Genomic DNA, 144,179 nt, shown 5'->3' with positions numbered 1-144,179 from the left:
GTAAATTTTATGTTATGTAATTATCTAAAGAATTCCCCAAATCTTTGTGTTTGAAATTAGCTATGAAACTTAAAGTGCCTTTACACAAAATAAATAAAATAAAGATTTTCATAACACTTGCTCAAAAACAGGGCAGCTTTCAGAGAAAGGGAAGGTTTAGTTAGTAAATTTAAAAGATCTGACTGCAAGAGCCCCGGCAGGTCATTTAACCCAGCCTCCTCCCTGGCAGAGGTAGGATCACAATCTAGAAACAGTGACCCGGAGGGGAAAAAACCTCCTTTTTTCAGCCTCAATTTTTTTCATTTGTAAAATGAGAATCAAAACAGCCCCTTCCTTATAAGGTTGTTGGGTTTACAACACAACTTGGTCACTTGGGAATCTTATGTCATGAGCAACCTAATACAAAATTTTCACAGCCTGGTTTTCAGTTGTTTTGATGTCAACAATAAGTTATTTTTAATATTTCTAACCCTCCTCCAACACACATACCAAAATGTAAAATTCCCTCACCTCTTCCAGAAAATTTGGACAAGCCCTGACACCTTCTCTGCCTCAGAATTGGAAGAATCCATTTGACTTGGATGTTAATTGTTGATTTGTGAATTGAAAAGCTACCTACATACCATAGAATAGTGCTTGGGTCTGAACTGTAATTGAGCATAATTTCTTTGAGAAAATTGTGCCAAACATCAAAAGCTCCAAATTCATTTATTGTTAAACCCCTGTGCTCTCTTCTCAGAAGGCATTAACATTATTCTCCTCGGCACTCATTTCTGCTGTTGACATTTCTTGTTTAAATTCCAAACCTACCGGCTCACCTTGAGAACAGTTCACCAGCAGAGACGGTTTTTCCCAAAGAAATTTATCCCATGGTGACAGCAAAATGCCACTATCCTCAAAGCCAGATACTTTAAACGAAACAAAGCGAACTTTGTGATCTTCTTCTCTTCCTGTGAGTCTGATGGACTTGGTCTCCAGATACCAAACTGTTTTCCTCTTCTTTTCAGCCTCTTTTTATTACATTGCACATGTCACTAAATTCACTACTGTGAAAGATGGACAAGAGTCATGCATTTCCCAAGAGAATTTTCAAGCAGCCATGAAACTTTAGGCAAAAGAATATTTTCTTGATTCATCATCTAGTTCTGAATCATAAATCAAATGTGTGCACTGAGTGGATATACCCAGCAACCAAAGCAACCAGAAAATAATGTGATACGGATGACATGGAGGGAACGGGAAGCAGTGCTTTATTTATGGTCTTTGACTCAAGAACAGATGATAGCTACAACCTGCTGAATGTTTCCATTCATTCCTTCTCTTTCTGCTTTTCTTCCCCTTCTCTTCTCCACCAAGTAGAGTATTTTTTTTTAATTTTTAAACTCTTTTTTATTATGGAAAATTTCAAACATACACAAAAGTAGAAGGAGTAGTGTAATGAATCCGCATGAATCCATCAATTAGCTTCAACAATTATCAGCACATGGCCAATTTCATCTATATCGTTCTCTTCTCCCCTCTCCATTTTTTTATACAGTAGGTCCTTGTTCATTATTTATTTTAAATATAGCAGTGTGTACATGTCAATCCCAAACTCCCTAACTATCCGTCCCCCGCACCCTTCCGCCCTGGTAACCATAAATTCATTCTCTAAGTCTGTGCGTCTGTTTCTGTTTTGTAAATAAATTTATTTGTATCATTTTTTTTAGATTCCACATATAAGCAATATACAATATTTCTCTTTCTCTGACTTACTTCATTTAGTATGAGAGTAGATGGAAAGACTTTTTCAGTGAATGACGTACATAAATGTGAAGGCTACAAAAGCCTTCCCTCTCTCATGTATTCTGTATTCTTTATGTCTAGTTCCAGTCCAGACCACTATTGAACCAGGTGATATACACATGGAATGTTTAAGAGCTGTACATTTCACAGTGGGCATGATGTGTGTAGGGGAGAAGGCAGGGACTCTAGCATGTTACACCTCCTTGAGTGACTAATTTTACTCTACGGTTTGAGGAGAAACAAGCCATTACTTTTAGATAATAAGAAAATACAGCTTATAATGAAGTAACCTAAAATCCTGGTGGCTTTTTTTTTTTGCAGTATGTGGGCCTCTCGCTGCTGTGGCCTCTCCTGTTGCGGAGCACAGGCTCCGGACGCGCAGGCTCAGCGGCCATGGCTCACGGGCCCAGCCGTTGCGCGGCATGTGGGATCTTCCCGGACCAGGGCGCGAACCCGCGTCCCCTGCATCGGCAGGCAGACTCTCAACTACTGCGCCACCAGGGAAGCCCCTCGTTGGTTGACTTTTTGAAAAATATGGAACTTAGGTCTAAGGTTCAAAAACCCAGTGAGAATGTTAACCTTACCTATTAAACCTGATCATTATTTACTCCTAGGTACTGAATATAAAAGATGGGGAGAATATGATAAAAACAAACAAAAAAGAGAATACTTGACAACATGATTTAGATATAATTTGTATATGTCTTGTTAGAGAAACTGTACATTTATTAATATAGCTTAATATTACTTTTTGTATGAGTTGAACTTTTATAAAATGTATAGAAGGCAAGTATTCATTTATTATATTTTTATTTGAAATTTCCAGTTCTGGTGCAAAGGAACCATTCCCATAGGGCAGGGTCCCAGGTGAAACAAAAACAAGAAAACAAAACCCAGGGCTGAGTCACACAGGTCTGCACTGAAATCTAGCTCTCTTCATTTTACTAGTTATGTAACCCTTGGACAGCTTACAAATGTTGTTTCTATTTCCTCATATTTGAAACAGGGTTCACCACTTCTGCCTCAAAGAGTGATTTTGTGGATTCGGTGCAATGTTATAGGCAAAGTGTATGTATATATTTATTCAGCAACGGCTTTCTGAACATATACACCCTACCAGGTGCTACTCAAAGTGAGAATAAAGTCTGTGTAAGATAGATATGTTTCCACCCTCAAACTTACTTCTATTGGCGAAGGCCTATGGATTGGAAATGAGCATTGGAGGTGACATACAGGGATCCATAGGCTCTTCCATCACAGGGTACAGGGAGCTCAGAAATCTGCCCTGAGTGAGGGGGATTCGAGTCGGGATCCAAGCCAGGAAGCGTGTCATTTTGCCTCCCCGTACTCAAAAAAATGATATTTTGAATGTCAGAGGGAAAGGAATGAATAAATAAGTTAAAAAATGAGTGTGTAGATGTTAACTGGGAAAAGAAGGGGACTGGGGAAAAGAGGATGCCCCAGGCCAAAAGAAAAGCATTTATAAGTGATCATGGGATATATAAGGTGCTCAATAAATGGTAGCTATGATTACAAAGAAGTATTTTCCCAGAAATATAATTTTGGCCCAACTTGCAATATAAATCCCACTTGAGATCTTAGTATTTGTAAGGAATAGAGGGTAGGGTTTTGTGCCACTTATGTTTTTTTCTTTTTTTTATAAATCTATTTATTTTATTTCTTTATTTTTGGCTGCGTTGGGTCTTTGTTGATGCGCAAAGGCTTTCGCTAGTTGCGGCAAGTGGGGGCCACTCTTTGTTGCGGTGTGTGGGCTTCTCATTAGAGTGGCTTCTCTTGTTGCAGAGCGCAGGCTCTGGGCGCCCGTGCGTCAGTAGCTGTGGCACGTGGGCTCAGTAGTTGTGGCCTGCGGGCCCTAGAGCACAGGCTCAGTAGTTGTGGCACACGGGCTTAGTTGCTCCGCGGCATGTGGGATCTTCCCAGACCAGGGCTCAAACCCGTGTCCCCTGCATTGGCAGGCGGATTCTTAACCACTGCACCACCAGAGAAGTCCCTGTGCCACTTATTGAGATAGAGATTCTCAGGGAGGAATGGATATAGATTTCCTATCCTGCTAAATTACATGTAAGAGTTCCTCGAGCTACGTTCTTGTCCTGGTTTCCACCTGCTCTGCCAGCCCTTTGGGGAGGAGCTCGCAAGGGTTGGCAAATGGATCCTGCTAGGCAGATCTTTTTATACTATTACGCTTTATAGAATGTGCAGTGGCTAACCTATGTCAGGTTGGCTTGAAATAAAGATTTCAAAAAATATTTTATATTTTAACAGTAATAACTAGTAATAACAATACATTTGATATATAGCACTATTTTCTTTTTTTCTTCAGGTTATGTTCAACTTTTTTTTTTAACATCTTTATTGGAGTATAATTGCTTTACAATGTTGTGTTAGTTTCTGCTGTATAACAAAGTGAATCAGCTATACGTATACATATATCCCCATATCCCCTCCCTCTTGTGTCTCCCTCCCACCCTCCCTATCCCACCCCTCTAGGTGGTCACAAAGCACCAAGCTGATCTCCTTGTGCTATGCGACTGCTTCCCACCAGCTTGGTAGTATATATAAGTCCATGCCACTCTCTCACTTTGTCCCAGCTTACCCTTCCCCGGCCTCGTGTCCTCAGGTCCATTCTCTATGTCTGTGTCTTTATTCCTGTCCTGCCCTTAGGTTCTTAGAACCTTTTTTTTTTTTTAAGATTCCGTATATATGTGTTAGCATAAGGTATTTGTTTTTCTCTTTCTGACTTACTTCACTCTGTATGACAGACTCTAGGTCCATCCACCTCACTACAAGTAACTGAATTTCATTTCTTTTTATGGCTGAGTAATATTCCATTGTATATATGTGCCACATCTTTTTTATCCATTCATCTGTTGATGGACACTTAGGTTGCTTCCATGTCCTGGCTATTGTAAATAGTGTAGCACTATTTTCTTAAGGTGCTATCATATTCATTATTTTAACTGTCTTGACAGTTTCTCATAACTTCTATACCTTCAGTTTTAGATGAGGTAGCTGAGGCACAGGCTTTGAACCCTCTGCTTCCTGGATTTTAACATCGAATATAAACAAAACATTTTTTAAAGAACTAATGGGAGAGGAGTTTTGCATTCATTCTCTCTCTCACTCTTTCTCTCTCTCTCTCTTCCCCCCTCCGCTCCCCTTTTGCTTTCTCTCTTTTTCTCTTGTGTATAATGTGTATGGTGAGTGAATGAAGCACATTGCCAGGCTAGGCTATTACCACCACAATTACAAATAGGAAGAACTTACACTAGTAATGAAATAGTTTTCAAATTACTTTCAGTTGCCTTATCATGTCTGATGCATCCAATAATGTTAAGTACCTCATGTCCCATCTAGAGTCCAACAACACAAGCAAGGACACAAAGTAACTTAAAGTGGGAAATGCTGTAAAGCAGACACTGTTTCCTAATGTTCCAGGAGGAGATAACCCTCACCCCACAGTGGGCTATGGTACATGTGTGTGGTTCTTGGGGTGGCCAAGATTGACTGTGGGCTGGGGATAGGGGTAGAAATAAAATGAGAGAACAATCTCAAAGGTGGTTTTTACTACCTTAAATTTAAATCATACCTGGTTTAATACTGTTACATTTTAGGTTGTTTCAAAAATCTAAACTAAATGCAATCTCTTGTACCTTGTTAATATTTTCTTATCTGTTTATAGGCTTATTGGAAATGCCTGGAACTGTTGTTGATGCCTGATAAATTCTTAAATTAAGGGAACCATGAAGTCAAGGTCTATTAAAATACTGTAAGGAAACCCTTGTGCCTGAGAAATTTACATTCCAATGTGCTGATCACATTCCTTTTCTTAATGAAGGAACTTTTCCACTCAAGAGTTCCCATAAGAACAGCACTATAAACATAATTTTTTCTGATAGGCAAGAACTTAAAGTGTTACCTCTTGAAGCTGGTGGACTGTAAAGTATGTCAATTGATATCTACATATCATAGAGTCCATTCTTTATTATCCTTTCTAATGGAGAGTAGAAGAGACAATTCAAAACTGAGGATATTAAAAGCATATATATTTGATGTTAAAGCAGTTTGGGGCTTCCCTGGTGGCACAGTGGTTGAGAGTCCGCCTGCCGATGCGGGGGACACGGGTTCGTGCCCCGGTCCGGGAAGATCCCACATGCCGCGGAGCGGCTGGGCCCGTGAGCCATGGCCGCTGAGCCTGCGCGTCCGGAGCCTGTGCTCCGCAACGGAAGAGGCCACAACAGTGAGAGGCCCATGTACTGCAAAAAAAAAAAAAAAAAAAAAAAAAAGGCAGTTTGAATGAGGCTACCAAATTCAGGAATCCTGAATCAAATCATGAGAACTCACTGTAAAGGGCTGGTTCTTTAGAATATAACTTTATCCTGTTTTTGTTTGTTTGTTTGTTTAAACTTAGGATAAAATTATTTACTCTTTCACAGCACTATAAGAAGAAAAAGAAATTAATGATCTCTTTTCCTTTCCCTTTCTCTTTTTAGGTACTTGCTCACATTATCTTTGGGGCTAAAAGATAATTGTTCTAACCTAAAATGCATCTGTCTCAACAGTTATGGGAGCAAATAAAGCATTTCCTTATGCCGGGGCATCCATCTTCTACTTGACACTTTAATGAGATGTTTAATTTTATGACGCTTTACAATTGTAGAACATTTTAGCATGTATGATCTCAGATGATCCTCAAAGCAATTATAAGAATAGCATGGGCAAATCTTGTTTGGTGGTGGTTGTTTTTTTGTTTTGCACTTGAAACATTGAGACTCTGACAGAAACGAACCATGGTTGCACTCACCCAGCTAGAGGAATACAGAGGATCTAACTTCTAGTTTCTGCTTTTCCTACTACTTTATGTTTCTTTCACCTTTATTGTTAGATCTTTGTCTAATATCTGAAATCTGTCTGTCATTCAAGACATTTTCCAGTCTAGTAAAAATCTATAATTTTAACTTTATTTTGTAAAATTTTTTTTGAAACATACAATTCAGTCAAAAAGGAGTCTACAGTCCCACAAACATCCTCTGCCTCTCCCTGTGATTACCTGCACTTGGGATGTCTTCCTTCAGTTCCCAGACCCAGCCAGCTCTCCCTTTTTGTTCCAAGCTCAGCTATTACCAGGACCCTAACCTGTGGCCACAGGGCCTTCATAAATACATCTCAGCAACAGATTTCTCTTTTCTCTGAACTTCCATTTTGCCCTCTTTGTACTGATCATTCCTCGTTTGGTCGATACTTTCTTTTAAATTTCTTGGTGTGTAATGACTTGTGATGGTATTTATTTGTGTATTTGTGTCCAAACATAGTTAACTCCTCCACCCCAAATATTGTACCTTTCTGTAATGAAAAGAATGTGTTAGACCATTCCTTTTCACATGGTGATTTTCCCATGGTATCTGATTCTTAATATATATCTGAAGAGTGAATGGAAATGTCGACAAAATAGGCAAATGAAACTCAAGAGCAAGATTTGTTGTAGATAATTTACTTCCATTCTGATATTCCTGATTTACTAGCACATTATGCAGTAGCTAGGTCAATATATACAACTGTTCTGATTCATAGGTACTTTGGAAAATCTATTTAATATATTTCATAGTAGGTGCTTTTAATAGGCATCTACCTAAGTATCATTACCTAAGTATCATTACCAAAAGTCTTTTTTCATAAAAATTACCTGTTAGCATTAGTCATTGTGGTAGACAAAATAATACTCTCCCCCCAAAAGATGTTCACATGCTAATCCTCAGAATCAGTGAATATGTTACCTTCCATGGTAAAAAGAACATTGATGATCCATTTAAATTAAGGATCTTCAAATGGGGAGATTATCCTGGATTATTCAAGTGATCCTAATGAAATCACAGATGTTACAAGAGGGAGACAAGAGAGTCAAAATTAGAAAAAGCAGATGACCATGGAGCCAGAGGTTGGAGTAATGTGCTTTCAGTGTTTTGAAGATAAAGCAAAGGACCACTAGCTAACTAATGCAGGTAACCTTCCAAAACTAGAAATGGCAGGAAATTGATTGTACCCTAAAGCCTCCAGAAGGACTGCAGCCATTCTAATACCTTGATTTTAGAATCCTAAATTCTAGAACTGTAAGAGAATAGCTGCATTGTCTTAAACTACTGTGTTTGTAGAAATTTGTTAGAGCAGCAATAGAAAACCAATGCAAACATAATGAAGGTATTCCTTTTAAATTAAAGTCAAATTGAAACTTAAATTATTTACATAGAGGTTTTTTTTACTCCATAGTGTTGGGTTGTATTCTGTGGGTCACTGACATTGAAACCCTGATGTTCTGAGCATGAACTAACCTCTGCAAAATCTGAATAACACACTAAGACTTAATATTTCAGTTGTTCCTTTATGTACAAAAGCATATGGAACTTAAAATACTTAGAGATTTCAAGATTAAACTCAACATCACTGAGTAATGCTCATAACTAAATTCACATTGGTTCACATTTATCTTATCAGCTTAGTGAAACACAAGGTAATTCTCTGTTACTGATTAAATGTACAGTGATTAGGTGCTCATGGACTGAGAGGCAGCTATATTTGTTATTTTCCATTGGTTTCTTTCCCCATAGCTATTATTATTAAGTGAGTTCTGTTAGAACTGATGAGAAAATGCCTAATTAATTACTGACCTTCCATTTTCCTTGTATGATTTCATGGTTATCAGATTTGCTCAAGGAATAGACATAGTGATGAAATCCCAAACAAAACAAAACAAACTAAACACAATCGATAGTGGAGCCTCCACTGAAAAATGTATCCGTACAACTTGAACAAGCTCCCCTCTCTTCCCAAAGAAACCATACTCTAATCTGTGGTCATCTTGTCTGCTGAAAACTCAGCCCCTGTCAGTTGAATTAAATAAATTTGTACTTTAAAACAAAGATATTTGGGATATTTGGGGGATATAATTCAGCCAAAAAGAAATGGAATTGTAGATTTGGATATACTGACATGATATGGATACATTTTTTTATAGATGGTTAAGACTGCAAAGCAATCTGTAGAGCAGCACCTCCTAATCTTTCTAGTTTAAAGACTCCTTTACATGGAAGACACCAAAGGTATTTTGTTTATGTAGATTATATCTATTCATAGTTATTAGAAATTATAAAACTGAGCCATATTTGATATATTTATTTATTGAATCATTTAAAATGCAATAGAGGAGCCATTGCATATTTATAACATATTCTATAAAAATAATTTTACTTTTCAAAGAATTTAGTTTAGTGAAAATAGTGGCATTGTTTTTGCACTTTGCAAATCTCTTTAATGTCTTGCTTAATAGAGGGCAGCTGGAGTCTCATATCTGCTTCTGCCTTCTGGCCTCAGAAACTTCACGTTACATTTGTGAGAAAATTAGAATGAAGAAAGAAAATAATGTATTAGTATCCTGATGAAAATAGTTTTGACATCGTGAGCTCCACAAGAGGATCTGGGAGCCCTTTAGAGGTCCCTGGACCATGCTTTGAGAACTGTATGCTGTATGTGTCTGCATATTTATTTCTATATCTATCTATCTATCTATCTATCCATGCTTTGTTTCCTTAGAAAAAGTTTTGGAAGAATTTTGAGTCCTTAAAATATTACATTTACTACTATCACAGTATAGTTACAGAATTATTCATAGTTAATATTTTGAGTGTTTACTCTGCTTCAGACACTGGGATAAACACTTAAAATTATTATATTGTTCAATCTTCACAAAAACCCAATGAAGTACACAATCTCATTCCGGGTGAGGAACACATTTTACAGGTAAGTAAACAAAAATAATAAGTACCTTTGCCATTTAGCAACTGGTAGATCCAGGATTTCACTTTAGCACATCTCACTCTGGAACCTATGTTATATGTTGTAATTTAAAAATCTAAGAGAAATATTAGTTAATAGAGCATTAAAATTTGTGTGTGTATGTGTGTGTGTGTGTGTGTGTGTGTGTGTGTGTTCGTTCTTACATACTGGTCAGTCTGTCTTTTTGCAAATATAAGCCCTTTGAGAGCAGGAAAATGTCCAATACTTGATGATATTCCAAATTATAAGCAAGTCCATTTGAGTGATTTTGTAATAGGTTGCCTTTTTTGTTGGTATGGAAACATTTTTTCCATTGACACCATGAGTGGGAAATCTTTATATTTTAAGAACATAAAAATATGAGTCAAGTATTTATTTACTTTTTTTGAAGAGTTTTTAAACTCTTGGAACACCAACAGATACCTTTTCTTATGATTCACTGTAAAATAAATTATTTGAGTCTATCTTTCCAACAAGAGTACTGACTTGGGCATATTTATTACATTTCTTATTTTAAAAATTTTTTTCCCAGGAAATTGATCAAATTAGTAGTCAACTCTTTAATCATTTAGATTAAGTCTTTTTAGACTTTGGAGTCCACCCATATAAACTATCAAATAAGGATGGCAGTGATTAGATTTTACAATTAACATTAAAAAACAAATTTGACTTTAAATTGGTTCTAAGTCTTGGGTCTAAATCAGCAGTTCATGTACCACCAATAAGTGATATATATGTCAGATGAATATATGCATTTTTCTGGGCAATAGATATATAAATCTGATGAATTTTACAAAGAAACCAGTGACCCAAAAAAGTTAAAAATAACTCCCTTCGTCAAAATTCTATGCATCATGAAAAGTAATGTATCTAAATTACTTTTAATAGTGTACTTTCACTTAATTTGTGGCATTATCAGAGATAAAATATTTGCTTGAAGTAAAAAAAATACTTTTCAGAATAATTACATATATTTATAATAGTTAATCTCTCCATAAATTACAGAATCATTTATTACAATAGGTTATTTTATCAAATTTTTAAAAAATCCAGTGAAAGTAATAAAAGAATAATATAAACAGCTAATTAAAAAACACTTTGACAGCTAAGAATATCAGAATAATTGAGATAAATTTCTATTTTAATTTGAAATAAATTATATTTCCCCATACAATAAAATTCTGAAATGTTACAGTCAGAGAATCAATATTTTATAATTCTTTGCTTTGACTAAGATCCATCATAAATAACATTATTTTTAAAGGTTGTTGTAAATCCTCTCACTCTGTTGCTAGAAGGAATTATTAATTTTATGTTGATAAATGTTCTAATATAATTTTGAAAGAAAATGATCTGTTAAGGTATTTATGGAAACACATTGTCCTTGTCATAGATTAATTAACCATAGGTGCATGGGTTTATTTCTGGGCTTTCTATCCTGTTCCATTGATCTATATTTCTATTTTTGTGCCAGTACCATACTGTTTTGATGACTATAGCTTTGTAGTATAGTCTTAAGTCAGGGAGCCTGATTCCTCCAGCTCCATTTTTCTTTCTCAAGATTGCTTTGGCTATTCGGGGTCTTTTGTGTCTCCATACAAATTTTAAGATTTTTTTGTTCTAGTTCTGTGAAAAATGCCATTGGTAATTTGATAGGGATTGCATTGAATCTGTAGATTGCCTTTGGTAGTATTGTCATCTTGACAACAGATGGAAAGATATACCATGTTCTTCCAATACAAGAACATGGTATATCTCTCCATCTGTTTGTATCATCATTTCTTTCATCAGTGTCTTATAGTTTTCTACATACAGGTCTTTTGTCTCTTTAGGTAGGTTTATTCCTAGGTATTTTATTCTTTTTGTTGCAGTGGTAAATGGGAGTGTTTCCTTAATTTCTCTTTCAGATTTTTCATCATCAGTATATAGGAGTGCAAGAGATTTCTGTGCATTAATTTTGTATCCTGCTCCTTTACCAAATTCATTGATTAGCTCTAGTAGTTTTCTGGTAGCATCTTTAGGATTTCCTATGTATAGTATCATGTCATCTGCAAACAGTGACAGTTTTACTTCTTCTTTTCCAATTTGGATTCCTTTTATTTCTTTTTCTTCTCTGTTTGCCATAGCTAGGACTTCCAAAACTATGTTGAATAAAAATATCGAGAGTGATGAGGAATTATGAGAGAGGAGTGTACCTGCTAATAGATCCAGCTTTATGAAACTCAATGTTTGCCAACTCAAAAGGAAGAGAGAACCTCTTTCATCCAGGTCCTATATATAAAGCTTTGTGATAGGCATTCAGAAGTCTTATGGCCGTTGCTGGAAGCTTATGATAGCCAGAGGGATAACATGACTGGCAGCCCATCAAATCCACATAGGTTGTAGGAGGCCATGCTGGTCTGGCATATAAAACAGATTCTACCACAACCACCTTATATTGAAACTGTGCCTTGCTCACAGGCAAGCCCTATCTTGTTCAGGCTTTCTTGTAGCTTCTTAGACATTAGCAACATACTCTTTCCCACACACTGTTTTTCCTTGATTTGTATAAAGCCAATTGTGTAATATTGAAAAGCCTTTTCTAACTGGCTCTCCATACAGTCTGTACTTTCATTATAAACTTCTTTCTCCTCCTTCAAGTGCTTTTTCTACATATAGTCAGAAACAAGCAAAAACAAAAACAAAATACAAACAAGCAAACAAAAACCATAAATGAAAATCCATTTCTTTTTTTCTAAGTTTACTGCAATTTGCCATGATTCTGTAGGGATTACTCTAAGGAGTGTTTGGAAAGTTAAAAGGGATGTGGGTTCCACAAACTATTTCCAAAGTGATAAGTGAGGGTTGGGGTAGAAATCTGAAAATGATACTCTCACTTGGGTAAAAATCTTTCTGAGGAGGGTCAGCTACTATTCTGTATGTGGTATAATGGAGAGTTTAGTAATTTTATATCTATTTCCAGGGTTAGCAGAATAGAGGCTATTCAGTGGAGGTACAGACAATATAGATATGTAGAATTATTTCTCTTGTTTTCCTATCATTAATTAGTAAACACACACACAAACATATATATATATATATGAATGAATGTTAGTTAGAAAAAGTTGGTAATATTTTTACATACAATTCTCACCATGTAGGAATATATGTATTAGAGTTCTCCAAAGGAACAGAACCAATAGAATGTACGAGGAATTGGCTCACACAGTTATGGAGGCTGGCAAGTCCCAACACGTACAGAGTGAGTTGGTGAGCTGGAGACCCAGGAGAACTGATGATATAGTTCCAGTTCAAAGGCCAGCAGGCTTGAGACCTAGGAAGAACTGATATTTCAGCTTGACTCTGAAGGCAGGAAAAAGTTGATGTCCCAGTTTGAAGGTCATCAGGCAAAAATAATTTTGTTACTTGGGGGAGGATCAGCATTTTGGTTCTATTCAGGCCTTCAGTTTATTGGATGATTCCCACAAACATTATGGAGAGCAGTGTGCTTTATTCAGTCTATCGATTTAAATTTTCATCTCATCCAAAATTGCTCTCACAGAAACACCCAGAATAATATTTGACCAAATATTTGGGTGCCTCACGGCCCAGTTAAATTGACACATAAAATTAACCATTACAATATACATGCTCAGGGTTTCTGGTTTATTTTCTGTGAAGTGCAGGTGATTTCTCACTTTCAACATTCTGAGTTTTCCAAATAGAGTTTGCCAGAAAATTTGGAAATGTAATGCTAAAAAGTATTAAAAGTTTTCTGAGAAGTCAGTAACTTAGAATATTCCATCTGTTGCAAATTCCTTGTATTCATAAACCCAGAAGGCTCACCCAAAAACTTAAGTAAATTTTCTATTTACTTAAATAGAAAATAGTTGTCCTTGTAACTCATGTCATTTAACAAAGACTTTAGTCTTACAAACATGACACACTAGCCTACAGCTTTGAGATCCCTTTGCCAATCAGAAGCTTGATATCTACGGTAGAGCTGGGTCCTGTGTTCCTCACAACTCAATATAACCTCTTTCCTCTTTAGTAAGAAAAATACAGGGTCATGAGGGAAACAGAAGAACATGCACAGATTCTCTGAGAGGTGTAGCCTTTCTAAACACAGATGCTTGGTTATTTCTTTTCATTTATCATGTCATCATGTATCTTAGAGGCAGAATCTCCCCCAAATCAGTGTGGATGTGTGTGTGGTGTGTGTGCATGTGTGTGTGCATGTGAGCACCTGTATTGCAACTCATCATGACATTCAGCACAGTCTATGGGAAAGAATTCTCACCTTGGAGTCAGAAGACCTGTGGCTAAGTTGAGGCTCTTCCAGTGGAGCTGCTTAGAAAATTAGGCATAAGGTATTACTATAATGCCTTTTGTAACATTTATTTATTTATTTATATTAGTAGTTTTTTTAATTGAAGTATAGTTAATTTACGATGTTGTGTTAGTTTCAAGTGTACAAGTAAGTGATTCAATTATACATATATATATTCTTTTTCAGATTATTTTCCAACATAAGTTATTACAAGATATTGAGTATAGTTCCCTATGCTATACAGTAGGTCCTTGTTGTTTATTTTATATATAGTAGTGTGTATATTTTAATCCTAAACTCCTAACTTATCTCCCCCCTCCACTGTTATCCCCTTACAATGCCTTTAAAAAACAAAGGTTTTCCTGTATTACCTCTCTCAAGTAAATTTTAATAAGAAGAAACAAAGGAAGGTTTTAAAATTGTTCCACTTGAAGATAAATCAGAATAATTTCTTTTATTGCAGCCAATGAGCTTATTGTGATTTTGCATTGCTCTTAAATGATTTATCCAAGGTATTGCTTTGTTGCAATGCACTGCAATTTAAATACTTATTTTTCATTGATATTCACCAGTTTTTATTCAAAGGTAATGTATGCCTTTAATTGGATAGCGTCAATTTACCATACTGTTATCAACTTATTGCAGGAGTCTCCAGAGCCAAGTTTTCATTCCTAAATAAAACATTTTTTTTTAATTCATTGTTCTGGTCACAAGGTCACTTAATTTTTTTTCAAGGGATTTGAGTTCTCTTTTTCCTTATCTCCAAAAAGAATTGTTTCATATATATAGCATTTTATAGTTGTAAAATGTTTCATCTGTATGAATTCTCATAAATTATGAGCCATCAGAAATGAAGGATTCTAGCACAGGGAACTACATTCAATATACTGTGATAAACCATAATGGAAAAGAATATGAAAAAGAATGTATATGTATGTACAACTTAACCACTTTGCTGTACAGCAGAAATTAACATAAATCAGCTATCCTTGAATAAAATAAATTTAAAAAAATGAAGGATTCAAAAGATGTGATTTGTAGAAGATAAAACTTTGTGAATCAGAGCACAGATATCAATCTATACTGGACTCCTCAGAGCTGCCCACCCTCAACATCTGTGAACAGACATGAAGCTTCCTCCCATGAGCATTACAGTGAGTGCTGTTATGCTGTAATCCATGTCTTTAATCTAATAATCTTGCAAATGACTTGCCCTCACTTTTGTTGCTTTTTTTAAAATAATTTTTTGGAAAAATCTACTTATTGTTATTTTATTTATTTTGGCTTCGCTGAATCTTCATTGCTGCGTGCGGGCTTTCTCTAGTTGCGTCGAGTGAGGGATACTCTTCGTTGCGGTGCGCGGGCTTCTTGTTGCGGTGGCTTCTCTTGTTGTGCAGCATAGGCTTTAGGCGCGCGGGCATGCGGGCTCAGTATTTGTGGCACACGGACTTAGTTGCTCCGTGGCCTGTGGGATCTTCCCAGACCAGGGATTGAACCTGTGTCTCCTGCATTGGCAGGCGGATTCCTAACCACTGCGCCCCCAGGGAAGTCCCACTTTTGTTGCTTTGAGTTGAATATACACTATCCTTCAAACTCTGTTTCCCAAAACGTATCACTGAATGAAAGGTCAGCCTGGCCTGAGTTATGTGAGCTGTTAATCTGTTTGCCACTTCATAATTATCAGGTAAAGTTATCGCATAATGGCAATTGACTGACTTTTCAGAAACAAATTCACGGGGAAAGTGTAACAGGAATGGAAGGTTTAAGTATTTGTCATAGAATAAAGATTTAAAATGACTTGGACAAAGATATCTTTTAACTGAAATGGAGAAGAGGGAATTGATTAATCGGAACCTCAGGTGAAAACCTGGGTGTTGGCTGCTTTTGAAACACATTTTCTGTTACTATGAGTTAAGACCCCAGGGTGGCCCTCTGAGTTGAGTAGTAACAAAGGGTGATAAGTCAGACTGGGGCTTTGTGGGATAGATAGCTCCTTTAACAGCATGTAGGTCTCTGATCTATTTGCTTTCATATATTACAACGAAAGCCAGAGCCGTTGGCATTCGGTAGTCTTTGAGCCTAGGACATAGCCTTGGAATTTTTGTCTACTGATGCTCAGCCTTGGTGTAGTTGCACTGCCAATTCTAGGGTCCCTTTGATGTCCACTATGTTGGATGATGTGAAAATGAAGGGTAGGTGGTTAGTTAAGGATAGCTGTGCTTTACTCGAGGTTGAGCCTGCAACATCTCCTTAAGGAGGAGTCATCACACTTTTTAAGGTGGAGAAAGCTTGACAAAGGTGCTTTGGAGCTGGCCTCACTGTTCCTGGGCCTCAAACTTGTTTCTTCTACGTCTCCTTCCTCCTTGTCTCTGCTGCTACTAGCCAGCAAGGACAGAGATCTGGCTTTCCAAACCCTGAATATGTATAAATGATCACATACCCGTTCTCAGCCAAACTGTATTACAGATTATATTTAGAAAAGTGTTCTTCCAGAAAAACAAGTTTTTCTTCCCTCTCTGATCTCAGAATGGTAAGCTTTAGTGCAAGAATTCTTTCTAGCAGCACTTCCTCAAGGCTGTGAGTAGCCAACACAGTCTAGCCTACTGAAAATTTCCTGCCAAATATCTTAAGTCTGTAGCCTTGTAGCGTATGTTCTGCTAATCAGGGAATAATAAACTACTGTTTGAGAAAAAATAATTAACTTAATAGTAAAGATTGTCAGTTTTTTAATGCAGTATGCTCACTTTACTGTTTCCTCCTAACTGCGACCCATTTCACATTCCGGACCTGTTACATGTAACACTCCTCTTTCTTAATCAAACTGTTATCAGCTAAGACATTTTCATTTATAATTAAAAGAAGACTCATCTCCACTCTTTAAAATAATGACAAGAATTAGTTTTTTCATTAACTTAAAAGCTCAAGTTTCAAGGTAACGATTTGATCACAGTCCTGAACTCTATTTCCTCTTTTTTAAAGGTTGAAGAGTTTATTATTTACATGTATCAAGAATGTGAGACTAAAAATTGGGGATGAGGCACAGTCAGGAAGATGATTCCAGTTCAGTCAGTCAAATTCTCTGCTCTCCTCTCTGTGTTTTCCTCATGATAGCAAAATGGCTGCAGTTCCAGGCTTCACACTCATATTGTATCCCACATTGTTGAAAGAGAGAGAGAGAGGCAAAGGGAGAGGGAAAGAGGGAGAGGGGGGAGAGAGAGCAAGAGTCAGAGCCAGAGCCAGAGAGAGAAAGAGAGAGGGAATCTGTCTCCCAGAATGGAAACAAGAATGGAATAGCTCATGTTATATGTTCACCTCTGAACATATTGGTCTCCCTTAACTTGGGTCACATTGCTCCTTGCCTTCAACTTCTGGAATGGCATGGATAAATGGCATGACACAACAGATGTTTGTGTCAATGTACGGATGTCTACTTCATTTGTGGAGACCAAGAGACAGTGATTTGTGTGATAAGTGTCTGCACATCATGTTGTATGAGAACTGGGTGAATATTAAGGAGATAATGAGTCTACAGACTGGAATAGAGACTCTGTCCATGGTTTACAAATATCATCTATGAAAATTGATCAGGTCATTTGACTGAACATAAGCACAATATGGGACAACTATAGGATGAAGTTACAATAAAAGTTAACATAATCTTAGGCTGTGTTCATAAAATACATATTGAAAACAGGAAAAGTACTGGCCTTACTTTTAGCCTTCCTTTTACTTTAGGCTGGGTAGACTCAACTTGGAATGCAATTTTTAGATATGAGTGTCACAATTTTAAAGTGACATGATAGGGATTGTGAAGAAGGGCATGTGGATATTAAGAAATGTCATCTAAGTATGATGACCAGAAAGTCATTTTTTAGCATTTGCTGCATAAGTTTATTCATAGCCATCCAGTTTCTATGAGTAAGTGTAGGCTTCAGACGTACACATATAACATATGTATATATATGATTTTATTTTATATTTATGTAATTTTAATTTACTTGTGAAAATAAAAAATTCTAAAAAATTCTAAAATTCTAAAAAATTAAAGAATTGTGAAATGTATGAAAACTTTCTCACCACAGAAATTCTAATAATATTAAACTATATTAAGTATATTAAGTGCTCTTTGAATAGCTCTCCTAACACTAATCACTTGTTTCTCCCCTGAAATAACCCCCAATTCCTATTTGGGTGTATATCCTTCCCTCAGTGATTTACTAGTTTTGCCAAAAGTTTACGTGAATGCTTTAATAGTTAAATACATATTTTTACTCAACACTGTTGTTGAGATTTAGTAACATTAACACACATAGCTTTAGTCCATCTATTAAAATATTGTAGCATAGTCAGGTGTGTGATTACATCCACAATATACATTTTTTCTCATTCTCAATGAATGTGTAGATTATTTATAATTTTTACTTATTCAAACAATTCAATTTAGTTGGTATTGTAAAATTGCTCTCAAAGTTGGAAGACCAGTTTAGATTCATACCAGCAAGAAGAGAGTTACTATTTACTCACTTATATTAACAAGTTCGTTGCAAATCTTATGGATAGAATTTTAATTAATTACATTTTATGGTGCTTTTTACTAGTGAAATTGAGCATCTGTTCTTGGCCGTGTGAATTTCTTCCCCATGAATTCAAACTTTTGCTTGTTTCTGCTATTGGTTGTTTTAAATTATTCTTACTTGATTTCTATAAGTTTATTCTTACTTGACTTCTATAAGTTATTTGTATTTGCTGGCTGCTAATCTTTCTTAGTTTGCATGTATTAGAAATAATTTTTATCAGAATTCTGGCTTTTCCTTTATATTCCTTTATGAAATATTTTCTTGTGAAGTTGTTATTCATCTCACTGAATTACAATTTACCAAACTTTCCCTTGATGGTTATGTCTCTTGCTCCTGTGTGATATACTCCAGCCAGCAAGGTGTGAGAGTGTGTGTGTGTGTGTGTGTGTGTGTGTATGTGTATGTGTATGTGTGTGTTTTCTTTACCTACTGCTTTCAATGCCTTTGCCTCTTTCCCCTTTCTTATGACAACACCAAGGCCATAATTACATCAAATACATTTCATTTTCATATTATTGTTACTTTGTCTTGTGCCCCCTCTCATAAATGGACTTCCCGAAAGTAACTATAACATTTAGCAATATTAAAACTTACTGATGTCTACAGGCAGAAAATAGAGGCTCACCAGTTACCTGACCAATATTAAGAGCTTCCCTGATATATTCTTGGTTGGCAGGAAAAGAGATTGAAGTTGTTGATTTTGCTTCCTACAGCCGCATAAAGTCTAGCGTAGTGAATAACTCATGGTTGGCACTTAATCTTTTGGCAACTCATCAGGGGTAAAGAAAATGATCCGTAAGTTCTATTGACAGAAGACCACTCAAACAGCAGGAAGACTTAGGCAGGAAGGAATGAATGAGGAAACTGATGATATTTAAGCTTGAGAAAATAGAAGCCTTGGAGGGCAGTGGGGCATGATAGTTATCTTAAAGTAATTGAAGTGCTGTCTTGTGAAAGGTGGATAAGACTTTCTCTGTGTATCCTTAGCAACTTAAAGAATGAATCAATGGGTAGAATTGGTGTTCCAATACACATAAGAAAAAAACATCATGGCATAAAACCTGAATGAATAGGGATGATTTCAAAAGCATCACTGGAAATGTTGAATCAAAGGTTAGATGACCTTTTCCTCTGGAGGATTATAGAATTTAGATGAAGAGTTGTGTTATTTTCCACTTTGGGATTACAGAAAAGTGAAGAGTTACAGTGTTCAACAACTAAATGGACTACCTAGGGAAATAAAGAACTTCTTATATTTCAGGTAAGAAAAACAAATGGCTGAGAGGTGCAATAGAGAATAGAGGTTCCTCTAGCTTGGAGAATATTTTGATAAATATAAAATTGATTTTTTTCAAATTCTACTTATATGATCCCTATTAAACCACTAAGGAAAAAATTATTCAGAAATGGGTAGGATGAAGTGTAAATAAATGCATGTGAACTACTTTAAATGACTGTAAGACAATGATGCCTGTACTAGGTTGAGCTTAAATTATATATTATATTAAATGTGATTTTATTCTTAAGGAATGACTGGGAGAGGGGTGAGTCATAGATATTTTCTTATCATGTAGGATTGGCTCCTTGAATTCTTCTAGATTCCCTCCATCGTAGCTTTTAATAGTACTGTAAATTTACCTTGCTTATTTTTAGATTAAGCTAGCTAAATCAATATAATGCTTTCTGCCACTTAAAGATTTCAGTTCAGAGTAGTTATACTGTTTCTTCCCCAAAGAACTAAATTTTTAATATTCCACTTTTATACTAAATTAATTTAGGTATGACCCAAATGCATAACTTAGGCCAAAAACAAATATCTAATTTGTTTTCTCACCTCAAGGTGCAGCCCTATGACTAGACAAACAATGTAGTAGAACTTCTTACTGTGGGGGAAATGTTCTATACCTGTGCTATCCAGTGTGGCGGCTTTTCTCTAATGAACCCTTGAAACATGGCTAGTGTTACTGAAGAACTGAAATTTAAATAGTATTTAATTTTTATTAATTTATATCTAAATGATATTAATTTATATCTAAATGTCTAGTGGCTACCATGTTGACAAGGCATGCCTAATCAGATTTTCCATAGTTCTCTTCAGAGATAACCCTCAACTTTTGCAGGCATATTTAAGACTTACCCAGAATCTCAGTGTTTCTACTTGAGCTTCCGAATGCTCCACATCAACTGGAATATGAAGGCAGAGTGGGAAGTGAAATTTGCAAGTTTTCATCATCTTCTGTATTTCAGTGAGAAAGTCTTATTGAGACTTTACAGTGTGATAGATACTGTCTAGGCCCTAAGTTTTACAGCATTTAATGGCAAATCTACTTCCACATAACTAGATATATTCAGCTTTGTCTAGTTGTTTCTTGGGTATATAATGAAGTAATTCTTGGTATGATCTCTGAACATTTCTTCAAATTAATTTTATTACTCTATGAATGGGACAAGTATTATTGTCTTCTGAAGAAAATAAAACAGGTGATATCTTTTAATGAGAGAATTAGAGTTGTTTGAGAGTTTCTGTCACTCTGCTTGGCACGGGAGGTGTAAAGATAAATAACATTTAGTCCTTACGATTCTTAAGGGCAGGGACCTTGAAGTTTTCATTATTTTATCAGAGTGTCTGGAAAATACAGGGAGCTTAATAAATATGTTAAATGGATGTGTAGTTTTTTACTTCAAAGAAGTTACAGTCCAGTGTAGAAGACACATATTTAAACCATAATAATGTGCAATGGGAAAGGCACACGTAGTCTAGAAGGATCCATACATTGTGTTATCCATTGAAACTTATGTATTCATTAGGGATTGGTCTTGGGAAATCTTAGCAGTAGATACAGTTTCCTCAACCACCATTTTTTTTGTTTGTTTGTTTTACTTAACTATGCCACTTCCACCTCTTAATTCTTTTTTTTACTGAATCCTTAATATGATAAGGGTTTTAGGCATTCTAATGTCTCGTTGTGCAGCTCTTCACAACCTGCCTCTCTAATATGTCAAAATAGATGTTCTTAAGCCAATTTCTTCAGTGCCTTGACCTTATTAAGTAGTTAAAAAGAGATCTGCTGCAACTAATGAACCTTAAAGTAGTAATGCATTAATCCTCTCAGGGATGTTTACATTACATTCATTTGGTCATCAAAATCTTGTTGATCCAAAAGAATGCATTGCAGTTATTGTTGACATTGTTGAAGGGAAACGTTTGAAGGCTTTCCCGGTGCTCCTCAGATCTCAGGAATAGGCAATTGCTTATCTTGCTTTGATTGAGGCCAGCTCTGGGGAGATACTGGGAAAATTTGTGTCTTCTTTTAGCTCTAATCCACGACATAAGGCTATTAATTATTTTTGTACTTCAATCTCTCACTCTCAAATTAGAATCTTATCTCAATTTAATTTCCCAGGGCATGGTGCAGATTAATGAGATGATGTACAGTGAACTGTTCCTTCAGAAGTTTATCTTTTGTAAAGGTCCATATGGGAAATCCTCACTATTCTACTGCCAACTATTCAATGCATAACCTGATGAATGTAATCTTTCTCTGTTAAGACCTTGAAGATTAGTCTCTGATGGGTTTGATCAAGGACTTAATCAAACAATACTTGCTAATCTCTTCTTGTTAAATTGGTGTAGTCTTTTAAAATTTATCTTCACTTGCTCATAGCCTCATTAGAACTTCTGAATTTATGAGTATCTCCAAAATGTATTCCCAAAGAAAACAGAAGTTTTCCTCAGCATCTAAATTCTCTGGGTGTTTGGATATTATCTTTAACTCACTCAAAGTTTTCTCTGACACTGCGCTAATTTCCTAACACTTTTTTTTCTTTTTCAATCTGTTTGGAAAGCCCTATTCCTTGTAGTCAATCTCCCAAAAGTATTTATCTCTCAATGCCTACCTTAAAGGACTTTCTTTTATGAAATATAGTTATTTATTAATAACATAACATCTTATTTCTAATTTTACCTACCCTGTGATTCATCTATTAATATATAAATTGATTACTGTATGCATTCTGTCACATACTCATCTGGCATAATTTATTATTTTAAGGCACTTAAATAAAATTACATATGATGGAAATAAGCTCCTCTTTTCTTCCTTTCCACTCTTTCTTCTTCCTTTTTTCATACATCCTTCTCTTTTTACTCCTCCTCCTTCTTCTGTCACACTCTCTCTTCCCCTTTCACAAGTTTTCTCAGAGGCATTTCTTGATTGTCAGATAAACAGACAATTTTGTTATTTTCTGCTTTCAGATTGTTCCTCCATTCTCAGGCCCAAACTGAGATTATTACAGGTTTCTGTATTACTTCTTGACTCTGCAGCATGGTCGTGATTACCATGACCATAATTTCTTAAACCGTCTTTTTTTTAAGTCACAAATGTTATACCTTTAAAAAAGCTAGGGAAAACAGGATGAAGGTCTCAGCTACATTTTATCTACCAGAAAACAAGTCAGTCCCTCTCCTGTGGAGAATGAACACCTGCATGATAGTTATGTAGTGGTCGCCTTAGGCTGCTCAATTCCCATCTAAGAGAAACGGCCCAGTGTCAAGGATGGTCACTTCTTGCAATCTGGTACATTTAGAAGAATGTACAGGGATGCTTGGAACTCAGAACAGACTTACTCCCACGGAGAATTCTGCTACAGAGAAGATTATATTAGTTACTTAACAGCATACAAATTGTAAGAGTAAGAGACAGATTTGAGCCTAGGACTATTTAATTTCATAGTTTCCATGATATACTGATGGGTCTTCAATCCGAGACCTACTGTGCCGAAATCTCCAAGAAATGAGGTCTTGCTACTGGATATTTTTCATTATTTTAAGCATAGAAATCTATTTGGGAGGAATCTCCCATTGAATAAATTCTGGTGGGATACAGGATCCAAGGGGGTTGCATATTCCCCATTCACTCCCCCCAAATAATTGGAAACAGATAAATTACCTAGGCATTGCTAATCGAATCTCTGCCCGGAACTAGAAGAGTGAAACTACTGAAACTAGAAGAGTGATGCAAAAATTAAGGAAGAATTAAAAAGTTACTCATTGCAGTGTTGGTGGCATTTTAAGTCCAGCAACAGTGATGGAATTAAAAGTCCAGGGATGGCAGTGGGTGTTCAGATGTGGAATCCTAAACAGATGTGTTGATCCCAAGCATGGACACTGTACCACAGCCTCCCTTTTTATTCCTGATCCTGAGATTCTCCAATCTGCACATAAGTTTTATGAGCTACTTGATATTCTTCCAATACATAATCGTTCTACTTAAGCCATAATTGCGTTTTGTTCCTTACAACCAAGACCAATCCTGAATCACCTGATTATTTTCCTAATGGGCTAGATTTGAATACATACTATGGCTCTTGTGACAATATTTTCCTGAAACAAACAAACAAAAAGATAAGACAGTGGAGTCTAAGAAACTTCTTCTTCAATTTATTTGTGTAGCAAAGCTTTCTAAAGACAAAAATATTCACCACCTCTAATCATATATTTGGCTGATTTTGTTAAAAGAGTGAAATAAGTACTATTTAGACAATTAAAGACATGTGATTTCTATGTAGTCAGTATGGAAACCATGGGGCAGAATGGTCAGAGACAGCATTGTGACCTTAAACTGATACTTTACGGGTAAGTAGAATTGACTAGGCTGTGAAGACAGGATAATTCCTTTCATATGTATCAACAAAAGCCCAAAATATGACTAGGACTCTGCTGGCTATGGTGAGGAGTTAATGTCCCCCCAATGCTGAAGCCATCTTTAAGCGAAGAGATCAATGCTCATTTGAAATATATATTTTTCAAAAATAGAAGATAGTTTGAATTCATACTTGAATTAGGAAGAATATAAGAGAATGTGACTTTATTCTAAGCAAATAATAGTTTGAATTCATACTTGAATTAGGAAGAATATAAGAGAACGTGACTTTATTCTAAGCAAATTGAGCTAATAAATGCTGCCCTTACAAAATACTTACCTTGACAGGTTTTACATGAGGAAAACACAAATTTCTTTGCAAACATAATCTTAATAAATTCCTTTTGGAATTTTCTCCAGAGCATGTGCAAGAATATCACTTAATGGTGGTCTGTTTTTTTTTTTTTTAAACAGCTCTAATTATTTGTATTCAGACTTGGAGAATCTGAGGAGGGGGAGTTCCGAGGCTTGTACATGTCTTTAAGATACAAAACATAGAATGGTCATAATATAATAAAAATTTTGTGTGTCTTTCAAAGTGATTCACAAAGCAAATCTCAAAGATTCATCATAAAACTTTTCATAGTAATAGCTATATACTTGAAGATAGAAAGTTAGATAGATTTATAGCTTGTGCAAAATGCACTCATCATTTGGGCATTGGATGCATGAATTCTGATATGAAAGTTTTGAAAAACAAGCTCCGGGTCACTATTTTATGATAAACTTCAGGTTGGCAGGTCATGATAACTAGGTATACACAGAAGAACCCTACATTCTCTTATTAAATTTGGACCTGAATTCTTTTGTTATTTGAACAAGTCAATTAGAGTCAGAACTTATGATAAACACTTAAACATTATGCTTGCACATAAAACATTTAAATATATACTGTTTTTTCTTGGAGTAGAGATATAGTGATTGACTCCTTCACCAGACTTCTTTTTTTGTTCATTCAAATTCAACATCATTTTTTTAAATCAACTTAACTTGTCAAGTGTTGTATAAGAGTTCTCCAGAGAAAGAAACAATAGGAGATAGGTATCGATATAGACATAGATATATATAAAATATACACATGTATATATAGGTATATATGTATACCTATACACACACACACACACACACACACACACACACACACATACATATATATAATAGGAATTGGCTCACATGACTGTGGAGGCTGAGAAGTCTTACAGTCTGCTGTCTGCAAGCTGGAGAACCAGGGAAGTTATTATTATAATTCAGTCTGAGTCCAAAGGCTAGAGAACCAGGAACACTGATGTCTGAGGACTGGAGAAGATGGATGTCCCATCTCAAGCAATAAGAACAAATTCATCCTTCCTCCGCCTTTTTCTCACTGCTGCAGCCTACCCCATTGCGGAGCACAGGCTCCGGACGCGCAGGCTCAGCGGCCATGGCTCACGGGCCCAGCCGCTCCGCGGCATGTGGGATCTTCCCGGACCGGGGCACAAACCCACGTCCCCTGCATCGGCAGGCGGACTCCCAACCACTGCGCCACCAGGGAAGGCCCTTTCCTCTTCCTGTTTGTTCTATTCAAGTCCTCAGGGGGTTGGATGATGCCCACCGACACTGGGGAGGGCAATCTTCCTCACTCAGTCTACCGATACAAATACCAAACTTTTCTGGAGACACCTTCATAGGTGCATCCAGGAATAATGTTTTACCACCTATCTGGGTATTCCCTCGCCTAGTCAAGTTGGTACATAAAATTAACCATCACAAGTGTTAGCAAAACATGTAACTTGTTTACATAGAAATGACAATTCCATTGGTTTGTATGATGCTTAACTTAATGATATAAGTAAGGGACCAAATAAAATGGAATATATAGGTTTAAGAGTAAATACAACTATTATAAAGCATTCAGCTAAACTGATGGGAATGGTAAAGTAGTGTGTCCTTAGCTTAGCAGCTACAAGGGATAAGGTATATTATGAATAGCTGCCCGTATGCTTTATGAAATATGTAATCCACTGAATGAGAAAAATGGAGTTTAGTTAATAGAGCTTCTCCTGCATCAAAGTAGCTAATTAGAATAGTGCCATATCAACAGATGGGACAACTTCTGATTTGAGTAGCCCCTATACCATTAAGCCCTTACTATACTATTAAGACACTAAATTTGAGTTTTCATTTTCTTCAGCTTTTGAAGATTATTTACAATAAATTGGACAAACTATCTTCTGTCATTGATTGGTGATTCTTCAGACAAAATATAAGAAATTATTTAACATGAACCTCTCCATACCTCAGCTTCCTCACCTGTGAACTGGAATTAATACTAATCCTTGCTTTATGGGTTGCTAAGAGGGTTGTAAATGAATTAATATATAAAATACCTAGAGCAATGCCTGACACGTAATGAGTGCCAGGGCTGCCTGGTGGCATCCTTTGGTTTTGTGCAGTGCACAGCCTGTGTAGCTGTGTGCAGCAGCCTTGGAAAGTGCTATTATTCCAATTTTTATCAATGCAGAAACTAGAATGAAAGAGTTTAAGTAACTCGCTCACAGTCATAGTCAATAAATGGGAGGTTCTATTCTGGCTTATAGGCATAATGCTCTCTTATCTGCCTGTGGGGATGGCGGTGCCATGGAGATACCAAGGTCGTCACAATTTTGCACTTGCTACCTTTTGTCTGTTGGCATTAAAGGAAATTCTGATGACCTGACTCATGTTAAATGTCTGCCTGCGCCTTCCTCAAAGAAAGGGTAGGATTGTTTACTTTGCCACTCATGCAGAGCATACTGAGAACTGAGGACAATTTTCAGAGCATACGTAAACATACTCAACTGCAGGTATATTTACTGTGAAAAGAGCAAACCATTGTGGGGAGTATTCAATACTATAAACGGATATTCTATATTCTACTTATATGCGGTTGAAAACCATTTTGCAAGTTTTACCAATTCAGGTATAGTTTTAGAATTCAAAGGAGAGAACATTTTCTTAACAGTTTTTGTTAGCTCACCTGTGTTTAAATAACTCTACTCTTTAAAATGTCTTTGTCCTTTCAGTACATTGTTCTGATCCCTTTTCTGAATTCTTTGAGTTGGATACTAATGAGAAATTTCTTTTCCTAATCTCTAGTGGTTTAATGCTTCCTATTTTAAAAAATCCTTTTTGTCTTACGTTTTTCACAAACTTTATTAGCCTTTTGTGCTTTTCTCTTTTTTCTGATTTAACTAAAGTAGAAACTCAAATTCGTTCATTTCATTTTCTTATTATGTTACACAAGTTTTTAGTATAAATCACCCTCACTTCAAACACATAATCTCTCATTAAATAAAACATTTTCTTAATCTCATAAATTCTGTCTGCTGGTCTAGGATTCTTCTCCTCACAATAGCTTCTATGTATGCCAATACTCAATTTATCCTTTGTTCATGTGATGCCATGGTCATATTTAAATACTTTTATTTTTCTACTATTTTAGGTCCCTTCCTTAAGTTCCTGTGTTCATAATAGGAGTCAAATAAGTGGGTGATCTTCTAATTACTTTTCTTTTGGGCTTCCCCTCCTGAAGAGATCCTAATGAACAGTGGACTGTTCTCAATCAGGAAATAGAAACAAGAAAGAGGCAGAACCAATTTCTTGGCTTATCCAATTACTGGATGGTTCTAGAGAACAGGCCATACCAATGCATTCACAATATCGCTATGGAGATTCATAAAAGGAAATGGCTTTAAAAGAAGGTTGAAATATCTTGTCTAAGGGAATGAAATCTTCAGAGAGTGATACTTGTAAATTAGCAACAGAACCTAGATTGGTGACCTGAGACCTTTAATTCCTCATTCATTAGGCTGTGCTAAAATAAGGCTATGCCAAGTCAGACGTAATTACAAGAGGAATCCCTTAACACATTGACATTATATTACTCTAAGTGATTAGAACTTCCTGAGAGAGGCAGTATCTTAAAGGGAAGGTCACAGCTCCCATAGATGGCTTCTCCAGAGAGACGGTCTTCCAGATTCCCATAACCACTCCTACTCTCTGGCCTTTCAGTTTTGGAGGTTACCGGTCCTGGGAAAGGCACTATCCTTTGTGGCTTCCCTACATCATGCCCAAATTTTAATAAATAGGCCCTTCTCTAAACTCTTCTGCAAATTATACAATTCAAGGGTGTCATTCCTGTTGAGACCTTGACTAATAAGGCTGATTTTAGACTATGGCTCACCTGAAATTCTGGCTTCAGGATTTTCTAGTTGGTAACCTTGAGCAAGTTACTTAGCCTCTTTGAGTCTCAAATACCTCATCTATAAAGGAAAATAGTAAAACTTACCTCACTGTGAAGGAATGAGAATTAAATGAGATGATATAGGTAAAGTGTTAGCCATGTTGCTTGATGCATAGTTAAGTACCATAGTTAAGTACCATTCCATTTCATTTCTTGCCTCTCTTTCCCACCCATTTATGTGGTTGGTATCCATGAAGAATTGATGGGCTAAGGAAGATTTTTGTCAAGGAGAGGAAAGTTTCAAAGACCTTTTTTATCCCCACCATTGCAATTATGGCTATTATTAATTCTTGGTTTTTACTCCAAACCAATCATTTTATTATTTTGCACTCAATCTTTAGGTCTAAAATTATGTCTTTGTGTGTCTATGTGTGTCTGTGCACAACAGAAAGAGAGAATATGAGTGTGTATATTTCAGTGTGTGTATTAGCTGTTTAAATTACGAAAAGAAAGCAGCCTTTTGTAACAGTTCAAACAAAAAGAAAAATTAGAGTGAAAAGCAAGAGCTTCTCTTTGCTCCAAATCATTCCACTTTTCTCTCTGTAGGTCACTGTTGTTAAATTTTGGTGTATGTGCACACACAAACACAGACACACTCATGTTTACAAAAATTAACCCTATATTCTTGTGTTGTTTCAGTGTGGAGGAGTACACAAATGAGACCCTACCACATAGATTGCCATGTCTTCCTTTTTTCACTGGCTAATTATTTTTTTCATTTCCTAAAACCTAAAGAAATGTTATTTTTTATTGTTACATTAGTCCAGAAAATTGATGCATATATTAGTTTTTCTCTATATGCACATTTCTCCAAGTTTTCACTGATGAAGAGTGGTGTGTGCAAATGTGTAGTTTTCTGCAGTGTACATTACTAGAAGTAGAATTCTTGGGTAAAAGGATATGCATATTTTAATTTTTGATTGACACTTCTAAGTTCTCTCTTTAAAACTCTCTCAAATTGTACTTCTAGCTTTAGTGTAGGAAGGTACTAATGTTCCTCTACTTTTTCTGAATTGTAAATAGAAGCAGTATTTTAATTTGTATCTATTTGAGTGAACAGTAGTATTAACCCACTTTGAAACTTTAAGGTGATTTCCTAAACGCAATTCCATAACCTTTACTATTTTTCCTTGTGTTTAGGGAAGGAGTGATGTAGTAAAAAATGCAACAGATTAGGAGTCTCTGCGCTGATACATAATAGGTCTTGGAAAATATTTCTTAAATAAATGAAATGTGATGGGCTTTATTGCAAACAACTAAGAGTTTGTTATTAACCTTTAATTGGCATGACCTTGATAAATTATTCACTGTGTGTATATATTTTAAAATGAAATAATAATTCATATTATGATTTTAAAATACATGATTTGTAGTAAAACTCTTTGTTCATAAACAATATTTCATAAATCCCTAGTATGAAAAAAGTAAATAATGAAGTTACCTGATTGGAGCAAATGAGTGTGGGTGGGTAGCAAGTGGAAAACATCAGAGCTGTCTCTGCAGCTGCCTTTTTTCACCCCGAAACAGTCTCTAAGGAATCTCTGTACAAACCTCTAAGCTCCTAAGAGCCTATTTTGAAAAGATCTCTTGTAAATCAGTGATCTCTAAAGCCAGTGCTAGAGGTGATTTATTAGTGTTTGGAAACAAAATTTTAGAACTTCCATTTATATTGAACAGCATTAATATGATTTCAATTTTTGCATGTTTTATAATGCACATAAAAGTATAGTGTACAGGTATGTAACATATAAACAAATTTATATATATATTGGGGTATGTAACTATATTAAGCCAGTTCTAGGTCTAAAGGTTAAGAATCTATGTATTTGAACACTATATCCCCATTTTTGAGTTAAGTACTATGAAATTAAAGAAACAAAATATCTAACATATATTCTCTGCAGTGAAGGACCCCCTATATAATTTGGAAGATAACTTTGCCTAGCTGCAAACAGAGACCCCAGGGTATGTAAATCAGCAGAATGATACAGATGTAAGTGTTCAAGGCTGTTCAACAGGTGGAGACCAGTACAGGCCAAAATGTTGTGGGAGATAAAAGAGGACTTGGTGCTTGATGTAAGTCCTAAACGATCAAGAAAATTCAAGAAGCAAAAGACTAGGAATGGTAAAGGAGCTCTCAGGAGTAGAAGCATGGAGGCAGAGCTACACCTGAAAAAGCCAGAGAACAGAGTGTTTAACATTATTTATCTTCAAAGTAAGGACAGATATACCAAAGAGCAGAGGATAAAGCCAGCGACTCAGCTTTACTACCTTAAAATCCCTTCACTTAAAAAATTCACTTCATTTATAATCCCAATCTCAGTTGTATGGAAGGAAACCTACAGTTTCCTTGAATTCATGTTGTCATTTAGCTCCTAAGAAAGATATTTAAGGACAAGGGCTATAATCACTTTCTCCTCCTGGAGGTGTTGATTTATAGGATCTAATTGCAGAACTTATATTAAAGAAGAGAGGTAAACTAGATAAGTGGGTCATGCCTTCTTCTCTTTATAAAACTTGAAGGCTCTTCTGATTAGGAAAGAAAGATGTCTGATGGGGTCCTCTGAGTTGTCTGGTCTCATAATTATTAGGATTGAGTGTAACCAATCCTTTAGTTCTTAGTCTTTTTGCTTTTGCAAATGAAGAGATTGAAATTGAGGCACTGTTATGTATAAACATATCAAAGTCAGGTACCAAGTCAGTGACAAGTTGGGAGCTGAGATCCAAATCTTTGCCCCACTAGCCAGTGCTCTTAATATATTACTGTAAATGACAGTCAAACTGTACATAATGTTAATGCTAGATTTTGAGTGGAAAATGGAGGAAAAAGTATAAGGCACAATAAGACATGGAAATAACATCATGTAAAAAATATACACAATACTAAATATTCTACTGGGGTTTCTTCTTCCATCTTTGGCTTCATTGAATGAAATACCATTTCTAATTTTTGTGCTGGAAAATCTCTTCTCTCCTAAGCCAGGTTCTCAGAGCTACTCTCTTTATCTTAATGTCAGTTCTTCTACACCACTCGCCTACCCTACAAGTGGATTATATGGAATTTATGTTGCCAGTACACCTACTTTCTCTTTTAATTAATGACTACATTCATGAAAATTGACTGGCTTTGTTATGGTTCTAGCATTGACTGCACACACATTTAAAAGCTATATTATGACATAGCTTAAAGAGATTCCTGCTTACAAGTCAATAAAGCACCTACTGCATTATTTTCTGTTTTTTACATATAAAAGTAAGTTTTAACCATTAGTGTTTTCTCTTAGTCACCAGCAGCTATTTTGACTTTTGGTTAGTGGTTACATACCTGGCTCCATATCACTCTTCACACAATATCCTGGGGAGTTTCATCTCCACTATCTAGGTCTAGTAATGGACTTTGGGAGGTGAATTGGCCTGCACTATTCTTCCCTGAAATGATTGTTTGGCTAATATTTATGCTTGTTGTAAATTATAAATGCATCCACACCCTTAGGCCATGGGAACAAAGTTATATAAAAATGCCAACATTTCTGTTTTTGTGCCAGTACCATAGTGTCTTGATTACTGTAGCTTTGTGGTATAGTCTGAAGTTGAGGAGCCTGATTCCTCCAACTCCATTTTTCTTTCTCAAGATTGCTTTGGCTATGTGGGGCCTTTTGTGTTTCCGTATGAATTGTACAACTTTTTGTTTTAATTCTGTGAAGAATGCCATTGGTAGTTTGATAGCGATTGCACTGAATCTGTAGATTGCTTTGGGTAGTATAGTCATTTTCACAATATTGATTCTTCCAACCCAAGAACATGGTATATTTCTCCAGCTCTTTATGTCATCTTTGATTTGTTTCACCAGTGTTTTATAGTTTTCTAGTACAAGTCTTTTGCCTCCTAAGGCAGATTTATTCCTAGGTATTTTATTCTTTTTGTTGCAATCGTAAATGGGGGTGTTTCCTTAATTTCTCTTTCTGATTTTTCATTGTTGGTGTATAGGAATGCCAGAGATTTCTGTGTATTAACTATGTATCCTGCAACCTTACCAAATTCATTGATTAGTTCTAGCAGTTTTCTGATGGCATCTTTAGAATTTTCTATGTATAGTATCACGTCATCGGCAAACAGTGACAGTTTTACTTCTTCTTTTTCCAATTTGGATTCCTTTTATTTCTTTTTCTTCTCTGATTGCTGTGGCTAGGACTTCCCAAACTATGTTGAATAAGAGTGGCGAGACTGGACATCCTTGTATTATTCCTGATCTTGGTGGAAATGCTTTCAGTTTTTCACCATTGAGTACGATGCTTGCTGTGGGTTTGTCATATATGGCCTTTATTATGTTGAGGTAGGTTCCCTCTATGCCACTTTCTGGAGAGTTTTTATCATAAAATGGTGTTGAATTTTCTCAGAAGCTTTTTCTTCATCTATTGAGATGATCATATGGTTTTTATTCCTTAATTTGTTAATGTGGTGTATCACATTGATTGGTTTGCATATATTGAAGAATCCTTGCATCCCTGGGATAAATCCCACTTGATCATGGTGTATTACCCTTTTAATGTGCTGTTGGATTCTGTTTGCTAGTATTTTGTTCAGGATTTTTACATGTATGTTCATCAGTGATATTGGTCTATAATTTTCTTTTCTTGTGATATCTTTTTCTGGTTTTGGTATCAGGGTGATGGTGGCTTCATAGAATGAATTTGGGAGTGTTTCTCCCTCTGCAATTTTTTGGAAGAGTTTGAGAAGGATGGGTGTTATCTTTTCTCTAAATGTTTGATAGGATTTACCTGTGAGGCCATCTGGTCCTGGACTTTTGTTTGTTGGAAGATTTTTAATCACAGTCTCAATTTCATTACTTGTGATAGGTTTGTTTATATTCTCTAATTTTTCCTGGTTCAGTCTTGGAAAATTGTACCTTTCCAGGAATTTGTCCATTTCTTCGTGGTTGTCCATTTTATTGGCATATAGTTGTTTGTAGTAGTCTCTTATAATCCTTTGTATTTCTGTGGTGTCAGTTGTGATTTCTCCTTTTTCATTTCTAATTTTATTGATTTGCATCTTCTCCCTTTTTTTCTTGATGAGTCTGGCTAAAGGTTTATCAATTTATCAGTGGTACAGGATAGAATGCCCAGAAATAAACCCACGCACATATGGGCACCTAATTTATGACTAAGGAGGCAAGAACATATAAGGGAGAAAAGACAGCCTCTTCAATAAGTGGTGCTGGGCAAACTGGACAGCTACCTGTAAAAGAATGAAATTAGAACACTACCTAACACCATACACAAAAATAAACTCAAAATGGATAAAGACTTAAATGTAAGACCAGATACTATAAAACTCTTTCTTAGAGGAAAACATAGGAAAAACACTCTTTGACATAAACCACAGCAAGATCTTTTTTGACCCACCTCCTAGAGTAATGGAAATAAAAACAAAAATAAGCAAATGGGACTTAATTAAATTTAAAAGCTTTTGCACAGCAAAGGAAACCATAAACAAGACAAAAAGACAACCCTCAGAATGGGAGAAAAGATTTGCAAATGAAACAACAGACAAAGGATTAATCTTTAAAATATACAAACAGCTCAATACCAAAAAAACAAGCAATCAGGTAAAAAATGAGTGGAAGACCTAAATAGACATTTCCCCAAGAAGTCATACAGATGGCGAAGAGGCACATGAAAGGATGCTCAACATCATTAATTATTAGAGAAATGCAAATCAAAACTACAATGACGTATCACCTCAGCTGGTCAGAATGGCCATTATCAAAAAATCTAGAAACAATAAATGCTGGAGAGGGTGTGGTGAAAAGGGAACCCTCCTGCCCTGTTGGTGGGAATGTAAATTGATGCAGCCACTATGGAAAACAATATGGAGGTTCCTTAGAAAACTAAAAATAAAGCTACCATATGACCCAGCAATCCCACTACTGGGCATATACCCTGAGAAAACCATAATTCAAAAAGAGTCATGCACCATAATGTTCATTGCAGCTCTAGTTACAATAGACAGGACATGGTAGCAACCTAAATGTCCATGGACAGACAAATGGATAAAGAAGATGTGGCACATATATACAATGGAATATTGCTCAGCCATAAAGAGAAGCGAAACTGAGTTATTTGTAGTGAGGTGGATGGACCTAGAGCCTGTCATACAGAGTGAAGTAAATCAGAAAAACAAATACCGTATGCTAACGCATATATATGGAATCTAAAAAAAAAAAAAAAATGGTACTGATGAACCTAGCTGCAGGGCAGGAATAAAGACATAGACATAGAGAATGGACTTGACACGGGGTGGGAGGGCAAACTGGGGCAAAGTGAGAGTAGCATCAACATATATATGCTACCAAATGTAAAATAGTTGGCTGGTGGGAAGAAGCAGCACAGCACAGGGAGATCAGCTCGGTGCTTTGCGATGACCTAGAGGGGTGGGATAGGGAGGGTGGGAGGGAGGCTCAAGAGGGAGGGGATATGGGGATATATGTATACATATAGCTGATTCACTTTGTTATACGGCAGAAACTAACACACCATTGTAAAGCATTTATACTCCAATAAAGGTCTGTTTTAAAAAATGCCAACATTTTATACAACATTCAACTGCCAGAATCTCCCTGATAACCTAAAAATCAGAGGCGTTCAGAAAACAAACCTGTTTCCTAACCATCAAGAATCTAGATTTAATGTTATAAGGCAAGACTAACAAACACGGTAGTTCAGAGTATCACCATGGGGCAACTCAAATTTTGCAGGACGGTTGAATAGAATAAAATATATGTTTGCTTCTTTTCATTTAAATTCTGTCTTTGATTTGAAATGAGAAGATATCGTTTTCTATCTCTGCACAATTGTCTGTCTGTCTTATCTCTGAATAAACATTGAGGGCTTATTTGCCACCAATTTACCCCATTCCAAATATAATTACACTGTTAGAACTTACCAATTTTTGCCTTACGAAAGTGACAGATACTTGAGGCCAGGTTGATTCCTGAAGACATTCTAGTTTAAGTGATGCACTCTACCTGGGCAGCATTTTTAGAAACTTGGTTATTACCAGTTCCACTGCAGTAGCACAAAAATATTTACTCTGATTGTTGAGTTAGGCTACCTCATTCAGGAAGCTCACTGTACTAATATAATACAACTTGAGAGTTCATAGTGACAACTGATTTTATCCGAGAAGATTAAACCCCACATTATTGGCATTTATGAAGTTCATGAAACCAAACAGTAATGTATATGTGCTGGAAGTGTAAGGAAACTGCACTTGTAAACACAAATACCCATGTGGGAGGAAGGAATTTTCATTGAGGACTTTCGTGGGCCAGATACTGAGATAGGCACTCTCCTCACAAAATCATCACATTTACCAATGCCATATGTGTGTGTGTATGTGTGTGTGTGTGTGTGTGTGTATGTATATACATACATGCATATATAATATTATAACAAATTATTTTTCTGAAGGTTTTTGGTAAATATTAGAGCGGTAAAATAATTGCCCCCCACCTTATCTTTTCTGTGGAAGAAAAGAGGCTTTCATTTCACTTACCCAGAAAGGGACTCACTCCACTTCAGTAACTACCCCCACCCCTAAGCAGTTATTAGTAAAATAGGAAGCTCTGACAGCCATAGAACTATATGAATCAGAGGTGGGGATACCGCATTGAAATGTGGGCAGTAATCTTGTTGGACTCTTGATGTATGACTAGATATGAAAAGCAAGAAGCCCTTCGGCTTTCCACCACCAAACACTGAGCAGGTTAAGAAGACCACTTTCTAAGCATTTACATAGAATGATTCTCCTTATAAACATACAGATGTGATATAATCTTACTCTTTACAAAACAATTAAAGGATTCTAAAAAGTTATTAACTCATGATGCACAAATGTTGTGTAGACTGGCAATGCAAACAGTCTTCAGATTGTTGAATCCGCCTTCTTTCAATCTTGTCAGCATATCTCTGTACCTGTGTTGGAGAAGTCTCAAATTGAGGTCCTTTGGGAACGGAAGGCTAGGGAAAGCACTCCCTTTCGCTCTAGTGGGAATGAGACCTTATTTTAACAGACCTGTTTTCAGTCGGTAAAAGCCAGGAGAGGGGATGAACAAATGGGTTGTATTCTCCAAAACTCAGTTGTGAAAACTTAGGAAGGGAGAGGACAGTGTCTATTTTCTCCCTGCCTAGTGTCTCTCTTTGTTGCTGGGTTTTTTGTGGGTTTTTTTAAATTATTATATTATTTGACATTTGTCTAGGCATTTTCTTGAATTGGTTTTGATTGCTAATTACAGAGACTATTCAGTTGTTTAAAATAGTCTTAAAGATATACACCTGCCTCATTTCTGTTGCCCTGCTGTGTATCCATTTCTCTACTGAATTATCAATCACACTCTGGGGATTAGGACATAGTGATTTTTCCAGTGATAATATATGCTGGTCATGTAGTCCACAAATATGTCCGATGCTACCACTGCATAATAACCTTGCTGTGGTGGAAAAGGTTTTATAGCCAGCCGTAGCTCTGGGGGAAAGAGAATAGTTCCACTCTTTCTTATAAGAACTGTTCAGACTCCTTGTGCCACACTTTTGAATTGTGCCTCTCCTACTCTTCCCCTACCCCAGTGTCCTAGTCTCCTCCCTCTCCTATCCATTGATCTCTGTTTTAACCTTATATTGCTGCTTTTAAGGGATGTTGCTTTTTATCTGCTTTTTGCCCCTTAAATTGTGCTGCACTGGAAACTGAGGCTCTTCAGTCATTAAGCTGCCATGATCTTGATGTACTGCTGGAATATCAGTGCTTTATTGAACACCTACTGAACATAGTTTGGACGTTTTTGACATATACTGAATATCTAAACATATACAGATTTGTGATAGATATATTTATCTTGCATGCTTAATCTATACTACATGGATACAATACCAAATACATAATCCATGAAAGAAATAATTAATAAGCTGGACTTCACTAAAATTTAAAAATCTGCTCTGTGAAGGACAATGTCAAGAGAATTATAAGAAGCCACAGACTAGGAGAAAATATTTGCAGAAGACACAACTAATAAAGGACTGTTATCCAAAATATACAAAGAACTCTTAAAAATCAACAATAAGAAAGCAAACTACACAATTTAAAAATGGGTCAAAGACTGTAACAGACACCTCATGAAAGAAGATATACAAGTGTTTTACATCATATGTCATCATGGAAATGCAAATTAAAACAAGAAGAAGATACCATTACACATGTGTTAAATGGCAAAATCTGGAACACTGACAATACCAAAAGCTGTTGAGAAAGTGGAGCGATAGGAACACTTGTTCATTGCTGGTGGTTATGCAAATAGTACAGCTACTTTGCAAGACTGGTGAGTGGTTTCTTACAAAACTAAATATATTCTTACCATACAATCCATCAGTGGTATTCCTTGGTATTTACCCAAAGAAATTGTTTATATTCACACTAAAACTTGCACATAAATAATTGTCGAACCTTGAGGAGCAACCAAGATACTCTTCAGTAGTTTGAAGATACCCTTCTGTGAATGGATAAATGAACTGTTGAGCATCCAGACAACGTAATATTATTCAGCACTAAAAGTAATTGAGCTCTCAAGCCATGAAAAGTCATGGTGGAAGCTTAAATGCATATTATTAAGTGAAAAGGCCAATCTGAAAAGGCTACATCTGTTATTTCAACTCTATGACATTCTGGAAAAGGCAAAACTGTGAGGACAATAAAAAGATCAGTGGTTGCCAGAGGCTGAGAGAGGAGGAGAGATGAATAGGCAGAGCACAGAGGACTGTTAGGGCAGTGAAAATGCTCCCTACAATTTAATGATGATGGCTATATGTCATTATACATTTGTCAAATCTCATAGAATGTATAACACCAAGAGTGAACCCTAAGGTGTACTATGAACTCTGGGTGAATATAACTTAATGTAGGTTCATCCTTGGTACCAAATGTATCCTTCTGATGGGTGATGCTGATAGTTGGGGAGGTTATGCATGTAGAGGGGCAAGGGTTATAAGGGAAATCTCTGTACCTTCCCCTCAATATTTTTGTGAGCCTAAAACCGATTAAAAAGTGTCTTTAAAAAGTCTAAAAAATTAGCCTCAGCAGAGAAATAGAAAGTCTCAGAAAAGAAGTTATAAAGAAGAACACAGTGGCACATTTAGAAGTAAAAAATACAATAGAAATAAAAACTCAAGGGAGGCACTCAACAGCGTGGTGGAAAAGACAGAAGAGTCAATAAATATAAAACAATAGAAATAAAACTGAAAGATGAAACAATAGAAATCACCCAATCTGAACAACAGAGAGATATAGATTGAATAAATTAAACAATTTCAGGGACATGTAGGACTATAACAAAAATATTACTTTTGAGTCAGCAAAATCCTAGAAGGAAAGGAGTCGAAGGATGGGATTCACAAAGTATTGGAAGAAGTAATGGCTGAAAATTGCTTAACTATGGCAAAACCCCGAAACCTATGGATTAACAAAGCTAAGTAAACCCCAAACAAAGTAAACTCAAAGCTATCCACACTAAGACACATCCTAGTCAGACTTTTGAAGACTAAACACAAAGAAAGTTTTAAAAAAGCTAGAGAGAAATGACCCATTCCTGGAGGGGAAAAGCGATTGGAATAACAGCCAATTTCTAAGAAGAAACTATAGTGACCAGAAGGAAGTGGTGCAATATTTTTCTGCTGAAAAAAATAAAATATCTGCCAATCTAGAATTCTGTATTAGAATTATTGGAAATTATTGAAATTCTATGTCATTCAGAAATACACACATCCCACCAGTGTCAAATTTCTGCTTTTGTTATTGTATTATATTTAATTAACTAAGATATAAGAACTGGGGAAAACTGGGTGAAGGTGGCATGAGATCTATTCATAGCCTCTTTGTAAACTCCTGTGAATCTATACATATTTCAAAATAAAGTTTTTTTTTAGTTTAATAAATTAGATTCAGTTGCAAATTTAGTTTCAGAAGCACTGACACAGTGTAATATGGCATCAGCCACTGGTTGGCAGAAGTCCAATTCCAAATCCACATGTCTTATGTGCTTTCTTGAGCCCCCTCAATCATATTCCTAAGGAAAAATAAAGTGTTTTGTACTTTAACTTTAAGAAGTGTTAGACGTGTTTGGACTCCCAGCCATTCATTTTCAAAAATTTTATGTAATTCCTCAGAACCTAGCATGTCAGAGGCAGAATTCTCCACAGAATCATGTTTTTACTTTGCTTTTTGTCTTAAAGATCTTTCTCTTTCCCTGTCTCCTCTCTCTCTCTCTTTCTCTCTCTCTCTCTCTCTCTCTCTCTCTCTCTCTCTCTCTTTCTCTCTATATATACACACATATATATGTATATATGTCTATGTCTATATAAAGTGATATAAAATATATATTTACAATATATTTTTAAAATATATATTTAGAAAGCAAGTGCTAATCTTTACATAACCATTTTCATTATATTTTTAAGAAAGTTTAGCTTTGAAGTAGCCTAGCTATTCCCAACCTAATAATTTTAGAGAATGCTAATACTTAGTATGAGTTTAGCACTCTAAACGGGTAAGTTTCTTTTTAATAATGCATTACGTAATACTGCTCATGGACAGGTTTGATATATCACAGCCAGTTTGCAGCAAACTTATGGCTGAAATGCTGTGTAGCTACAGTGGCCTCTCTCTCCACAGGCCACGAGACCTCTTCTCAAAACCACTTTTTATTGAGAGGCGGTTCCCAAGGCACCAGCAAAAGATTTTTAAAGCATCTCTTGGAGAGAATGTGCATCAAGAGAAAACCCAGAGGCAAGGGTTCAAAGTGGAATCACAAAAGAGCTTTTAACGGGAAGGGGTTCCCTGAGTATTAACAATCTCAGTTGGGAAGCTGGCAAATGAAAAGAAATGCTTTTCTGACATTGGATGTGCTTTCTAACCTCAAATGCTGGCGTACTTGGTGAATCATTGTAATGAAGACCTAATTGCCTTATAAAGCTGTAATTAAATCAAGAACCTCAGGGACATGAATGAAGTGTACTTGCCTCCTCCACCTTAATTTACGTGATTTTACCTAATGCAGACCTTAGTGCCTTTGTTTCTACTGTTGGCAGAGCACGATGGAACAGTATATAATTCTGATTACATTCTGATTTAATAAAGTGGAGAAAACAATTCGTACAACTATTTTGGAGAATGCTATATATTCTAGTCATCAGTTGGAAGTCAATAGCTTATGGGAGCCTACTGGATTTTTAAAAATAATCCTTGAATAAAGAATTTTTGACTGACACAAATTTATTTTTAGCAAATATTTATAGAGATATCTTTAAAATCCTTGGATTAAAAAGTTGGACACTGCGATTGGCCAGCATCAAGGGGAGTGCTTGAGGGGTTTCAAACTGTGAGATATTGAAAAAGATTTACAGGATTTCATAGGCCACTGTATTTATTGTGAAAAGTGAAATTGTAAATGTTGAAAGTGGAATCCATAATCAACCAGCCATTTTCAAAGAGAATATTGGACTCTGATGATTCCAGCAGTTTATCAAGGAGTCCTTTGCAAGTGCAGATTTACAGAAGAGTTATATTTGTGTACATTTTTCAAATTTGAAAAGTAAATGAATATTATCTTTAGCATATTCTTAATAACTTCTATATTCTTAAAATTGTTCATCAATTTCTGGAGCTTCGCTAGCTAATTCATCTTCTGGTTAACATTTAATTTATAGGATGGACATTATCTTGGTGCACATATTTTCATTTCATTTGTATGTTTTTATTAAGATATGTTCAATTTACTTTTTTCATTGTTACTTCTGTATTTCATAATATCCCTCAATCACATAATTAGAGAAATCTCTTAAGAGTGGTTCTTTGATATATAAGAGTAATGATGATAATTGTGATTAGAATGTTACCTTGAAATGATACACATGTAAAGTGTGAACAGAAACATTAGTACAAATACAAAATTTATATCCGTGTTGGGTAAACAAGCAAATCTGATGGCGCGATGATTTAGGATAAAGAGCAGAAAAATACAAAGGTTAAATGCGAAGTTCACTGATAAAAAGTGGAAGCTGAGCTGTTTTGGACTGGCTTTACATTCAAACTTTGTCCCCAGAGAAGGTCCTCTTATGAAACATTATCAAAGATGACATGAAACCAATGACGTATTGACATCATATTTGAAAAAAACGTGGTGACCTCTCTGGTAAATCAATTGAGTTTTTATTTTAAAAGCACAAAATAATGCTTTCCAGTACAAAATTGATGAGCTTAATTACTAAAGGCTAAGATAAGAAGAGACTAAAACCACAGAGAGAGCATTCAAATTTACATTTGCTCAGAGGGGAAAAGGAGAAAAAGGAGCTACACTATGGTTAAGAAGCTTTGGAGTTAGATGCAGACAGTGATAGGTACTATGCTTAGAGGAAAAGGAGTATCAAATTATTTCTTTATCAAATGAGTTTTTTTGATCAATGGCATGCTGTATGAAAGAGCAAGTTTTGCAAACCAGCACATATTTTTAAAAAAATATAAAACCACTGATACACAAATCCTGAATCAATTCATGATGTATGTGTGGTACATATGTGAATAAAAGTAATCAATGACATTTTATTTTTCTATTAGAGAAAAATTCATTCTACCTAAGAATATCACTTTGTTAATAAGACTGGAAAACTTGTTTTGGGCGCTTCATTTGTGGAATGTTATCCTTATGCACAGCAAAGAAAGGAGATTATATACAATTAAAAGAGGTGACACTTTATGTGCTAATTTACACACTGCTTTATTCACAGAGAATGGTTTGTTGTCAATAATTAAAAAAAGTGAAAATACTGAGCATGATCAAAGCTGAGCCACTGTGTAAACATGCATTCTACGTTCTGGGCAAACAAATGTATAATGAATGTATCGTAGGCTGACCTGTGGACCCCAGAGATGTCCATGCCCTAATCCTTGAAACCTGCGAATATGTTTCCTTACATGGCAAAGGGGATTCTGTGGATGTGATTGAATTAATGAGCTTGAGGTGGAGAGATTACCCAGGTGGGTCCAATGTAATCACGAGTGTGCTTATAAGAGGAAGGCAGGAGTGGTGAAAGTCAGAGAAGTGGCAATGAAAGCAGAGTTTAGAGTGATGTCATTGCTGGAAGGGTCCATGAGCCAAGGAATGTAGGTGGCCTCTTGAAGCTGGAAAAAACAAGGAATGAATTCTTCTCTAGAGCCTCCAGGAGGAATGTGTCCCTGAAGATATGTTGATTTTAGCTCCATAAGACTCTTTTCAAACTTCTGACCTCCAGAACTGTAAGGTAATAAATATGCATTAAGTTACCAAATTTGCGCTAATTTGTTACAGGAGAAATAGGATACCAATACAGAATGTAAGACAGTTTCTATGCTGTCTGCTGAAGGGAACAGGGCTTATTTAACCTTTGGAAATGATGATAGCATTGAAATCTATGTATGTAACCCTGATACTGCCAGTGAAAATCATTTCTGAGTGCCCAAATGACATATTTTAGCAATCTGTTTTGAAAAGCTCAAGCTTATCACTTCAAGTCTGAAATATCAAGTTTTAAATGTTGAAATAATAGGACACTATGACTTCTTAAGACTAAATTCTAGTGAAAATAGCATAGCCAGGGAACTTGACTCCTTTTTAATATTTGGTCTTTGTTTTCATTCACTGGAGAAAGAAATCAACAACATATTCAGGACACATTTAAAAACCACATCCAAACGTAGTGACAGAGTTGAAATATTTTGCAAAGCCAAATGGCAAACAAAGGATGGACTGGGAAACAATTTGACACTACTTCCCAAGTTACAGTATTGCAACATCTAACTTTTATATGTGAAACGCATTACTAAATGTAGTCTTCTCTTAATAATAGCTGTATTATATCTGGGTGCCTGTTTCATATAAACAAATACAAAACTCTCTGTCAGAATGTTATGGGATACTTCCAGGCAAGCCTTTACACTTACACTGAGGTTTTTCTCTCTCATAGGAAACATTTAGCATTGATACTCAAACTGTTGCATGAATTCATTTTTTAGTCAATATAAGTTATGTTAAATTCAACAATACATATTAAAAATCAAACAACAGAATTTAAAGTGTAAAACACAGATCTTGCCCCTACCCTTCCAGAGTCACAATTCATATCCTAAACAGGCAATAACTTTTAACTCTTTTAGTTTACAGAATTGTTTTTCATTTTCTAAATAACATGCTTATAGTACTTAAAAAATGTTTTTTTCAATTGTAGGTGTTATAAACTGACTTCCTAAACAGAAGATGAGAATTTAGCCCTCACATATAAATGCCCTCACTTGTTCCTTTCCTCTACCCCCTAATGTAGTTATTTTACTCTCTTTGTCTAAATAAATATTCATGGTTTAGATTATTATTATTAAAAGCTAACTAGTTTTTACAACTAAGATATTATACTAAATTCCTCTTCGTGCAACTCTATTTTTCTATTCTAGTTAATAATGTCCTCCTTTTTGTTTATCTTCCTTTCCTATGCAACTATCAATAATTAATTCCCAAACTCTGCTTCAAATGTGCTTTAATATATTAAAAAACATACAAACACAATATACAAAAATTACTCAAACTGGATCAAAAATTAAATGTAAGAGATAAAACTGCAAAACTCTTAGAATAACACAAGGGTAAATCTTAATTTACCTTGGATGTGGCAATGGTTCCTTAGCTATGACCCAAAAGTATAAGTGACAAAAGAGAAATAAATAAATTGGAGCTCATCAGTATTAGAAAGTTTTGTACTTCAAAGGACACTGTCAAGAAAGGATAAAATCAACCCAAGGAATGAGAGAAAATATTTCCAAATCACATATCTGAAAATGGAGTTGTTTCTAGAATACAGAAGGAAAATCTTACAACTCAATAATAAAAAGACAAATAATAATTTTTTAAAAAATGGGCAAAGGATTTGAACAGACTGTTCTCAAAAGAAGATACAAAAATTGGCAACAAGCACATAAAAAGATGTTCAACAGCATTAGTTTTCAGAGAAATGCAAAGTTAAACCACACTAGCATATTACATTATACTCTCTAGGGTGGCTATCATAAAATGACAGATGATAACAAATGTTGGTGAGGGTGTGGAAAAGTTGGAACCCTCATTTACTGCTGGTGGAAATATAAAATGGCACAGTCACATTGGAAAACAGATTATAGTTCCCCCAAAGTTAATCACATTACCATTTGACCCAGCAATTCCACTCCTAGGTATATATCCAAGAGAAATGAAAAGATATGTATACAAAATCTTCTACAGAAGTGTTTATAGCAGCATTATTAATAATAGCCAAGAGGTGGAAACAATCCAAATGTCCATTAACTGATAAATGGATAAACCAAATGTGGTGTATCCATACAATAGGATATTATTCAGCCATGAAAAGAATGAAATTCCGATACACACTATAGCACGGATGAACCTTAAGAACATGCTGAGTGAAAGAAAACAATCACAAAAGATCACTTACCATATGATTTAGTTTGTCTAAAATGTTCAGAATAGGCAAATCTATGGAGATGGTAAATAGATTTTAGTTGCCTGGGGTTAAAATGGGTTATGGGAATTGAGGGATGATGGCTTTAAGAGTTTCTTTTTGGGGAGATGAAAATGTTCTAAAATTGATGCCAGTGATGGTTGCACAAATCTATGAATACATTCAAAAAAGTGAATTTAATATTTAATGATATGAATGTGTGAATTATATGGTGTATAAATTATATATCAATAAAGCTCTTACCAAAAAATACATTAGAAACATAATTTCTGGAGTCTTCTGTCTTCCAGTCTGCATGGAAGCTCTCTAGCCCCAACACTGAGCTATCGTTCTGGAACTTCACTGTCTCCCTGGGCATTTCCTTCTTTTCTCTCTTTCACAGCTTCTCCTATTTCTTGGACCCCAGCTCTTCCTCTGTTGGCATTTCCTCCCTAGTGCGGTGGAGCATAGACTCTGGTAGATTGCTAGGGATGCGTTCATGGCAGGTACATTTAAAAACAAGTGTATAGCTCATAAAATGTTCATTTTATCCTGATACCCTAATGGACAGTTTGGCTGTAAATAATATTCTAGATTTGGTGCCATTTTCATTCAAAATTTTGAGACCATTATTCCATCTATTTCAGTTTTTAGTGATACAGCTGAAAATTCCAATTTTGGCTTTTGATTCTTTGTAGGACGTATTTTTTTCCTTCTCTGGTAGTGTTTAGAATCTTCTCTTTTTTCTCGGTATTGAAAACTATTAGGATGTTGGTGTGTGTGTGTGTTTTATCATTCAATATTCTGATTGCTCTGGCCCTTGGTTTGTCCTTTGTATACAAAATCATATGTCTTTCAATTCTGGGAAATATACTTGTAATTTTTCTTTGATGTTTGTTCTCAATAATGACCTATCATTGTTAGTTAGGACAATATAATTTAGTAGAACTGAACTGTGAGAAGGAAAATGTTCCTGGAACCTGAACTATACTTCAAAGTATCTCTTAAAAAGCTACATATAGATTCCTTGGTGAAACTATCAATATAATAATTTCATCCCTTTCTTCAATGTGAAAAAGAACATTATTTTCAGAAATGTCATCATCTTTCTAAAATATTAGCTAAAATCAATGGTCTCTAGCTATTCTGAAAGAACATTAACTGGTCTGTAGATGTTACAAGTTTGAGAAGCATGGGCATAACCCGTGTTTCACTTTTTCCAGGGGTTACAGTGACCTTTAAATGAAAGGCATGGTATTGTTTTGCCTCTGACTTGTGGTAAGTCTGCATTTTAATAGCAGGTTTTTCTCACTGAGAATATTCCCAGCAGCTAAAATTAACATATGTGATGGACCTAACCTCAGATGTAAATTAAATTATTATATGATTCCTAATGTGACCAGCAAGTACCTGTCATAAACTTACCAAATCTCAACAAAGAGTTCTAGAAAGGCCCATAGCTGAATCCTATATTTTGCGCTGCTTATGCAGAGGATTAAGCCCTCCTTCTGTGAGTAGCATTTGATAATGGCTCACCTGCTTGGTTGACATTCTATTAAACCACAAAATTTCCCTCACTTCTTTTCTCATTGATCTCACTCATATTCTGTACATGAAGGAAAAGATTCAAATCTTGTTCACCTAAATACTCTAAAATTCAACTAACTGTAGGAACTCCAAAAAGCCCAAAGAGAATTCGAGATTCAGAAATTATTCTGTTTATTTTGTCATCACTGACACATATACCAGATCCTTCAGGCCAAATTTTAGCCTTATGAGAGCCTCTTTCTGCAACAACATCTCAGAAAACTCAAAGTCCTGCTATTGATTTGATTGGCTCCTACTTGAGCCCCATATTTGCATTTGCTTTATTTATTTATTTTTGGCTGTGTTTGTCTTCGTTGCTGCGCGGGCTTTCTCTAGTCGCGGCGAGTGGGAAGAACTCTTCGTTGCGGTGCGTGGCTTCTCACTGAGGTGGCTTCTCTTGTTGCGGAGCACGGGCTCTAGAGCGCAGGCTCAGTAGTTGTGGCACACGGGCTTAGTTGCTCCGCGATATGTGGGATCTTCCCAGACCAGGGCTCAAACCCGTGTCCCCTGCACTGGCAGACGGACTCTTAAGCACTGCGCCATCAGGGAAGCCCGAGCCCCATATATGGAGTAAAGATGGGAGAGCAGAAAGAGATCAAGTTGCTGCTGTATGTGTCCGGTTTTCCCACAAAGAGTAAGTCATACGGAAAATTTTAACATTTTAGAGTAATAATTATTTTAGTGGAATGATTTTTTCACTTTTATTGAAAAATAATTGACACATCACTGTATCCGTTTAATGCATTCAGCATGATTGTTTGGTTTACATATATCGTAAAATGATTATCACAATATAGATACAATAAAAAGAAAAAAAGGGTAAAAAAATTCTCTTTGTGATGGGAACCTTTAGGAATTCCTCTCATTACAATCTTCCTGTATATCATACAGCAGTGTCAGCTATAGTCGTCATGTTGTACATTACATCCCCAGTGCTTATTTATTTCATAACTGGAAGTTTGTATCTTTGACTACCTTTCTCCAATGGAATAAATCTGACTTCAATTCCGGACCGAGTTGCAGCACCAGTTGCAAATTTAACAAATTATATTGTAACATCAGAAAAAAATATATAGGGCATTGTGTTTTCCCCTGAAAATAGTTATTTGTGGTCTAGTTTTCTTGAAAGACACACAGTGGGTTTCTGGTTCTATTTTCTCTTACGGAGCGGATCCTATACAACCAATTAGAGATTAATTAAATAGTTATTTGTGGTCTAGTTTTCTTGAAAGACACACAGTGGGTTTCTGGTTCTATTTTCTCTTACGGAGCGGATCCTATACAACCAATTAGAGATTAATGGAACCCTTGCTGTTTTATGGCACTGACTAATGAATTCATGCTTCTGACTCTGTTTAACCATAAGGCAGGCTGCAGTGCTTTGAGGATGTGATGAAGTAGGACATCTTTTGTTGCTATATGCTGATGAGAACTCTCCAGCTTTTGTAGCCCCTGAAAGTTTTGGCAACAGAAATGCTTGAGATATGTAGCTTTCACACAAGTCCTTGCTGCCAGACTGGACTGAGGTGGGTTCCTCCTGGATGGCAAACACTTACAACATTTTATTGAATTATCGGAATCAATAATTAACAGTCTGGTGAATGCATATTCTCTTTAGGGGTGTTTTGTTTATATTGCCTCAGGTAACAATTGGACGTCAAGACTGAGACAGCCAAAAAGTGACAAAAATATGCAGTGACTTGTCTTTCTCCCAAGGCTTTGGCAGAAATACAACGGTGAAGGAGGCCTGTCTCTTACTATTCCCTTCATCCCCTCTGACAAGGTGGCTAAAGGAAATGGAAGTATGAGAGTAAAGAGCCCTTAAAGGCAAATAGATCAGAGTTCATCTTTTTGGGCTTGAGCCACTTAGCTTCTCTGGGCCTGTTAACTCAGTTACAAAGTTGAGATACCAATTAATATAAAATTGCTATTAGAGCATCATGAGATAATGCAAGGCAAGAGGTACTTAGAAGGTACTCGGTGAATAGTGGACTTTCAAAGGCAAGGAAGCAGGATGATGGCATACAAAGGACACTGTACCAGGAGTCAGAGAAAGTTCTGACTCATTCTGACTCATTGCACTAGGAGTCAGAGAATGCCTACCTTTGGCATTGACCGGTTCTGATACTGTATAAAGATGTCTTTATTTCTCTTCTAATTAAGGAATTTAGGTGGCAAGGAAGAAAGACCAATCTAAGTTAGTTCAAGCCAAATGGGATAATTATTATGCTTCTCTCTCTGAAACATGATAGGTACTATTACAATCTCAAATTGATGGCACATTTTACAGAAGAGGCTATAGTTCACATGGCTCACAGTCATAAACAGACTCTTATAGTCAGCCCAGGGCAAGAAATATAATATAGCCAATTTGTACATGGGGCTGGAACTATAAAGCAAGAAGATGGTAATTTCTCAGTACCTTAGATGTTATGCAATCTCTCTCGCCTCCATTTCTCTTTATACTTTTGCTGTATCTGTCTCCCCATTTCCCTTTCTAGATTGTTTTTCTCTGTTTACACATAGTTGGCATGGCCATTCCCATACAACCCTTGCTGCTCCATTACAATTACAGGATTTCAATTGTACTCCCTGCACAGACTGACAGCAGTGCCGATGTCTCTTTGATCAAATTACTGGAGGAGAAAGAATGTTTTATTCTACCCTATTGACTGGTTTCCCTTAAGTCAGCGGTCCATATTCAATCTAATCAGCTGTTGACAGAATGGAGTTGCCAAGAGATGTATATAATCAATATATATGAGACGTAGTCTCTTCCCCTTTCTTATATTTTCTACCTAATCAATATATATGAAGACGTAGATGACCAAAAAAAAGTTTGGGTATATATAGAGGTCATGAGTTCTCAAGAAGATATCATTATTGAGTTCCAAGGTATAATTGGTTGAAAGTGAGACAAGGGTTGTACAACAAGAGTTGTACTTGCTTAATCTGATTTCTTTAAACTGTAGTACATAGGAAATGAGAAAATTAGTAATGAGCTATGAAATGAGACAAGAGAGGAACGTAATTCCTTCCTTTGGGGAGCTCACGTTATGATGAAGGATAAAGATGAATAATCAAATAAATTACTTTAAAAAGTATAAACAGAGTGCAATGGGGATGCACAATAGGATTGTTTAGATCCACTGCCTTTATGAATATATAACAGTCCAGATATTTGATTACTCTGAATAATTTTTGGTGAATTTAGAATTCCATACAATCCAAATCTCACCTTTTGTTAGGAAACAGGAAGAATGTGCATCTACATAAACAAAAGACACACCCCAGATGTGAAATATGATAAATTCCGAATTAACGTATTTCGAAGTATGCCATCTTTTATCCTGTGTCTTTGTTCTTGAGATGATTTCCCTTTTGCACAAACTTTCATAACCTGAATAATAACCAGATATAAGTAGAGAGGAATATGATTAGGCTGTGAACAGCAAACATTTCAGTTACTCTTTTGATAAAAGAATCCAGACCAGAGAGGGAAGATGGAAAAATTAGTAGGAACATGATTATTTGAGGGAAACGTGGTTGAAATACATCATTGTATTCAAAGATTAGTGACATTGTGAATAAATAATAAGTGACGTTCAAAGCTAGAAGTTGATGTTTACATAGTGAAATGCTAAATATTATAACTTAGAGATGAAAGTGTTCTGTGTTATGGTAAACCATGTAGGAGAAAATGGATTTTTGAAATAAATTAGAAGTAAAATACCCTGGGTTTGAATTCGAAGAGCAAAAAGACCAGAGCATTATAAGGGTCCTACACGAATATGGGAGAGGAAGTTGGAATGAGGAGTAGAGGGAAAACAGTCAATAAAGCATCAATTTCTCAGTGACCATGAGATGCATAACAAGGGTATATTGAACACACTACCAAGGGATTTGTTCACAGCCAGTATGCAGACATACAACTGACTTTTTAATGTTTTCTTGAAACTTGTGATGTTGTGCCTATTAGTTCTGGGAGTTAGTTTGGTAGGTTCTTTGAGAATTTCTATTTAAACAAACATGTCATCTGCAAGTGAGAACAATTTTATTCCTTCCTTTCTTGCTATATGTCTTCTATTTCCGGTTTCCTGCTTTACTACACTGGCTCAAGCTTCCAGCAATATTTTGAATAAGAGTGGTGAGAGCAGACATCCTTGCCTGTTTCTGATTACAGGGAGAAAAGCAATGAGTCTTTCACTATAAAGTGTAATGTCAATTATAGAGTATTTTGTAGATAATTTTTTCTACAAAAAATTTCTAAAGTTAAGGAAGTTCTCTCCCATCGTATTTTTTCTGATATTTATTATTCATTAATATATATTGATTTGCCAAATTTTTTTTCTCCATTAACTGATATGATTATGTGACTTCTCTTCTTAAGCCTGTTAATATAGTAAATTGAACCAGCCTTGTATCTTTGAAATAAATTCCACTTGGTCATGGAGTATAATCTTTTTTTTTATATATTGCTAAATTCTATTTGCTAACATTTTTTTAAGGAATTTTATATCTATATTCATGAACGATATTGGTCTGTAGTTTTAATTTTCTTTTCTGGTACTGTCTTGGTATGGTTTTGGTATCAAGATAATACTAGTTTAGTGAAATAAATTGTGCTGTGTTCCCTCCATTTTGTTTTTTAAAGAAATTATGTGTAATTGTTATTTCATCTTTAAATATTTTATAGAATATCCATTGAAATCATCTCATCCTGGAGATTTCTTTTGGGGAGTACCTTGAGTTACTCTGAATGTTACACTGTAACATTCAGATTCAGCTTTCTCTTGCCTGATCAGTAGTTATCACTTATTCACCTGTTTTATTTACATTGCAGAATCTTCTAAGTGTCTCATATATCTGCTATTGTCTCTTCCCCTTTCTTATATTTTCTACCTTTAAAAAAATTTAGTATTTATTTTTTAGAGAAGTTTTAGGCTCACAACAAAACTGAGGACAAAGTATAGTGTTTCCGTATATCCTTTAACTGTACACATGCATAGCTTCCCCTGTTATCAAGAAATCCCTGATTTGTTATTGTGACCCATATTACTACATCATCATCATCACACACAGTTCATAGTTTACATTAGGGTTCAGTCTTGATATTGTACATTGTATGGATTTTGAAAAACGTACAATGGCATTTATCTACTATTATAGTATCATACAGAATAGTTTCATTGCCCAAAAAAATCCTCCATTCTCTGTTTATCTTCCCTTCCCGCAATCACTGGCACCCACTGATTTTTTTTATTCTCTCCATGGTTTTCCCAGAATGTCATATAGTTGGAATCATATAGTGTGTAGACTTTTCATGTTGGCTTTTACTTAGGAATATGCATTTAAATTTCCTTCAGGTTTTTTGCATGTCTTGATAGTTCATTTATTTTTAGCATTGAATAAAATTCCATTGTCTGGATGTACACAGTTTATTTATCTACTCACCTACAGGGTATCTTAATAACTTTCAAGTTTTAGCAATTCCGAATAAAGCTGTTATGAACATTGATGTGCAGGTTTTTGTGTGGATATGAGTTTTCAACTCATTTGGTTAAATACCAAGGAGCACAATTGCTGGAACGTATGGTAATCAGCTGCTCAGCTTGTCAAGAAAATGCCAAACTGTCTTCCAAAGTGGCTGTACCATTTTGCATTCCCACCAGCAATAAATGGGAGTTCCTGTTGCTCCACATCCTTGCCAGCATTTGGTGTTGTCGGTGTTTTGGATTTTTTGCCATTCTAATAGGCACATGGTGGTATGTCATTGTTATTTTAATTTGCAATTGCCTATTGACATATGATGTTGAGCATCTTTTCATATGCTTACTTGCCATCTGTTTATCTTCTTTGGTGAGCCAACTGTTCAGATATTTTGCCCATTTTTAAATCAAGTTGTTTGCTTTCTTATTGTTGAATTTTAAGAGTTCTTTGTATAATTTGGATAACAGTCTTTTACCAGATACATCTTTTGCAATTATCTTCTTCCAGTCTGTGGCTTGTTTTTTCATAATCTTGATAGTATCTTCTACAGATCATAAATTTTAGATTTTAATAAAGTCCAACTTAATTATTTCTTTCATGGTTCATGACTTTGGTGTTGTATCCGAAAAACATCACCAAATTCAAGATCATCTAGATATTCTCTTGTGTTTTCTTTTAGGAGTTTTCTGTTTTTTATTTTACATTAAGCTCTGTGATTCATTTTGAGTTAGTTTTTGTGATGGGTGTAAAGTTTGGGTCTAGATATATTTTTTGCACTTGGATGAAAAGACTCTTTTCTTCATTGTATCAATAGTATTGCCTTTCCTTCTTTGTCAAAGATCAGTTGACTATATTTGTATGGGTCTATTTCTGAGCTCTATATTTTGTTCCATCAGCCTATTTGACAATTCTTTTGCCAGTACCACACTGCCTTTATTATTGTCACTGTATATTAAGGCTTGAAATCAGGTAGTATCTGTCCTCCAACTTTAATCTTCTCCTTCAGTATCATGTAAAAGCAGATATAAATGCACATATTCAGTTATGAATTTATATATAATTAATCTGGTTCTCCTGAATTGCTAATAATTAAAACCCATGTAAAACTTTAAAGAGATGTAGATCTCAAAAACCAATATTATAAGGAGATACTGGACTACTTTGTGGCTTATCTCTGAATTGATTTGGTCTTAATTGCAAACGCCAAGTCTATTTTCCCAGCTACAGTTGTTAATAAATTTATTAAATGATAATAATTAGCTCACATTCACATTTGGGAGGGCCAGAGAACGAGGCTTTAAAATTTCACAGCCAGAAGTACTCAATCATCCATGGGGACAGCTCTAGTGAAAATATTCCTGCCGCTTCCATTTGGCTTTGAGGACACTCAGGACTGGATACCAGGAATCCCACCACTGCTTCCCTGCCCTACCAAATACCTTTGTGATTGTACTTGCCAGATAATCAGTCTCCCTATGTGACCACCCCCTTAAGTAGGTCGTGTATAACCTGAAAATTTTGCCTCTCCTATGTATCACATCCTCAGCATCCTGCTTCTTGATACACGGTTAGCTCAGCTGATGTTTAATTTCTTGCTAATGTTAAACACATTTTTTTTTAATTAGGAGGGAAAAGAGAGGAACATATTACTGTACCAAAGAATTTTTCAAAATATTCCACCAGCCTAAGATGGGAATCATTCTGATACACTGCTGATCAAGAAAAAATTTTTAAGGGGTACTAATGAAATAATTTTTAGCTTTAACTTAAAAATTCAAGTTTCATGAAAGTGCATCTCATTAGCAGAACTTGCCAGCACTTAATTGACAGATCCAGCTAGCATCAGATCCTAGCAGCTTAACAGAAGCAAATCTGGAAATAGGAAGAGTTTTTCTGTTCCTGTCTTGGAAGATGGAATACAAAATGTGGAAATTACCATAGTGTATGTAGAGTTTTAAAAAATATTGGGTGGTTCTATGTGTTAAACACACACCTACTTTTTAATCTATTTTCTTGCCTTATGCCTATAACTTCTATTGTACTCTTCTTTGTAGGATAGAATTCGTAGAATGGTGATCCATTTTGACAGCTATAAAGAGCTGGAAGATATGATCAACCTCACTGCTTGTTGCACCCATGAGATGAAAGAATTTGAAGAGAAGGAAAGATGGTAAGTAAACATTCATTTCTGGTCACTGTGATAGATATTTTACAAATGCAATTCCATATCTTAATAATTAGTCTACATTCTCTCACTCTGCTATCTCATTCAGGCTCATAGGTCTGAATGCCATCCACGTTGACTCACTTTTTTTTTTCTTAACATCTTTATTGGAGTATAATTGCTTTACAATGTTGTGTTAGTTTCTGCTGTATGACAGAGTGAATCAGCTATATATATACATATATCCCCGTATCCTCTCCCTCTTGCATCTCCCTCCCACCCTCCCTATCCCACCTCTCTAGGTGGTCACAAAGCACCGAGCTGATCTTCCTGTGCTATGCGGCTGCTTCCCACTGGCTATCTATTTTACATTTGGTTGACTCACTTGAGTATATCTGTAGTCCTGACTCTTCCACTAATGTCCAGGCTCCTGTTCCCAGGTGCTACTTACTATCTACTCATGGAACATTAACAGATATCTCAAACTTAACAAGGTCAAAGCAGAATTTTTTGTTTCTTCATAAAAATCTATTCTCCCACCAAGCTCTTCAGTTACAGTAAAAGGTATCACTGATCAGAGGCAATCCAGACATCAGAATCATCTTTGATTCTCCTTATAAAGTCATTCATCCTCAATCCACCAGTAAGTCCAGAATACATCCCAAATGTGCCCATTTTCCTGCATCAGCCCATTTCTGTGAGGTAGTTACCGTAAGTTGACAAAATATCTTGCTTGGACTGTACAGTAGTTTACTAAATCCTCTTCCTACTCTACTGCAAACTATTTGATATGTAACTGTGAGGATGGTATTTTTTATAATGGAGATAAGAACTTCTCTTTCTTCTTAACACCTTATAATGGCTTTTCATTGCACTTAAAAATTAAATTTAACTTCTAACCTTGGTCTGAAAGACCCTGCATTGCCCCTGTCAACTTTTCCAAATTTATCTCCTGCCTTCTCACTGGGCTCCAACAATTTTAATCTTCTTTCCATTTCTTATTTCTTCTGTATTAATGTCTAACTTGGGAGCTTTCACTTGTTATTTTCACCCCCTAAACTATTTTCTCCTGATCTTTGCTTGTCTAGCTCCTTCTTGTCATTCAGGTATCAGTTCAAGTGCGACGTTTTCCTTGCCCACTCAGTGTAAATTACTGTACCATCTGTACTTCCTTCTCTGTTGTACCTCCTGTTTTATGTAATTTGTGGCATTTACCTCTATCTGAAATTATCTTTCTTATTTATCTTTTATTTATTTTTGTAGCCTTCCCTCTAGAAAACACATACGCATGTACACAAACACACTCATACGTGCATACATAGATCATAAGTTCAGCCAGAGCGGGGAAAGTTCTTTCTTGTTGACTGTTAATTCTATCACCTAGAAAACTTTCCAACCAAATAGGGGCTTAGTAAGTAGTAATGGAATGGGTGAATAAATGATTCTTACAATGATGGTCGTAGATTACAATATTATGGCTATTTTACATGTGCAGAAACTTACACTCAAAGTTATTTACAAATATTCAGCTAGTAAATGGGCAAGCTCAAAATAGATCCGTAACCCTTCTTTTTGCTCTACACTATGCTGGCTGTGTGTGTGTGTGTGTGTGTGTGTGTGTGTGTGTATGTACTGTTATTATTGTTGTTGTTTTTAATTGCTGTAAATATTTATCCTGTATTCATTGGGGTATTCTTAGGAATTCCTAGGGTATAAAATCTGTTGACCCTATAGAGAACTTGGCATAATTTGTTGTAAATCATCTCAACAGATGTTATAAGCATTGTGACCAATTACCTCTATTCCTCATTCTCCTAACACTATTCTAGAAGTTCCCTTATTCCTTCAGTTGAGGAAATGATATCAAAGTCCCTTGTTAAAATACAACTATATAAATTGAGATGAATGAGAGCAAAAGTCGACAAATAGTCCTATGTCTTTGGGAAGTCACAGCCTTTCTGGACCTTTGTTTTCCCATATTTTAAATAAAGAAATTGACCTAGATGATCTTACCTAGATGATCTTCCATTCCTGATCACCCTGAGAATTCTATAGTTCTCACTTTATTAGCACCCTTTCAGGAGCTGTTCTTAATCAACTGAGTGTCAGGACTACTCCCTTCCTACGCCCATTGTTATATCTTGAGAATTCTTTGGACATATTCTAATTTGTCCTTCTCCCTTCCCTCTATTTAAAACTACTGTTTCCAACATTAGTGAGAAATTAAATATCAGCTAAGTTAACCATGAATCAGGAAACAGGTTGCTGAGGACATGACACATGGGAGAGGTAAGAGTTTTCTGATCTGAAAACATGCAGAAAAGTGCCATAGCAGGAGCTTATACTTAAAAAAAAAAAAAAAGAGGAAAACAACCAATATAGGTTTGAGGAGAGACGTAAAACAAGAAGCTTTTTTTTTTTTTTTTTTTTTTTTTTTTTGTGCAGTATGCGGGCCTCTCACTGTTGTGGCCTCTCCTGTTACAGAGCACAGGCTCCGGACGCACAGGTTCAGCGGCCATGGCTCACGGGCCCAGCCGCTCCGCGGCATGTGGGATCTTCCCGGACCGGGGCACGAACCCATGTCCCCCGCATTGGCAGGCGGACTCTCAACCACTGCGCCACCAGGGAAGCCCTCAAAACAAGACGCTTTAAATAGCTGAAGGTTAGGAATGGGAGAACAGTAATAGATTGTAATCTGGGGATAGCAAAGGACCAGTAAATGGTGGGTCTAAAATTAGAGGAGGGGAATTCGGTGTGAGATGGAAAGAGCAGCACTACGTATGGTTAATTTTCCTTACTTAGGTCAGCATATCATGTTGTTCAGTTCAGGCAGTTACTTTCCCCACCGTTCCTCAGTCTTCTGAATTTTCTGTTTCCCTCTTAATTGTGTTAATAATTGAGGAAAATTCTGCCCCCTTAGTGAATACACATGTCTGTCTTCTGTTTACTTTAGTGCGTGCTTCCATGCTGAGTGAAATAGCAAGCTACTGAATTTCCTGGTAACTTCTACCACTATCAGTGAAAACCTCCTGCTCAGTTTCAAGGCTGGTTGTCCAATCAGGGTATTTTTAAACAATGTTTATAATGATGATTTAACATTTAATCTGTTAAAAATGTAATCAAACATATAATTTGAATTATTACTAAAGAGAATCTCCAGCCACTAGAATGTTTGCATTATAAACCTGTTTGATTCAAGATACATGGGAAATTCTTTGGATAGCGATTTTTAAGGCATTCTTCTTCACCAGTTTTGTACTGAGATTTCTGCTTCCCAGATCCCTGCATAAACTAGCTCGTTACCTTTATCTGGAGCTAACTTTAAGGCTCATCCTTTCTGCATCTTAACTGCAAACGCTGGGGTCAACTTTATCCTTTGTTGAAGAGAATTTGAGAACCCTAGTTGAAGGGCAAGGGGCTTAACATTGAAGCATCCTTGTTCCTAGGATAGCTGTATTGAGGTAACTATGCCTTTGCTTTATTTATGCATCTAGGGCTTAACCTAGTATTCCATTTCAAGTATTGAGAACCCTGCTTCATTGACTTGAGTCTCAGTCTGTTCCTGAGAAATATGTTTATCTTCTGCAACCTTCAGACCCTCCCATGAACATTCTCAATTTCCAAAAGATTTAAATTCTTCTGCGCCCCAGTCCCGAAAGGGGGCACCCTGCTTCCTACTACAGTTCTGTCATGCCAACCATCTGCATCCTGTCTGGATCTCTACATACAGCCTGTTCTATTGTAATTCTTCAGCAAGTGAATTTGACACAGATTCATTATATTTTACCAGAGCTCTCTGATGTTGCATTCTTCAGCTATTGCTGCCCTAATGCTGTGTAATAAACTATCTCAAAATTCAGTGACTTATTACAACAAGTAGTTATTTCTCAGTCACAGGTTTGCTAGAGGCTGTGACCCTGGAGAGCATGTCTGGGACTGGCTGGGCTTGGCTCAGGCTGTGGTTTGGGTTCACATTTCTCCGCATTCTGTGTTTCTCTCATCCAAATGGCAGAAGCATAAGAGGATCTAGTGAAAACACACGATGTCTCTTAAGGTTTTATCTTGGAAATAGCTCATTGTCATTTCATCCCATATTCTTTTCTCCAAACAAGACTAATAGCCAATTCTAATATCTAAGAGGCAGAAAAGTATACTCTGTTCAAAGTGACCCATAACAATGAAGGTAGGAAATAAAGAATTGGGAACAAATTCAATCTACTGAAGATTCCCACCATTTAATTAGCTTGATTGATGGAAATTGTCACTGTGCATTTCAAAGGCTATACTCATTTATTTATTGATTTATTTATTTATCTACTAAATATTTATTGCATATCAGGCTCAGAGTTTTCATTAGCGAAAAAGAAATTAGCTCTGTTCTCATGAAATTCAAAATACCCTGGGAAAGACAGAGGTAAACAGACCATTAGGGTGTCATATATGCTAAAATATCATGGTACATACAAGGTGCTCTGAACTCTTAACCCAGTCTAGATGGTTACAGAAAACTCTCTAGATGAGTATTTTTCTCACTAATAAATAGGCACCTGTCACATTTTTTATCCCCCTTGGGTATATTAAATCCCTGTTTTCTACTTTCCTACTTAAATCTGTCCCTCACTATTGACTGAGTTCTCATCCTATTTTCAAAAAAACTATGTTTATTTTTATTTGTAGAAATAATATCAAATTTTGTGGAGATAACATATCCTTTGAGGGTAATTTTTGCAATGAATAATAAGATGGCAATAAATTGAATATTACTCATATCTTGTAAAATGTACATTTTCTAGAAAGACTTATATTTAAGAATAGTTTTGTCTGCCCACCTTACAGGTATTGTTTTAGAATATAAAATATATTAAAACTATTCATATTATGAAAATAATAGATCATTACCAGGTACATTGTATTTGGATATCTTTTACATGCTGTGATAATCACATATCTTTCTTTAAAAATTTATATATATGTATAAAATATGACTCACAACTTTTGAAATAGACTTGCTGCTATTATCAATGAGGTATCCCTAAAATTTCATTAGAATTACCTTCTGCCCATAGATGACTAAGTCCACAGGAGACTCAAGCAGGAATAGACAGCAAAAACACTCAGAAGAATTCTTGACATTCCAATTCACATTCCACTTGAGAGAGACCTCATTCTAACCACAGCTCTACACAACTCATCAGTTGAACAACCTTGAACAAGTGACTTAAACTCTCTACATTTCTATTTTCTCATTTATAAAATGCAATAAAAGTTATAATAACACAACAACATTCATCATTTTAAACAATTACAGTGATATTTTAAGCAGATCTCTTCACCAGTCTTCACCTACTGGAACGTAGCCAGTTCCTGACACTCAGATCCCCTCTTTCCTCCACCATATCATGTTATGATAGCTCTGGTTCCCAAACTCCTGAGTGAGTCAAAGAAGACAGTGCCCACTTAGTTTGAATTATCTTGGGAAAAATTACTGCTCTCATAATGCCCATTGAGATTATGTAAGCAGGCAGTGCCTTAAGTGAGTTCTCTGCTATAAGCCTTGACAAGGCTTATATAGTGTATACCCTTGCTCAAACGGGATGACTAGTTCAGCTCCCTGCCATCACCTGTGACAGCCACATCACATTTCAAGCAGTGAAGTATTATTCAGGGACATAATTCTGGAAATGTGACTAACTCTGAGTTCCAGTGTTTACTTTTTCTGAGTTCCAGTGTTTACTTTTGATCTCATTCATTGATCCCAAGAACTCTATATCAATCACCATTAGAGAGCCCTTATCTGACTCTAGGTATACATGAACTTGGAACATCAGGCCTAAAACTCAGAATCACAAGAGTTGTCTCTCATATATATAAATGAAAGGCCTAATTTCCATTCTACTTATACACTCAGGAATCAGAGATCAGGTCAAGAATATATAAGTGAATACAAAAGGGAAAAAAAGAAGTAAAGAAACCCTAAATGTTGCCTTCTTAAGTGCAGATTAGAGCAAAGTAGATTTGGAATATAGGGAACTAAAAGTCATAAAATTCATTTGTCCCAATTAATACTAAATGAGTTTTTAAACATTTTATGATTTCCTCATGCTCATTTAACCAGACTTACAACTCTGTTACATTTACACTCAAGCTTATTTTTAACTTTTACTTTACTAAGATACTTTATGGATATGTTTTATAATTTAGTGTCTTAAAATAGTACCTCTTGTTAAAAGTTGTTATTAAAAAGCCAAATAAAAGTAATGTGCTTATCTTTCTGCAAAGGTCACACTATTTTTCAAGCTTGCATTAATTTTTAAAATCTATTTGTTTCAATTTTCTCTCTCTCTCACACTGTTTTTCTAAGTGAAGAATATAGTTCTAAGAATATAGTTCTTAGAATAGTGCCTGGCAAATAGTAGAGGCCAAAATGTTAATTGAATGAGTTCTGTGTATCACTTAAATTTGTCTTCTGAGACAATAGAGGAAGGAAGTTAGATAATATTAATGCTGCTAATCCTTTATAGAGTTTCACACACATAAAGTATCGTATAAAATGATGTCATTATCACGTTCATTTATAAGAATTGGGAAACTGAATTCCTGTCTTGTGTAAGTGCAAAGAACCAAAAGGTGAAACTATGTTGTATGTCTCTCAATAATAAAAACTATCATTTATTAGGAAGTTATTATATTCCAATAATTGTGTCAGTGCTTCATAATAATTATCTTACTAAATCCACATGACTACCTTATTATACAGAGAGAGAATTTAAGGTTTATATAAGTTAAGTGATATGTCCCAAGTAATACATGTCCTATGTATAGGGACTAAATTTCTAACGCAGGTCTTTTCAGAATTCACAGCACTGTCTATCCTTCTGGTGTCTTCACAGTAGTGGATATGAAGGGAATGGAGTGCAGTTTGAGGGAGTTTTTTCAAATCTAGCTCTTCTGATGAAAGACAATGTAGAGATTTTCTTTTAGAAACATATGAGTAAGGGGGTACCTTTTCTGGAAATATATATTCACTGAGCTGTTCCTTAATTTTTATTTTCATGACCACAAAGAAAATTAATTTTTTTTTCCCACTCCGTCTTTAAAAGTTTGTCGTTGACTCAACCCATATCTCTCCTTACTTGGACATACAGTGTCTTAAAAGTTTAGTTTTTTCCTTACTTCCTGACTTCCTCAGGGTTCCTTAACTCCTTGAAGATGTCATTGCCTTTAAGAAATGATTCCCAAATTTTTATCTCTTTCTAACTAGTAGCCTTCTCTCTAATATATCTAATACTCTGATTCCAGTTTAGTCTTCTGAAAGCACTACTCCTGTAGTGATTTTTCTGTTTATAAATAATTATCTCCATATTAGTTCTATTTGGTCATGAAACAAAAATCATGGTTTTTTTTTATCCTGATAATTAAGCACAGGTTGAAGTGTTTCTATAATTCTTATTACCCCTTATTCTGGGCTGTATATTTTGGCCTTTTTCCTTTCCTTAAATACTCACAGTCTTTTCCCACTTAGGTACTTAGTGTTTTACACCATCTTTGTGCCTTGAAGGCCCTACTTTATCAATAGCAGCTTCACCTATATTCAAGGGTAGTCAAATGCTACATTCCTAGATATCTCACTGAACTGGGCATTGTTTCATAATAATAAGATATTATAGGTTCTTTGAATAGCAGGACACAACACAAAGATACTGAGATAGATGGAAGTCAGAACTCTTTATCACTTCCAGCTCCAAATGAGTGAAGGCTGTTGGGGGGTTGCATCCAGGAACAGGGTAACAGCAAGCTGGTGGTAGCTTAAATTAAGTATGACAAGAGAGGTGGGTTTACCTAAATTTTGAAGTCTCTTTGTGGATAGTCTAATTTGAATAATTTCATGGGCTCCATGGGTAGAGACTTTCCCTAATTGTCTGTTTCTAGCCCTGGGGTGATTTGAGCAGTTTCACAGTGGCCTCAGAGTGAGAAAGCCTGATAATGGAAATTTGGGGTATGGATTTAATCAGCTGCTCAAGAAAGAGAACTGATCTACTACTGCTTAGGACCTCAAAACTGGATCAAGACAGCCCTGAAAGCAACAATAACAAATGTATTACAGGTTTATTTCTGAGTCAATCTATGTCTGGCAATGAGTTTTGCAATGTTCTTTGAGTTCCAAAGGACTGTAATATAACATCTTAATTTTATTTACTGTTACCAGGTGGCATATTCGCCTGTCCTCCTATACCTAGAAATATCTAGAATACTGGAGAAAGATTTTTTCTGCACTCTGCTAGTACTGGCTCTGACACCATGGTTCAGAAGCTTATCTAGACTACTTTCAAGGAGAGGGCCATGAGTGACAGGAGAACTGCAGGAACTCTCCTCCAATTTCCCCAGCACAGGAGAAAATTTTACTCTTTTTCTGTAGGTCACCATGGTAAGTTTCTCTTTTATCTGTTTTTCCGCTCTTGGCTACTGTCATTTCTTCTTCTCACTAAATCCTCCTGGGCCTCTTTGTTCCTCAGCATATCAGAAGACTTTTGTTTTTTAAATATACTCTTAAATAAGGATCTTATGCAAACAAAAGAAGGAGGAAGGATATTTAGAAGCCTAGAAAGGGAGAAAGAGTCCAGTGTCAAAGGATTATTTATTCAGGTTCCTGGGCAATTTGGAAGGTTTGATATGTTCCCTCTGGCTGGATTTTGTAAATGATCGAAGTTCCACTATGCCAGGTTACTAGTACTGCTACCAAAGTGACAGTTCTAAGAGTAAACAATTTGATTTGATTCCGAACCTTCCAAATATTTAAAATTTATTTTTCACAGAAAGTAAATTTCATTTTAAAATTTAACTTTTGAGGATATGTTAATACATGCTGAAAGGTTGTGGGTTTGTTGTATAATGGAATACTATCTGATGAAAAAGTTTCCATCAGACTTAATAAAATTTTTTTAATTCGTTATTTTGTAAAATAAAAGCCAAATCTTGCTCAATTCTGCAGTTCTATGGAGCCAGTATTTTTGTGCTCTTTTTCCCTTCACATCACTTTTAAGCATTCCAAGGGTTACCAGATACTCTTTAATGAATTTCAATTCAGAATTTCCCCACCAACATCCAAAAGAGTTTTCAGAATTGTTTTTCCTGCTTGCCACTAAATTCAGAATCAATAGGATAGTATGAATATTTTTCTGGCATCGACTTGGTCTTATTATTTAATAATCTGAGAGGTCAAATTTATAACCTACCACAAACAGGTAAATTGAAGAGAAGAGCATCTGGTAAATCAAGAGAGATATAGTGGAAACTCACTTAGTTAACTCACTATTAACTAGTTTTACCAAACAGATTCACTCTCCACTTCCTCCACACTGACTGTTGCCAACAGTACGGGGACAGTACCAACCTGACAGGCCACTCTCAATCCACATTATTCGCCAGGGGAAAGTTAAGTGCTTAACATGTGACAGCTGGATTGGTTTCAAACATTTTTAGATAAGTTGTATCAGTTACTGTAAATACAAATGTTAATAAGATAGAAAATAAACTAATGAAATAGTGCAAAAAAAGTTTTTCCTTGAAAGTGATGTTGAACATGGGAGAAACTTGATAAATGTGAATTAGTTAAATAAAATTAATATTATAAAAATTACTGCCAAGTTAGCACAGAGAGAGACAATTGAAAAAAGATGGGGAGAAATTGTAAAAATCTAGAAGGATTCTATACTCAGATTGCTTAAAAAATGCCTTTAACTTTTCACTCCACTTCAAAGAAACTAAGACTAGAAATCATAGATAATACATCACAAGTTTCTGAAAGAAGATGATGTGGGACTCTGTGTAGAGGACTTACATACAAAATGACCTCAGCTGAATTGGCAAGTGATTGTGTATTTATATAATTTACATAAAATAAAATATTAATGTGGCATTATGTATGTATCATTGTATGTATTTAAATATATACCTACGTGTTATATACTTTTGTTTTATTATAATATCCCACTTTAGTTGATTATTTGTTCTATTTTCAGAGCGACTATTGGCTATGAATAGGTTAGATAACAACAGTAAAATGTATTTTTTATTGAGCACATACTCTGTGATATACAAGATCCCAGTTTACATGTATTAGCTCATTTCATTCTTACAGCAACCTGTTATTGCCACCTTTTACAGATGAGGATGCTGAGGCATAGAGTATTTAAGCAATTGACTCAGTGCTTTATGATTATCAATCAGTGGAGCTCAGATCCAAACAGCGGCAGTCCGGCCCCAGAGTCTATAAACTGAATCCGCTTGTATAGTATATGTTTTTCTATATAAAGATATTGATAAATCCTTGTCCTTTTTAGATGGACCAAATGGATGGCTAAGCATGAAAAATTGAATCTGTATTTATTAAATTATCCCAGTGTTGCCCACTAAAAGTCAGCCCTAAGGTTGTATTCTCCTACAAATAAATTTGCACCTGTGTTCATTTGCAAAGGATAGTTTCTCTCTCTAAAAAAAAAAAAAATTCTTAGCCTATTTTGACAAATATCTCATTCCTAACCTCAAATTCCTCACCACGGGACATTTTTCTAATACCTCTTCTGAAGAGTTGAAAGGTGTCTGGCATATCTGATCCCTCCTTTTTCTCCATAAAACTCAACTACATTTGCAGCATAATGTCAACTCATCTTTCCAGCTCAATGATCCACACACTGGCCAAGAGTAGAAATGGAACAAAAGTGCCTCGAGCCCAAATACACCAGTTTAGCTCTGTCTGCTCCTCCGTTATGTATCCTCAGTCCAGGTGTTCAGGATGCCATTGAGGCCACCAGCCCCCTGTCATGACTGTCATAAATTAACTAGAATTAGAAGAAAAGATAGTTTTCATTTTCTCTTTCTAAAATCCAAAATTATTCATTTAAAACCCCTGCAGTTAGACTCTGTACATAACACTCTATATGTAACTCCATTATATTCAAAATATCTACTGACAAGTTCCCTGTCTTTGTCACAATCAGCTCTAAGAAAGGGTTTTCTACAAAACTGCAAATTTATTTTGATTATGAACACAGGGGAAATGTCCAGGCGATTCTCATTATTCAAGTGAAGTGACGGGTACATTAGCGAGTACTACATTTGAAAATATTTGTTTTAATAATCCAAAGTATAGATTTAAGTAGCTATAGGAAAGTAATTATTCTTTATTAGCTACAGGTGTTCTATAACTTGATACACCAAACTGGGCAACCCAAGAGAAAACGGAGTCATTCCATTAGTGATTGATGTGATCGTGACGAACCTCCCTCTACTAATGCCTGCTGAAAACATGAATGTAATCTGTTGGGGAGTGTGTTTCTGTAAGAAAATTACATGAACAATAGCAGGCTCCTTTGATTGCATTCTTCTACGTATTCACTTTTTTCCATTCTAAAATTAATGACTATTTGCTCTGTTGAACTTGAGAAAAAAATTAAAATGACTAATATTGACTGCAATTTTTTCTCCAATATAATATGTGTTATTTAAAATCAGCTTTCAGACTGCTCATCCAAAGAAATAACTATTGCTGGTAATTTCAGACTGTGAAACTTTTAATTTCATAAGGATGAAATTTGCTATGCACTTTTATATGTACATTTGCTTGTGAACTTGTTTGTGTACAAAATACACATGTACATATCATCACACACACCATGTATAATCATTCTTTTTCCACTTGTCGAAGAAATTACATTTAACTTTTTCTAGAAATTGTGAATTTTCCAAATTTGCTTTAAAGACTTGTTTTTGTTTTGTTGTTTTAACATCTTTATTGGGGTATAATTGCTTTACAATGGTGTGTTAGTTTCTACTTTATAACAAAGTGAATCAGTTATACATATACATATGTTCCCATATTTCCTCCCTCTTGCGTCTCCCTCCCTCCCACCCTCCCTATAAAGACTTGTTTTAAAATAAACTCTGAGTGCGTACTGGGAAAATCATGGAGAGGATGAAGCTCAATAAAGCAACTCCGTAAAGTTTTCTTTTTAACTCCTGAGCATCCCCAGCCTCCTCATGCATGAATCTGATCCTATTCTGCATATCAAAGGCATTGAGAACTGAATGAACCAACTACCAGCTATTCTCCATTGGATGTAAACAAGACCCAGGTTCTCCTAACTTGGTATTTAAAATTTCCAGGGACAATTCAAAAAAAAAAAAGGAAAACCTTAACTTTATGAGAAAAGCCAATTAATAGACTCTAACACCAAGGTGGCATAGATATTGGAATTTTCTGACAAACACTTAAAGCAAGTATTATAAAAATGCTTCAGCAAGCAATTGTGAATACCTGTTGAACCAATGGATAAATAAAAAATCTCATCAAAGAAATAGAAGATAAAAGGATGAAATAGAAATTTTAGAACCAAAAATCTCAAGGACCAAAATAAAAATTCATAGGATGGTCCTTCAGTAGGTGAATGGATAAATAAACTGTGTGTGGTACAACCAGACAATAAAATATTATTCAGTGCTAAAAAGAAATGAGCTACCACCTATGACAAGATATGAAGGAACCTAAAATGAATATCACTAAATGAAAGAAACCAATCTACACACTGCATGATTCCAACTATATGTTCTGGAAAAAGCAAAATTATGGAGACAATAAAAGGATTAGCGGTTGCCAGGGGTTGGGGTGGAGCACAGGATTTTTAGGGCAGTGAAAATACTCTGTACGATACTATAATGATGACTACATGTCATTGTACATTTGTCCAAACCATAGGATATACAACACCAAGAGTGAACCCTAATGTAAACTGTGGACCTTGGGTAACTATGATGTGTCAATGTAGGCTCATCAATTGTAACAAATATACCACTTTCGTGAGCGATGTTGATAATGGGGAAAGCTGTACATGTGTGAGACCAGGCAATATATGGGAAATCACTGTACCCTCCTCTCAGTCTAAAACTGCTCTAAAAAAAAGTACTTAAAAAAATCCATAGGATGGGTAATATCAGAAGAGAGATGATAGAACAAAAGATCCAATGAACTCAGATATAAAGAACAAATGATTGGTAACCAGTGGGGAGAGGAAGGAGGGTGCAAAATAGGGGGGATTAGGAAATACAAACTACTGTGTATAAAATAGATAAGCAACAAGGATATATTGTACAGCGCAGGGAAATATAGCCATTATTTTGTTATAAATTTAAATGGAATATAACCTACAAAAATATCGAATCACTATGTCATACACCTGAAACTAATATAATATTGTAAATCAACTACTCTTCAATTAAAAAAAATTCAGTGAACTTGAAGATATACCTATGGATGGAAATATCCAATCTATGAAACAGTGAAAAAAAAAGAAAAATAATTCTGATGTTCTACTGTTTAGTTGACTTGAAAAATGTTGTCTAGATTCCTTCTCATTCCAGCAGACCAATTTAAGTATCTGGGAAGTTTATATTATACCTATAAAATTAGGAAATGACCTCAAATTTTGCTTTTTTGCTTAGTGGTAAATGATGGCTAAGCCACCTGGCTTTATCTTTCTCTGCCCTAATGACCTCTCCAGACATTATCCGCATCCCGACCGGCCTGTTACCCAGGGATGACATCATCCACGTGCCATGTTGCTGATGGTGTATAAACATCTAAGATCACTCTCAATTAAATTAGACCCCTTACCTTATGTTCATGTCTCTAGCTCTCAAACTCCTAGCTTTAACAGCTGTTTTTAGATCACTAGGTTTTGGGGGTAGTATTAATGCTCCTCTTTGATGTATTGCTTTCTGTGTCCCATTCAATTCCCAGCTCTACACACTCACTTGCTGTCTCAGAAGACAGAGTCCTTCTTACACTCTGGCTCCACAATCCCACAGATTAAATTCTGATTTACCAGCCAAATGTAAGTGTTCAATCATGAGTTACAATTTCCTGAAGCCAAGTCACAGAAAGGTCTATCCACTCAAAATCTTACCTAGGCTGTGATAGCCTAGAATTTTGCCTCTTCTGCTGCGCAAGGAGTTTTGAAGAAATTGGATATAGGAATTTTTTCTTTGCTTAATTTGTGACTTTAGAAATTAGTCTTCTAACATAAGTGTTTTATTTCTAACTGATAGGTATCATATTTCAGCTCAAATCCCCGTAGAATGACAAAATAGAAGTAGTGTGATATTTTAAGCAGATAACCTTTCCTACATGATTTATTTTGTTACTCTCTTTTTAAGCTTTAAAACACCTTTTAAAATCTCAAGTAAGCATTTCCCATTGATCCTCTCAATACTTTGGCCTTGCACTTTAGGTATATATTCTCTGATATCCTCTTATTTTTTAGTCAAGAGACTTCCGGAGACTTTTATAGTGAACCTTTATATGACGATAACCTGAAATTGCCCAGAAACAGCATGTCACATAAATTATAATTTCTTATTGTTTTCTGATCATTTGTATTCTCTGTGTTTTTTGTTAAAAAAGAATAGTCCTGATAAAACCTGAAATTCTGTGCATGCCCCATAAGAAGTAATTAAGATTAGCATGGCTATAGCACTGAAATGATACTTGAAGAGGGTTTTCTTTTGGTTTCTTTGTTTTTGTTTTTTAAGCAGCTTTCCAGCTGCAAAACACATACAAAATCCATGCAGTTCTCTGGCTACACTTCCCTACCTCTGCAAATAATGCAACAAAGTATAGCAGTAGTGGTTTGGTAGAAAGTGCTATAACTGCAGGAATCTGCAGTCCTTTACTAGGTTCTGCAGTGCATTCAGTAAGTCTAGTTACACTAGGATGAATAATGGTACAAGCACTTGCAAGGCCATAGTCTTATTTTATACAGGAATTAGGCTTGAATTTTGATTTTGTGCTTATTCTGTTAGGGAAAAAAAAGTTATATGGATTATTTAAGTGAGAGTAGTATCGACATATATACACTACCAGATGTAAAATAGATAGCTAGTGGGAAGCAGCAGCATAGCACAGGGAGATCAGCTCGGTGCTTTGCGATGACCTAGAGGGGTGGCATAGGGAGGGTGGGAGGGAGGCTCAAGAGGGAGGGCATACAGGGATATATGTATGCATATGGCTGATTCACTTTGTTGTACAACAGAAACTAACACAGCATTGTAAAGCAATTATATTCCAATAAAGATGTATAAAAAAACCCAATGATAACAACAACATCCCATCTTTATAACAGCTCCAAAATTGCTTTTCTTGAATACAGTGTTACACTATGAATGTTAGTTCTTTAGTATAGTGTTTCTTGAACTGTGTTCTTCAGACCAGATGGTCAGAATCATCTGGACGAAACCCCAAATCTACTGAGCCACAATTTTTGTGGGTGAGGCTCATGAACTTGGACATTTTCCATCCTCCCAAGGTGATCCTTATGCCGCTAGTTAGACAGTCCTTATCCTTGGGTAAGGGAAAGATTGTGTTTCAGGACAATAAAAATGATGACACCGTATCAACAGTGTTCTATAATTAAGGTCAGAAGGATAAGAATAACCATCAAAGACTAAAAAGGAATAAATGACCTAAAATCAGTAAATATTTCAGTTTGAGTGTTAAAAATCACGTATTAGAGCCAAAAGGGACCTTAGATATGCAGTCTAAACCTTACAGCATATGACTGAGGAAACTGATAGCAGCAGCTATTGTCTAGTGAGTGCTTACTATGTGCTAGGCATTGTGCTAAGCACTGTATAGGGAATATTTGATTTAATCTTTGTTGCTCAGAGAGTTGAAGATTTAAGATTATCAAGTATGTTATCGGCAAAGATGGGGTCAGAATCTAGATTTGGTTCAGAGTCACACTCTTATTTTACCTTACAGCTTTTGATCTTCTTCTTGGGGGGAAGGTGGATACCAATCAATTACATGTGCCCCTTGAAATGAGTTTCAGGTATAGTACCTACATCACAAGGCACACTTTCACAAAATGTTTGCAACCTACTTACGTTTTCATTTTTCCCTAAAGAAGAAAGAAATAGAATTCTCTAAAATGTCATACGTTGACCTTATTCAAAGTCCAAGCACAACGTATCCTGTGTTAAAATGACAAAGAAAACATCCAGATGTAAAGTTTTATGTGAAGAGTGCCAAGAATATTGGAGCTATTTTCCTTCTCAATGATTTACTCTCAATTTTGTAATGAAGACTTATACATCGTGCTCTTTAAGCAGTAATTTAATTGTACATTCTGTGCCGTGTAGGATTCTGGAGCCAGCAATTAGCTTGCTCATTATCTCTAGGGATCTGTTTGCATGTGGGCTGTGTGCATATGTTTCATCCAGTCATTTGTCAAGCATCCTTATATTTTCTGTTTCCTACAATCCTTGTCATTTATTTAAGTGTGCATGAATTTTTAAGATCACAAAGCTGCATCTTCCCTTATATTCTCTTGTGACAGACTGGACATGGGGAGGAAATAGTTCTGTCTTAGATCCCCATCCATTTCAGCAAAATGGCCAAATATTTTATCATGGCTGAACTGTCATGTGCTAGTCCTGGACTACTTTTTAAGCTGCATTTCGTATCACTTTCTCTGTTCCTCATATATTGCAACAATGCTTGAAATGCCCTGAGCATATAACACTGTCTCATTCACCCATGTATGTGTACATATCGTTTTATGCCTTAAACTCTCATTTTCTTATCTGTCTGAAGAATTCCAACAGGATCCAATCTAAATGTTCACTTTTTTGCAACAAACTCTAACTCAGCCTCAACCTCCAAGCAGGATTAACTACTTCTTTCTCTGCATTATCTCTGGATTTTGTACTTGCCTCTCTCTATCGCTGCATTTGCCACTCTACATTTTAGTTGCTTGTTTGTCTTCCTGATTTCTTGCTTAATTCTGAATTGCTTGAAGAAAATCTCCTTTATTTCTCCAGAACCCAGAATACCTGGCAAAGCAAATGCTTGTTGAATAAAAGAGATTTATTTTCCCCTTTATTTTATGTTCTTAAAGAGTCATACTTTTTTTTTTTTTTTTTTTTTTTGGCCATGCCCCACAGCTTGTGGGATCTTAGTTCACCGACCAGGGATCAAACCCAGGCCCTTGGCAGTGAAAGCTTGGAGTCTTAACCACTGGACTGCCATGGAATTCCCAAGACTCATACCATTTCAGTGCCGTTTTCTTTATAAAGAAAATCTAACTGAGAAAACAGCATTTAGTAGGCATTAGCATACTGATTACTAGACTGAACATTAATGATTATGCCAACTTGTCAATGCAATGAGAACTATTATTTCCATAGGGTTTCACAGTTTCTGAAGAATTTTTTGTACATGAACTTAACTTTGATACTACCGAGGTAGATATTCATTACTTATTGCCGCTGGGGGACTGGAGATCCCACAATTGTCAATGGTTTACCCATTATAGCTAGTTTTTTTCCTTCTTTGTATTTAACCTCAAATTTCATGTTCATTCCAGTTGCAAAGAGAGGAGTTATGAATGAATAGCTTAGTGAGTCCACTTCAAGGAAAATGGGTCATTTATTACTTTTTTCAGAAGTCTTCAGATTGAAAATTGATTTTATTTTCTTAAAGATTATTTAGCATAAATAACTCATCTTTTCAAATTGAATGGGAGCTCACAAGCATTTATTTTTTCAAATGTATGCCATATCTCAGATGTTGAGATATATGGCATGCAATAAGTATTCCCCAATGTTTTTGCAAAATTTTGAAAGACTTGTGGGAGAGAAGGATTTGCAACTGTTAAAAAAAATAACAATCATTTTCTTTATTCTTTTTTCCTTTGAATGAAGAAAAGAACAGAGAAGTGTGGGGATACATCTGATTTTTTTCAATAGATCCTTAATACTTATATATAATCACATGCATGACATTTATAATTGATTAAAAATGATAGAAATGTAAATAAATCTGGTTTAAACGTTGGAATTTCAATTAATAGATGACTAGTCATTTTAGAAGTATGTTATTGCAGCTCAACATTGTCCTCTGGTGATTTCAACAAGAAAACAAGGAAACTGAAGCATATTTCCTACCATGTATTTGCTCTACATATCGTTTCAACCAAAATAAGTCTTATTTTAATTACACACAGTTTTGCAGTCCAGAGGTGCTATTTTTTCTCTACTCTCTTTTCATGTCTTTCCATAAATATTCTCTGAATTTAAAGTGCCTGACCGCTTTTTAAGAGCACTGAACCATTTGCCCACACTGCAACCCTATACACCGTTATCAAAGACTCTGTCCAGAGCTACATTTTCTAATAGTCACTGAAGTAGCCTATTAATGGATTATGCTCCATTGTCCCATTTTTTGTGTTCATTTTCTTCCTAGTGTCACCAGTTATTTCTTTGTGAGACTGCAGGTGACACAGTCACTTTGCAGGTGACTTTCATTCCTTTCCACTTCAACCCATGACCCTGACCCTGTGTGAGCGAACACTGTTTTCTCCTGTGAAGTTCCTGCCAACCCTTTCCCTTTTCTCCATTTCCAAAGTGTGGACACAAACAACTGATAGCAAACAATGTATATATATAACAGGGCTTCACTAAAATTTAAGTAATAATGAAAGGGGAATGTAACTCAAGCAATAACAGAGCTATTCTACTCTCACCTGCTAAACTGGTTCCTTGCCTAAGTCCTCAGCTGTGTCCTTCCTGCCTTCCCTCTATTCCCCAGCATTAGAACCACTTACCGCCATCCACAATTCAAAGTATGACCTTCCACAGCTCCTGCCCACAAAGAGAGAGGATATTTTCCAGAAATGTATCTAAATTTCTGTTTCCCAGGTTCTCATGGTCTTTCTTTGGTTTAACCTTTCTCAAGGATGATTGAGGCCAGGAATATCCCTCATACTCCATGGAAAACCCAACCCCACTGCAGAGGTTTAGCATGATCTTATGGCCTGGAAGCGATAGTTAGAAAGTATTATCATGTTGCAAATTTTCAAAAGCCTGAGTAATTTTATTTTATTCATACTCATCTTCAAACATCTATCTATGATTATATCTATGTATTATATTATAGACATTCATTTTAATTGCCTCCAATGTACAAAGCACAAAAAAAAAATCAATGAATATGTGCTGATGGAAAGTATGTGCTAGTGCTACTGTGGTCACTCAGCTTGAGTTGTAACAGTTCATTTATGCACAAGTTCATTCCTACTTGCTGCCATTAATTTGCCAGCTCTTCTTTCCTGCCTCAGCTGGCATCTCCTTCTCCAACTTTCATTGCTCATTTTCCCTTTCTTTTTTTATTAAAAAAATTTTTTTTTTTTGTGGTACGCGGGCCTCTCACTGTTGTGGCCTCTCCCGTTGCGGAGCACAGGCTCTGGACGCGCAGGCTCAGCGGCCATGGCTTACGGGCCCAGCTGCTCCGCGGCATGTGGGATCCTCCCGGACTGGGGCACGAACCCACGGCCCCTGCATTGGCAGGTGGACTCTCAACCACTGCGCCACCAGGGAAGCCCTCCCTTTCTTACTTTTCACTTTTGATACTTCAATTAATCATGCCAGTTAATCAGTCTGAATCAGAATCTACTATCAGGAAGTTATACTAGCTGAATAATTGGCAGATTTTACTTTGGCAACGTGTCCCTGTGTATTGGGAGACTGAATATACAAATGGACAATGACCAGTTCATACCCCAAAATAGAACTCTGACCTACAACCTCTGTAGCAACCAGCCTGGGAAGTCAAACCACAGTCACCACAGCAATTATCCAGGAATGATTAGGACCTCATCAGTAACTGTCAGCTTCCCTAATTTTGGCCCCCATCCCCTTTGTATAACTTAGGGTCAACCAGAGAAAGCCCACTGTCTCCCCACCAATCAAAGAGGATAGCTCACTTCTCTTAGCCTGACTCTAGTTTCCTCATGCCAGCAACCTCCACTTAGAGCATTAAACGCTTCCCCTTTTTACACTATAAAGCTTTCTTACTACCTTTGAGTCTTTCGTACCTACCTTTTGAGTCTCTGCCCAATGCAAGCTTTGGTGTCCGACTCCCTTGCTACAGCAAAAGCTATAATGAATAGTTTCTGCTTGTCCTCTTTGCGCGATCTTCATTTATTTGCACAAAATTACCTCTCCCGGTAATTATATTGTAAACTTCTAATTTATAATTTATAAAAGCATGTTTTGCTTCTGTTTGAAATGTAAATCAAACATAGCCAAACAGTGGGGAGAAAATTGTTTGGATTCTTGAGAGATGCTTGAGACCGATGATGGTGCAGCTCTAATTTGTACAGACAATTTACCAGGATTGGCTGACAGGAGAAAGCTTTGAATCTTTTTAAACTTATGATGGTATTTGGCAACTACCCAAGCTCTAGTTTACTGAAATAACTCTCTGCTAAATAGCTACTCTTCATCTCTTGCCTGTCTACTATAAATGGAAGACAGTTATTTTTCTTTTTCCCACCTCTGCCCCAAGAATTCAAAATGTGCGCAAATTTCCTTCTAGGATTATATTATCTTATATTTAAGGGTATCCGTGAATTTTTTTCTCTTGTGTAATATTTTAGGATGTAGCCGTGGATGAAACTGAGGTTCAAAGAATTTAAATGATTTAATCAAAAGCCAGAGTTGGGGGCTTCCCTGGTGGCGCAGTGGTTGAGAGTCCACCTGCCGATGCAGGGGACACGGGTTCGTGCCCTGGTCCGGGAGTATCCCACATGCCGCGGAGCGGCTGGGCCCGTGAGCCATGGCCGCTGAGCCTGTGCGTCCGGAGCCTGTGCTCCGCAACGGGAGAGGCCACTACAGTGAGAGGCCCACGTACCGCAAAAAAAAAAAAAAAAAAAAAAAGCCAGAGTTGGTAGGTACCAGATTCATGGGTGAATCCATCTGGCTCTGATTTTCCAGACCATTTGCTTTCTTCCAAATAACATCACTCCTTCTATTTAGCTCTCATATTTGGGTAATTATCACTTCTTTGTGTCCACTATTTGAAGAATTCAGAATAAAGATGTTAAATATAGGTTTAATGGATAACAAAAAAACCACAGTTTTTGTTTTGCTTTATTTTTAGATTAAAAAGTCTTCCAAGACAGGAACATCTTCTTACTTTATAAGTCCCTAGAATAATTCATAGTCTATGCCTTATCTTTGTGATGTAATTGCCAGTCTAGCATTTTAATACAATTGAAATCAAGGTGGAGTATTGCAGTTTACAACAAGTTGCCTAAAACTGTATATCCAAAGTGCATGTCTCAATAAGATACCTCAGTGATTGTGAGGTTATCGGCATATTCCATTCATTCTTATTTTAGAATGAATTAGAAAAATCTAGTTAATATTATACCATTGATTACTGTCGTGAATCACTAATCAAAAGCCTTGATGTGGCAGGGTACTGTCAACATAGCTAGAAATACGAACGACTACTCTTCCATGAAAATTTGAGAAAATTAAAAAAAAAGAAAGATTGACTAAAAAGTACAACATTTTATTCTATGATGCTTAAAATGAAGAAGGAAAGTGGATATGCACAAAGAAAAATTTTAAAGGTAAAACAAATAAGTCATAGAAAACAACTGGGTGGTGTTGGTTGTTTTCTTCCACTGAGAATATTGAAATAAAATTTAAATTGCAGAGCTTATTATTTATTAATGCACACAGAAGACCTTAACCTGTTTACTTGCTCAACATATGTAATAGCTAGATTTGGCATTGTTGAGTGTCAAGTGCACTTGATTCTTAGATTGGCTTCATCAACACAAAAGACTTAGATCTGATTACACTTCACACCTCAGTTTGACTGACAGACATATTACAAATAGTTGTATGTATTTCAACCTGTTCCAAAGCAGGGTAAAATGTGTTTAATAATATCAGCATTGTTGGTACCAGTTAGTCTATAATCTTTCTTAAGAAAAGGATGTGTATAAGATTACAATGTCAAATATTAGTAATCACCAAAAAGAAATTAGAAAACTCTAATTTTAATTAAGTCATCGTGCCTTACCTAATATCTGGAAGTGTTACTGAGAGTACATAATAACAGTCTTAAATTTATATAAATCTTTATCCCATTACACATTTATAACCGTATTATTTCATTTTACCCTCTAAAGATTCAGTGAAATATATACAAAAGTATTACTATCTGTTTTGTTAATGGATCAAGGAAAAGAGTCTAAGAGAAAAGCAGTGGCTGGTAAGGTTACACAGTCAGTGACAGAATCAGATTAGGACTTTTGTATCTTCAAAGGCCTTGCCTCTAAAGCCCACTGAGTTAGATGTGAACACTCTGAAATACTCAATATAGCATTAATGTAAAATCCATGTTTTTGTATACAAAACCAGTGAATGGTTTTAATCTTTATAAGTATTACTAATGATTATAATCAATATGATTATATTTATAATACACTATACCAATGTTTTCCAAACTTTTTTGGAGAAAAGAATCACCTGCAGGCTTATTTCAAAATGACAAAAAAAAAAACAAAAAAAAAAAACAAAAAGAAAATCAGACCCAACACAGAATTACTGAATGAAAATATCCAACAATGAGGTTTAGTGATCTATATACAAATAAGTTCCACAAGGGATACTTAACTCCAAGGAAATTGGGAAACAATGATCTAAATCAATTACAAAATAACCTAGTAGATGCAGTAAAAACACTGTTTTTTAATATATTTTTTCAGATTATTTTCCATTATAGGTTATTACAAGGTATTGAATATAGTTCCTTGTGCCATACAGTAAATCTTTGTTGTTCATCTATTTTGTGTATAGTAGTTTATATCTGTCAATCTCATAAACCTAATTTATCCCTCCCCCTTCCTTTCCTTTTTGGTAAGCATAAGTTTTTTTTCTATGTCTTGTGAGTCTGTTTCTATTTGGTGTATAGATTCATTTGTATTATTTATTAGATTCCACATACAAGTGATATAGTATAATATTTGTCTTTATCTGACTTCACTTACGATGATATTCTCTAGTTACTTCCTTGTTGCTGCAAATGACAATATTTTATACTTTTTATGGTTGAGTAATATTCCACTGTATATATATAAAATATCTTCTTAAAGTAATCATCTGTTGATGGACATTTGGGTTGTTTTCACATCTTGTCTATTGTAAATACTGTTGTTATGGACATTGGGGTGCATGTATCTTTTCAAATTAGAGTTTGGGTCTTTTCCAGATACATGCCCAGTAGTGGGATTGCTGAGTCATGTGGTAGCTCTATTTTTAGTTTTTTAAAGAACCTCCATACTGTTTTCCATAGTGGCTGCACCAATTTCCATTCCCACCAACAGTGTAGGAGAGTTCCCTTTTCTTCACACACTCTCCAGCATTTATTATTTGTAAACTTTGATGATGGCCATTTTGACCAGTGTGAAGTGATACCTCATTGTGGTTTTGATTCATATTTCTCTAATAGTGATGTTGTGCATCTTTTTACATGCCTTTTGGCAATCTGTATGTCTTCTTTGGAGAAATGTCCATTTAGGACTTTTATTCGTTTTTTGATTGGGTTGTTTGTTTGTTTTTTTTGAAATTGAGTTGTATAAGTTGTTTGTATATTTTGGATATTAACCCTTTGTAGGTCACATCATTTACAAATATTTTCTCCCATTCTGTAGATTTTCTTTTTGTTTTGTTGATGGTTTCATTAAGTTTAGTTAGGTTTCATTTGTTTATTTTTGCTTTTATTTCTTTTGCATGGGAGACTGATTTAAGACAATATTGATGCGATTTGTGTCAGAGAATATTTTGCCTATGTTCTATTGTAGTAGTTTTATGGTGTCCTGTCTTATATTTAAGTCTTTAAGCCATTTTGAATTTATTTTTATATATGGTGTTAGGGAATGTTCTAATTTTATTAATGTACGTGTAGCTGTCCAGCTTTTCCAACACCACTTGTTGAAGAGACTGTCTTTTCTCTATTCTTGCTTCGTTTGTCAAAGATTAATTGACCATACATGCATGGGTTTATTTCTGGGCTCTCTATTCTGTTCCATTGGTCTATATGTCTGTTTTTGTACCAATGCTATGCTCTTTTGATTACTGTAGCTTTGTAGTATAGTCTGAAATCTGTAAGGGTTATGCCTCCAGCTTTTTTCTTTATCCTCAGTATTGCTTTGGCAATTCTGAATCTTCCGTGTTTCCATATAAATTTTAGTATTATTTGTACTACTTCTGTGAAAAATGTCATGGGTGTTTTGATAGGCATCACATTAAATCTGTGGATTGCTTTGGGTACCATAGCCATTTTAACAATATTAATTGTTCCAATCCAAGAGCATGAGATACCATGAGATATCTTCCCATTTCTTTGAATCATCTTTAATTTCCTTTACCAATGTTTTATAGTTTTCAGCATATAGGTCTTTAACATTTTGGTTTATTCTTTTCCAATTTGTGCTCCTTTTATTTCTTTTTCTTCTCTGATTGCCATGGCTAGGAGTTCCAAAACTATGTTGAATAATAGCGGTGAGAGTGGACAACCTGGTCTTCTTCCTGATCTTAGAGGAAATGCTTTCAGTTTTTCACCATTGAGAATGATGTTGGCTGTGGGTTTGTCATAGATGGCCTTTATTATGTTGAGGTAGGTTCCCTCTGTGTCCACTTTCTGGAGAGCTTTCATCATAAATGGGTGTTGAATTTTGTCAAAAGCTTTTTCTGCATCTATTGAGATGATCATATGGTTTTTATTCTTCAGTTTGTTAATATGGTATATCACATTGATTGATTTGCATATATTGAAGAACCCTTGAAACCCTGAGATAAATCTCACTTCATCTGGGTGCATGATCCTTTTAATGTGTTGTTGGATTCTGTTTGCTAGTATTTTGTTGAGGATTTTTTCATCTATATTCATGAGTGATATTGGTCTGTAATTTTCTTTTTTTGTAGTATCTTTGTCTGGTTTTGGTATCAGGGTGATGATGGCCTTGTAGAATGAGTTTGGGAGTGTTCCTTTCTCTGCAGATTTTTTGGAGGAGTTTGAGAAGGATGGGTGTTAGCCCTTCTCTAAATGTTTGATAGAATTCACCTGTGAAGCCATCTGGTCCTGGACTTTTGTTTGTTGGAAGATTTTTAATTACAGTTTCAATTTCATTACTTGTGATTGGTCTGTTCATATTTTCCATTTCTTCCTGGTTCAATCTTGGAAGGTTATACCTTTCTAAGAATTTGTCCATTTCTTCCAGGTTGTCCATTTTATTGACATAGAGTTGCTTGTAGTAGTCTCTTAGGCTGCTTTGTATTTTTGTGGTGTCCGTTGTAACTTCTCCTTTTTCATTTCTAATTTTATTGATTTGAGTCCTCTCCCTTTTTTTCTTGATGAGTCTGGCTAAAGATTTATCAAATTTGTTTATCTTCTCAGAGAATCAGCCTTTAGTTTTATTAATCTTTGCTACTGTTTTCTTTGTTTCCATTTCATTTATTTCTGCTCTTGATGATTTCTTTCCTTCTGCTGACTTTAGGTTTTGTTTGTTCTTGTTTCTCTAGTTCCTTTAGGGGTAACGTTAGATTGTTTATTTGAGGTTTTTCATGTTTCTTGAGGTAGGATTGTATTGCTATAAACTTCCCTCTTAGAACTGCTTTTGCTGCATCCCATAGGTTTTGGATCATCTTGTTTTCATTGTCATTTGTCACTCGGTATTTTTTGATTTCCTCTTTGACTTCTTCAGTGATCTCTTGGTTATTTAGTAACGTATTGTTTAGCCTCCATGTGTTTGTGTTTTTTATGTTTTTTCCTTGTAATTCATTTCTAATCTTATAGCATTGTGGTTGGAAAAGATGCTTGATATGATTTCAATTTTCTTAAATTTACTGAGGCTTGATTTGTGACCCAAGATGTGATCTATCCTGGAGAATGTTCCGTGTTCACTTGAGAAGAAAGTGTAATCTGCTGTTTTTGAATGGAATGTCCTATAAATATCAATTAAATCTATCTGGTCTATTGTGTCATTTAAAGCTTGTGTTTCCTTATTAATTTTCTGTTTGGATGATCTGTCCGTTGGTGTGAAGTGTTAAAGTGCCCCACTATTTTTGTGTTACTGTTGATTTCCTCTTTTATAGCTGTTAGCAGTTGCCTTATGTATTGAGGTGCTCCTGTGTTGAGTCTATATGTATTTATAATTGTTATATCTTTTTTCTTGGATTGATCCCTTGATCATCATGTAGTGTCCTTCCTTGTCTCTTGTAACATCCTTTATTTTAAAGTCTATTTTATCTGATAAGTATTGCTACTCCTGCTTTCTTTTGATTTCCTTTTGCATGGAATATCTTTTCCCCTCCCCTCACTTTCAGTCTGTATGTTTCCCTAGGTCTGAAGTGGGTCTCTTGTAGACAGCATATAGATGGGTCTTGTTTTTGCATCCATTCAGCGAGCCTGTGTCTTTTGGTGGAGCATTTAATCCATTCATGTTTAAGGTAATTATTGATATGTATGTTCCTATTACCGTTTTTTAAATTGTTATGGGTTTGTTTTTGTATGTCATTTTCTTCTCTTGTGTTTCCCACTTAGAGAAGTTCATTTAGCATTTGTTGTGGAGCTGGTTTGGTGGTGCTGAATTCTCTTAGCTTTTGCTTGTATATAAAGCTTTTGATTTCTCTGTTAAATCTGAATGAGATCCTTGCCAGGTAGAGTAATCTTGGTTGTAGCTTCTTCCCTTTCATCACTTTAAATATATCATGCCACTCCCTTCTGGCTTGTAGAGTTTCTGCTGAGAAATCAGCTGTTAACCTTATGGGAGTTCCCTTGTATGTTATTTGTCATTTTTCCCTTGTTGCTTTGAGCAGTTTTTCTTTGTCTTTAATTTTTGTCAGTTTGATTACTGTGTGTCTTGGCGTGTTTCTCCTCGGGTTTATCTTGCCTGGGACTCTCTGCACTTCCTGGACTTGGGTGGCTATTTCCCATGTTAGGGAAAATTTCCACTATAATCTCTTGAAATATTTTCTCTGGTCCTTTCTCTCTCTCTTCTCCTTCTGGGACCCCTATAATTCGAATGTTGTTGCATTTAATGTCCCAGAGGTCTCTTAGGCTGTCTTCATTTCTTTTCCTTCTGTTTTCTTTATTCTGTTCCACAGCAGTGAATTCCACCATTCCATCTTCCAGGTCATTTATCTGTTACTCTGCTACTGATTCCTTCTAGTGTATTTTTCATTTCAGTTATTGTATTATTCATCTCTGTTTGTTTGTTTTTTAATTCTTCTAGGTGTTTGTTCTTTAATTCTTCTGGGTCTTTGTTAAACATTTCTTGCATCTTCTCGATCTTTGCCTCCATTCTTTTCTGAGCTCCTGGATCATTTCACTATCATTTTTCTGAATTCTTTTTCTGGAAGGTTGCCTATCTCCACTTCATTTAGTTGTTTTTCTGGGGTTTTATCTTGTTTCTTCCTCTGGTACATAGTCCTCTGCCTTTTCGTTTTTTCTGTCTTTCTTTGAATGTGGTTTCCATTCCCTTCACTTCCACACAGTGGCATCTTTCTCTCTGCAGACCTCTTGCGCCACTGCTGGGTCCAGAAAAGGAACCTAAAACACCCAGCTCGGATCCTCAGATAACCCAAGGTGGGGCTTCTCAGGGACGCCTGAAGTTTCTCCTGCGGGGCGAGAGTTTACAGTGGGGACTGGAAATCCCCCTTCCCCAAAACCCTGGGCTGAAGGAAATAAAAGTCGTCCATGGATATGCAAGCTGAATAAAGGAACTGATGTGCAGATTGGGAGGGGGGCAAGCTGCATTTAGGTTTCTGGTTCTCAAACTGCCATCTGAGAAAGTGAAGACCTGCCTGGTCCTCGGAAATTCCGAGTTGGTAGATCTGGATCTGGAATCCAACGTATTTTAAACAATGTCTGGGTAGATTTTGACGCTTTTCATTTATATTGTGCTTGAGTTCCTTTCTTTTTGACTTTTCTGAATCTACTGTATGTTTTTGATTTGTGGTTACCCTGGTTTTCAAGTATATTGACCTGTATCTACTTATTTTAAACTGTTAGTCATATAAGTTTAAACACATTCTAAAAGTTCTACATTTTTGATTCCCCTTCTCCTACATTTTTTTTTTTTTTTTTTTTTTTTTTTTTTTTGCGGTACGTGGGCCTCTCACTGCCGTGGCTCTCCCGTTGCAGAACACAGGCTCCGAACGTACAGGCTCAGCAGCCATGGCTCACGGGCCCAGCCGCTCCGCGGCATGCGGGATCCTCCTGGACCGGGGCACGAACCCATGTCCCCTGCATCGGCAGGCGTACTCCCAACAACTGTGCCACCAGGGAAGGCCTACATTTTGTAATTTTGATGTCATATTATGCATCTTCACGTTTATCCTTTTGCTCTTAATTGAGTTATAATTGCTTTTCCAAAATTTTTTGACTGTTTTATTTGGCTATGTACTTGCTTATTTAAGTGATCCTAAGTCCTTTTATATATTTGCTTTTCCTACTGTGATTTTCGCTTTTCTATAGATTTTTGATTCTTTTCTATTAAGAAAAGACATTTCTTTTAGGATAGGTTTAGTATTGCTGTATTCTTTCAGTTTCTGCTTATATGAGAAATTTTTTATCTCTCCTTCCATTCCAAGTGATAATTTTGCGGGTAGAGTATCATAGGTTGCAGGTTTTTCCCTTTCAGGATTTTGAATATATCATGCACTCCCTTCTGGCCTGCTCAGTTTCAGCATAGAAATCAGCTGATAGTCTTTTGGGGGTTCGCTTGTAACTGACACTTTTTTTCTTGCTGTCCTTAATATCCTCTCTTTATCTTTCATTTTTGCCATTTTAATTATGATATGTCTTGGTGTAGGTCTGTTTGGATTCATCTTATTTGGTATCCTTGGTGTTTCCTGTGCCTGGATATCTGTTTCCTTCTTTAGGTTTGGGAAGTTTTCAGCCACAATTTCTTCAAATACATTTTCGATCCCCTCTGTCTCTTTTTTCCTTCTGGTACCCCTCTTTTGTGTAGGTTGGAACACTTTATATTATCCCATAGATCATGTGTGTTGCATTTTTTTTTTCATTTGTCCTTCTGTCTGCTCTTTTGTTTGGGTGATTTCCTTTATTCTATTTTCCAGATCACTTATTCATTCTTCTGCATTATTTAATCTCCTATTCATTGTTTCTAGACTGGGTTTTATGTTGCTAATTGTGTTGTCTAATATTTATTTATTTATTTATTTATTTTTGGCTGCATTGGGTCTTTATTGCTGCGTGGGCTTTCTCTAGTTGTGGTGATTGGGGGCTACCCTTCATTGTGGTGTGCAGGCTTCTCATTGCGGTGGCTTCTCTTGTTGTGGAGCATGGGTTCTAGGCACGTGGGCTTCAGTCGTTGTGGTACATGGGCTCAGTAGCTGTGGAACACAGGCTTAGTTGCTCTGTGGCATATGGAATCTTCCCAGACCAGGGATGAAACCTGTGTCCCCTGCATTGGCAGGTGGATTCTTAACCACTGCGCCACCAGGGAAGTCCCTTGTGTTGTCTAATTTTGATTGGTTCCTCTTTATAGTTTCTAGTTCCTTGTTACAAGTATCTGCATTTCTATCAATAATCTTTCTTAATTCCTTTAGCATTTTTATTACCCCCTTTTCAAACTCAGGGTCTAGTAGATTGGTGAGGTCTGTTTCAATATTTTTTCTTTCAGGGAATTTCTCTGTTTTTTAACTGGGAATAGTTCCTCTGCATTTTCATTTTACTTAACTTTCTCTGTCTCTACGAATTAGGAGAAACAGTTACCTACTGTGGTCTTGAAGGGGTGTTTTCATGTGGAATCATCCCTGTGTAGACTGTGTGAGTCCAGTATTTTTGGTGCAAGATTTCTTTTTATTATGGATGCCAGCCACATCCTTCCTCAGATTGTGCTGGCCGTTATCCCCTTGATAGTGGGTATTATTGGTGTTATAGTGTCCAGGGTCTGCACTGGATGTTGGGTGGGACCATCTCTTGGCTCCATGGCTATCACAGCCCTGTCAGGAGTTGGATCAGCTCCCCAGTTGTTGGAGTAGAAGCCCTGAGGGTTGGTTTTGATAAGGCTTCATTGCCCTTGAGTGAGTGCTCTGTCTTCAAGGAGTTGAGTGCTGAAGCTAGTGAGGCCAAGGTGGTCACAGTGAACCTATGCAGCACTCATACAGGCATCTGTGGTTCTGTCCAGAAGCAGCCCAACATCGCATCCCTTTCTCTGTGTGTTCATCCCAGACCTAATGCTAGGCTGGTCCTGGGGACTGAGGTGCTGTGGTTGCAAGTAATGAGGCAGTTGTGCAGCTGCCTGGGACTTGGACTACCTATGTGGCATGTCTCTCCCAAGACCTGTTTGCCCCAGATCTGGCTCAAAGCTGTGGGGTGGGGTGGGTGGAACCAAAGCACCCCCACTGGGGAATGAACTTCTGCATACTCCTCCCCAGGGAATGTTCACCAGAAACCTATGTTTCTGTGGTGCCACTGGTGTTCCTGCCAAGAAAATCCTCTACTTCTGGACCCACCCTTGCAATTCACACTTGAAAATGGGCTCAAAGCCAGCCCCGTCCCCTCTGTGTGAATGCCCACAAAGTCCACTGCAACTGGACCTTCCCCTGCCATTCATGCTGGCAGTGGACTCCAAGGTTTGGCCGGGACCACATCCCAGACCCTCGAGGCTGTCTCTACTCAGCTAGACCAAATTCTCTCCCAGGGCCCGTCTGCCAAAACTTCAGCACCTAGCTGCTGCCTGTACTAGCAGCTCTGCCTGGTGCAGTGATGTGGCAGCCATCAGTGCCAGTCAATCTCTGCTCTGATCGTTAGCAAGCCAGCACACACGCACTCCTCACAGGCAGAGTCCAGGCTCCTCCAGGCCGTCTGTCTGTCTCAGTGGACCTCACAGCAGGCAAGCCTCCACCAGGGTGAAGACCTGACCATGTGGACCTTCCCTTCACAAATCCCTCCCAGGGGTGCCAGTTTCATGCTGATGACTTTTTTTTTCCAACCTACCTGGTTATGTGAAGATCTCTCTTACAGCTTTGGCTGTATGAGAGATCTTCTGACAGTTTCCAGTTGGTTTCCTGTGAGAATTGTTCCACATGTACATGTATTTTTGATGTATTTGTGGGGGGAGGTGAGCTCCACATCCTCCTACTCTGCCATCTTGATCCTCCTCCCAGTAAGTACATTTGTAAATGTAGAATTATCAAACATGTCTTAAGATAATATTGTATATAGAGCAAGATGGAATTTACATAACAAAAAGGGAGAATTTTCACCCAGTTATAATCATGCATTATAGGAGATATAAAAATGTTCAAAAGAGAGAGATTAGGATGAGGAAGATGCAAAAATTTTTATGGAATGATAGTGAAATGGAATTGTGATGCTTAAGAGGGATAGCAAGAATTTCATAGCTGTCTTAAAGTATCTGAAGAATTGTCCTGAGAAAGAGAGAGAGAATTGTTCTCTTAACCAATGGTGAGTGCCCAGTAGATATTACAGGAATCAATGAATATGTGAGAATTAATAGAACCAGCAGGTAGAGGAAAAGCGAAGGATGAGAGGCATAGGGAAATGAATATCATTTTAATGTAAAGACTAATGCTCTCTTGACAAGAGCTGTCCACAGAGGTTCACATCAGCAAATTGCCTTAGCTGAATTGAAAAATCATATTATACTTACTATTTTTTTTCAGTATCATTGAAAAGAGAGGCAATTGTTCATACTAAAGTTATACAGCTTGCAAAAAGCTAGCCTTTTCTGCAGCTGCATCTAGCTACAGAAGCTAGCCTTCAAACTAGTATTCTTTTTAGTTCTCATAACATGTTGAAACTAATTTTTAACACATGGAAGCAATTTCAGGATGCAAGTTATTCTGGCAAAGAAAATGTCAAATAACTTTTAATTAAATATGTATTTCCAACTGTTTCTAGCATGTACAAACCAATATTCTCCATAATAATAGTATGGCTTATTGTCTGTCTTCTCTTATCTAGGAACTGTGCTGAGAGTTTCACATATCTCTAACACCAATACCAAACCAGGTCTAGGACAACCAAATAATGTGATGTAGTATAAAGCTCTCCTGGGTTTTGGGAGGTTTGGTAGTTTATGCAATGTCACAAATTTATTTATTTGTGTAGCAAGGATTTACCTCTGTGTCTGTCTTATTTTTTTATCATGTGCTTTTTAACTTATGTGATTCTTTTCCCCCTGTAGAAAGTCTTCCCTCTACTGTTGCTTTTCTGAGTTGAATTAGTATCCTTCTTCTATAATGCCTAATAAACATTCTCTAGTAGGCAAATAATATACAATTTATAGAGGAATAAATCTCTGTAGTTTCATCTGAGTTAAATGATATTTGAAGATAAGTAAAAATAGACAGCAAGTGCTTTTATTAAGAAAATGCTATACTGAAATGCCACCGTCATTTTTGGGAAATGCATACTGATAGGAAATTTTAAAATTCACTACAGACATTTCTTGAGGATGGCTTTTTTTAGAGTCACAATATGAACTGATAATCAAACTCCTGCGAGAAAGAATCAGTGAAGCACTGAGTTTGGCGTGGACAGAGAGATTTGAAGATAGGTAGTGAGATTTGCAGTAGCAACCCTTCATCCAGTAATTTTTTTTAATTATTGAAATGGAAGAGTAGGAGTGATACCAGTTACGAAATATAGAAAATCCTACAGAAGACAGGGATCACTTAAGTATTTGCTTTTGTGATGGAGACAAGATTTATTCACACACAAGCAATCTGTTCTCTTCCTCCTGCAAGTAGATAATTTTCTCTTTGCACAGTAAACTATTCTACCCTACCCTCTGTGAAAAGTTTGAACCAACACTAAGTCCCTTCAGATTGCACTATCCGCCTCCCAATTACATCTATCCTAAATTTGTTTATTACTTCTTTGCTTGTCATTTTATTTTTATCTCGTGTGAAGGGATCCCCAATAATTTTGTTTCTTTGAAATTCACATAAAAATGCATGAAATATACATATTCTTTAGTGACTTGCTTGTTTTCCTCAACATACTCATTTTCATTCCTGTATAGTGGCCAATTATATATCACTAAATTGATATCCAAAGTGACTATACCAATTAAAAACATCCCCAGCTAAAGCATATGGAAGTTATTACCCATTTATGCTCTAAAATCTTTGAACTCGGGCTTTTTATATTCAGTATTATAGGTGTGAAATAGTTTCTCCCTATCATTTTTAATTTGTATTTTCCTGATGACTGATGAAACTGAGCCTTTTGAAATGAATTTCTTTCTCTATGAAATATCTTTAAATGTCATTTGCCTATTTTCCTATCTTGTTAGATGAGTTTTTCTTATCTAGCTTTAGGCTTTCTTTATCTAAATTGTAAACAGAACTTCAGTTTTGTTGATGATATGTGTACAAATATATTCCCAGTGTTTGTGCCCTCTTTTACTGTATCTTTAGTGAGTCAAATTTTTAGATTTCAATATAATTCCTCTTTTGTGAAGTTTATAGATTATACATGTTTTATGGCTCATTTAACAAATATTTTCTTTCATATGACAAATCATAAAGATATTTTCTTATGTTCCCTTCTAAAATTTTAAAGATTTATCTTTTGAATGTAAGTCTTTAATTCATTTGGGCTTTATTTTTGTGTATAGTGTAAAATTGTATCACAAACACCACTTACTTTGGTTCATACTTTTCCCATTAATCTGAAATGTTAACCTCTGCCACATATAAATTTTTTCAAATACATGTGCATATATGTGTATATATCTCTCTCTATCTATACACAATTGACTCTTGAGCAATGCAAAGGTAAGGGGCTCTGACCCTCCAAGCAGTTGAAAATTCACATATAACTTATAGTCGGCCCTCAGTAAATGAAGTTCCTCCACATCCATGAATTCAACAACCTCGAATCATGTAGTACAGTAGCATTTACTATTTTTAAAAATCTGCGTATAAGTGGACCCACACAATTCAAACCTGGGTTGTTTAAGGGGCAACTGTATATGTGTGTGTGTATATATATATATGTATATATACACACATACAAATGTATGTATAGTTGACATCTCAATTTACCTGCCTTTATACCCATACCACACCACATTAATTATAACTTTATAGTAAATCAGAGTATCAGGTAGAAGAAGCTTGCATCTTGCTCATTTTCAGGCATGCCATAGTTAGACCTAGCCATTTGATCTTCCTTATAAACTTTGGAATCTGATTACCAAGTTCTTTAAATAATACTATTGGGATTTTGATTGGAAAGCATTTAATCTATAGATTATTTGGGAAATAGCCAATAGCTTTAAGAGATTGATGCTTTAGTCCTTGGAATGTGGCATACCCAGATACTTATATAGGCCTATAATGTTTTTCAATAATGTTTGATAATTTTCTCCATAAAGGTCTTGTACATTTTATCATACATTTTATTTCTATTGCTTTAATCTTACTCAGTATTATACATTATATATTTTATAAACTACAATTTTTGAAAATTTGTTACTGGCATGCAGAAATAAAGCTTGCATTTTCTTACTAATCTTACATATGGTACAATTAATAAATTCCTTAATTATTCTAAAGGAAATTCAACATATTTTTGGCCATTTCTGTGTATATGAAGCATTGAATTGTTAAAATGGGTGAGTTTATGGATTATACATGTTTTATAGAAGAATAAAAGAGATCTTATTGGACACATGCCATGTATGAGACTAGGATTTGTACACTAGGACCTGAGATGTAAATTAAAAGGGGAAGATAGTGGTTGTTCATGGAGCATATTATGTTGCCAGGCAGTGTGCTGGGTTCCGGCACGTGATGCTACTTTCAGTGATTGTGAAGCAAAGGTCCAGACCCTCAAGAAACTTATGAACTGAAGCTCAGTTGCAATGTTATGAATCAAAGACTCATGATCTGTGACTGTGATGACGAAGAATATCTATATGTGCATCATGTCTTTATGTTGACTGGCCAGGTCAATCAATATGATTCTACCATCATCATCCCAGAGAAGGTAGGATGAAGTTCCCTTCTTTTTTTTTTTTTTTTTTTTTTTTTTGTGGTACGCGGGCCTCTCTGTTGTGGCTTCTCCCATTGTGGAGCACAGGCTCCGGACACACAGGCTCAGCGGCCATGGCTCATGGGCCCAGCCGCTCCGCGGCATGTGGGATCTTCCCGAACCGGGGCACCAAACCGTGTCCCCTGCCTCGGCAGGCGGACTCTCAACCACTGCGCCACCAGGGAAGCCTGAAGTTCCCTTCTTTACTTCTTGATACCTAGTGCTGATATCTGGTAACAGGGACTGGTTTTCATCTATTTTCAGCTCTCATTTAATATGTCTTAGGACATACCATTCTCAGATAAAAGTTTGATAAAGGATTTTATGAGCACACCAAGTTATTAAATACAAATAAACCATATAATCTAAATTTTACACTTGAATTGTTCTCATTGAATTTCCACCAAAAGATAGTATCCAATTATACTAGGTTTTTTTCTCTGTCAAGAACTAAATTTGTGATTCTGATATCGCTATCAATTCACCTCAAATTAACAATTATAAGATATGATCATTAAATGAACATGCTTCAGTCAAAATGACACAACAATAAAAGAAGAAAAGATGAAACAGTCTTTTACATTCTTGTTCCATTTTATCAGTAGGTCTGGGAGAGAAAAAGCCCTTTCTTGCCACTTGCACTCACTGTGCCTGAAATACTGCTTCATAATTAAGAACTTTGGTCCTTCACTTTGCACTTCACTGAATGTGCTGTAGACTTGATGGGTTATAAGGGACACAGCCTGTCTGAGATAGCTGGAGAAGGAAACCTCCTTAAGCACATACCAGATACAAATGCCACATGTCTGTACATCTCTTTTTATTAATATTTGCAAAATGATACCAGGTTAAAATAGAAATTATACAAGTTAATGTTAGACAGCTATAGATCAGAAATATACACTACATACATTATTGCTCCTTGACAGACTTGACACGTTATGTGATATTGTTCTCTAATTTTTCCAAGTGCTCTGTATTGCTGAATGCACTATATAAAATTATGGTAGGAACATTCCTATCATCTTAGGCCATCTTCCTGTTGAGTATTCCTACTGAATCAATGTTCCATTCTTTTTTAAATGACAATCAGAATTCTCTCTGGGTCTCTGAACGTATCGTGTATATCACTATATCTCTAAATAGTCATAAATAAATCTCACTGATACTTCTGTTTACTTGGTATATTACTGTCATACTGTGACTTACACTGTGTGGTAAATACGTGAAGGACCGTCTCATTTGTTCTAATGATATACTAGTTATCAGGTTAGCCTTCTTCAAGAGGACAGGTTTGGAGTCTCTCAGCTCTGAATTTCAAAGCCCAACTCTGTGATAGGAGTGTGAACTTGAGTCGATATCTAGCATTTTTGTGTAAATTGGTGTTCTCATCTTTATAAGAGGGAAAAATATTTATCTCAAAGATTACTGCAAATATAAAGATAGATAAAGCCAGAAACTAGTCCTATAGTAATAGTTCAAAAAGTTTTATTTATCTTAATCATCAGTAACACTCTTTTTCATAGTAGATACTAATTTTATTGGCTAAGACATAAATAATAGTTAACAACTAAGATATTATTATGTCTTCATTTTTGAAATAGATGACTAAAACATGACACAAGGCCTGCCATCCTCCCACCTTATCCTTTTGTCAGACATCACTGATCAGCTACCTCCTCCTTTACTGAACTGAGATGTACCCTCAGGTTCGTTTTCAAAACTACACACCAAGCATTTGGATTAGGCTTGTCTGTGAATTTAGGATATGGCTTCTGGGGTCAATTTTGCTGTGCAGAGCAAGACCTAGACTTGAGAGCATAGGTCACTGCCCAGGAAATGTGGACTTACTTGGGGTAAAGCAGGAGAGGAGTAATGGGCAGCAGAAGTTAAGTATGATGAGGTCAGATGTTGTCAGAAGCAACTTCTGAAAAGGAAGTGAGGATACTTCTGACTACCTGATTGAACCATCTTAGCACTGCTACCATGTGCTATTTGAAGTGAACCTAAGCTAAGATTCTAGTTGACGAAATAGAGTTCTTAGTAATTTTTCAGCAAGTGTAAAAAATGCAACTCCATTCCTTATATTTACACATACCCTCTTTTCATAAGAAAAATGATTGAAAAATACACAAAGGAAATTCTTCCTTTTCCCTTGAGGTCCCAGGGAACATGTCCCGATTGACTAAGGTGTTTCTTATCTATTACAATAATGGATATTCTGTCTATATTCCCATCAACTATGGGGCTTTTTTTTTTTTTCAAGAAAGAGATGGGAATAATATCCTTCAACTCTGCACCCATGGTTATAAAATTAAATTCTAAAGGTTATTTAAGTTTCCTATTTCTGAGGTCCACGCACTACTTTGTTTTCTTACCATCTGATAAAGAAAAAATAAAACGAAAAAATAAGGTATCAAGGAATACTCCTTAAATTTGAGCTTGCCCTTCTCTTTTGTAGTGCCAACATTGGCAACTATGTGAATGTGGATGACAAAGGATATCTGTAACACTGCAAAGGTCAGTGTGTGTTTTATATGAAAGTTAAGTTAGTTAAGTTTGACCTGAGTTTCCTGAGCAAAATTTCCAAGTGCTTTCCAATGCCCTATATCACTATCTATATTAATAGCTTATCGAAAGTGTAAAGCATAAAATGAATTGGTATATGAGAAAGCACTATTGAAGAAAGAGAAGAGTGAAATCAATGATGTCAGGTTGATCTATCCAGTTCTGGGGATACCTAGCTGTTTGGTATATCCTAGATCATACTGCATGTGGTTATTCAGTTCTTTAGCCACCCCCCCCATTATTTTACATCTATGCAAATATTACATAGATATATTTATTAGAAAGTTCTATTTTAGCATAAATCAAGTGTCTTCCCATTGGTTTTACCTTCATTAACTTGTCTATCTAGAGCACTTTGTCTCAGTATTTTCTGATAAACTTGCTCATATGGCACATTCCCTGTCTCCCTACTGTGGTAGAATTTAGAGAGCAACAACTATAGAAGACACTGGAGAAGTCATACAGTGTGAAAGAGTACACTTATTCTTACAGTAATTCTCAACCTTTAGCTTGCATAAACATTGTCAGGAGAGCATGATTAAATGGCCATACCCCATTTGCAAATATTTTCTCCCATTCTGAGGGTTGTCTTTCTGTCTTGTTTATGGTTTCCTTTGCTGTGCAAAAGCTTTTAAGTTTCATTAGGTCCCATTTGTTTATTTTTGTTTTTATTTCCATTTCTCTAGGAGGTGGGTCAAAAAGGATCTTGATGTGATTTATGTCAAAGACTGTTCTTCCTATGTTTTCCTCTAAGATTTTTATAGTGTCTGTCCTTACATTTAGGTCTTTAATCCATTTTGAGTTTATTTTTGTGTATGGTGTTAGGGAGTGTTCTAATTTCATTCTCTTACATGTAGCTGTTCAGTTTTCCAGCACCACTTATTGAAAAGGTTGTCTTTTCTCCATTGTATGTTCTTGCCTCCTTTATCAAAAATAAGGTGACCATAGGTGCATGGGTTTATCTCTGGGCTTTCTATCTTGTTCCATTGATCTATATTTCTGGTTTTGTGCCAGTACCATACTGTTTTGATTATTGTAGCTTTGTATTATAGTCTGAGGTCAGGGAGCCTGATTCCTCCAGCTCAGTTTTTCTTTCTCAAGATTTGCTTTGGCTATTCGGGATCTTTTCTGTTTCCATACAAATTGTGAAATTTTTTGTTCTAGTTATGTGAAAAATGCCATTGATAGTCTGATAGAGATTGCATTGAATCTGTAGATTGCTTTGGGTAGTATAGTCATTTTCACAATGTTGACTCTTCCACTCCAAGAAGATGGTATATCTCTCCATCTGTTTGTATTATCTTTAATTTCTTTCATCAGTGTCTTATAGTTTTCTGCATACAGGTCTTTTGTCTCCTTAGGTAGGTTTAGTCCTAGGTATTTTATTCTTTTTGTTACAATGGTAAATGGGAGTGTTTTCTTAATTTCTCTTTCAGATTTTTCATTGTTAGTGTATAGGAATACAAAAGATTTCTGTGCATTAATTTTGTGTCTTGCTACTTTACCAAATGCATCGATTAGCTCTAGTAGCTTCCTGGTAGCATGTTTAGGATTCTCTATGTATAGTATCATGTCCTCTGCAATGAGTGAGTTGTACTTCTTCTTTTCCAGTTTGTATTCCTTTTATTTCTTTTACTTCTCTGATTGCTGTGGTGAATACTTCCAAAACTGTGTTGAATAATAATGATGAGAGTGGGCACCTTGTCTTGTTCCTGATCATAGAAGAAATAGTATCAGTTTTTCACCATTAAGAATGATGTTGGCTGTGGGTTTGTCATATATGGCCTTTATTATGTTGAGGTAGTTTCCCTGTATGCCCACTTTCTGGAGAGTTTTTATCATGAATCGGTATTGAATTTTGTCAAAAACTTTTTCTGCATCTAATGAGATAATTGTATGGTTTTTATCCTTCAATTTATTAATATGGTGTAACACATTGATTAATTTGCGTCTGTTGAAGAATCCTTGCATTTCTGGGATAAACCCCACTTGATCATGGTGTCTGATCCCTTTAATGTGCTGTTGGATTCTGTCTGCTAGTATTTGGCTGAGGATTTTTGCATCTATGGTCATCAGTGATATTGGCCTGTAGTTTTTTTGGGGGGGACAGCTTTGTCTGGTTTTGGTATCAGGGTGATGGTGGCCTCGTAGAATGCATTTGGGAGTGTTCCTCCCTCTGCTATATTTTGGAAGAGTTTCAGAAGGATAGCTCTTCTCTAAATGTTTGATAGAATTCACCTGTTAAGCCATCTGGTCCTGGGCTTTTGTTGGAAGAATTTTAATCATAGTCTCAATTTCAGTGCTTGTTCTTTTTCATTTATTCTTTTTTCTTTCTTTTTCATTTCATCTTCTATTTCATTTATTTTCATTTATTCTTTTTTTAAAAAACACCTCTATTGGAGTATAATTGCTTTACAATGTTTTGCCAGTTTCTGCTGTACACAAAGTGAATCAGCTATATGTATACATATACCCGCATATACCCCCATATCCACTCCCTCTTGCTTCTCCCTCCCACCCTCCCTATCCCACCCCTCTAAGCACTGAGCTGATCTTCCTGTGCGATGCAGCTGCTTCCCACTAGCTATGTATTTTACATTTGGTAGTATATATATGTCAATGCTACTCTCTCACTTCATTTATTTCTGATCTGATCTTTATGATTTCTTTCCTTCTCTAACTTTGTTTTGTTGTTGTTGTTATTTCTCTAATTGCTTTAGGTGTAAGTTTTGGTTATTTATTTGAGATTTTTCTTGTTTCTTGAGGTGGGATTGTATTGCTATCAACTTCCCTCTTAAAACTGCTTTTTCTGAATCCCATAGGTTTTGGGTTGTCGTGTTTTCATTGTCATTTGTTTTTAGGTATTTTTTGATTTCCTCTTTGATTTCTTCTGTGATCTCTTGGTTATTTAGTAGCATATTGTTTAGCTTCCATGTGTTTGTATTTTTTACAGTTTTTTTTCCTGTAATTGATATCTAGTCTCATAGCATTGTGGTCAGAATAGATACTTGATACAATTTCAATTTTCTTAAATTTACCAAGGCTTGATTTATTACCCAAGTTATGATCTCTCCTGGAAAATGTTCCAAGAGCACTTGAGAAGAAAGTGTATTCTGTTGTTTTTGGATGGAATGTCCTATAAATATCAATTAAGTCCATCTGCTCTAATGTGTCATTTAAAGCTTGTGTTCCCTTATTTTTTTCATTTTGGTTGATCTAAATGTGTCATGTAAAGCTTGTCTTTCCTTATTTATTTTAATTTTGGTTGATCTGTCCATTGGTGAAAGTGGGGTGTTAAAGTCCCTTACTATGATTGTGTTACTGTCAGTTTCCCCTTTTATGGCTGTTGGCATTTGCCTTATGTATTGAGGTGCTCCTATTTTGGGTGCATAGATACTTACAATTGTTACATCTTCTTCTTGGATTGATCCCTTGATATTATGTAGTGTCCTTCTTTATCTCTTATAATAGTCTTTATTTTAAAGTCTGTTTTGTCTGATATGAGAATTGCTACTCCAGCTTTCTTTTGATTTCCATTTGCATGGAATATCTTTTTTCTATCCCCTTACTTTCAGTCTGTATGTGTCCCTAGGTTTGAAGTGGGTCTCTTGTAGATAGCATATATACGGGTCTCGTTTTTGTATCCATTCAGCCAGTTTGTGTCTTTTGGTTGGGGCATTTAATCCATTTACTTTAAGGTAATTATTGATATATATGTTCCTATTACCATTTTCTTAATTGTTTGGGGTTTGTTTTTGTAGGTCTTTTCCTTCTCTTGTGTTTCCCATCTAGAGAAGTTCCTTCAGCATTTGTTGTAAAGCTGGTTTGGTGGTGCTGAATTCTCTTAACTTTTGTTTGCCTGTAAAAGTTTCAATTTCTCCATTGAACTGAATGAGATCCTTGCTGGGTAGAGTAAATAAGTCCTGCCACTTTAAATAAGTTCTGCCACTCCCCTGTGGCTTGCAGTTTCTGCTGAAAAATCAGTTGTTAACCTTATGGGGGTTTCCTTGTATGTTATTTGTTGCTTTCCCTTACTGCTTTTAATATTTGTTCTTTGTATTTAATTTTTGATAGTTTGATTAATGTGTGTCTTTGTGTGTTTCTCCTTTGGTTTATCCTGTATCGGAGTCTCTGCATTTCCTGGTCTTGATTAACTATTTCTTTTCCCATTGTAGGGAAGTTTTCAACTATAATCTCTTCAAATATTTTTTCAGACCCATTCTTTTTCTTTTCTTCTTCTGTGACCCCTATAATTCGAATGTTGGTGCATTTAATGTTGTCCCAGAGGTCTCTGAGACTGTCCTCAATGCTTTTCATTCTTTTTCTTTATTCTGGTGTGAAGCAGTTATTTCCACTATTCTATCTTCCAGGTCACTTATCTGTTCTTCTGCCTCAGTTATTCTGCTATTGATTCCTGTTAGAGTATTTTTAATTTCATTTATTGTGTTGTTCATCATTGTTTGTTTGCTCTTTAGTTCTTCTCAGTCCTTGTTAAACATTTGTTGTTTTTTCTCTATTCTATTTCTGAGATTTTGGATCATTTTTTCTATCATTACTCTGAAATCTTTTTCAGGTAGATAGCCTATTTCCTCTTTGTTTGTTTGGTCTGGTGGGTTTTTACCTTGACCCTTCATTTGCTGCATATTTCTCTGTCTTCTCACTTTGTTTACGTTACTGTATTTGGGGTCTCCTTTTTACAAAATAGCATCTTAAAGCAACAAACATTATTTATCTCACAGAGGTTGTGAGGGTCAGGAATCTAAGAATGGTTTAGTTGGGTGATCCTGGATCAGGGTTTCCTATGAAGTTGCCTTCAGACTGTCTCTGAAGACTTGAATGTGGTTGGAAAATGCTCTTCAACACTAATTCTTGTGGTTGTTGGTAGGAGGCTTCAGTTTATCTCTCTCCTCTTGCATTTTACTGTAAGCAGCAAGAGAAACCAGGCAACACTTTCAACACTTTGCTTGGAAATCTCAGCTAGATTACCAAGTTACTATAGGCAATGCTGATGCTACAAATGTCTGCCACTACAGATCAAGGATCCCCTTTCCTCAAGTTTCCAATAACATTTTACTTCCTTTCTACAAGCCCTTTCTGGGAGCCTTGTTAAAGACCACATGGCTTTAAGGCTTCAGTTAACAGCTTCTTCAAGGGTAGCATTTGAGTAGTGATCTAAAGGGAGTAAAGGAGTGAATTACACAGCTATCCAGGGGAAGAACATTCCAATTAGAGGAAGCAGAATGCATAGATGCACTGGAGTAGAGGTGCTCGATATGGTCAAGAGCGAGCACAAAGGCAACTATGGCTTAAGCAAAATGAATGAAGGAGAAAGTAGTATGAGCAGGAGGAAAGAGTTATAGCAAGTAGTAAAATCAGTTACAGGCTGCTGTAAAGACTTATTGCTAGTTGAGGTGGGGATGTAATGGAGGAAATGCAATCTGGCTTAAATTATAAAAGAATCACCCTGGCTGCTATATGGCATATCACTCCATGTGAGGTGTGTGTGTGTGTGTGTGTGCGTGTGTGGTTGCGGTATAAAAGTGGGCCAGTTATAAAATATTATAATCTAGTGCAAGATGATGGTGCCCTAAGCTTGACTCATAACAGGGGACTTAGCAAGAGAAATTGCTGAATTTTTAATATTTCTAAAGGAGTATCTTGAAGCTTCTTTTCTTGTGTATCCATATTACATACTACTGGGGAGTTGATGACAAATCATAATTTTATAACTCTCAAGACTTGAGATCTTCAGCATTTGATTGTAAAACCAAAGGTATGTATTTGTAGAATATCAGATTGTAATCCAGTTAAATAGATCATTGGACCATTCTGTTTTATAGCTAAAGTTTGAGGTTAAAGTATAAGTCAATAAAAAGCACATGTGCATTGTACAGATGAGGCACCTTCAAACTCAAGTTTGGAAATTGAAAATTCCGTTGAATATTCCTTTATTCAGATTTTTACAAATTAACTTGTTCTAATGTATGTGTGTGTGTGTGTGTGTGTGTGTGTGTGTGTATATATATATATATATATATATATATATATATATATATATATATGAAAACCTAAAGGTTTTGACCTAAAGGAAAGTTTGGCAGATGAAAAGGGAAGATGACACCTGATAACTAATGGAATAGTAAAAGCCAAGTGCCTTGAGGTCTGTGTTTATCAGATAAGGGGTAACTAATAACTGAAATCGCACATCAGTAGTCAACCTTCAATGGTTGTTAATGCATAGATTACCTTACCATTAACTATGATTTAAAAGTATATTTAGGAGCAGCTACCTTAAAATGTATAAGGGCAAAGAATTTGTGAAAAGTGAAGTATTCCGGCTGGGAAAGGTGCTGGTTTGGAAATAATATTTAAAAGACAAATTCAAAGTAGTTAGTACTATAGCTTCTATCTCTTTTATCACTATTGTATTGAACGTCCAATAGAAATGCTTTAAATTTTATCGTAAAGTAAAAGTTTATAGAACAGATCCCAGTTATGGAGAAGCCCCAATTTTTCCAGGTATGGTCCAGGACTACTGGCCCTCATTTGACCCTCAAGTCTATGCTGCATCTATTCATACCCTAACCCTTGTGTAAGAAGAGACCCTGTGAATCTCTGAAGATTTTTCCCTAGTACCTGGAATCATCCTTCGCCTATGAGTAGTCCTGTCGTATGCTTACTTTGGTTACTGTTCTGATGTCTAGTACTACAATTTATCTCCGTTTTCCATAATGCACTACCAGCTATGTTGTTAGATTACTTATTAGACAATCGTTAAGTTTTCAAGGAAACTTTTCACCTGAAGTTGTAAATGATATTTGAGTTCTTGGAATGGAGTAGGACTTCATAAAGTGTTTCTTTAATGATGGGCATCATCTTTTTATAGAATACATCTGTGTTATAAATCTTGCTCCAAAGACCAAAGTATTCCTGACGTTTATTCTTGTAACAAAACCAGCATTGTTGTTGTGATGTGTGCTTGAAGAATGGCTAGATGCTACACATGTTTAATGGAGGCTTAAGATTATTTTTGAAACAGGAGCTCAGGGCAGTTTCATCTTCCCCTATTGTAATACTTCAGTCCTTTGTTGCTAACTTCACCCTCATACTTAGGGATAGACTTTAATGGGATCTTTTAGGTGGTTTGATACTGCCAGTGGAAGGTTCAGATTCACATTTAATTGATATTAATAATAATTGAATTAATACTGTTTACCGGGCACTGGGCTGGGTACTTTCACAGGTTATGTAATTTAGTCCACAAGCAGGCATGATTTAGTCCTATTAAAAGAAAACTAAAACCTGGAGAGGTAACATAACTTGCTTGAAGCATCACAGACTCTGTTTAGACTTAGGTTTTTATTCTCAGTCCAGTATTCTCTGCCATCCACTAAGACTCACTTACTCTTCTGCAAGGAGGATTCACGTCCTTAACCACTAGTCTTAAACATCTCTGACAGTTATCATCAGAGATGACCTGCTAATCCTATTGTGTTCTCGGTTATTATTTCTACAATGCGTTTTAGTCTGAGGATTAAGGGTGTAAAAGTAAGCACGCAGGTACATACCACAGTTAATGATTCAAAATCTTCAACATTTTTACAGACAGAGCTTCATTTTTAAATGATAAATTTTTGTTTCAGTTTCTCAGGGGTTTGAACAAAAGCCACGATTGGAACTTGGTTTTCTCAAATTGAACTAGATTAAATTATGTCTTGTCTTCATTCTGTCATGCAATGGCCTGGAATTATAAATAGTACTAATATGATTGCCCTGGTTCACTTTAATATACACATGACTACGAAAGCCTACCTAAATTAATTAAACAAATTTTAATTTGATTTTTAACCTTTTAAGCAGCCCAAAATAAGAGAGAAGATCTAATTTGGAAAATAGAGATGCCCAGGATGCCAAATCAAATTTAATCCATATAACAAGTCAGATATTGACTGGAGACACATTTCTATGGACCAATTTTTGCCCTTAAGAGAGATAGAAAATGTTAACCCTGTACCTTAGGGGGTTGGAATTGGGAAATGTTTATTGATAGACCAAGGAACCGGGGTTCAGCATCAGTGGATAATACATCTGCTCCGGGATGTGCACTTATTTTCTATGAAAAGCCTTCTCTACTTTTCTTTATTTTCCTTTTTACGTCTTTCTCAGCACCATACTTGGTAGAAAGATTTTATTGGAGGTAGTGCTGATGGCAGAGTGGGAACTTGACAAATTGTTTTGATTTACTTAAAAAGGAAGTATGTGGTCTGTTAATAAGAGAGTTAGTGATGATGATGGTGATGATCGTGATAGTGCCAACATTTGTTGAATGTTTACTGTCTGCCAGACCCTATTCTGAGTTCTTTAAATGTAGTAACTTATTTAGTACTTACTACAGCCACACGAGATGGGTTACTATTATCACCTCTATTTTAATAATGAGGAAACCAAGGGACACTTTTCCCCAATTAATTGAACCCAATTAATGGTAGAGGCATTGTCTTCTTTTCTTGCTTGTTTGTTTGTTATCATTCAGTAGATCCATGTATTCAGTAAATGCCCACTGAGAGTTGATTCTAGAAGTACCATGGTGAACATGACATATATCTTTACATCAAAGGGCTTAACATTAAACAGGAAGCAAATACAAGAAGTTATAAGTTCTACCTATGGACAAACTGCAGTGTCCTTATGAGGGACTCATGGGTCTTAACATTCCTGTAGAGGGGGATAAATGTGTATTAATTAAAAAAAATTATATGGCAGGTGGTAATGTGTTATGCAGGAAACCAAAGTAGATAAGGGGAATAATGAGTTCCTAAGTGGGTAATGGTGGGACAATTTTAAATGGGAAGGTCAGGGAGGAGACAACATCCTGGAAGGAAAAACTTTTGAATAAAGACTAGATACTAATGAGGGAGGGAGGCATTTCTGGAGAAATGCTAGTCATAACAAAAAGAAAAGAAAGAACAAATGCAAAGGCCCCAAAGCAGAATAATTCCTGATATGTTGGTGAAACATCAAGGAGGCTAGTATGATTGGAGGGACGTAGGTGAGGAAGAGAGTAATAGGAGGTGAGATCAGATCAGCCATGGCAGTAGCAGATCCTGATAAGGATTTGCAAGCTATTGTGAGTTTTTCTTTTCTTCCCTTTTCTACTGTTTCTTTACTTTTGCTCAAAAGTGAGTTGAGGAATCATTAGAAGGCTGTGAGAAGACAGTAAAAGAATTTGTGTTCTAGTTTTAAAGTAAATTTTATCTACTGCGTTGAATACAGATTTTAGAGAGGTAAGGAAGGAAGTTGGAATACCAGTTAGATCAAAAGTTAGGTTGATGAGATACAGAAGGATTAATGACTTCAAGAATGATAAAATGAAAATAAAACCCAAGGATCAGTCAAATTTACACATTAATAACAAGGTGATTAAATATAACTGCAAACAATCAATATAATAGAAAATACCTTATCTTGCCCTATGCTTGGGCATTTCTATGGCCAACAAACTCAGTGAATGTTAATTAGGATAAGGTCATTCATTTCTTGGCCTCCTGCATTCGATAAATTTGGTTAATACCATTGGCACAAGCTGTATCCTATCTGAGGTAGCAACCTCTCAAAAATGTGTTAATGATTAGATATTCATGGGAAAAAATGAGCTTTGGCCCTTATCCGTGCTTTACATCAAGATTAACTGGAAATGCATCAAAGATACAAATGTCAAGTTAAAACAGTATGACATCTAGAAGAAAACACTGGAGAAAAATCTTCTCAACCTAGAGGTAAGTAAAAATTTCTCTGATAAAACTCAAAAAACAAAACTGTTAAAAATGAATGAATTGGACTTTTTCAAAATGAAAAAGACTTGCTTTTCAAAAAACAGCTTTATAAAATGAAAAGACAGAAATACTGGTAGAATATATGTGTATTCTCCAAGCATTTTATATACATATATAAGTGCATATATTATATATATATATGTGTATATATATATACACACACATATACACACAATGCTCTTCAAAAGACAGCATTAAAAAAAAGGAAAAGATAGCAATACTGAAAGAACATATATATGTATATAAAATATATATATTTCTCTCCCGATCTCTCTCTCATATATATTGATATACTGATAAATATATATCAACTTAAATATATAATATAAAATTTTTATAATTTATAAAATATCAATATACATCAGGATATCTATATCTGTATTTCTCTCTCGTATATATTTATAGATGTACTGATAGATATACTCATATATATTGATAAATATATATATCAATATAATTATATATAGAATAGGTAAGAACTCTTAAAACCAGTTAAAAAACCCAACAACCTAATACAAAGTAAGAAAAATATTTGAACAGAGACTTCTGCAAAGAAGATATACAAATGACTGATAAGCACATAAAAAGATGTATAACAACATTAGTTGCCTGAAAAATAAAAATTAAAATTATGAGAGATTACTATATATCAATAGATCATGCAACTATTAGAAGGGTGAGAATTTTTTAAAACAGACAGTACCAATTGTTAGCAATGATGTGGATCAACTGACACTCTCATACATTGCTGATGGAATGTAAAATAAGATACCCACTTTGGAAAACTGTCTTGAAGCTTTTTAAAATAAATTTAAACATAACCTTACCATGAAACTTCTCAAGGAAAATGAAATTATGTGTCCATTCAATGATTTGGTACATGAATATTCATTGCAGCTTTATTCATTATAACTAAAAACTGGAAATAATCCAAATATTCATCAACAGCTGAATAGATCAATTATGATATATTCATACAATGAAATACATTTCAGTCATAAATAGATACAAACTAGTAATACACACAACTATATGGATGAATTGCCAAAACATTGTGCTGTGTGAAAGAATCCAAACACAAAGGATAATATGCTGTGAGATTCAATGAAGGTGACTGTCTAAAAGAGACAGTTTTAATCTATACTGACAGAGAGCAGATTAGGGTTTACCTGGGTTGTGATATGTGGGAAGGGATTGTTTAGGAAAGACACAGAAGGGTTGCCAAGTAGAGAAAAATAAATAAATACATACATACCTACATACAAGATATCCAGTTAAATTTGAATTTCAGATAAAAATGATTTTTTAAAACTTTGTCTCAAATATTGCACACTAGAGATACTTAGTACTGACTGATAAGGGAAATAGTGTATGTTCCAAAACATGACACATGTAAGGAGAAATATATACACTTAAATGCTTATATTGGAACTTATATTAGCAAAAATAGAGAGCGTGAATATTAATAAGCAATGTGTTAGAATAAGAAAAAAATGTAATAAACAAAATTAAGCAAAAAGAAATATTTATAAAAATGTTAATCAAGGATACAGAAAAATATGATAAAAGAACACCATCAAACTCAACAAAATTTAAAACTTTTCATAAGGTGAATTAAGGGGAAAAGAGGTGACACAAGTGACTATTATCAAGATTGAAAAGGGGATAGCTGTACCAATAAAGCAGATATTAAAAACAAATAAAACATATAAACCTTTATTCCAGAAATATTCAAACTTAGGTGAAATAAGCCAATAACTAAAAATTAAAAATCATCAGAGTTACTCAAACAGAATTAGAAGTTCTGAATTATCCTGTAATCTTAAACTCAGTAGTTTAAAAATATCCTACTGAAAATAATAGATGTTACTAAATGAGTTCTACCAGAGTCAAGGAAGAGTTAAATCCTATCTTTTCCAAGATTTTTCACAGACTGAAGTGAGAAAACTCCCAAATCATTTGATGCAGTTAGCATAGCGCTGATTGCAAAACCTAAAAAGTATGATAAGAGTATTAATGATATCTTACATAGTAACATTATTTCAAATAAACTAAAACATTACCAAAATAATTCAGGAATATGTAAAATTATATTATAACCAATTGAACTTATTTTGAGTATAGAGAATCAGAAAACGAATGAACGTAATTTACCACATTAACAGAAATAAATAAATAAATGATTGACTATATCATCATGATAGATGCAAACTAGGAATTGAAAGAAATTTCCTTAATTGATAAGACTATCAAGGAAAAATATACAACAAATATTATATTTTATGGTGAAACTAATATATTCCCTATAAATCAATGCCTACTATTACTATTCGTATTCACATTATTTCTGGATTTTCCTGTGGTTCTCATACTGTAATAAGCATATGAATCATCTAGGGATCTTGCTAAATGCACATTCTGATTCAGTTCATCTAGCTGGGTTATATATATATATATATAAATTTTTCTTTTCCAGAACATTTTCCATTATAGCTTATTACAAGTTACTGAATATAGTTCCCTGTGCTTTACAGTATGTCCTTATTGTTTATTTTATATATAGTAGTGTGTATCTATTAATCCCAAGTTCCTAATTTATCCCTTCCCTATTTCCTCTTGGTTAACCGTAAGTTGGTATTCTATGTCTGTGAGTCTATTTCTGTTTCGTAAATAAGTTCCTTTGTATCATTTGTTTAGATTTCACATGTAAGTGATATCACATGATATTTGTCTTTCTCTGTCTGACTTTCTTCACTTAGTGTGATAATCTCTAGGTCTAACCATGTTGCTGCAAAATAGCATTATTTCATTCTTTTTTTATGGCTGAGTAATATTTATGTATGTATATAATCTTCTTTATCCATTTATCTGTTGATGGACATTTAAGTGGCTTCCATGTCTTGACTATTGTAAATTGTGCTGCTGTGAACATTGGGATGCACATATCTTTTCAAATTAGAGTTTTCATCTTTTCTGGATATATGCCCAGGAGTGGGATTGCTGGATCATATGGTAACTCTATTTTTAGTTTTTAAGGAACCTCCATACTGTTTTCCATGGTGGCTACACCAATTTACATTCCCACCAACAGTGTAGGAGGGGTCCCTTTTCTCAACAACCTCTCCAGCTATTATTTTTTTTTGAAAAAGTGGGTATTTTAAAATAGAAATTGATAGGCTGATTCTAAAATGAATAGAGTAAGGAAAGGGGCTAAAAATAGATAAGACAAACTTGAAGAAAGAAAACAAGGTGAAGAGGTTTGTTCAAACAATATCAACTCTTATAAAACTAGAATAACCAAGGCAATATTAGTTCATGGATAGACTAATAGAAAAATGGGAAAAAATAGGGAACATGGAACCAGACACACATACATTCTTGAAAAGCTAGTATGTTATGGGCATTGTTTTGTATATCAAAGGTAATCAATGAACTATTTGGTAAATTGGGTTGGGGAAAATGTTTGTATATATATATATGTATACACACACACACATATACAATACATATATATACATTATATATAATGTTCATATACTTGGTAAAAAAAATACTTCCTGAGCGATTAAAGGTTAATTTGAAAGGCAGAGTACAAAACTATTAAAAGACAATATAAAAAAAGACTTTTATGATCTCAGAATGGCTATACATTTTTAGGATGCTAAATAAAGAAAATATTTTGATCAAAACAAGATTTTAAAGTTTGAAAATCTTAAATTAGAAAATTAAAGTATACAAGTCTTAATTAGGGGAAGATGTTTACACCACAAATAATAGGAAAGGCTCACTACTTAGAATACCCAAAACTCAGAGTGACCAATGAGAAAAGAAAAACAACCCAACAGAAAAAAATTCAGGAACAAAAACCCTACAGAGGAAAAAAATATTATATAAATCAACGTATGAATCTCATTATTAATTGGCACATAGAAATTATAAATACAGGGAGAAAAAATTATGACCACCTACTTGGTGAAAGTTAAATTATCTGACTCAAATGTTGGTTAGGATACTGAAAGTTTTACAACTACTTATACAATATTAATGGGAGTAATTTATGATTATACGCTACTTGGGAAATCATGTTAGTAAACAATTTAGAATTGTGTTGTAAAGCTGAAGATAAACAACCTTGATTGCCCCAAAATTTCACTCTTCTTTCTTACATACCCTGGAGAAGCTCGTATATCTGTGCACTGGGTCAAATAAATAGAATGTTCACAACAGTGTGGGTTTGAACAGTGGAAAATTGAGTCAACCCCAATTTTTCTTTTTTTTTAATTTATATTTTAGCTGTGTTGGGTGTTTGTTGGTGCATGCCTGTTTTTCTCTAGTTGCAGTGAGCAGAGGCTACTCTTCATTGCAGTGCACGGGCTTCTCATTGCAGTGGCATCCCTTTGTTGCAGAGCACAGGCTCTAGGCACGCGGGCTTCAGTAGTTGTGGATCGCGGGCTCTATAGCGAAGGCTCAGTAGTTGCGGCACACAGGCTTAGTTGCTCTGTGGCATGTGGGATCTTCCTGGACCAGGGCTGGAGCCCACGTCCCCTGCATTGGCAGGTGGATTCTTAACCACTGAGCCACCAGAGAAGTCCCTCAACCCAAATGTTTTTAATAGTAAAATGTACAAATGAATTGTAGAATATTCAGGTAAGGTAACCCTATAAAACAGTTAATGAATTTTAGCTTCACTTATCAATCTGGATGAATGTCAAAAATGTAATGTAAAATAAAATGTACATTCATAAAAGAACACGTAGTTTTTACATTAAGTTAAAAACAAGCAAAAATGGATTTTACATGCTTAGGACATACATAAATAAGGCAAATGTATAAAGAAATGTAAAGATGTGACACATACTGAGGTCTTTAAAGGAAACTTATGCTAGTTTTTGTAAGCTGAATGTTGGATACAAAGATGTTTGTAAATTATTCTTTATCTTGCATATATATACACACATATACATATATACATGTAAATTATTTATTATTTTAAATGTATCATATATTTCTATAAATTCATGTTTTAAAAAGATCAAGCAAAATATTTCAAGGCCATTTTTCTTTATAGGGAAGCAATTGAATAACAACATTCTTTACCATGTACTTCCGTCTGATGTAAATACAGAAATTCTTAGTTTTCTTTGTTTCTCTTCCACTGAGGTTCAACCTAATGTGTGCAAATTTCATTACTTTTCTGTGCTTGTACTTTTCTTTTGCAAAGTGTAATGCATAATTTTCATTCACCTTGGAGGAATACCATGGGGCCCAAGATGTAACCACTTTTCAAACAAAGCTAACGAATTCTTATTTATTCACTTCAGGATTCCAATTACCGTGGGAAAATTCTCAGATTGCTTATAACCCTTTACAATGGTTTTTCAAGGAAACACATTTTTCCATTTTTTGAGCTTTCACTACCATCATTTAATAACAGCATCTGGTATGCGCTTTAGTATTTCAAAGTTATTCCATATTTGTAATTCAGTTTTACCCTAGTCACACCCTCATGAAACAGTGAGGAATTGTTCATTCCATTTTACAGACAGTAAAGGTCACAATGCTAGAAACATCCAAGGTTAGTTAATAATTTAATGCCAATTCATTATTTTCTGTATCGTACTATATACTGTAATTCAGTTTCTAAATGTCTTGAAAATATTTAACCAAAATTTTCTTTTATTTAATTTTTTTTTTTTTTTTTTTGCGGTATGCGGGACTCTCACTGTTGTGGCCCCTCCCGTTGCGGAGCACAGGCTCTGGACGCGCAGGCTCAGCGGCCATGGCTCATGGGCCTAGCCGCTCTGCGGCATGTGGGATCTTGCCGGACCGGGGTGACCCTTTTAAAAATCACCAAGGAGCCAAAAAGTTGACTTATCACTTTATAGATAAGAAATATGAGAAGTTTTGCCAAAAGCAGAATCAACATCTCCTCATGCTTTAAGTCCAGATCCTCAGTTCTAGTTGTCAACCTCATGCAAGATATTGAACAATGATCAGCTGTTTGCCAGATCATTTTTTGTGAAATGTATTTATTGACATCTTATTTCTTGCTTAGGCAATTGAAACGTTATGGTGAAACAGAGTCCTCGAATTAGAACCATAGCTGGATAAAAATTGGGTGATGGTGGAAATATGAAACTGGAGAAGTCCAGAGTTCCCAGTACAGAACAAGGAGAAATATGACTTGGGTGGTGGTTGTTGTCAGGAAATGGGAAACCTGTCCACTCTACTATACTCTGCCATGTCCTGCAACTTTCGCTCCCACTACTTCTATGATCATCTGTCGTCTTGTTCTCATTCGGAAGGAGAGAGGGTCATAGTAAGAGAATTCAGAATGCTTGCCCAGTAGCAATGATGAAAGCAGATCTAAACTTGTTACAGTGCTTTGAGTACTGCTCAGTACTTTTATTCTGTGGATCATGCATTACCTATTGAGAGGTTATACTTTTTTTTCTTTTTGAATAGAAGATATTCAAGTAATTACTCAGAGGACTAGATCTTCCTGTGATTCAAAGAGATATTTAGCTCTGTAATTTACAGTACCCAGAACAAATTGGCCAATTCATATTCCCAAAGTAGGAAACAATAGAATGCACAGCTCGGATTTTTTTCCTGTTTCCTAATTTACTGAATGGAAAACTAAGTCCTGTATGCTAGAAATGATTTGCTAGAAATACTGTGAAGAACACTCATTAAACTATTGACTTCAACTTGTAGCTTTGGGGTAAATGATCCTATAGACTATTAAGGAATTAGTATTTATAACAGTGTTGATGTTTTGTACATTTTGGAGTTACAGTCCAAATGATCATTTATTAAAAATTTATAATAGAATCTGGAAATGATTATGAAAAGTATTAAGTTTCATGACAAAATGCTTTTAACTCAGAAAATAATTTTAAATGAGAGTTTTCATCTTACATTTTTTGTTTGTTCACCTAAGCCAAGGTAATATGAGATTCTAACAAAATTGAGGAGGTAAGCAATCTGTTGATATAGTTAAAAAGAAAGGACAGGTTAAAATCTGTACATGAAGAGTACAAAGGAAAGGTTTGCAATCTTTCTACATTATGTTTATGTGCCATCAAGTAGCCCAGCCAAAAGCAGCATTTAGGAATAGAAATCCCTTAGAAGAAACTTAAAAGTGTAGAGAAGAAGGGCTTTTGGTTGTTATTATGGTTGGCAAAATCAATTTTAATTTCGAAAACAAAAAAAGAACTTGACCAATAAGTATAGGAATCTACACTTCACTGATTAGAAAGGGAATGGAACAAAAACTCACTCACTGTATACTTCTTATGTAATAGGCACTTTAAGATAAAGTTTTCATCATAATGCTCAAAATTAATAATCCTGTGAGGTATTACATTCCTCATTTTCCAGACAGATATAATAAGAGACTAAGTCATTTTCCCAAGTTAAATTAAGGAGTGAGTAATGGGAATAGATTCTGAATCGTGTTCTGTTTAAAAATCATAACCTTAATAATCACTGTAGGAAATTTCTCTGAAGTTGAATATTATTTCCCTGTAGCTTCCTTTGCCCCTAGGAACCTTCAATTTGTCTCAATTAAAAGAAATATTTTTAGTCCAGTGACAATTTTCAGACATCATAGTTTTTGCTAACACGGATTTGGGAACAGAGGCCAAAATATCAGAATGTGATTAAGTAGGCACAGTCACTGAACGTCAAAACAAAATCACCCAACCAATCTCATCTAAACTTCCCATCAATTATCTATTTTTCCAAAAGCATGGTGAAGTTGCAGGATTTTAAATTGTTATTTTAATATACATTGTAAAAATTTTCAAATATTGAAAATGGAATTTTAATACCACAGAGGCACTGTGCATCTTGTTATGTATAATATGTATATTAGTGCTTTACACCTGAAAAAGTAAGATTTGGGGGGCCCCTAAGAACCAATATTTGCTTCTCTATGGGTGTTATGGTCTCCATTGAGATTATATAACCTATATTATGGCCGAGTAAGTTCTAGAGGTCTAATATACAGCATGGTGAGTATACTTAACAATACTATATTGTATGCTGGAAATTTGCTGTAGAGTAGATCTCCTGGGCTCTCACTACACCCACACAAAATCATGGTAACTGTGTGAGAAGATGGATATGTTAATTAGCTTGACTGTGGCAATCATTTCACCATATCTATATAGATAGATAGAGATATATCAAACATCATGTATATTTTAAATATACACAATTTTTATTTTGAAAAATGAACATGCCTTAAGAAAAATTCTACTTTGTTGATTTCCATTGAGTCTCCTTATCCAACAAATGGTATTACTTTCTGTTCCAAGTCACAACAGATTTGTGAGGATATACTTTTCAATGTATTACAGTCAGGACATTCAGCATTTCTTTCCAGGAATTTCCAAGTGACTCTTCCAAGAATGGAACTAAGAGTGAAGTTTGGAAAATATTAATTTTCTATTGAAATGACTAAAACCTCAATTTACATTTCTGAAACTGGGGTTAAAATGCATACTTTTAAAATTATAAAGATGAAGGCAGATATTTACGAGAGCAATTAGCCCCAAAGATGGGCACTTCATACATTCCTCATAATCCTTTTTTATTTCACTTAAATTTTCGATTTCATTTACTTTAGGCTCTAGGAAAAGTAGCTACGTACATGGACCTATTCTCAATACTGTCTGAAGGATTATATTTTAAAAACAATTCAGTGTCAGTGTTCAAAGCACTCTCAACTAGGACATTGCCATTAATTGTATCCAATTAATGAGATAGTAGATAGACTATTAAGAGCGCGGCTTAACATGAACTGCTATTACATGGGGTTGGCTTTTTATTGAAACTAACAAGAGTCAAATCTTGACTCTTTTAAATAGGCTCAGGCATCTTAGCAAGTGATAATAATGCCTTCTGAGTGAAGGAGTAAAAAGGAAGCAACTTCTGGCTAAAAATATGCTTTGCTTCCCACCCATTCATTTCTGTGTCCAGTATTGACTAGGGAAACTATTTGGGTCTTAAAAGTTTTTGGCCTTTAAGATTTCCCAATTAAAATACAGCTTCCTCAAAAAAGGACAACTACCTTAAGTCTTAATTATATGAGACTATACTAAGAGATTTTTAACTGAGAACTATAAAATATGTATCCAAGAATGATAGAGACGATACATGTTATGCAGAATCTTTTAGTCACATAGACACATGCACATACACACAAACATACATGCTGGCTAGAATACTGATAGACTAATAGAAGTGAACCTGTTATGTGTTGTGTATATATACACTATATAAGAAGGATACACCTTTCATTGAATTTTAATCAACTGTGTGCATTTTCAATGCACTCAAGCACTTTTTAAAACAAATTTTTATAAGGCAATTTAAACTATCTTTGAGGATAAACCACCTGCATTGCATGTCAGAGAAAAATGAATAACAAATCACTTGCATATATATTTGATATATTTCCAGCTGGAGAGAGAATATCTCCAAAGGGGAACAAAAGTAGGAACAGAGAAAGAAGCTCTGACCATCTTGAATAATTTTCATCTCTTTTTAGTATGTGAAAATTTTCTTTAATGAATCAGCAGTGGTGTGTGCATTTTAATCCTGTTTATATACTTAAGCTATAATATACACACTTTCTTCCTCCAAATCAACTCCCACTTTGTCAGAGAGGTGGATAGATGTGAGGGTAATTTCCACACTAACTTGATCCTGGCATGATCTTTATGCCTCATTTGTTGTGAATTGAATATTCTGAACATTTTCTGAGGTACCCATTAGCTGTTTCAATATGTAGATTTAAGTCTTCTTTTATTTTTGCCAAATTTTTATTGATTATAGTTTTAAATATCTTTCTGTTCCATTAGTTTGTTTTTCTTCTTCAGGCCATACAGTTTTACTTATGGTGGACCATCTCTGCCTGCTTCTCATTTCAACCTCTCTTTGTTTCTTTCTCTTTTATTTTGCTGTCTCAAAAGTATTATAATGTACAGTCTCTTAGTACATATGAGTATTTCTATGGTAACTGCTAGGACAATTTTAAATTGAGCTATAATAATTTTTGATTTTCATACCTATTGCTAATTTGCAATAAAAAAATGAGTATCCCAATTCATACTACACAAACCACACACAAAAAAATGATTGTGTTCCCTTACTCTAGATTATACTTACTATCAAACATTTTTCCCCCTGAACTGAGGAGTAAATTGTGATTCTTGGTATTTTAATTAGTTTGCATTATCTTAATTACTAGAGATATTGATTGGTTTATCATGTTTATTGGCTGTATCTATTTCTTTGTAAATTATTGTTCATTTGCCCATTTTTTTATTATGACTTTTTTTCTTATAGACTTATAGAGGATCTTTAGCATTGTTGACATCAATCCTTTCTTTTACATATTGAATACAGTCTGTTACACATATCTATATATAGATATATACATACTTTTTAAATTTTGTCTTTTGTGTTATATACATTTTTAAAATGTGTTATAACTATATTTATTTATTCCTTTTTTAATGGCGTTTTATTTTACCATTGAGAATTCCTCAATTCCTAGCCTAAATTATAAATACATTTTCCTCTATCTTCTGCTAGTATTTCATAGATTTTTTTATGTTTAGATATCTATCATATCAGCAACTTAAGTTTGTGAATTTGTGAGAAATAAGGAACTAATCTTTTTTTTCTTCAAATGAATTGGAAAAATTAAATAAAATTTTTAATGGGGAGAACATTCTTCCAATCCAAGAAAGTCTTTTTCTATGGAAGTCTTCTTTATTTATCAGGTAAAATATGAAAACAGTCATCATCTATTGAAATATATTTTGTATAATTGTGGATTTTATAAAATGGATATAATATGCTGAATTTAAATTGAATACAAACTTAATATAAACTTATATGTAATTGTGTCTGCTAATTGTATTAGGCAGTCTTAGGTGGAATTTACAGGGCTTTAGTGCTCAGGTCATGAGAATTAAGAATTCAGTTACACTTAGCAGTGACACAACACTAGGAGTTTGTGTTGATTTGTAGTGACCATATACTTGCGGTTAACATTGTACACTGGAGAAGAATGTACATAATGACATATTATATATGAATAAGATATGAAGCCTTTGGCCTGAGGAGATCTTAGAGGATTCATGGTAGTTATCTTCAAATAGCTGAAATAATATCATATGTAAAGAGAATCGGCCAATGAATAAAATCTAGAGAGAAGCAACATTTAATTTAATGAAATAGAAAACTCTTTATTACAAACACTAAGAATTGAGTAGGTGGTCTTGTGAGGATGGTAGCTTCTGATCACTGAAGGAATCCTAACAGAAGCCAGGTAGCTGTATTTCAGACCATACAAAAGGGACTGGCATTGGATAATCAGTTGAAGGTTGGACTAACATATATTTTATTTCTAAGACACTATTATTTAGTGTTGTGCCATATCACTTGGAACTTTTGTAGACTCATGAAAACTAAATAATGGAAATACTAACTGAATAATTTTCTAATGAAGAAGAAAGTTTCATTAGAAATGTAATGAAAAGTTTAAAGTGAATGATTGAGAAAAAATAAGGGTAGTGTTTTGTAATTTCTGTTGATTGCCATAAACATACTTCCTAACATAGACAAGTGAGGAAAAGCAAAGTAGAAGGTGTGAAATCCAGGAGGCTAATAGCAGTGAGGAGGAGGGAAAGGAATGTTGACATTTCTGGAGTCTAAAATATTCTGTGTACTCGCAACTCCTCTAACCTGTGTTTGCTGTTAACCTGTGTGTTGGGTTCTCAGCACATTTTAATACATCTGAGTCACTCACTTCTATACGTTGTTTTAGTCACTTTGATCTTTGCTTGCAAGTGTTCTTTAATTTCTCTCAACACAAATGTAGACACATCAAACAAGGCATTATTAAGCAAAACATCCTTTAGGCTACATCACATCAATTGTCTTTCTAACTTATATGCAAATAGAAAAGAGTTATGTATTTCTCTAAGAGGTTTGGACAAATATAGGAGCTGGAGTTTCAATCTGATAGTGGACTCTGTCTGACAAAGTATATTAATCACCTGAAATAGCGCACCTTATACTAATTTACTTCATGACCCTGGTATTTGAATTTATAGAATATATGATTATTATGGGAATTAATAAAATTTATGTAGGGTTAACTATGGAGCACATCAATTATTTGCATTTATAACATGATAAGGTAGAAGCAGAATTAGGTAACTGAGGTTGAGGCAAAGAATAAAGCCAAAACCCTTCCATGAAGATTAGGCATAGTAGGTAAACATGGGCAAGGGCTAGGGGAAGGAAGGGGCCACAGACTTACTGCAGTGAGTCCACACAGCTAATATGTTTTTAATTAAGGTATACTTGATTTACAATATTATACTTGTCTCAAGTGTACAACATAGTGATTTCAAAATTTTTACAGATTATATTCCATTTATAGTTACTGTAAAATACTGGCTGTATTTCCTGTGCTGTACAATATATTCTTGTAGCTTATTTATTTTATACATAGTAGTTTGTACCTCTTAATCCCCTACCCCTATCTTGCCCCTCCCCCTTCCCTCTCCCCACTGATAACCACTAGTTCTCTATATCTATGAGTCAGTTTCTTTTTTGTTATGTTCATTCGTTTAATTTTTTACATTCTACATATAAATGATAACATACAGTATCTGTATTTCTCTGTCTGACTTATTTTCCTAAGCATAATACCCTCCAAGTCCATCTATGTTGCTGCAAATGACGTTTTTATGGCTGAGTAGTATTCCGCTATACATATATATCACATCTTCTTTATCCATTCATATGTTGATGAACACTTAGATTGCTTCTATATCTTAGCTATTGTAAATAATGCTGCTGTGATTATTGGGGTGAATATATCTTTTCAAGTTAGTGTTTTCATTTTCTTCGGATATATACCCAGGAGTGGAATTGCTGGATTATAAGGTAGTTCTATTTTTAGTTTTTTGAGGAACCTTCATAATATTTTCCAGTGATTGCACCAATTTACATTACCACCAACAATATACAAGGGTTCCCTTTTCTCCACATCCTTGCCAACATTTGTTATTTGTAGACGTTTTGATGATGGCCATTCTGACAAGTGTGAGTTGCATTTCTCTGATAATTAAAAATGCTGAGTATCTTTTCATGTGCCCGATGACCAGCTATATGTCTTCTTTGGAAAAATGTCTATTCAGGTCTTTTGCCCTTTTTTAATCTAGTTGTTTGGGTTTTTTTTTTTTTTTTTGATATTGAGTTGTATGAGCTGTTTATATATTTTGGATATTAACCCCTTATAGGTCATATCATTTGCAAATATTTTTACCCATTCAGTAGGTTGTCTTTTTTGTTTCATTGATGGTTTCCTTTACTGTGTAAAAGCTTTTAGGTTATTTAGGTCCCATTTGTTTATTTTTGCTTTTGTTTACTTTGCTTTAGGAAACAGATCAAAAAAAATATTGCTACAATTTATGTCAAAGAATATTCTGCCTATGTTTTCTTCTAGGAGTTTTATGTTTTCTGGTCTTAAATTTAGGTCCCTAATACATTTTGAATTTATTTTTGTATGTGGTATGAGAAAATATTCTAATTTCATTCTTTTATATGTAGCTGTCCAGTTTTCACATCTGGTGCCTGCCCACTGGTGGGTGGAACAGGTCCTGGGGCTACTACTGGCCCAGTGGCAAACAGAGCCAGGTCCTAGCTCTGGCTGCAGGGCCCTGGGGATCCCAGGTCTAGTGCCTGTGCAGTGGTGTGTGGGGCTGTGTCCTGAGCCATGTCCTGGGGCAGCTATGGGGTCAGGGGTCTTAGGACAGCCTGTCTGCTGGTGAGTGAGGCTGTGTCCCTGCCCAGTTAGTTGCTTGGCCTGAGGCATCCCAGTATTAGTGTCTACAGGCTGTTGGGCCAGGGCAGGGTTGGGTTCTGAGTCTAATAAGCTCCAGGGAGGATTCCATAATGGTGCTTGCTTGCACCAGTATCCACGTGGTATAACAAGCTCTCCCAAATTACTGCCACCTGTGTCTGTGTCCCCACGGGGAGCTCCAGTTGCCTCCTGCCTCTCTGGGAGATTCTCCAAGATCAGCAGGTAGGTCTGACCCAGGCTCTTTTCAAATTTCTGCTTCTGTTCTGGTCCCAGAGCATGTGAGATTTTGTGTGTATCCTTTAAGAGTGGAGTCTATATTCCCCCAGCTCTCTGGGTCTCTTAAAAGTAAGCCCCGCTGGCCTTCAAAGCCAAACATTCTGGGGGCTTGTTTTCTCAGCCCAAGGTCCCCAGGTTGGGAAGACAAATGTGGGGCTCAGATCCCTCACTCCCTGGGGAGAACCTTTGCAACTGTAATTATTCTCCTGTTTGTGGGTCACCAACGTGGGAGTGTGTGTCTTGGCTATACCATGACTTCGTCCCTCCTACACTTGTGGTTCCTTCTTTATATCTTTAGTTGTAGAAGATCTTTTCTGGTAGCTTCCAATCTTTTTCATTAATAGTTGTATTGTAAATAGCTGTAATTTTGGTGTGCTGATGAGAGGTCAATGAAATTTTCTTGTGAAGAAACAGGAAAAGAGGGAGGTCATTCACTTGCCAGGGACAGAAACCACTCTCTTAATTTCCTTTATCTTTTCTCATGTAATTCAGCCTTCCTAAGTTAGGGCACAGGAAAACAGAAAGAAATATGCAGGACACACAAAAATACTGTGCTAAGTTTTTCATTAAGCATCCCAAAAGGTCAAATAATGGCAGGGGGCGTATTGACATTTTTGCAAATGATTATATGAGAGACACACAAAGAAAAAGCCACTTAGTCTTGCTTAAAATGAAAGGTGATGAAATATTGCCACACGCATTTCCTGAACAGCATCTACTTGAAATATTCCTTCCTGTCTCTTTCTCTCCCTACCTCCCTCCATTCCTCCCTCCTTTTCTATTTTCCATTCTATACACTCTCTTTTATTTATTTTCATACTTTTCTCCCTGCTGATTTACTTTGATATAAACTATAGTTAATATTAAAAAATATTGAAATACAAATTGTGGACTCTGATTCATACTATAGATAGAGCCCTTTTCTAGAAGTGAAAATTGTGTCCTCTCCTCCCGGAACCACTAGGGTTATTGGGGCATTATGCTGGTTGAAGGGCAATGTGCTGAATGATAAAATAATCTCTGGGCATATCTTTTAGTTGAATGCCCAGCATGGTGCTCCTAGCACTGAATGTTTTAATGGCTATTTTCTCCCTCTGGAGCCCAGAATAAAAGCAGTACTCTTATTTTCCAGACACTGTTAGCACTGTTTGGCATTTTCCTAACAAAGCCACAATGCTCCCGGCCTTTCATCATAGCTTTCCAGTAGTTTCTCCAAACCATTCTACTCTAATTACTGTAGCCTGGAAACATCACCTCCCACCCCCTGCAAGTTTTGCTGAACAATCAGCAATTTGCTGAGAGGAATGATGACCATGTTATATTTCTTAGACTTTCATGTAGCCAGGCTTCTTTTAAATCAATTCAGCTCTATGTCAAGCCTTTGAAGGATGGTAGTGAGGTTGCTATTTCCAATTTTCAAGAGAGTAATCGTTAGCAATAGGTAGAAATGCTTCCTATGAAGAATTAGTTATCATGTCTGTTAACCTGTGGATCAGAACTGAATGAGAAGCTGGGTGAGAAAAGGCCACGCAGGATAGACGTCATCTCCCCAAAGTCAGCCTGTTGAAATATGATTTCATGAGCGTGGGTTTTCCTTAGTTCTGTTTTAGTCTTTATTGAAATGAAAAAGAAATGCCTCGGGAAACTGAAGCATCTTTCATTGACAGCACTGCCTACAAGTCAAGACATTATCTTTTAAAAATTAATCATCCATCTTTTCCTCAACAAATGAGTAGAAAGAGGCTTCTTTTTCTTGAGATTTAAAAAGGTTTAAACCTCAAACAACAGTGTTCAGTCTAAATGAATCATAGTGAAATAGGTATTTTTTTAAGGAGAGACATTATTAATAGTGTCCTCAATAAATAAAAAGAGTGGAGAACATGTAGACACTTGAGTTGGACATGTACAAAGTGATGCATTAGAGGAGAACTCTACATCACATACTCATAAGAGGAGGAGAAGCTACATAAGAAAGGGCGAGAGATGGGAGTGAGTTTACTTCAACACTAACAAAAGGCCAACAATTAACACCTGCAGGGAAATGGACCAAAAGTGCTATCACATATAATTAATATTCTCCTGAAGACATGTGTTTGAAGAGAAGGGGAAAAATTCTAATTTGGTAATCATCATTCCATTCGCAGTATCTCATTTGTTCTTCAAAGGAACTCTTGATGATACATTATTTGCATTTCACAAATTGAGTATTAGAAAGATTAAGATGGTCCCCCAAATCACATAGCCAGAGGGTGAAGGAGTGAGATTTGTTGAGCTCTGAACCCTTTGCTCTCTCTACTATAGCACACTGTCTCAAACTAAGAAGTAGTTATATGTAGAGACAAAAAGATTTTACCATACAACTTCTTTAAGCAGAGACATATAATCCTCATTAAGGTGTCTAATATATATATTATATATAATATAATATATATATAATATATTTAACATATATTTACTGCTTATTAACATATATAATGCCCCTTGGGATATAATAATAAAATGTGAACAAAACACAGTATTTGAGAAACTCAGAGTATAGAAGGAAAACAGACAATAAACAAATAGTTATTATTGTGAAGAATTTTGTGAGAGAATATTCCTTAATGCTATAGAAATGCATAATGCCCCATCTAATTTATAGGATTCTATAACATGGAAACAGGACGGGGAGATGGCAGAGGCTACTCCCTCTCACAACTTTTGTGTGGTTTTTTAATTTGCTAATTAATTAGACATAAGTTAGGAAAAGAGGAGATAAAAATATCACTTTTGGCACTTGAGATTATTATAAAACTGAAACTTAACATAGACCCTATTGAAAAACCATGAAACAATATGAAAATGCAATAAGGTAATAGGGTATAGAATCAATATACAGAAATCAACACTGTTTACGTACATAAACAGAAACCACTTAGATGGTATATGGTAAAAGAAAAATGCTCTCATTTACAATAGCAACAGAACAAAACCATAAGACCCATATGGAGTGAAAGTGAAGATCAGAGAAATGGGCTTAGTCCTACCATTTATTAAAATAATTATAAATTGTAAATAAAGAACACACGGCCATGTCTCATGAACAGACATGAATAGAATATAATGCCAGAATTAGACCCAAGTACATTTAGGAATCTAAGTTGTGAAAGGCAGCATATGTAATAAATGAAAAAAAGATAATTTAATAAATGATTTTGGACAATGGTCATCTAGACATAGTTGGATTTATACCTTCCATCCTTCACCAGATGGATTTCTAGTGGATTAAAGATGCAAATGTAAAAACAATGTAAAAAATAAAATCGTAAAACAAGACCATAAGATAACACATTCCTTGGATCAAGAGTAATATTTCTAATTTTGACTAAAAATTCAGGAGCCATTAAAATGGATACATTCAAGTAATTTTTTAAAATCTGCATGCCTTAAAAAAAACAAATGGAAGAAAACCATAACACCTCAAAAATAACATGAGTAAAGAAAAATGTAAATTGGCATAATATATTTTGAATCCATACCTTTGAAGTGATCATTTTCCATAGATAAGTAGATAGACAATCTAGAAGATCTTAAGAAAAAGAGCAGAATCACAATAGAAAAATAAGCAGAGAATATAAACAGAGTTCAGTAAAAAAAGGAAATACAAATAGATCTTAAAAATAACCCAGGTAGTAGCAATTTCATCCTTCCAGTTGCTCAAGCTAGAAAACTTGGAATAATAATTTACTTCTTTATTTCCGTTATACTACATATCCAATTTTTCAGGACATCTTGTTTGCTATATCTTGAAAATATATCCAGAATCAGACAACCCAGTTCTATTACTGCAACCCTGGACCAAGCTGCCATCATCTCTTGATAGGATTGCTGCATTAGCCTTGTAACTGGTCTTTCTGCTTCCACCCTTGCTCTGTATGGTTTAGTCTTAATAGCAGCTACAGTGATCCTTTTAAAATATATTTCAGCTCATGTCCTTTTTCTTGACTCCTTCAGTGGCTTTTCCTTTTATCTAAAATGAAAGCCAAAGTCTTTTGCATTGTCTCCCAAGCCCTTTGCGTTCTGGCTTCTCCTTTTATAACAATTTCCACCACTCTTCCCCTCTCTGGTTCTGCTTCAGTCACACTCACCTTGTAATTCCTCCACAATGCCAGATATTCTCCCACCTTGAGATTTTGCACTGGCTGTTCCCTCTACCTGGAACTCACTTTTCCAATATATCTCCCCTCATCTTCAAGTTTTTGCCCAAATGTAACTCTGTCAATGAAGCTTATCTTGACTCTCATTCTCCCTTCACCTTATTCTATTTTTATTGCTTTGTAACAATTATCACCATCTAAGACTATACGAGATAATTTACTATATATATATGATTATATGTATAATCATTTACATATTTTTTTTCTATTCAGTTCACTTTTCTATTCCCATCACCTAGACTAAAGCTGGTACATAGTAGGGATTCAGTAAGCTTTTGTTCAATGAATAAATTTAATTCTACTCCTAATCTTATAGAGAAAGGTAAATTAAAATTCCAACGAGATGCCATTTTCATGGAACAAATTGGCAAAAATCAGAAGTTGATAACACACTCTGGAAAATCATACTTTCATAAATTACTGGTAGAAGTGTAAAATGGTACAAACCATATGGAGGGAGATTTGGCAATATCTGCTACAATACACTGGTATATGTTTTTTGGCATAGCAAGTCCATTAGTACTTTCACAAGGATGAAATGACATATATTCAGGTTATTCATTGTCATGTTGTTGTTAAAGAATAGAAAAAACCTAAATATTAATAAAGAACTGGTTGAACAAATTATAGTACATTAATACATTGGATTGCTATATGGCTTAAAAAATAATGATTAGTTCTCTATGCACTGATATGGAAAATTTTAAATGATCTCTTCAAATTTTAAAGAAGGTACAGAGCAGTGTGTACAATAATCTAAATTTTGTATAATAAGGGAAACTAAGCAAATATATATTAACATTTGTTTGTATCTGTCTATCAACTATGGAAGGATACAGAAGAAATTAATTGGTGTTTCTAGGATGGAGTTTGTTCAAAAAGAAAAAGTGGAGGGGCTTCCCTGGTGGTCCAGTGGATAAGACTCTGCACTCCCAATGCAGGGGGCCCAGGTTTGATCCCTGGACAGGGAACTAGATCCCACATGCCACAACTAAGAAGTCCACATGCCGCAACTAAGAAGCCCACATACTGCAACTAAGAAGTCCGCATGCTGCAACTAAAGAGCATTCGTGCCACAACAAAGATACCACATGACACAACTAAGACACAGTGCAGCCAAAATAAATATAAATAAATAAATATAGTTTTTTAAAAGTAAAGACAAAGTGAAGCAGGAGATATTTCTCTACATACATTCATTTTTTTTAAAGATTTTTGAGTCATGTTATAGACGATATATTGGTATATTTAAAATATTGAATATAGAAACTAAAATTACTGCAAGATAGTATACACTATCAGAGGTATAGATAAAAGGACTGACTTCTTTTTTACCATCTTTATTGGAGTATAATTGCTTTACAATGGTGTGTTAGTTTCTGCTGTATAACAAAGTGAATCAGCTATATGTATACATATATCCCCATATCTCCTCCCACTTGTATCTCTCGCCCGCCCTCCCTATCCCATCCCTTTAGGTGGACACAAAGCACCGAGCTGATCTCCCTGTGCTCTGTGGCTGCTTCCCACTAGCTATCTGTTTTACATTTGGTAGTGTATATATGTCCATGCCACTCTCTTGCTTAGTCCCAGCTTACCCTTCCCCCTCCCCGTGTCCTCAAGTCCATTCGCTACGTCTGCGTCTTTGTTCCTGTCCTGCACCTAGGTTCAACAGAACCTTTTTTTTTTTAGATTCCTTTTTATTCATGTTCTAAAGAGTAATAGAGGGGCAGAAGTCTTCTTTAGAACTCAGAAATTTGTTAAACTTTTGAGAATAGATTGAAGAAAATCAATGTGTAAATGGATGAAATCAACCATATGGAAAAGCACCCACCTAAGAAATTATTTCTTAGAAATAGGTGATCTTAATCAAGAGATGCGGGTGTAGTTTCTATCTGATTATGACTACATTAAGCATGTTTAAATTGTGACTAAGACAATGCTGTTAATAAATTAAAAGGAAAAGGATATTTACAGAAGGTAGATGGCTGACTAGAAACATGGAAATACCAGAGTCAGAAAGAGAAGCTGACACTTCATTCATTCCTCAGTGTCCCATGGTGGGGGTCCTCTGAACAATGGTCATTAGCTTATGGTCTGCTCAGTGTATGCATTCACTCACTGTACAGATGAATGCCCAGACTACTAAAGCCTTATGTCAAAATCCATTGCAAATATCTCACTCCATTGCCCTACTTTAATTAAAAACAACTTTCTAGTTATTATCAGTTGCAACTGTCTGAGAGTGCATAAAAAGGTAAAGCTAATTTGAACCTTCCATTCTACTTGATGATTATGTTTTTCAATGGAAATTAGTACATGTACATTTTGTTCTTTTGAGATTTTGGTTAATATAAGTCTATCTCCCTGACTTTGATTATCTTAGGGATACTGACAAATGCTGCAAGCCCATGAAACTGAAGGCTAGATGCAGAATTCATTTCATATCACCAAGGTTTTGCCAGAAGGAATTGTCTGGATGACCAGCCACTGACATTACTGATGTCACCTTGTAGCATTATGCCCCTCCTACTACAATAATTTGAAAAAGGTAATTGGAGAGAGGAGCACAGGATGGAAAGAATGAGATAACTGAGTTAACTCCCTGTGTATCCCAGTTTTTAAAATATTAGGATGAAAATGTGAAAAAGATACTTGTTCCCTAAAATAACTAGCGTTCAAGGTATAACTCAGAAAAAGAGAACAGATTATCTCCCATTCCATTAATACAGAACAGTCATAAAATGCACTGTTAAATAAACTACTAAGTAGAGCACTCTTCATTAAAAAAAAATTTTAAAAGTTGAATTTCTTCCTTCTCAGTTACCATGCAAATACAAATTGATAAAGAGACTCCATGTCTCTTTCTGTTAATGACCACTCGAAGAGAATATTTCATTAGAAAAAACCCCAACACTTCACACAGTATGACATTTCTCAAAATATGGGTGTAGTGACTAATAGGTTTCTTTAAGTATGGGATTATGGAGGTGGAAAACTTATAAGAACACAGTTCTAGGGCTTCCCTGGTGGCACAGTGGTTGAGAGTCCGCCTGCCGACGCAGGGGACACGGGTTCGTGCCACGGTCCGGGAGGATCCCACATGCCACGGAGCGGCTGGGCCCGTGAGCCATGGCCGCTGAGCCTGCGCATCCGGAGCCTGTGCTCCGCAGCGGGAGAGGCCACAGCAGTGAGAGACTCGTGTACTGCAAAAGAAAAAAAAAAAAAAAAAAAGAACACAGTTCTAGAAGCTCCTAGTCCCCAGTTATCCAAACAATTTTCTTTAGGGGTTTTTATTTCATTTCTGTTAAACTATTTCCATTTAAACTTTTTCCCATGAGGGAATTTTTCTTCTTTGCCTCAGATGATGAATTTTTAACGAATCAAATGTTTATTGAATACTAGAGCATAGGGTAGGGTAAGAAACTGAGGAGACCTCTGTTCTAAGTCCTGCCTGTCCCTTAAAGCTACTTGTCCTCTGGACCATTTGATCTCTCCTTCCTCCCAAACTATAACTTACTGACTACTGCATAGCTTTTCCTTTTTTCTTTCCATCATTCTAATGCTTTTTACTTATTATTGCAGACAAAAAATACTACCTTACATAATTATGTAGAGAATTAAATGAAGTAACAGTTGTAAATATATAAGGAGGTGCTCTGTTTGTATTTTCTATACCAGGCACTACACTAAGCACTTCACAAATATTACCTCCTCCAGTGCTCAAAATCACCTATTGCATTCCCATATCGATTCCAATTGATTGAAGTCCTATAGGTTGATGATGTCCTTTTTGGAAAAAGCCAAGGAGGTTTATGAATACACTGGTCATATGCTTTGGGTTTTTCAGAGTAGTTCTCCCAATTACAAATATATTAACAAGAGTTTATTAGGTATTCTGAAATTTACTGAATTAACTATGCAAATAATAATACATTACTATTAATTAATTATGCAATTTTAGGCCCAGTCCACATGTATATAAAATTTGTAGATTTCAACTTTGGTATGTTACTTGCAAATTGGCTTTTCCCTTTTGGGGACTTAGATGCTCACTTTGCCATGGGGATGGGGAATTATTAGAATATCTGAAGTTTGTGGTGTATACTTTGAAAATTTCATGTATACTTTGAAAATTTTTATCAATATTTATTATAATTTTGATACTTTGAAAATGAAAAAAAAAGTTTTCTTAATACAGGCTATAAGAATGCGAAGCTCTACAAAATCATCTTGACTGGTAGACCATAGGCTTACAAACACTGACACAATTAAGGAGCTCTTGTAGAAGCAGACACAGGGGATCAGGATTCAACTAGCCAGTTCTGTTTAACTTGCCTTTTGCCTAGTCACATTTAGTTCCATATTGGCCACTTTTTCCTTGAAAAATCGTTTTCCCTATTTGAAATATGAAATTTAGAAGACTATTGTAGACTTGAGTACTGATGATTTAGAGAATGGTTTAATTAGTTAGGGGTTTCTCTCACTGATGGAAAAGTTGTAGATAGAGTTAGGCTGGATAAAAAAGATAATTCATGTACAGTAAATAGCTGCAAAGAATGTGACCATAAGTCATAGGAGAAGGGTGGAGGCATTGTGTTCCAACATATTTTTGGCTTTAATAATTAGGTCTTTTGAATAGAAAATTGCTGGGGAGGAAAGCCAGATTGTAGGACAAAGTCAGTGGTTAATGGCAACAGCTGGCAGAGATCACTTAAGTGTGAACTCGCTCTTCCAAGACTGAAAGAAAGAATTAAAGGCAAAAAACAGAGAGAGAAATGTGTTGAAGTAGGAGACAGAGACAATGGAAAATGTAAGTTCTATGTGCAGTAGCATTAAAAAAAAAGGAAGAGGTAAACTCAACTTTAGAGGCTGAAAGATGAATTAAAAATGGTTGTGGAAATAATAAAAGTGAGTGGAATTTTTTTTTCAAAATGGAAATGCAATATTTTGCTTTATTCAAATATATAAAACCACCATGACAAAAATTGAATTTGACTCAGGAAATCTCAATGAATTAAAAGGAACCTAAGTCCTATGGTCATAAAGAGAGGTCACATGAGAGTTGATTTTTTTAGTGTGAGTCTTAAGTACTATGCTCCTGCTATCACTTCCTCCTACCAATTCTTATCCCCATATTTGAGACTTCCTGTAGGCTTTAGCAACACTTTTTCATGCTGGTACCTTTTCAGCAATAGGTGACCAGGTTCTTCCACGAGTGTCAGTGAATAAATCCCCCCAGTTCCTGAAGTATAACTTAAAATGTGGAGATATGCTTCTAGAGCTTCCTAATTTGCTGAATAATTTATGGGTAGCATTTGCAGGTGCCACACCTCATTATCTCTATGCTAGTGATATCTTCCCAGAGTTCCTACAAATCTGCAGAACACAGGTAAAAGTCAGTCAGTCACTCTGAACACACACACTACAGTTATATTTAAATATCTGAATTATTTTTTCAGAAGATTTAGTGAATTATGTCTACCTCCCCCTCCCCTACCCCCTAAAAAAAGCAAACCATTTGTTTCATTAACTATTAGAAAATAATTTCCCCAGTGAATTAAAAAGCCAATTTTACTGAGCATTAAATTATTGTCTGTATTTAGGTTTATTTTGGGAATTGTTAATTTCTTCCAGCCTCATTTAGTATATTCCTTCTTCAATACTAAGTTGTTTTAATTATAGGAATTTATACTATATTTAACATGACAAGGCAATTTCTCCCTCATTATTCCTCTTCTCAGCGTTTTCCTGGCTATTGTAACATATTTATATTTTCACATAAACTTTAAAAGTACTTTGCAAACTAACAAATAAATAATATTTCCCAAAATAATATTTAATTGAGATGTCATCAGATTTATAGATTTCCTTACGGATAATATGTTTAAGTTCTATTCATTTCTTGGGAAGATATAGGTATTTATATTTCTTAGGTTACTATTTTAAGAGAGAGAAATTAATTTATTATATTTCCCCACTGGTATTATTTATAATATTAAAAACCATAGTACTCTGTAGATTCATTTAGTAACTGGCTAAATTACCAGTTTTGTGTGTGGTATAAGATACAGGTCCAAGTTCATTCTTTTGCATGTGGATATCCAGTTTTCTGAAGCTCATTTACTGAAGAGACTATCCTTTCCCCATTCTGTATTCTTGTTAAACATTAGTTGGTCATATATGTGTGGGGTTATTTCTGGGCTTATCTATTCTGCTCCATTGGTCTGTGTTTCTGTTTTTATGCAGTACTGTACTGATTTGGGTACTTTTCCTTTGTAATATAATTTGAAATCAGGAAGTATGATGCCTCCAGCTTTATTCTTCTTTCTCAGGATTGCTTCAGCAATTTGGAGACTTTTGTTGTTCCACATGAATTTTAGGATTCTTTTTTATATTTCTGTGAAAAATGCCATTGGAATTTTGATAGGGATCACATTGAATATGTAGATATCTTTGAGTAGTATGGACATCTGAACAATATTAATTCTTCTTATCATTGAACACAGGATATCTTTTCATTTATTTGTTTTTCTTCATATTCTTTCATCAATATCTTATAGTTTTCAGTGTGCAGATCTTTCGCTAGCAATATTGGCTAAAATTATTCCTAAGATTTTATCCTTCATGATGCTATTGTAAATGGGATTGTTTTCTTAATTTCCTTTTTGGATGTTCATTGCTTTGTAAGCTGATGTATCTTGAAACTCTATTTAATACTCTGTAATGGCCTGTATGGGAAAAGAATTTTAAATATGAGTGGATATATGTATAACTGATTCACTTTTTTGTACACCTGAAACTAACACAACATTGTAAATCAACTCTACTCCAATAAAAAATTTTTTAAAAAGAAAATGTAATTTATCAGTTCTAACAGGTTTTTTGGAGTATTTAGGGTGTTCTATATGTAAGATCATGTCATCTGCAAAGAGAGATAATTTAACATCTTCCTTTTGATTTGGATGACTTTTATTCTTTTTCTTGCCTAATTGCTCTGGCTAGAAACCCCTGTACTATGTTGAATAGAAGTAATGAGGGTGGGCATCCTTGTCTTTTTCCTAATCTCAGAGGAAAAGCTTTTGGCTTTTCACCATTGAATATAACGTTAGCTGTAGGCTTATCACATGTGGCCTTTATTTTACCTTCTGTACCTAACATATTGAGAGTTTTTTTTTTTAATCACAAAAGTGTTGAATTTTGTCAAAAAAAGTTTTTTTTGCATCTATTGAGTTGATCATATGATTTTATCCTTCAGGCTATTAATATGGTATATCACATTTATTGATCTGCGTTTGTTGAACCAATTTGTATTCCAGGGACATGCTTGTTATTAGTGTATGATCCTTCTAATGTGCTGTTGAATTCTGTTTGCTAGTATTTTGTTGAGGATTTTTACATCTATGTTCATCAGGTATATTGGCTTGTAATTTTCTTTTCTTGCAGTGTGCATGTCTGGCTTTGGTATCAGGATAATGCTGGTTTCATAAAATTAGTTTGGAAGTATTCAGTTTTTTGGTAGCTTTTGGGAGGATTGGTATTAATTCTTATTTAAGTGTTTGGCAGAATTCACCAATGAAATCATCTGGTCCTTAGGTTTTCTTTTGGGGGAATTACTGACTCTGTCTCTATACTCATTATTTGTCTTTTCAAAATTTCTATTCATGTTTCAGTCTTGGCAGGTTATATGTTTCTAGGAATTTATTCATTTTTTCTAGGTCATCCAATTTGTTTGCATTTGCAGGCATACATTAGAGATATTGTGGGTTTAGTCCCAGACCATCACTGTAAAGCAAATATCACAATAAAGCAAGTCACATGATTTTTTTTTCCTAGTGCATATGCAAGTTATGTTTACACCATACTATAGTCTATTATGAACAATAGCATTATTTCTAAAAAGGCAATGTGCATACCTTAATTAAAAATAGTTTATTTCTAAAAAATGCTAAGCATCATCTGAACCTTTAATGAGTTATCATCTTTTTGCAATAGTAACATCAAAGATCACTGATCATCATAACAAATATAATAATAATGAAAAAAGTTTGAAATGTTGTGAGAATTTCCAAAATGTGACAAAAAGACATGAAGTGAGCAAATGTTGTTGGAATAATGGCACTGATAGACTTGCTTGACATAGTGTTTCCTTAAAGCTTCAATCTGTAAAAAACACAGTATCTGTGAAGCACAATAAAGCAAAGCACAAAAGAACAAGATATGCCTGTAATTGTTCATAGTAGTCTTTTATGATCCTTGGTATATCTGTGGTATCAGTTGTAATGTCTCCTCTCTCATTTCTGATTTTATTTATTTGAGTTCCCTCTCTTTTTTTAAAATTTAATTTAACTTCCAATTATATCATTTCAAAAAACTTAGTTTCATAGATCTTTTATATTTCTTTTCTGTTCTCTATTTCATTTTTTCTGCTGTATGCTTTGAAAGATGTTTAGGTAACTATTTCAATTTTTGTAATGTTTACCTTATAATTATATCTTCTTGTTTTATATTTAAACCTCTATTGAATTTACATTTTATTTTATATTGAAGTTATACTGAAGTTGTATTAAAATTTCCTGTCCATTTGATCTTCATTTTCTTGATGTGTTGTCCATGTAGACCAAAGAGAGACAAGTGATGGTTAATCCAAAATCTCTCTAACATTGAAGTTACTTTTGCCTCTAATTCATAACTACCAACTGTTAAAATTAACACTAAGTAAACAAAACTCTCATTTAAAACGAAGAAAAATGAACATTCCCTAGTTAGTCCATTTTCACAGCAATTTTAATGGTATCTCGAAGGATAGATCATATTATTTGGAATTTCTTCTCCACTTTTGAAGAGTTGATAAGCTGGTATTTAATTGAATCTTACCCAAAACTAAAATGAAGTCATCTTTATCATTTCCACAGTTGTTCTTATTCAGGATTTGTTACTTAGACATTGAACTGGTTTTGCACAGACAGAAAACATGTTTTATTAAATCTTTTTGATTAATAGCATCTTTTAACATGTTTAAGGAAAGACATGAATCTCTTTCCCCATATAATATACATCATATGAGAGCTACCAACTAACTATTACAGAGGTTCAAAACAGGGTGAGGACTGTGGACTGAGAAAAGTTAATAAGGACATGATTTTGAAGTGACTTCTAAAATATGGGTAGACATTTGAGTTAGTACCTCTATAAGGAGCTGCTAATGAAATGTTATAATGGCTCATGTGTATACCCATAAAACTGTAGAGGCAGAAGTATCCACTACAAAAAAAAATGATAGAGTATCTGACTATATCAAAGATATTTTTGTCTATAAGTTACATGAAATAAAATTGGAGACCCTCAGTTTTATCCTAAAATCAGCTTGGAACCATTGAAAGTGTCATGAAGAAAAATACATCTTGAGGGAAAAACAAACAAAAGCAAATGATAGAAAAGAAATTTGTTAATTTTTTTTATTGGAGTATAATTGCTTTACAATGGTGTGTTAGTTTCTGCTTTATAACATAGTGAATCAGCTATACATTTACATATATCCCCATATCTCCTTCCTCTTGCATCTCCCTCCCACCTTCCCTATCCCACCCCTCTAGGTGGTCACAAAACACTGAGCTGATCTCCCTGTGCTATGTGGCTGCTTCCCACTAGCTATCTATTTTACATTTGGTAGTATTAAGTCCATGGCACTCTCTCACTTTGTCCCAGCTTACCTGTCCCCTTCCCCATGTCCTCAAGTCCATTCTCTACGTCTGTGTCTTTATTCCTGTCCTGCCCCTAGGTTCTTCATAACCTTTTTTTTTTTAGATTCCATATATATGTGTTAGCATACGGTATTTGTTTTTCTCTTTCTGACTTACTTCACATGACAGACTCTATGTCCATCCACCTCACTACAGATAACTCAATTTCGTTTCTTTTTGTGGCTGAGTAATATTCCATTGTATATACATGCCACATCTTCTTTATGCATTCATCTGTCGATGGACACTTAGGTTGCTTCCATGTCCTGGCTGTCGTAAAGAACCCTAGTAACTAAAACTCTATTTTCCTATCAGAGAAAAACAATCTACCTTAAATGAATGACAATTTTTATTAAAATCAAATCTGTTCTACAGAAAGGAAGAGAAACCCTAAGTAATGCTATTTGAGTTATAGAAGTAGTACTGTCATTTATGCTCCCCAGTGATCTCCAGGTAAAAACGTTAGTAAGAATGATGACAATTACCATAACTGCTGTTCATGCCAAAATGAAACCAGTTGGAAAACTTCTTTCCAAAGGAGGGTCTGTTGCTTGGTGTTTGGTCTCCTAGTACATTTGTCCTTTAAGAACCATGGCTGAAGTGATACTTTCAGCCTGATTACATCTTACCATGTTATTTAAACAAAATATAGTTCAATGTGGGAATAAGTTACTTACTTTAGTTTTGAGCCCTCTCTTCAAAATAGCAACATATAATATGAGAGGCAAATCTGTTTATACTTCCACTTTTTCCTTAAGTATTTCTTCTTCTGAAGTAAAGATGTTTAAGTGATCATTTTAAACAATCACCAGATCAGAATATACCATGAGGACATTTTCCCAAATCATAAACATTGCCTTTCACAGTTTAGTATCTCTTGGTACTATTGCTTTCAAATTGTGATCTGAAAATCCTCCAGTGATTTTAATGTAGTCTTTCACAGCTGCTTTTGAGTAAGGCCGAGGGAATTGTGGGTGAGAGGGGAGACCCCCATTTTTCTCTGTGTATTTTTTGACTAGAAAAGCTAAGACCCTTTACAATGGTTCTTTACTTACAATTTCTTTGGAAGAAACAGTACTCCTGCCTTAAAAAGGAACAATAGATGACTTTTTCTGCTTTACAAAGGTTTTTTTTTCTTTCTTTCCTTTTTTTTTCTTTTTTCTTTTTTTGAACTAATGAGCTGGCACCACTGACCTAGTGTACTTTATTGAAATAACTCACTTAATTTCGTGTATTCTCTGGAAAGTCAGTAAAAGCTTGGGACTGACATGTTTCTTTTCTCACTATTGTTTTCCACAATCTTATGAAGTTCATCTTCTCCAGACCTATCACCACTACTTACAGACACGAACATCCTTTTTCAGGGAGAACGGGCACACAGGATAAAAAAAGAAGTTTGATCTGAAGAGAACTTCACTGCTGCTAGCAGTAACTCCAATTTAATAGCCTTGCTTTTGCTATTAGAATCACGGAAAGGGCCTTTACATCTACAGTCCTTGTCCTAGTGATGGAAATGGCAGTGCCTCCAAGAGGTAAAGATAATTCTCAAGTGACATTAGGTAGAGGGTGGAGGGTGTGTAGGTGGCCAAGAGAAACAAGAAGAAAAATTACATGATTCAGAGAATAGACCCTTAAGGAACAAAATGTGAACTCAAGAAGAGAGTCAGCGAGAAGATAGAGTTTTATGAGCATTTAGCAAAAGAGGAAGTTGGCAGCTTGGTAAAAGATGGTTCCAATAACGGAGAGTCCTGCCACGTGGGGATAGGGGAGGCAGTATCTGAGGCTTCTTATCAAAGTGTTACAGTTCCAGTACAATTTGATTTGTATGCAAGACATCCAGGACTCTTAAAATTTGAAAAGAAGAACAATGAATGCCATCCAAAACTTCAGTTCACAATTGTTTTTTAAAGTTTACTTGATCTGTGAAGAAAAATGCAGTACACGGAAGTCAGTATTTTTATATTTGGCAACTGTTCTTCTCTCAACTAATAACTCTGAAGAAAACATAACTCTGTAATAAGCATAACGTGCCAGAACAAAGCAGAGATAGTCTTTGAAATTGAGTTTAGGGATCCAGAGAGGACGTTCAGCTTTAGAAGAACATAAACCATGCAAAACAGACCTATGCTTGCCTTTCCAGAATAGATGCCATTTTATCTGCCCATCTGAGAAGCTTCCAGATTCCCTTTTCAGTTGACCCCAGCATTTCTGTACTGGTTTGTATGGTCTGTGTGCATGTACACACACAAACACACACCCATAAATGCATCATGTTTAAAACAATGGTCTGGATCCTTTCCAAAAGCCAGTGGAAACCTATGTGCATTGCCGATAATGTACAAGTTATTGTTACCGACCAAATCGGTATCTCCTAGGATAGTTAGAACCAGTTTTGTATTCTTCTATTTCGAAAAGTATCCCAGGTCACCCTTCATATACTAATCTTCTCCTAGGAAATCTTTCTCTTCTTCCACATTCTTCTCTATCCTACCCAGTGGAATTTCCCGGAATGTCTGTATTCTGTGGAAACACATTCACACAGAAACAGACATTTCCCTTGAGTTCCCATAGTGAAAACCATGGTGCTCTTGCACATGTTTGGCACAACATCAAAGTTTGTGACTGACAGGCAGGCACTCCAGGCTAGCTGTGCTTCCCAGGCTGTGCTGAACAGAGCGGAAGCAGGGCTATGAAACTGATACTGTAGAATTATTTTGCCGAGGATGACTGTAGTGCCATGGGATGTTGCATATTGCACTTGAACTGGCTAAACCATGCCTCTGAAAGCGGTTTTCTGCAATATTTTCGTTGCTGTTTTGTTTTTGTTATTGCTGGGGGTGGGAAGGGAATGAAGATGGAGGAATACATCTTGTAAAAATATTCTGGGAATTCAGAATTTCTCTGTGGGTTCGGCCCTTAGGCATATAATTTTTCCCCAAAAGGATAGTTCAAAATGTAACATTTTTATTTTATCGTTCAGCGTCAAGAAGTCCTCTGACAAAAATCTCATCAAATTGCATCTAATTCGTCAAACCATTTCATGACTCACTTTAGGTTGGAGAAATCACAATTAAAGGCTTAAGTCCTGGGTAAAAATGGATTCGTAGCTATAGAAAATAATAATTCTTAATGATAGCTTTTTTGGTGTTTGTCTTTTAAAGCATGTAACAGTTTCAATCATCTAGGAAACTTAAATGTCAGTAAAGTCCTTGACTTTACATGGAAATCATTTTGCTAATATCTGTAGGCCCACAGAGCTGCTTTGGAGGCACAAGTGGTCTTTTTAATAAATCAGTATCTAGGGAGTATTATTATTTTCTTAAATTTAGCTGTATGGTCTTTCTTTTGGGGACTAAGAAGTTAGCTAAATATATAAATACATGAATAAAAATCTATTAGGTATGTATCCTTCAGAGAAAGTCATGTGAACAGTTTAAAGAACACAGATACCATAATTCTTAAAGTCAGCCATTGGCATAAAGAGAAGAACAGGGTGGGTAAAAGGCTAGTGTTCCTTCTTTTGTCATAAGAAATGGACACTTATAGACTTGAAAGATAATATCTAATTGTATGTAGTCTTAGTATTATAGGTACATATTTTTGCCAGGCCAGGTTCCCATAGAGACTACAAAAAGATCTGCAGATACTCTGTGCTCTCAAGATTACAGCTCTCCTGGATTACACTGACATGCTAAAACATTTTACTTAAAATAGAACTGCTCTGTCAATGTGGCTGGGTCAGACAGGGTTTTCAGCCTAAGCAGCAACATGCTCTGCTAGAACCAGCTTTCACTTAAGAACAAATAGGGTCTGCTGTCACTTTTCAGGTTGAATTTTAGGTTGAGGTTCTTTTCCTCCAAGGAAATATCCATCCGGAACATTACAGTCATGACGGATACTCTAATAAAGTGGGTTCTCAAAGGGGAAGAAATCTGGATTCCTTTTTCTCAAGATGCTCCTTGGCCCCTATGCATACCTTTTCATCCATACTCCAACTATCACCTCTATATACCCAGGAAATTTCAAAATAAAAGTTATGGGTAGTCTCACAAGTTACTGTTTAGTAAATGCTATCCATTGGCATTACTAATTGGGGCCATTCAAATCATTATTTTCCTAATAATGAAAATCTGCTCTAGGTTTATATCTATACCATAGAGTCATAAAAGGGCTGGCATATATTTTTCTTAATTCCTCCTTAAAGGAAATTTGCTTTTTGAGCTGAAACTTTCTTCTCTGAACATACTAAAGAAAGAGACTATGTTTTATGCATTTGATATTTACATTTCTCCTCCCAGTCTAGCATACCATGTGGAAAGCACTGACTGAATGTTAAACTGAATTAAATTCCTATAATTTATCCTATTTCTACTTACACAAAATGTGTCTCTCTGGTGTTTCTGTTCTTCTCATTGGAGATACATAAAATAAATGGAATAACTTTTGAACATGAAAATTCTTTAAATATTTGATGGTGGCTATTTTGCCCTTACCCTTTTGGTATTCTTTCCTCCAGACTAAACATCTCCAATTCCTTTAACTGTTTTCATATGTTGGGGAATCAGCAACCCTCACCACCTCACTATGTGGTCCTAGATCAGAGATTCTTAAGTTGAAGTCCACAGATATCTAGAGAATTCATACATGGGTTTCAAGGAATGCTGCAAACCTTCTGATATTGTAAATAAAATTTTGTGTGTAGATATTAAGCACATTTTTCTCGGGGAGATATCTACATAGCTTCTTGTAGATGCCCAGTGAAACACTATCTGTGATCTCCCAAAGATTAAACATCACTGATGGAAAAGTTATCCAGTTTTTTGTTGTTGATCTTAAAATGTGGTTCCCAAACTTGTACCTAAATTTCTTGGTACAACCAGAGAAAGCACAGAGGAGCTGGTATTTCTCTTCTTCAAGACACAATTTTTTAATTAATGCAACTCAAGCTTCCTTGAGCCTTTACCTGTCATCTGATATTCTTAGTTAACACTAAATTTATTTGTAAATATTTGTAAATAAAACCACTGAGTCTTTTACCACACACACACACACACACACGTATTCACCATCAAGCTGGTTTCCACTACTACTTTTATTTATTTATTTTATTTTTTATATAGCAAGTTCTTATTAGTTATCCATTTTATACATATTAGTGTATATATGTCAATCCCATACGCCTTTTATATATCTTTTAGTGTGTAATTCATAAGTCTACATTTATATTACCTGTCAAACTTTATCATGTTGACCTGGCTCGTCACAGTCAGCGTCATTTTCTTACATCTTATTTCTTATATTAATTAACCTTTCTGGCTTCTAAGCATTCACAAATTTGATAACCATGCCTTCTCTCTCATCTTCCAGGTTGTTGATCAAACCATTGACGGCTCTATATCAGTCCATAAAAAGCCCCCCTACACATTACCTGTGAATCCATTAATCTACACTCTTTAGAGGTCTATCATTCAGGTACACTGTTGAGTCACACAATACATAGCTCCCCAGGGTTTTAGATGAGACACCATGAAAGCTTTTGATAACGTCTAAACTAAATTAAGTGTTTACTTTATCAACAATGTGCAATTTGCTAATTCTGTCACCACAGAAAATAAGGTTAGTTGGGACAAAACTATGCTTAACACAGTATAATCAGATGGTATTGTTACTGACTGCTCCTTTTCTAAATTATGGTCGGCAATTCCAGAATATCAACAGTTTGAAATAATTATTAAAAGATTATCAATGCATAACACTACACTATTCCATAAAAATTTCATGATTTTACTATTTTAGAATAGTGTAAGGTTTAGGAATTTTTATTTTTAAAAATGGATTATCTTCAAAATTTTGTTTTTAAAGCAACAAATTTGTTCTATAATATAGAAACAAGCATTTTAGAAGAATGAGAAAAATTGACCCACTTTGTTACAATAAAAGATTGTTGTCATTTTTTCAAAGGCAGAGTGAAGATTATTTATAACAAAAAACTGCAACATATAGTCTGTATATAAATTTAGGGATATTGAATTATTTATAGAAAATTAAGCATCATGATTTTATATTTTCTCAAAAATAAATTTTTCCCTTATTTGAATGATGTACAACTAAAATTTAAAATGTTGTAGAAGGGGGCTTCCCTGGTGGGGCAGTGGTTGAGAGTCCGCCTGCCGATGCAGGGGACACTGGTTCGTGCCCCAGTCCGGGAAGGTCCCACATGCCGCGGAGCGGCTGGGCCCGTGAACCATGGCCGCTGAGCCTGCGCATCCGGAGCCTGTTGTCCGCAACGGGAGAGGCCACAACAGTGAGAGGCCCGCGTACCAAAAAAAAAAAAAAAAAAAAAAAAAAAAAAAAAAAATTTGTAGAAGGAAGAAGCACTTACAGATTATTGACCAAATCAAATATGTTAATTTATTTCAGTATCACAGATGGTAAAAAAAATAATATTTATAATACTTCAATAATAATCATGTATAAATTTCAGATGTCTTATTAATTTTAATAATATATAATTTATGATATACTGATTTACTGTGACATCTATAAATGTCAATAATTTTCTTAGAACTAAAAATGGTGAGTTAGGAGAGAGTAGTTTGAATTTTGGAGTGTGGTGCGAGTGAAATAAGAGTGAGTAAATAATTCAATAAATAAGAGAAAATATGAAACAAAATGGAACACATAATTGGAAAATGTCTATTACTTCTTTAAAAGTTAATATCTTGCAGTGAGAAAAATTTTCCCCATTTTAGAAATATAAAAGCCTATAAAAACAAACTTTAAGGAATAAAATAAAATTATTTTTGAATATATGTTTTCTATCAAAGTTTTTAAGATTGTAAAACATGTTTATTATCAAAGCACATTTAATTGCTGCAGAAAAGAAAACATGAACTACCTCAAAATGACCTTGATCTTGCATAATATATATTTATTTGCTGAAATGCAAACCATAACTCTGAGTGAAAGGACTGTCATCCAGGTCTCTTGCAAAGGAAAGAGCTGGAGATACTAAGATAACAGGAAATAAACCATGATAAGTTAATTACATAGAATATGCTTCACACATTTATAGTCTGGAAAATTACTTGAGCTGTTTGGAAAAGCTAAAGCATATTTTTAGATCAAATGACCTATAAATATCTATCGAGCAAAAGGAAATTTTGAACCTGAATTTGTTATGAGTTCTTACATGCATCAGTTAACATAACACTAGTAACATCCTTCTCAAATCAGGTCCATCAATATGTGACCGCCTGCTTGTATGTTCCCAAACACTTACTTCCTTTCACCTGAAGAATGGCTAAAATATCTGTTAGGATCAAATTCCCTTCCATTTCCTACTCTTTTGCTCAGAGTTGCTTCATGTTTATCAGTCATTGAGTCCTGCCATTCTATTAAGGGAGTGGCTCTCTGTGGCTTTTGAATTCTGAGCTCAGTGTTTTATTTACTTATGATAATTAAAATGTAGGGAACAAAGAAAAACATGTCATCCTACTGCATAAAAGATGGAGAGCTTCCCCTTTTGGTTTCACCACTGTTTCTTCTCCTATGGAGATGAGAGGTAGCAATAGAGACTATGGTGGGCATCCTTGAATAACCCATGTAGTGAGAAATGAGAATCTTCGACTGTCCATTACCAGTAACATGCTTGTATATAGAATTCATGGTACACCTAGTCAGTGGCATACTACTTAGAAATAAAGAATGAATGGCTGTTACACTCAACAGCATAGATAAATATCACATATACAAGAATAAGGAAAAGAAGATAATCACACAAAATATATACCGTATGATTTTTGCTATATGAAGTCTAAGAACTGGCAAAACTAACCTATTGTGATAAGTTAGAGAGAATGGTGGTTATCTGAGGTGTGCAGTGTATTCACTGAGATGGGGCATGAGGGAAACTTTTGAAATGTCTTATGTCTTGACCTGGCTGGTGATTACCTGGTTGCACAGAGACATGTAGAAGCTCCTTGAGCCACACTGGACTATATGATACTCTAATAAAACATTTTTAAAAAGCCATATTTAAATGTGGGCAACCAGGTGTAAATCAGCTTATATTGTATGTGAATATATATGACATTAAGTTTTTCTGTTTTGTTTTTTAGCTGCTCTAGTTACTTAAACTACTACCTAAGATATTTTAAATCTTATTTCTGGTTCTTCACTTATAGCCCAACTATATTATCATTTTTCATTCCACTTTTAATTGAAACCACCTCTTGATATTTTGTAACTCAATTTAAATATCTTTTCTGAAATGGGTATGTCTTAATTTGCATTTAAATAAAAGTCTACATTTTTGTATTTGTAATAAATTTTATGAAGATTCTGGGTTAAGGCTTCAGAAACAGGGTTCAGAAAAAGAATCTTACAAGCCCTTTATTTACAAACTCAATTAATTTTGATAGGATACAAAAGACTTACCTGGCTTTTGAGTTTTAGAAGCCTTTTTCATGATTGGGAAAATCGTGACCAAGAACTGAGAAACATTGTATAGTACATCTTATATAATAACAGGCAAGAAATTAATAGAAACATGTTTGTTACATAAGTATAATTTTTACAATATTGTATTTACAATCTTATCTATAGTAAATACATTTTTTGGTTAGGTATCTTCATACATGTGCCATGTATCACCAAGACAGCAAGAAGATTCAAATTGCTGATGAAGAACCCTGTAATCTATAATCTCTCTCTCTCTCTCTCTCTCATCCCGTTACTTTTAGCTTTCACAGAAGGAGAAAGAAAATATAGAAGGAAGACATCATCCAACAGTACACTGACATTATTGGAAGATCATGTAGACATTTTATAAATAAAAGTCATATTTGGTCCTTGGTTTTGCTTTTCCAGAAAAAGGAATCATTCTTTTTTCCTTCTGAAACTTATGTTTCCAAGAAACTGTAGCATTTCCTGAATTTAAAAATCTAATCAAGGCATCATTTTCATATACCACATGACACATGTTTGTATATTTGGTGATGCCTATCTCCCCCAAATGACATAGAATTACTATATGTGATGATCAGTCATGCTCACATAAAAAAGAAACCTCTGCCTGGAAAAGTGCATTCTACCTTCCTAAAAATAATTGCCTAAGAAGCACATTCCTTCTAATGTTTAAAATCTTGTGGGAATATAATCAAACTTCAGATTTCTTGTGCAGTGAAATTTATGGTCTAATAGGGGAAGTGGGGAATTGGAAGGATGGTTTTTTTGGTGTGAGAACACACATGCATTCCTATCATAAAAGTGGGAAAAGGAATTTTGTGTATTTGTGAATAAAGAAGTCCTGTATTAGTGATTAAATATAAAGGTATGGGAGAATTTTTATTTTAATGATGTAACTTAATACAGATTACAGATTACTAAAATTTTCCTTCATGATTGCAAGGTTTCAGAATATATGCAAAGGATCCAGTGTGTATTAACCTTTAGGTCAGAATGATCATGTAAATATAGTCTTGGAATATAATGATATGAAATTTTCATTTTCCACAATTAGGCTCATGGAAACTAAAATCTTTGTGGGATGCCCAATTATTCTACTGTTAGAGGATGAAAAAGATATAAACATCTAAAAACTAAGGTTGGTAAACAGAATTTTATAGAAATGTTTATAGTCACTTTTGAAGTTTTTCCCATTTATTCAGAATGTTGAAGCATGCGTTAATGAGCCATGGATTCTGAAACATCTTCATCCATTACAATATTTAGCCTGAAAATATTACAACATAAGTGAAATAGACTTTTCTAGAGAATATTGGAAAGCGTTTTAAATATGATATTTTTAGTTAAGTAGAATTAATAGCCCTCAAAATAATAGATATTTACATCTATATTGAAAAATTATCTAGATATTTAGATCCTCTTAACTTTTATTTTTCTAGATCTCCATTTACTGATGTTTTAAAAACTTTTTACCCCAGGAAGACTTTTAAAACATGTAAGCATTCCACCAGTCTTAATAGAGCTACTCCCAGAGTTATTAGCATCTTTTTATTAGAAATTCATGCATTTGAACAGAAGTAAGGATAGTTAGATAGAGAAAGCTATTGTCACTGACTTTTCTCCCACTTTGTAAAAATTTAGAATCAGCATTTTATTTATTTTGTTTTTTTTCTTTTTTCTTTTCCCCCACTTTTAACTCAAAATTTTTAGTTTGCTTTAGCTTGGAGAGGAATATCAGGACCTAAATGACGTTGAGCAAATCTCTCATCTGAATAAAGCTAAATGACTACTGGCTTTTTTTTCTTTTTAATTCACAATCACTATGCCAATATCAGTAAAGAGTTGTCTTTCAAATCATTTCTCGCTGGACAACTTCTGAAACCACAGAAGACAGTGAAATAGATTAAATGTCTCTAGAGTCATTTGCCTTCAAATGTTAAAAATAAAGATTTAAAAAGCCAATCTACAATACTGTTTTTCTTCCTGAAATTTAATTGCAGCTTTTGTGAGTATTTTTCTCACTCTTCTTTATTGGAAAATGGACTTGTCAACTGAAAAAAAATGCACAACCTAAAGTTGAGAATTATGTTTTATTAGGAGGACCTTCTGAGGACATCAAACCCAGCAGACAGCCTCTCAGATTGCCCTGAGGGCCTGCTCCAAAGAGGTAAGGGAGGAGCTGGGATATATAGGAGTTTTTGCAACAAAGACCAGGTAGTCGGGATATCAAAAGGTTACTGTTAGTTAAAGAAAATCAGGTATCTCAAGTTAAAGAATTTAGAGCTTTTCTAAGTATGGGAAGATTCAAGAGTCTGGGCTCATTGAAATCGTTCCTTTGATATGCACCTGAGGTATCTAGGGTCAGTATCCTGGTTTTTTCCATCCTGAGTCCCCTTTGGGTGCACCTTTGGTGGTGGGTGAAGCATCTGAGGGCTTGATGGTGGGCATCCTGTTTCCATCCTGATTTGCCTCAGGGCTCACTGTTGGGGGCAGCTGTAGGGTGATGGCTTGATGACTGAAACATCCTTTGTTAACTAATATGGCAGGCAACATTTTTCATTCACAGACTGTTTTTACTTTAGCAGTTAAATTAGTTTTTTTCTTTTCTTTTCTTTATTTCCCCCCAGCTAGCCTAACCACTTCACCTGAAAAACTGTTTCTATGGAAAAATGCTTTCCATCTCCCAAATAGCCAACTTATAAACAAATGTGTGCCTCACAACCTAGTTTTAAGTGCGGGAACTTATTATATCAAAATGTCTGTCTTTTAGTGACATGGTGGTGTCATTATTAACAGTAATAACAAGTTCTGAATGCTAATTTCCATTGCTAGTAGATTTAATCACAGGTGTTAGAAGGCACCATAGAGAGAATCCATTCTCATAGTTACGAGCACTTAAAAACGTATTTCTAGGACTGGTTTTCTCTAAAAAGTACTTCCACTAAACCCAGTATATAAATATATAATAGCAGTATTTTATGTTGAATGAGGATGAGGGTGAGAGATTGGTGGGTAGACCTCTGATCAATCACTCTCCATTTTGATCCCTAGAGACCTCTGAGGTACATCCATGGAAGCTTTGGATGAAAATGTCAGAGCTAGTCTATCCATTTCATTTAAAGATATAAAACAGATTCAGAAAGGGGAAATAACTTGCAGAAGTCAACACATGAGTCAGTGCAAATAAAGAAATGAGTCTGGCCTCCTGAATCATTAAGCTATCTTGCCTTAGATAGTGTTGGCTTATATACTCTTTAAACAGTCAAGTCATAAAATGAAGCTCAAATGTGGCTTATTTATATCTAGTATGTTAGCCATTTTCATATTCTCTTCCTGCAAAATTGGTAAAAATTAATCTTAAGCAGATTTCAATGTGTAAAACTAACTGACCACACTAAAGGTATTATTGAATATTTCCAGTTTAAGTCCTAAATAACTTTCTTTGATTAGCTTTCCCACAAAAATAATCTGCTCTTCACTAAACCAATCATCATAAGGATTCACTCTGGAACACTTCCCTTCTAAGAACAAGGAAATGCCATCTTTATGTTGCCCATAGAACAGTAGTAGTCCAAGGTTGCAAGGCCCATTCAGTTGGTTGTTGGTTGGGAGCAAAAGGGAATCAAGAGCAGGGAGAGCTTCTAATTATGCATGTTTTCCACTTTAAAAAAAATGGCTTTCTCTACAATGAGATACCACCTACACCTGTCAGAATGGCTATCAAAAAGACAACAAATGCTAAGTTGACAAGTATGTGGAGACAAGGGAACCCTCCTGCACTGTTGGTGGAAATGTAAATTGGTGCCGCCACTATGGAAGACAGTATGGAGGGTCTTCAAAAAATTAAAAATAAAACTTCCATATGATCCAGCCATTGCACTTCTGGGTATTTCTTCAAAGAACACAAAAACACTAACTCTAAAAGGTATATGTACTCCAAGGCTCATTGCAGCATTATTACAATAGCCAAGATATGGAAGCAACCTAAGTGCCTGTTGACAGATGAATGGATAAAGAAGATGTGGTATATCTACACAATGACATATTACTCAGACATAAGAAAGAATGATATATTGCCATTTGCAACAACATGGATGGATTTAGAGGGCATTATGCTAAGTGAAATAAGTCAGACAGAGATAGTAAAAGTATCATATGATCTCACTTACATGTGGAATCTAAAAACAAGCAAACAAACAGACAGAACAAAGCCAGACTCGTGGATACAGAGAACAAACCGAACAGGTGGTTACCAGAAGGAAGGGGAATAGGAGGTTGTAGGCAAAATAAGTGATTAAGAGCTACAAAGCTCCAGTTATAAAATAAATAAGTCACGGAGGATGTAATATACAGCATAAGGAGTATGCTCAATAATATTGTAATAACTTTGTATGGGAATAGATAGTTACTAGGCTTATCATGGTGGTCATTTCATAACATATACAAATGTCAGATCATTATGTAGTACACCTGAAATTAACACAGCATTGTATGTCAATGATTTTTCAATTAAAAAAAAGGCTTTCTTTCTCTAATAGACATTCTTGTTTTGTTGTTTTTCCTGTTTTTCAAAGTTGGACAAATTCCCAGCTGGCTTGTTTGCTTCCACTGGAGGCATGAGCTATATCTTTCAGGTTTGTTGAAATGGAGAGGCATGGAAACAATCATCAGGAAATGCCTTTATACTGGTACACCATTAGCTGTAACAAATGGACCAATGGAATGTCCTCAATCTTCAGTTTTCGCATTATATACCCTAGCTGCTAACAAAAACTTTTTAACTCAACCAACAGGGAAATTATCAGAAATATCTTTTAAAAATCCAGTTTTCACAAAAAGTATATTGAGGCTGCCAGCTCTTCAAAACACATACCATACTTATCAGTTTGTGAATACTTAGCATTTGTGAATTGCTTTTGTTCTAATACATTTGGTAAGTTGTGATTTACAAACAGAATGAGTTTTCTCAGTGTCTGAAGTCATAGTTATTTATCAAGGCAAGCCAATCCAATAAACCCTGCTTAGTTTATAGTATCACTAAAATTTTAAATATTTATAATAAACAACAGAGGGAATATTATGACTTCAAAAATACTTCTAAACTGAATTTTAATAAAATACTATTTTTTACAGAAGTATTATTATGAGTTATAGAGTTATGACAGAATTATCAACATTTTCAAAGATCTTGTTACATTTCTCAAACTTGAGTAATTAAAAATTCCTTTTAATGTAAATAACTTTTAACTATTCTCATTATAATATTTAGCCTATACATATATAAACTATGTGTATATGACATACAGCTCTTATACATCTTATACATCTATAAGAAATACTACAAAACCAAAAAATAAAATTAAATTAAAACTTTAACAATAATTCTTTTCTCCCACTAAATGAATATAGCAAGCATTTTTGAGTTAAGCTGTTAAGAGCATACCTGTTTTGTGGAGATCTAATGATTTACTTTTCCCTTTCTGAGCTCTGTGAGTTTTTGGTTTGTTGACATAAATTAATATGCATTTAATGGGAATGCATAATTCATACATAAAATTTGCACGGCTTTTCTGATCATAGCATAATGATTAAAATACCATGGTACCACCACGTAGCATCAAAGGTTTATATACACAAATGAACATGTGTTTGAACAAAACCCATCCATATGTAGTAAGAAAGTTGTCATCTGCGAAAAATGTTTAAATTAGTATTTTTAATTAGTCTCCATAACACAGAAGTGCATGTGAAGCAGTAAGTGCTAATGTAGAAACTGCAACAAGTTACCCAGAAAATCTAGCTAAGATAATTAATGAAAATGGCTACACAAAATAACATATTTTCATTGCAGACAAAATAGCCTTATCCTGGAAGGGGATGCCATCTGGGGCTTTCATAGCTAGAGAGCAGAAGTCAATGCCTGGCTTCAAAGCTTCAAAGAACAGACTGACTCTCTTGTTAGGGGCTAAC

This window comes from Lagenorhynchus albirostris, chromosome 13 (assembly GCF_949774975.1).
Source record: "Lagenorhynchus albirostris chromosome 13, mLagAlb1.1, whole genome shotgun sequence".
Taxonomy (NCBI): Eukaryota; Metazoa; Chordata; class Mammalia; order Artiodactyla; family Delphinidae; genus Lagenorhynchus; species Lagenorhynchus albirostris.
This window is presented reverse-complemented; position numbering follows the sequence as displayed.